This window comes from Taudactylus pleione, unplaced genomic scaffold, assembly GCF_031769625.1.
Source record: "Taudactylus pleione unplaced genomic scaffold, aTauple2 ptg000683l, whole genome shotgun sequence".
In the NCBI taxonomy this organism is placed as follows: Eukaryota; Metazoa; Chordata; class Amphibia; order Anura; family Myobatrachidae; genus Taudactylus; species Taudactylus pleione.
Window position 1 is genome coordinate 1,174,063 of NW_028285085.1, and position 144,179 is coordinate 1,318,241.

The 144,179-nt window shown below is 45.6% G+C and overlaps 2 protein-coding genes across 3 annotated transcripts in view; both read left to right on the forward strand.

The window, feature by feature from the left end:
• Positions 1–12,231: 12,231 nt before the first annotated feature.
• On the forward strand, positions 12,232–118,505 carry TMPRSS13 (transmembrane serine protease 13). The gene is made up of 13 exons (XM_088455994.1): positions 12,232–12,315; positions 43,804–43,930; positions 45,378–45,482; positions 49,882–50,004; positions 80,191–80,323; positions 81,432–81,530; positions 81,691–81,734; positions 88,586–88,757; positions 95,592–95,758; positions 101,260–101,358; positions 104,916–105,058; positions 114,276–114,428; positions 117,541–118,505. Exons 1-13 carry the CDS (start codon positions 12,301–12,303, stop codon positions 117,556–117,558), a joined length of 1,398 nt encoding a protein of 465 aa, XP_088312120.1. The 5' UTR covers positions 12,232–12,300; the 3' UTR covers positions 117,559–118,505.
• A 24,637-nt stretch (positions 118,506–143,142) lies between these two features.
• The window catches only part of FXYD6 (FXYD domain containing ion transport regulator 6), a 132,255-nt gene continuing 131,218 nt past the window's right edge, over positions 143,143–144,179 (forward strand). For both annotated transcript variants that reach the window (XM_088455984.1, XM_088455985.1), the window contains exon 1: positions 143,143–143,349. The gene's annotated coding sequence lies outside the window, so the exon portion shown is untranslated. The remainder of the gene's footprint in view (positions 143,350–144,179) is intronic.

A 144,179-nucleotide genomic window follows, 5' to 3' on the forward strand; every position in this document is an offset into this window, starting at 1 on the left:
CCCCAGGAAGTGTTAAGGTTAGGCTACGGGGAGGGGAGGGGAGGGGTTAGGGTTAGGCACCACTGGGGGGGAGGTTAGGGTTAGGCACCGGGGGGGTTAGGGTTAGACACCACTGATGGAGGGTTAAGGGGAGAGGGGGAGGGTTAGGGTGCTTGCTGCCCCGATTGTTTGGGTAACCTCCCCGCACCCCTGGTAGAGTAGGCATTTTTCCCACATTCTGCCCACTTCCTAGTGAAGTGGGCAGAATGGGGAGAATTTCTGCGGCGATCGCGGGTGCCCGTGTAGGGGGCAGGACTTAATGACGCAATTCTTAATGAATTGCATCATTTAGCCATACCCCTTATTTAAAGTTGCAAAAATTTACCACAAAGGGGGTGGGGCATAATGACGCAAACCATCATGCCCCGCCCCCATCGCAACCCACCTGCTTCTCCTCCCCAGGAAAAAAAAAATATTTTTGAAATTGGTGTATTAAGAATCACAGTATGTGTGCTGCAAGTATGTTCTATACAGCACTGCTTTTACATAGTTCCTGTATGTGTACAACCAACAATATCTGACTTAGGCCCCCATTTATTAACAAGTTTTGTCACCAAAACGAGTTATAAATGTCACTGTGTATGATAAATGGTGCTCCAGCCAATCAGCTCCCAACTGTCATTTTTCTAAGTTGGGAGCTGATTGGCTGGAGCACCATTTATCATACACAGTGAAATTTATCACTCGTTTTGGTGATAAAACTCGTTAATAAATGAGACCCTTAGTACAACAATTACCAAGCTGCTCTGTCTGATATGCCTCAAAATTAATAATGTTTCTTAATTTCAAAGCCTGCTTATTAGAGTTAAGCAATGAAAAAGGCGGTAATATAGTGTTTCCACACATACGCAGAGCCCGTCCCATCCCACAAGTCATCATCATTAGTGAGTATGTACTGGCACCTTCCCTATATGACTCCTTACATGCGTATATGTACATAATTGCTGGTCTGTGCAGAATTACTGAACATTGAGAATGTCTCTTGCTACCATAGTTCTGTCTTTGGTCATAAGGTTTGATATGTTGAAAATGTGTGCAGGTCTGCACATGTTCATTATCTGAGCATGTGCAGAACAATGTACCTCAAGACACACTGGGAACACAGAAAAGGGGCTGGCTGGGGAGGCACAGAAGGGGGGCTGGCTGGGGAGGCACAGAAGGGGGGCTGGCTGGGGAGGCACAGAAGGGGGGCTGGCTGGGGACACCAGGCCCCCTGTTTGAGTGGCCATGCCCCTTTCTTGGAGCGAGCACCACAGGCAAATGTTCCCTGTTCCCCCTTCCCTATCAGATGCTGATCATAATTGCATCCATTTAATATCACTCTGTATTTAGGGGAAGGATTTGTTTATCTTGGTGATCTACTCTCTATATCCAAAAGTGTAATTTACCACACATTTGCATAGGATAATGGCCCTTAGAGGTCAGACGGGCACGATTTTAGTGAGTCAGACCATATTTTTAAAGCATCAATCATTTAAAATGTAATCATTGATTATGTCAATTATTTTTTTTCTAATTGCGCTAATTACTTGATGGATCAAGAAGAAACAAAATATAAGTTATTTCCAGGAGCTTCCGCTACAAAATTATACAATTTTCACTAATCGGTTCAGTCGTTTCTGCGCCAACTTGGAACAAACAGACAGACACAACGTTCTTATAATATTAGTATAGATAGACACTCCAAGCTGTATTCTCTACACTTTATAAACAGGGGATGTTTTTGAGGCAACATTTGTTAAGTTGAATAAGTGCGCCAAAGTCTTTCCAATGTGGTTAGTCCTACGCTATCACTCAGAATTATAAACATGGCAGTTGCTATCACATTAGTGCTAAACATAACATACAGATGTGTCCTTATACATCTTAGCTGCAGTCGTGCTAAAAAGCCCCTCTCGGTGCTCCAGGTCCCGTGAGACTCTGCTAGCATCAGGAGTCTTTATTTGTGACTTTTATTGCCAAAAATGCATCTAATACCCCTTTTACACTAAGCTAAATATCCTGGGTTGATGTGCTTCAACCCGGAATTTTTGTCGGTGTAAATGGATCCACCAGGGTCCAGGGACCCGGGGATCCAACTCGGGCATTTTGCAGGGTTGGCCATGGGTCGTTCCTGTGCCACCCTGCAGTGTAAACGGTGCAACCCGGGTCATGATGAGCCGGATCACGCCGCATGCCGGGCATATTGGTCGGCTTCAGTGGCGCTTGGAGATGACGTCATATCCAAGCATCCACTTCATTGCCGGAAGAGCCGGGTCACTGCAGACCCAGCTCCGGTGTGAACAGAGCTGACTCGGGGATATCCTGGGTCGGCGACAGGGAAGTTTCGGGTCTAATCCGGATTGGAACCCTGGAGCTGATTCAGAGCCGCTCGTAAGCGGCCGCTCGTTCGCTCCGAGCGATGTTCGCACATCTGTGCATGCGTATGGGTTGTAATGCGCATGCGCCAACCAGTCAGTGTGGTCGGAAATCGTGTGCTCGCAAAATAGCGAATGCCTGCTAATTTGAGTGACAGGATGAGGCGTTTGTGGGTGGTAACAAAACAGGGTGCTTGAAAACAGGGAGTGGAGATCCGAACGCAGGCGTGCCAAACGGTCAAAACGGGCGTTTTAAGGGTGTGCATAATTAACAAAGCAGCGTCATCGACCACGTCACTTGGTTGTCTTTTAGCCTGAACTGCTCGCATGATTGCAGAAGGAAAATGCTACCACAAGAATTGCGAGCAGTTCATACGCCGTTCGATGTACTCGATTAATCTAATAAATAGCGGAGATGACGTATGATGCAAGCGGCCAAGGGGCGTTTTTTCAAAATAGCGACCTCATGTTTCGTTCGCTCGTTCAGACATAGAGGCGTCAACAGACCGCAAAGAGCGAGCGCTTAATTTAAATATCCGGCCCATTTTGCAGAACGACCGTCCGCAAATAGCGTCCATCTCTTAATGAGGTCCCCTGTTCCAACCCCCGGGTCAGACGCGGAACTTTGGTATAAAAGCAGTATAAATTGCAATGCGATGCGACTAGGACGCACCAGACTGCATAGGCAAACGCAGGGGGGGGTTTCCGTCTGCCTGGAAACCCCCCTCCCCAGTCCACACCATTACCACAATAGAAATAGTAAGGTAATTTTACTAGTGCTGCATGTTCTTCACAGTATCACAAATTAAATAATTAGCACCACCTGTGGATCTTTTAACATGTATCAGTCAGTAATAAATAACCTGTGCACCAACTAGGAGATCTGGAAAACATTCACTGTTAGGATGTGCTGCTATAGAGCCCAGTATGTACATATATGTCCAGGGCAGTGCTAGATTATTCTGCTGCTCCCCCAGACTCCTGGACTTGCTCTAATACTCTGGAATGGTGCCCACATCTAAAATAAAAACATTCAGCTCAGGCAGGATGGCCTACTGCTGCATTTAATGGCTTACTGTGATTGCTGGTCCTGTATATGTTGGAATTATGACACACAATATACTTTGTATGATGCTTATTAAAGCTGGTTAAATGCTAATTCTACCCTCTTCATGGACTGTCCACACTCACTCTAAAATCAAGCATTTGGAAACCCCCCTCTAGAAATCCTGTGTTTGCCACTGGACTGTACTGATTAATTTGATATGCGACACTTGAAAATCTGTGTGCGACTGAATCTCTGAATCTGTATACGAAGTGCTGGCCGCAGCTTTTTTCATTCTAAGTTCCGTTGTGCTTCATTTACAGACTCAGGTGCACACTGATATACAAGATGCATTTTCATCAAATAAAGACGCCCGACGCTAGCAGAATAGCACAGGACCTGGCGGCTCACTCACGCCAGGCATGTTGCGCTGCGCTGTGAATTTAGGCTAGATGTATGAGGACATATCTGTATGCTTCCTAGCTGGAAGTGCTACCGTAGTGAGGGAGTGGGGTTGCTGCAAGAGGGCAATGTGGCTAGAGTGAGACTTATGTGAGCAGAGGCCAACATAGATATCTGCAGAACAGCATATCAGAAGGGATGGTCCCTGTATATTGGGCTGTGTTACAGTGTTGGATTCCTTAGTTCAGCCTCCCTAGAAGATAGCCCATGCAGTGTGGTGTATGGAGTAGATTGTCCCTGTTGTGTGGGAATGCGCCATACTTTAATGGATCCCCCTTGGTGTGAGAATTTCCGGTCCTGAGCCTACTGTATGGCAACATATATAAAGAGTGCCCTGTCATGCAATAGAACCACTGGACCCAGAAACACTGGATCTTTGCTGCCTATATACAGTAGTGCTGTGATATTTATGCATAAGTCTGTCCAAGACATACTGTATGTCACAAAAGTATTGTTTTGCAACCATTATGATGATTATGCTAGAAGAAATTGGCGTTGTAAATATTTGTCATGTTATGCAACCATTAAGATCCCTGTTTTTATCTTATCCCAGTATGGTCTTCAATATTTATTTGCATTGCGCTCCACCCACCATGTCTATCCCATTCAGCTTGTTTCACACTTATCTACTTTTGAAATATAATTTCAGGGAGATTGTGAAAGCAGCACCTATGAGCGCGGCGGTAAAGTGGGCGTGTCCTGCTACATCTGACAGGCGTGTCATAAACTGACTTACATCCAAATGTAAACTAGCCCAAAAGCAGTTAGTAAGATCTGTTTGTTAATGAAAACACACTGAGGGGGAGATGTATTAACGGCAAAAATGCAGTAAAACCCCCGAAAATGCAGTTTTCGGGGGTTTTACCGCATTCCCCGTATGTATTAAGCAGCAGAATGCGCTGCATTCTGCTGCTTCGCGTCACTAGGTAACGCCACCTTCAGGTGGCGTTACTCAATAGAAGCCTATGGGCTTCTTAACGCGACACTCGGGGCTGGGAGGGATCCGATCGGATCCCTCCCATGAGCCCCCGCGGCCCGCGGCCTTCTGCGCATGCGCAGAAGGACTTCTGGGTGTTCAACCCAGAAGTCCCTCTGCCCGGCAGCATCACAAAGGACAGCTCTCATCAAGAGAGCTGTCCTTTGAGAAATCCTTGGTACATACCGCGTTAATGAACCGCGGTATGTACGCGAAGTGAAGGGGGATGTACCACATCGGCGATGTCGCCGTTAATACATCTCCCCCTGATACTTCTCAGAAAATGTATGTAGTCATAGGAATCATTGTGCCTTATAACTAGGGGTGAGCGGGTTCGGATTTCTGAAATCCGAACCCACCCAAGCCCCCCCGATCCAAGGCCGATCCGAGTCAGGCTCGACTTTTCCCGCCTGACTCGGATCTGAAATCAAGGCAAAATGTCATCATCCCACCTTCCGAGTCTCGCGGGTTTTGGAACCTATATAAGGTACCCGCGTCGGCGCCATTTTCTCACTCGGCTGTGGACAGTGAAGAGGGAGGGTGGGAGTTAGGGCTGGTTGGGCTGTGTAGTGTAGTGTAGTGCAGAGTAGTGTTGTGCTGTGCTGTGCTGTGCTGCGCTGTGCTGCTGTTGTCCACTACTTCAAAGTCCATAGGGGCTGGCTGTGTTGTGCTGTGCTGCTGTTGTTAATAGGGGCTGTGTCCACTACTTCAAAGTCCATAGGGGCTGGCTGGACTGTGTTGTGCAGTCAGTTCTCCATAGGGGCTGTGTCCACTCCAAAGTCCTGTGCAGTGTCCCAGTCCTAAAGGGGTGCTGTAGTGTTGTCCAGGGGGTGCTCTGTCCATCAGGGGTGCTCCCCCCAAGTGCTAAAAAAATAATATTTTTTGTGTGTTTGTGAATTGTGTGCGCAGTAGCCGCACGTGCATCAACAAAGTAGTGCCAAGCGTGCGCCTGTGTCATAAGTAAAGGGCCGGCTGGCTTGACCGTTAAAGGGTGCTGTAACCCCCAAAGTACACTCCAGTCCAAATAAAAAAAAAAATTATTTTCTGTGTTTGTGAATTGTGTGCGCAGTAGCCGCACGTGCATCAACAAAGTAGTGCCAAGCGTGCGCCTGTGTCATAAGTAAAGGGCCGGCTGGCTTGACCGTTAAAGGGTGCTGTAACCCCCAAAGTACACTCCAGTCCAAACCAAAAAAAAAATTATTTTCTGTGTTTGTGAATTGTGTGCGCAGTAGCCGCACGTGCATCAACAAAGTAGTGCCAAGCGTGCGCCTGTGTCATAAGTAAAGGGCCGGCTGGCTTGACCGTTAAAGGGTGCTGTAACCCCCAAAGTACACTCCAGTCCAAACCAAAAAAATATATATTTTCTGTGTTTGTGAATTGTGTGCGCAGTAGCCGCACGTGCATCAACAAAGTAGTGCCAAGCGTGCGCCTGTGTCATAAGTAAAGGGCCGGCTGGCTTGACCGTTAAAGGGTGCTGTAACCCCCAAAGTACACTCCAGTCCAAACCAAAAAAAAAATTATTTTCTGTGTTTGTGAATTGTGTGCGCAGTAGCCGCACGTGTATCAACAAAGTAGTGCCAAGCGTGCGCCTGTATCATAAGTAAAGGGCCGGCTGGCTTGACCGTTAAAGGGTGCTGTAACCCCCAAAATACACTCCAGTCCAAACCAAAAAAAAATGTATTTTCTGTGTTTGTGAATTGTGTGCACTGTGGCTGCACGTGCATCAACAAAGGAGCAGCGCCAAGCGTGCGCCTGTATCCCATAAGTAAAGAGCCGGCTGGCTCATTTCTTAAAGGGTGGTGTAACCCACAAAGTGCACTACTCTCCAGCAAAAATAAAAAAATATTTTCTGTGTTTGTGTGCGCTTTAGCCGCACGTATATATAAATATAACATAAATGGAGGACCAAACTTTCTCCGATAAAAATAAAATAGGGAAAGATCAAGAACCACTTCCTCCTAGTGCTGTTGCTGCTGCTGGGAGTTGTTCATCATCCCAGAGAGGAAGTAGGAACATCACTACTTTTACTAAACAATTGACCCTCCAACAGTCCCTAGCGATGAGGATGAAGTACGACAGCAGTCATCCTGAAGCAAAACGTATAACTGAGGCCTTGACTGCTATGTTGGTGTTAGACGTGCGTCCGGTATCCGCCATTAGTGCAGTGGGATTTAGACAATTGATGGAGGTAGTGTGTCCCCGGTTCCAAATCCCGTCTAGATTCCACCTGCATCCTCAAAGCAGCAGCGACAAGCGTGCGTCTGTCTGTTAAAGGGTGGTGACACCCTCAAAGTGTGCTACACAAACAATAAAAATATTCTTCTTTTTTTTTCTGTCTTTGTGAATTGTGTGGGCTGTAGCTGCACTTGCATCCTCAAAGCAGCAGCGACAAGCGTGCGTCTGTCTGTTAAAGGGTGGTGACACCCTCAAAGTGTGCTACACAAACAATAAAAATATTGTTCTTTTTTTTTCTGTCTTTGTGAAATGTGTGGGCTGTAGCCGCACCTGCATCTTTAAAGCAGCAGCGACAAGCGTGCGTCTGTCTGTTAAAGGGTGGTGACACCCTCAAAGTGTGCTACACAAACAATAAAAATATTCTTCTTTTTTTTTCTGTCTTTGTGAATTGTGTGGGCTGTAGCCGCACCTGGATCCTTAAAGCAGCAGCGACAAGCGTGCGTCTGTCTGTTAAAGGGTGGTGACACCCTCAAAGTGTGCTGCACAAACAAAAAAATATTGTTCTTTTTTTTTCTGTCTTTGTGAAATGTGTGGGCTGTAGCCGCACCTGCATCCTTAAAGCAGCAGCGACAAGCGTGCGTCTGTCTGTTAAAGGGTGGTGACACCCTCAAAGTGTGCTACACAAACAATAAAAATATTGTTCTTTTTTTTTCTGTCTTTGTGAATTGTGTGGGCTGTAGCCGCACTTGCATCCTCAAAGCAGCAGCAACAAGCGTGCGTCTGTCTGTTAAAGGGTGGTGACACCCTCAAAGTGCGCTACACAAACAATAAAAATATTGTTCTTTTTTTTTCTGTCTTTGTGAATTGTGTGGGCTGTAGCCGCACTTGCATCCTCAAAGCAGCAGCGACAAGCGTGCGTCTGTCTGTTAAAGGGTGGTGTAACTCTCAAAGTGCTCCAAAAAATAAAAAACTATTTTTTTAATGTGTTTGTGACTTGTGTGCGATGTAGCCGCACTTGCATCCTCAAAGCAGCAGCGACAAGCGTGCGTCTGTCTGTTAAAGGGTGGTGACACCCTCAAAGTATGCTACACAAACAATAAAAATATTCTTCTTTTTTTTTCTGTCTTTGTGAATTGTGTGGGCTGTAGCTGCACTTGCATCCTCAAAGCAGCAGCGACAAGCGTGCGTCTGTCTGTTAAAGGGTGGTGACCCCCTCAAAGTGTGCTACACAAACAATAAAAATATTCTTCTTCTTTTTTCTGTCTTTGTGAATTGTGTGGGCTGTAGCCGCACTTGCATCCTCAAAGCAGCAGCTACAAGCGTGCGTCTGTCTGTTAAAGGATTACATCGGTGACAGCATCCAAGTAGGCATGTCAGACAGTCCGTATCTGTACTGGCAGGAAAAAGAAGCAATTTGGAGGTCCCTGTACAAACTGGCTCTATTTTACCTGAGTTGCCCCCCCTCCAGTGTGTACTCCGAAAGAGTGTTTAGTGCAGCCGGGAACCTTGTCAGCGAAAGGCGTAGGAGGTTGCTTCCACAAAATGTGGAGATGATGTTCATAAAATGAATTATCAACTCTTCCAGGGAGACCAGCCTCCAGAACGTACAGAGGGACCTGTGGTTGTGGATTCCAGCTCGGACGAATTAATACTCTGTGAGGATGAGGATGTACACAACACTGAAGAGGGTGAGGAATCGGTGGATGAGGAGGATGAGGACGACATCTTGCCTCCGTAGAGCCAGTTTGTGCAGGGACAGATTAATTGCCAGCTTGTTTTGTGGGGGCCCAAACGAACCAATCATTTCAGCCACAGTCGTGTGGCAGACCCTGGCGCTGAAATGTTTGGTTTGTTAAAGTGTGCATGTCCTGTTTATACAACATAAGGGTGGGTGGGAGGGCCCAAGGACAATTCCATCTTGCACCTCTTTTTTTTCTTTGCATTATGTATAGTTTGGGGCCTAGTTTTTCAAACTGCCATCCTGTCTGCCACTGCAGTGCCACTCCTAGATGGACCACGTGTTTGTGCCGCCCACTCGTATCTCTTAGCATAGTCATCCAGCTACCTCGATGCAACCTTTTGGACATAAAAACACTATTGTGAGGTGTGAGGTTTTCAGAATAGACTGGAAATGAGTGGAAATTAAGGTTATTGAGGTTAATAATAGCATAGGAGCAGAAAAACCCACAAATTCTGTGATTTTAGCTGTTTTTATGCTTTTTTAAAAAAAAATACAGATCCAAAACACAAAACCCAGAACCCAAAACACGGAAGGGTGGTTTTGTCAAAACCAATCCAGATCCAAAACACGAAGAGAGATCCAGATCCAAAACCAAAACACAAAACACAAAAAGTGGCCGGTGCACACCCCTACTTATAACCAATGCTGGGCAATGATACTAATTATCCTATTTGAATATATATACCTCTGGGTTTTTTTATATAACAGCTTCGTAATGGGTTAAGGTGCAATCAGGGAGATTGCTAGATTCTTCAGGGAGACAGGGAGATTGCTGCTATATCAGGGAGTCTCCCTGAGAATGAAGGAGAGTTGGCAAGTATGGCTTGTTTCCACTATGCAATGCACCTGAGTATATGGGGCCCCTCCCGGCAGACCCATGGGGATTCACATCATCATTTATATCCGAAATACAGTTATGTCATTATATTTGGAGAACAATGATGCCAATTGTGTCATCACTTTGAAAGTGTCCCTTAGTGGACTACATAGGTGTCAGTGAATATAAAACAAATGTGTATAAGAGGAACAACAACTTTTATTTCCAATTTATACTTGTGTATTATATGAAATAATAATGAATACTGTATCCCCTTTCTGTAAAATAAACATGTCATTGGAGCTCTGTGACCTTATAAAGGCACGAGGGCACAGGCTGAGGTTGCTAAGGTAGTGGGTATCAGTATCATTACTGCTTGGACTCCCTAATGATGGTGATGCTGCCAGTGCCCCCCTGAGTTGGTCTATGTTACAAGTGGAGGGAAGCAGAAGCATGTTGTCATCTTGCATCTGTCTTATGTATATAACCTGGTTAATGTCTTTGTGTAAGACCTTGACAGACTTCAGAGTTCCTATTTCTCATTCTTTGTAATATTAATGCATATGTATTTGGTATTAATGATATGTTTGTGATATATATTTATAGCATAAAACGGCTGGGGGCACTCCACTCCATCAGCGTGCAGTACAGGTCTGTGACTCATTATGTAAGGTTAATATTTGACTTTGCACTAATCATTATTGGATAGGCAGCTGTAAGTGAACCTGTTGTGCGAGTTGCATGAAAATAATAACTTTTCACACTGCAGCTCTGACCTCATAATGGGCCTCATGTACTAACGAGTTTTATCACCAAAACGAGTGATAAATGTCACTGTGTATGATAAATGGGGCTCCAGCCAATCAGCTCCCAACTGTCAACTGTTAGAAAAATGACAGTTGGGAGCTGATTGGCTGGAGCACCATTTATCATACACAGTGACATTTATCACTCGTTTTGGTGATAAAACTTGTTAGTAAATGGTGGCCAATGTGTAATGAAGTGTCAACACAAATACACTGTGGGGTCTGACTGTGGGCTTGTCAGTTCCCTGAAAAATATACCGGTGTTGTTCTATAAAAAATCCTTTGTAGGTACTTTTGTAATCCCAGCTATGGGAGCTATGAACATCTGAACAAACTCTAACCTCTTTGTTTTCCTACAAATGAGTTCAGTATTGTGGAAAAAAGTAAATGTTACTTGTAATTTTCCCTGAGAATGACATTTTATTTCACAACCAAGTCCTTATGATTTGTGGCTTATTAATATCTCTGGACATAATGAATTTATTCGAAATGTTAAACTTTCATGAGCAGAGCCCTTTCTGTCTTTCATACGGGCCTGTACAGTATGTCACCATTGCTACTACCGATGAGCAACTGCAGCACAGATGCACAAAATGGCTGACAAATATAAGTTCTATTATTCTAATTTCAGCAAATCAGTTCTTAAATAATTTTGTAATTGGTGTAAACAAAAAAACAAGTAATTTAAATTTTTGGCTCAAGTGTATTAGTAGTTGTTTATGACAGGCAGTTGTTCCTCTCTTTTGTCCTTTTGATAGATTTTTGGAGATTTTATCGTTCAAAAGGCAAGTTTGTTTTTAAAAGAAACTTTACATTAGAATGCAACTTTTTGGAACTTATTTGTGTCTGAAAAATCACTGGAATTTGTAGACCCCCAAAACTTGCAGAATTTTTTTTCTGCTATCTAATCATTACTGTTGGCCCTTACAGAATACACTATATGAATTTACTTCCTATTTGATTTTGTTGCCACTTGGGGCCTAGTTCAGCTGCCTAAGGCTACCTAAAACTACCGCGAACATGAGTTGCATTCTCTTTAAAAGAAATCTGAAAATATGGCAAGCATCACTCGTTAATACCTGGGCAGCAGGAAATCTGTATTCTAAAATTAATCGTGAGAACTTGCTGCCTGATACAGGTGCCTCATTATAGGCCCATCACGGGCTACACTCCCTAGTGTTATCATGAGGTGTTGGAATAAGGACAATCTCCCTGTGTTCTGCCAGTGCAGAGATGCCACACACAGCCAATTGTGAGGACGTAAGAGCAGTAAAGCGGATACAGGCGTTGGATAATGGCAGAGGCTGGTATGACAGGTTTAGTGAGTTTGGGAGGGGGTTAGGACAGGAAAGCAATTACCTGAGAGGGAGGAGAGCAGAGATGCTGTTTGGGACAGACAAGGAGACAGGCAATAGCTGAGACACAGAAGAGGACAATTCGTGCCCAGGACAGAGGAGGGGGTTACAGACAAGAGGGCTGGTTTTAACTGGTGCACAAAATAGAACGGTTACCTTACATAATAATTTACCTTTAAGTAGCGTACATAAGCTTGAGCTGTACCTAGGAAAAGAAGAATAGGTCTGTAACCTGATACATACTGAAGCAGTGGTATTACTTTCAATAGAAGTATTAACTAGGATAGAAGGGTCACAAAGACAAAAGGAAAAGAAGGACTATCATTACCTCAGCAAAGTTATTACCTGAGGTGTGTGATATACAGTAGTAAGGTGTATCACATGGGGCAATAAGAGGAAATACGCTGAATAAGGGATTATCTGAGTGGAGACACAGTTCCCAGTGAATCAGACAGGTATTGTCTGGAAAACAGCGGCTAACTCGACTGAAATGACCCAGTCATTGCTTTCCTGATCCAGCTCCATCAATGGCAAATCCCCCGGTAAGTATGTGACTTGCTGACTACTGGTACCACTGTACTGTACTATAACATTATAAGAGCAGTAAAGTATAGACTAGAAGCAGTGTTTAGCTAAGTGTGGTGTATAGTATGTGGTGCTTAGAGTCTTTCCTGAATGTGTACAATGGGATAGATGGATCATAAATACCATGTTTAATTTATATAGCGCCAAGATGTCCCATATCGCTGTAGGATCATTCAATGCTGTCGCTGTGTAGGTAAATCTTAACAAACGTTAATAAATTAAATGGAGTGACCCACAAAAGGTAGACAGGGCCCAACTGGTACAAGTCTCTCTCTGCTAGTGATGCGAGGGATGTAGGAGGGTGGAGGTACGCTCTGAGAGGTACCCCTAAGGAGCAAGTGTGAGAGACTGTGGGGCCTATTCATCATAACTAAACATTTTTAGCACACTGTTTACATATTTATCTCAATTTAAAGTATCAATGCTATTCATGTAAACTGTAACACAGGAGACATCACTGATATCTCCTGGTTACAGTCCAGCTTCGTTATTTTACACACTCCACATACTTTAGTATGGGGATGTAGAAATTAGTGTAATCATCAACTTCCGAAAATCGTAGATTTTCAGAAATTGCATGTGTAGCTGTCTGCCATCCTCAGATGGCGTACAGCTCCCAATAGTATGCACAAGCTGCCCTTTACACGACAGCTTGTGCAGCACAGGGATCTTCTGAGATCCCTCCCTGCTGTGTTCTGGCTGCCTGCGGCTGCCAGCTCTCCCCGTCCCTCCTCCCGGTTCCACTGCACTCACCCCTGCTGTTCCCCTCTCACCTTTCCCCTGCTTCTCCGGTTGTGCGAGAATCTTCGCAGCCTGTGTTCATGCTGTACATGCACAGCTTGAAGACAGGCAGTGAAAACTAAAGGAAGACCGGAGGATCAGGATAAAAGTCTCTCGGAAGTGATAGTTTAAGGCTGGAGGCTTGATGAATTCCTCCCAAACTTTGTTTGAACTCGCAGGGAGTTCAACCATAATGATCACAAATTATAATCATGTTTTGATGAATGGGCCCCTCTACCATTGTGAGTAAAATGTGGGGCAGACCTGAGAGCAGTGCAAGAGACACCAAGTAAAACCAGGTGAAGAGTATAGACATTTAGACACAGCACTCACATATTTAGCCATGAAAGATGTATTTATTTATTACCAATTATTTATATAGTGCACACACATACACACTAGGGGTTAATTTTTGTTGGGAGCCAATTAACCTATCAGTATATATTTGGAATGTGAGAGGAAATCAGAGGACCCGGAGAAAACCCATGCAAGCACAGGGAGAATATACAAACTCCACACAGTTAGGGCCGTAGTGGGATTCGAACCCATGACCTCAGTGCTGTGAGGCAATAATGCTATGCATTACACCGTCTGTGCTGCTCTATATATACTGTGAGGAACTGTGTCCCTAAGTTTGAAGTATCTGGAGCCTTTGGTCCAATTTCCCACATGTATTGGACTTGGCGGACAGTGACCCAACAGTGGTTGGTGGGCCACACTGGCACCTGATAGCATAGATTGCTTTAATATTTTTATTTCTATACTATAATACATAAATAGCCCTTATATATTATCTAATGTTTAGCTACTGCAACAAATGTAGGAGTTGCTGAAACACTTATATAGGATACATTTGTGATCCAGCTGTGCTGTTTCTTGCACGTCTGTAAATAAGATCATGTATATATCTCTTGTGTTTATCTGTATGTGTTTGATAGATGGCTTTGTGGCTTCGTCTTTGCTGATCGGTGACTAAATAAGGTGAATACAAAAATATAAACAGTGAGATAAGTGCAGACAGTGAGATGCTGAGTGGTAACCATAGGATGAGTGAGTGTCAGTCCTGGGTGTCTTGTATATAGTACAAGGACTATAGCTTTAAGCCATGAGCAGGAGAAATGATGTAATACAATATATGCTTTATTTATTCAAAGAGATAGCCTGGCACCCATTCCTTCTTTAATATATGTATTTGTACTGCTCTGCTACTGTATATCTCTCATAGCACCATGCACTGTTACTAACCCTACGTGTGCATGGGGCCCCTATCCACCAGCATATGCTACACCTGGGTGGTGAGAAAGATGATTTGGACATAGTCCACCTGCACCTCTGCACAGATGGATAAGGGGGCAAAGACACAAATTTCCTGTAATCATTCCAAACATACTGGCATTCCTTCATCTGTAGGATGATGTTTAGCATGGACGATAATAATTTACTTATGTTGCTTAGATTACTTTCTTTCCTCTTTGTTTTGGATGTTATTAGCTTACAATGTGAAATATTCCAGTATGCCAGGAGATACTTTGCCTATCCCAGGAATCTTCCAAATGTATCCTGATGGGATCTCTCCCAATCAGGTCACTGTGGTACCATAACTTATCGCACTAACTTTTACAGCACAGCTCGAACTTGTGGTACCAATTTAAATTATGCAGAAATAAATTATGCTTCAGTTCTATCAGTAGCTTTTTGCTCATTCATCCTATTTGTCTGCAAATGACCCTCATAGCACAAGAATCTAAAATAGTCTTTAAGAGTAAACACACAGTCATCATTTAGGCAAGGGTTGTAGAATGATTAATAATCTGTACGCCATTATGTTACATTAATACAATCCTATGAGTGTAACGGCAGAGTTGTGTTTTTGTCACCTTCCTTTGTGGAATTGTTCTGACAACACTGTGGTTAAGCTCATAGATAAAAACAAACAGTTCTCTCTATCATCCGCTTTATTAGATAAAAGCTGCGTTTTGTACCTTGGAAAAAGGTGCTGGTACTAAGAAAAAAGGTTTTATTACCCACCTAAAGTTACAGATTGATACAAGATAATAGTACTGTAGCTTCCACACTCTGGATAAGTGTTTTATTCATTTCTAAAATGATTTCACTGATTTCCTCCAGTTTCTAGAACTAGCTATAATAAGGTTTCACAGGAAATACAGTACTCGGATCATATCACCGCATCAACAACTGAAACTTCCACGTAATCTAAAACATTTGTCAGACTGTTCATTGTTACAGTATTTATGGGTGTTTGGTAACTTCCTCATCTCTTTTGAGCAAGTGTTGGATGACATTTATCTCAATGATTATTTCCTCAGTGTGTCCTGATACTGCTAAACAAGAAAAATCTATTTATAGTTAAACATTGTGGGGTATATTTACTAAAGTGGAGATGTTGCCCATAGCAACCAATCAGATTCTACTTAACATTTATCTAGCACTTTCTAGAAGATAATAGCTACTGTACAATCTGATTGGTTGCTATAGGCAACATCTCCACTTCTAAAAACCTGCACTTTAGTAAATATAGCCCTGTGGCTCCACTCGTGTTCATACATACGTATAGCATTTTTCCCAATATAGCCTACAAGTACAGTTTCATTACATAGGGAATAACAGTGTGTCTTCTATTAGTACTGTAGTACGTTAGCTGTTAAGTTCTTCTTCTATTCCTCAGAAAACAGTATAAGCAATCGCTATTAGTCATTGCATTTATTTCAGTTTCCCTCTGCACCGGAAAACAGGATAAGCTGTGGTCATGTAGCTTTGGGGGTGTGGTCATGTAGCATTGGGGCTGTGGTCATGTAGCATTGGGGGTGTGGTCACCCCACACTGTCCCTCAACTCCTCCCAAGGGGCGTGGTTTGCACTTCTGAAGCGCTATGCCACTACTAACTCCCTCTCCCAAAACACTTGTGAACTGGCAGTCCAGCGGCGGCTCCTACCCTCCATAATAAAGGGGACTGCCCCCTGTGCTGCAGCACAGTTCAGAATTAATGGACTGCCAGGGTCATGAAGCCTGCCAGATCCATTACACATGCGCAATGAATCTGGCAGGCGCTGGTGCTTCTGCGCATGTGGTTGTCTGCCCGGGGTGTTTGCATGTGTGCAAACATCTGCAGACCAGCGCATACGCAGAAGCACAGCTTCAAAGGACTGCATCCACTGCAGTTTCTAGAAGCCAGGTAGGGCAAACAGAAAGACAGGGGACTGCTTTCCCACTGGAAGCAATGATTCTGTTTATTGGGTTATGGAGAAAACACCTCCCCCTGGGGCTGCCTGCCCTGTGCAGGGTTAGCAGGTAGTGCTTCTAAAGCCGAGTACACACTGGGACGATGTTGTTACGATTTGGCATATCCTGCAGTGTGTATGCATGATATGCGCGCTCTCGAGGTCACATGCGACATCGTCAAGTTTGATGTGCTGCATAGCAAACCTGACGATATCGCAAGCGGCCTCATTCATGTTAATGAAGGACGGAACAAGTGATCATTCCATCATCGTTCATAACGTGTACCCACGTTACGATATGTCGGCCCGGTAGTCATGGTCCAGCAGGGCCGTAACTAGGGTGGTGCGGCCGGTGCGCCCGCACAGAGTGCACATGCCTTGTGGGCAGAACCAGCCACCTCTACCCGTGACCACCCCTTCACTACAGCGGCCTCCCGCTGCAATGTGTAATAGTAACTGTGTGCAAGGCTCCTTCTCTGCCAGGCGCACCACTACTTTTACACATAACGGCAGATCGGGGGAGGGGGGGTGTAGTTGTAGCTTATCTAGACTTTAGTAATACTAAAGACACGCCCCCCACACTCCCATAACACGCCCATAAGGTGGACCCATTGGTGGTTTGGCCCACCAGGAACAGGGGACAATTCCCACTTGTAGGTCCCCAGTCCTCCCCCTCTCACGGGGAAGAGGGCGCCGTGTTACAGATTGGATCACCAAAGTGACCCACAGCCCAGCCAATAGTACCCCGTAGCTTACCGGAAGCGCTACCTCCGCTCTGTGCATGAGCAGTAGCCGGCGCCCCATCTTTTCTCCTCTCTGGACATGACCCTAAATAACTGCCAAAGAGGCCGTATGACTACCATGGGTGCAGTGGGTGTCATTGCTCTAGGGCCCCCTCCCCAGCACCAGCTGAAGGCAGCTGCCGGCTGAATGCTACTGGGGCTGGAGGTATTGCACCCAGCCAGTCTCCAAAGGAGCCCCTTGGTCCCAGTGACGGAAGTCTGGAGCAATCCCTCTCCCCTCATAATTTTATCACACACTCTGCATATACCGATAGGTCAATCTGTGGGGGCTGGGGCAATTAATGTAGGTTTTATATTTTTCCTTTTTCCCGTGGGGGCTAATGTGTTTTCTTTTTCCTGTGGGGGCTAATATGTTTTATTTTCTTCTGTGGGGGCCATTCTGTTTTATTTTTCCTGTGGGGGCTCATGTGTTTGGCGTTCCTGGGTGGTTACAGGGGGTTGGCTGAACAGACACAGATGTAGTGCAGTATGGGTGTGTTATTGGAGTGACACGGGCATGTTGCTGAAAGTGCTTGTGTCCAGGGCCGGATTAAGGGCAGGGCGACAGGGGCGATCGTCCAGGGGCCCCCACACATAGGGGGCCCCCACACACTGTACCCGGTCCCTGATCCCCTGGCGCTTCTACTAACTACAACTGCTGCGGTGACGGTCCTCGGCAGCTCAGCTGTTCCCTTACACAACTGCTGCCGAGGAGAGTGACTCACTACAGAGACAGTCACAGTCTCGTGAGATTATGATGTCAAATCTCGCGAGACTTTGACTGGTCTCAGAGAAGAGCCCAGGCTGCCAGCACTGCGTGACTTGCGTGCGGGGTACAGCAGCTGCCTCAGCGTTTCCTATGCGGCTGGCCGTGGAGCAGAAGAGCAGTCAGCAGAAGAGCTGGCGGAAAGGTAGCCCGCTGTCCCACCTTGCAATATTATAACTATATGAGCATTTGTAAGTTTGTATGTATGTACTGTGTAAGCAGGGCTGCCATCAGAAATTGTGGGGCCCAGGACTGACAAAATGGGCAGGGCCCCCCTCTCAACTCCCCTCCACAAGCCCCCTTCCCCCGATATATATACATATGGAAAACGCTCCAAAGTGTTTATTTGCAGCATTTGAAATATACAGCGAGCTGGGGTCATGTATATTTCAAATGCTGTAAATAAAAACATTGGAGCGTAATTTTCCATCTCCTATGCTGCACCTACTGTATCCTGGCACCCTTGATAAAAATCTGGACACTAAAGTGCCCATTACCTCTATACATGTATGTATGTATATATATATATATATATATATATATATACAGTACATGTATATATCTATATATATATATATATATATATATATATATATATACACACACAAAAACAGCACTCCGGCACTCCTTCACGCAGTGTCATTGGGCATCAAGCCCCAACTTGCTCCGGTGCCCTCCACGGAGGACAGCACCCCCAACACAGTATGCAGACATAATCTCAGACGGCACTCGGAGTCTGGTGACAAAACGTGATACCCTCGAAAGAGGGACTTTATTGGTCGACGTTTCGGGGTGTTGTCCTGAGGAAGGGGTGCACGTCGTCGTCGACCAATAAAGTCCCTCTTTCTAGATAGATAGATACAGTAGATAGATATAACAGCATCTATCAGCTTGGCACTCTTCTCCATATATATATATATATATATATAAATATATATATATATGGAGAAGAGGGCCAAGCTGATATATATACACACACAAACACATTTAAAGTAATAGGACCTGGTGCCTTTATTTTATTACAGTTTGCTTGATAGCAATAAAAGTGAACTACTGTGTGTCTTACTTTATCCACTCTGATGATCCAGAAGAGCTGCATGGCACAGCACATTTCTCCTCCTCAGATCAGCCTCCATGAGCCCCTCTTCCCTGCAGCTTTAGCGCTGGCCGGCCACTCACTAAAAGCCTGCACAGCCTCAGGCTGCTACCTTCTATTCTATTGGATGGCCACCGGTATCCCAGCAATGCTCTGCGGCGCTGACTGTATGACAGCAGTCATTGCAGTGGCTGCTAGGGAAGCTGGTGCGCTGCGGTTCGGAAATAAAGTTCCGATCTGCGGCGGGTGGCCCTATCAGAGAGGGGGTCGCCCCTTTATTCGGACCTGCGGGTGGGTGATATAAGTGACTTACTAGTCACTCATTATATTGTGAGGGCCCAGCTGAGGGGATAAACCCATACGTGGGCGGCCACAGCGCGATGGCAGGAGCGGGCGCACTGGCTGTCAGTTACCACTGTGGGCTAGGAGGGTAGTGGCAGGCAGATGGACGGGCCCCCCAAGTGGCCGGGCCCGAGACTAAAGTCCCGGCAGTCCCCCCCGATGGCGGCCCTGTGTGTAAGTATATATATATATATATATATATATGTGTGTGTGTGTGTGTACATATATCTACAGTATATATACATATATACTGTGTATAATTTTATCGATTGGGGCCCCCAAAGACCTTAATCCGGCCCTGCTTGTGTCGCTGAATCGCTAACATTGGCAGCCATACTCAGAGGGATGATAGGGCTGGTGCATAGGGCTGGTGTAAGTTTCTGTTAACTGTTTTCATTGAAAAAGTACTGCAATATAAGAATGATGCAATAACATATGGCAACAATGGGCTGGTGCAAGTTTCAATGGTGCCGCAGATAGTGTGGTCTAAAGACGCACAAAGCATGATTGCAGCATCTGTAGACAATGAAAGTGGACATCTCAGGGCCTGATTCAGCAAGGATCGCAGTTGCTAGTAAGCATGCAATCGGCCGCGTGTGTGAACTGGCTATTGCAATCCGTTGCACGGGCGTGCATAAATTATCCATTGTGATACCATATGCAGCCTGAGGCCTCATAGCTTGCGCTGAAGTTAGTAATTCCTGAGTGAGCTCTGACCTGCCTTAACTGTGCGTCTGGGTTAGATGTTACTCCATGTTACTGATTATTTTTCTATGTTGCCAAAGTATACGGATGTGAGTAAGGGGAAGTGGGTGTCCTCATGTTAGGCTGTGAGCACAATGCGAATTCAAACATTTGCATATCACCGCTGATATTATCAACTGCGTTGCCTGTGTATTAGCAGAATAGCGATTCTTGATGAATCAGGCCCTCAGTCCTTGCACATTCATATGCACGGATGTACACCAGCAATAACATAAAGTCGCAGATGCAGCTGCAGCAAACAGACGCAAGGAAGGCTATGACTGTGTCCCACTCAGAATCAGGCCCTACGAGGAGAGTATGCCACCCCCTACACATGCCCCGCCCCCTCGACAGACCCCGGCTCCATTAGTGCTGCTTCCAGAAACTTCCCGAGCTGGTTATCCATGCTATTCCGCCCCTGGTGGACCATCTTTGTGCTTGTGCTGCTAAGACACCTACCTATCACTGCCCAGGAATGCCCACTACATTTGCAATACACTTCCCTGTGCCTGCGTCTTAAATCGCAATTGCGACTCTGTACAGACACAATTGGGATGCATGCGTGATGCGACTTAGATGCATGCGCAGTAGCATAAAATTACCAGGCCCTACATCACATAACACATTCAGTTCTGCCAAGTCTTTCTCCCCACATTAACTATAATTATTCTGTTTTATTTACATACAGGAGACAGCTGTCTGTGCTTGATCAGAACACAGCTGCTTCCTGTTTGGCAATCTCCTCTAACTGTGGCGATTCCTGAGCTCACAGAGAGCATATTGGGGAGTTCCCAAAGCTTCAGTATAGCTACATACCGTTTCTTTTGTGAAAAGTCCTCTGAAAACCGCCGGTTGCATCCAGCAAATGTAATAAGAGGGTATCAGCTGCAATCCCTCTAGATCCAATTGCAAGGGCAGTCCCTATTAGTTTCTATGGGGAATGAAAATTGCCAAATTTTCCAACCTTGGCCTCCAATAGTTCCTGAAAGCTATCACCATCTTTAGCCTATAGGCTGCACTAACACCCCCATGTATACATAGCCGTCACTACTGTCAGCATGAATTTGCACCAGCCTTATCCTTGGTGTAAGAGCTCTAACTAAAACCAGATGGATCTCTGCATATGCTCAGCTCTGAATAACCTACATTTCCCCCTACAGACCCATGTAAAGTTGGACTGTCCCACAGGGGTATAGGAGAACCCCCAGTGGGCCCCACCGCCTGGGGAGCCACTCCTTCCTCTAGGGATCAGGTTCCAGACTGTGCATTTCAATTACATAGGCTACATTACCAACTTTTTAGGACTCTCGGGAGAGTAGACAAGTGTGCATATGTTACATTTTACTGTACCGGACTATGGTGTATTTCCTACAATGCATTGCTGTAATTACATTAATCTGGTACATTTTCAAATACACCCACTCAGCCACAAGTGGAGATATGGCTGAAATGTGAACGACTGAATCACCCATTGTGGCTCAAAGCTGCGTGTTCTCAGCTACAAAGGATGCACAGTGCTAAAAATCACAAGACCCACCCGCAAAATGGACTTGTGTCCCACTCTGAATCAGCTCCTATATGTTTGGTTTTAGTTTACCCTACTACTAGGGGTATTCAATATGGGAGCGATAACATCGTTTTTGCGTTAATATCGGAGGTATGACGTCATTATCGCAGGTTTTACTTTTACGCCGTATTCAATTTCAAAGATTTATCGCAGTTTTTAAAAGTCTTTGATATAAAACGGGGATAACTTTTCACCATTGAATAGGTGTCGAAAAAAAGTGCAGAATTGGGGTTTAGTGGTGCAGGCTTAAAAAAAATAGCCTGCACCCCTGGGATTGACATTTAAAAAAGAACACTGTCAAAAAAAATGTTAAAAAAAAATAGGGACACCCCAAAAAAATGTATATTAAAAATTGGGGTGAAAAAAAAAAAAATGGGAAAAAAATTGTTAAACAATAGGGAAATAGGTTCAGGGCTATTCTGTAAGTATGCGGCAGGTGTTTTCTAGAATAGAATTATAGCGGCAGGTGTACAAATGCAGAATTTTTAAAAACTGACTTTAGGGACTTAAAAATTTGCTAGTACCCATTTTCATGTACCCCAAATTTGATGGGACCACTTAAAAAAACAAAAAAAATAACCTAAGTGCTCTTCTGCAACACTTCTTCAATGTCGGGAAAAAAACATCTGCTGCGGCTATTTAAATCCCCGACTTTCATTTAAAGGCTAAAACGGGGGTACCCATAGTGATCCCCCATGTTTTTACAACCATAGGGGGGTCTTACAATTCTTTTAAGGAACAATTCGTAACTTTACGCAAATCCAACTTCGGAGGTTCCCGTTTTCGTTAATTTTATATTGAATACGGGGATAAGCGGGAGCGCGCCCGATACTTTAACGCAGGTAAAAACTCCGATATGAAACGTTAACTTCGACAGTGAAGTTAACGTTTCATATTGAATACCCCTCTATATGTTATGTTTTGGGTACAATCAGGTGTTTTATAGAATGAGGCCATCTCGCCCGGTTTACTTCTTCTAATTCTCCTTTATTTTGAAAGCATTGTGTGACAGTTCAGAATGATTCATATAATTTTAGTGCAGTTCATGATGTGCCTAACGTGTGTCTGGGGTGACTTGCGTTCAAATTTCTCTATGAACATGTGCAAAATTTGCATAATGTATACTGAGGCAAATATTTTGTGAATCACTCTTGAACATTACACTGATCTTTTATTCGGAATGCTGTAACCAGCCTGTTTGGTGGAAGGTTTAAAAAGAGAGAACAAAAATGCAGAGTTCTGGCTTAGAATAACAGTAGGATGTGTTGGAACAGACCCAGATTTAGCGACCTACTCATTATAGGTTATGGGCCGGTTACACATGCGGAAACCCTAGCTTACACATGTTTTTGGTAACATGCTCATTCAGTATTAGTGGCCGATGGGGCAACCTACAGTAGCATTCAGCAAACTCCAAAATCTGAAAGTTTTCGGAGTTTGTGTGCGGGAACAAACACCATTTTCATATGGCGCTGGCTCCCGGAGCCCCACTCCTTCCCATGGGAAGGAGTGAGATATCGTTTATCTCACCAGTGCTTTACCACCTCAGCCTGTGTGCAGCTATATCGTCCCATGGGAAGGAGTTCCAGGATTGCGAAGAGGAATCACAGCCGATCCTCAGCTGACACAGCACAGGGTGCCCTGCGGCTGTGCGAATGCATGAACTCAGGTCACACATGCGCAGTCGGCCGGTAAGGGGTAAGTATTGCTGCTACTTCTGTAACAGTGTTAGAGATCATGGGGACAGCTGCTTTTCGGAGCTATCCCTGAAACGGAACAATACTGAATTACTCCAGTAGTTAAGTGTTCACCTCCACAACTTGCGGCATGTCTGGATACTTACGATACTGCCTTTGAACCTTATGAATACCCCTGCCTATACCTTCTAATATCCTTCCTATAAACCTCTAAGGATGACGCCATTTTGCGTACGCAGTCATACAGTAAATAAAGACTCCAGACCTAGAACCTGTGGTTCCAAAGCACAAAGTATTATTCAAGTAAAAGTACAGCAGTTACACGCTATGATCCTCATAAAATCTTAGCGCAAAGAGATTATACAGACCCAAGTACAATTATACATACGCAGCGCTCTGGACCAGATGTAGGCATCAGCAAGAAACCCCTCGTCAATCAACATTCAGCACGAAGACTAGGAACCCAGGGTCAGAGCACACATATTTATACCCCCCAGAAATAAACAACACAATACAGAAGTTTGTTGCTAATACCATTGGTCCTAAAGGAGAGGGCATATGTTACAAGGCATCTAACAGGTTGGTTCAAATAGACACAGTCCAGCCTCTAACAACTGGTGGTCTCTGGTTTCCCGCCTCATGCAAATCCTAACAGTTATTCATATAATGTACATTTTGTTGTTTGAAGTCTCTGCGGTCCATAAGTTGAGAATGCATGTTGCGATCTCTCCATCGATATTACTGGAATACTGTTGAGAGAGTACGCATCAGTACAATACCAAACATGACTTACTTATCACGTATAAAACCTTAGTTATGAAATAATCTTTATTTCCTAACAATTATAATAAATGTGCATACTTGAATCTTATACCTTAAAGCTTATGGAACCTTGTATGTGAATATGTACTGTGTGAGTATGTGTGGTTTGATGTAAAGACGCCATTTAACTTGGGGCAGATGCGTGTGCATGAAGCTAATATTTGGCGTTTTCATACAGAATCTTATGCATTCGCTAATATGCGACTAGTTAACAGCGCTATTGTGCATATTAATGTGTGTATGAGAAATGGTGTAAGATGCAATCGCATGATGCTAATAGTAATATCGCCACATGTACTAAAGTGTGAGTTTATCTAAAATGGCGCTTAGGCGGCCAGTCGCAAGATGGCGTCGCTGCGATCCAATTCTAAACTGATCTTGTCTCAGCCAATTATCCAGCTTCGACAGTTTACCCTTTGATAGTGAACATGCTATCACAATCTGATTTTTAAAATATAATTTAGGCTTACATTTATATACTATTTAGTGTTATTATGGGATGGCACAAGGTGATTCTTAATCCATCAATAATGTGTCTCTGAGTGGGGACATAAAACTACTATTATACACACACCACGGATCTTGGAAGATCATGTGAAAGGTGTGGGGATACACCAGTCCTATAAAGGCAGTCTTGAAGGGGAAATTTGAGACTTTACATTATCTGAGGTGTTTTAAAATAACATTTCAATAATACATTCTATGCAGGTCTAAATATAATACATTAAATGATGGTATTTCCTAGTTCAGGGTTGTAATGCAGTTCTGTATTTACCTCGGTATTCATACTGACCACCATCATAATTTCGTTCTTTCGTTTTACTCTATTTTTAAATTTTCCACACTTCAATACAATAGGAACACACCGGACACATATACCAATTATTAAGATGACAATCAGTATAAGGATTAAGAATTTGCCTATGCTGGTGATCACTTCCTGGACCCATTCCCCTAGACCTGAGAACCATTTCACTGGGTTCAGCCATGAAACCCATCCTTCTATCTTCTCCCCTACTTCAGCCACTGAAGCATTATGGTTCTTATGAAATTCTCATTTTAGCTGCAAAATTTCATCCATCTTCCGGTCTATCACCTCCTTGGGGTCACTGGTATCATTGGTGACATAGGTGCAACATTTTACTCCAAATTGGGTGGCCAACGTTACGCAATATCCTCCAGTAACAGCAGTTAAATAATTTAACACTAGCCTGTGTTGCACCAGTTCTTTCTTGTACGCTTGCAATTCTCTCCCTGTATACCTGAATGTGTCATCGTACATCTCGGTGATATTATCTATCAATTTAGCAAGTTCCTGAATGTATCTAAAGTTTAATGTACCCCGAGCGATCCTGGTGGGATCCAATGCGACTAAAACTTGAAAGCCAGTTGTCTCACTAATTAACTGAGTGGCTTTGTGCACGTCACCAGGTATCATATTTCGTTTGCCTCTGTGTTCATATTGTGTGTGAAGATATGGTGACAGTGTGTTTTTATATATACCAAGCATTTCAACATGTGTGAGGGTCATAACTTCTGGGACTACTCTTCCCAGGTAACACAAACCATCGGAACTCGGGGAGAGCCACTTATACGCTTTTCTTCCACATATAAAATATACATTATCAGGGAGAACATAAGGAATGGTATGCATCATTATCATTAAGCACATTTCCCTTGCAAACAATCCTATTTCTGGGTCTTCCATCTGGTACATGCAAGTTTCTGGCTGTATTATTTTAGCACAATAACCATCTGGCACCTTACCAATAATTTCTTTGGTGGAACTTAATGCATACCGGTACCTAAAATGTCTCCCACTAGATTTAATTGAGCGTAACAGATCATGTTTTATGGACTCATTATCAGCTCTTTGTGAGAAGGTCATCGTCTGATTATTCCGTCACTTACCAACTCCCGGGTTTATTGGGGTTGGTTATGTTTAAACACAAAAGTGATCTATCTACTTGAAATTGATAGAGTTTGAAATAAGGTGGTTTGGATGAGAGGAATTTTCCATCCAATGTTTTCCGTTTCTGTAATTCTAAAATTTCCGTGATATTCAGCGGAAATGGCACCAACCCTACATTATGCTGTCGCTGTGGCACATGTGAACACACCCAGCAATCAGTTTGATTTAACACTTTGCCTACCATGCTATGATAATCCTCTAAAGGATACCCACCCCAGTACGGATTATATTTAGGCTGGCACCGTTGGATACAATTCTCATCAACTAGGGACCCACAAAGCTCACAAATACAGGAATCTTCAGACGATAAACCTCCACACTGTCCCCGAGTATCCGGAATAACAGCTCTCTTAAAAATAACAGTACTAAGATTGGTCAGACACTCCCCTGATTGGCATTGCACTCCTTCTGACTCCACTCCATCAGCACTGCCATCAACTCCCCTCTCCACATTCGGTCCCCCTTCACAGAAACCGGACATTCCCGAACCGACCAGGATGGTGAACACTCTAAAAGAGAATATGAAAATGAACACAGCAGGCCCGTCCATTGCCATAACAAGACCTGTAGATTTCTTTTAGTTCAGGTCTCTCACTATGACCTTTTCAATCCTCCCGGAACAAGCTCACGAGCGACAGGTTCACTCTATCAGCCTTGTCTCCGACTCGTTTCTCCACCGGTTGGTTGACCTTTTTGCAGTGAGTGGAATGGACCCAGGTATCTCTCTCAGCCACCTTCAAAGATGTAGTACTTGTCAGCAGCACCTGGTACAGACCTTCCCACCGATCAGTCAAACAACCTGAACGCAAGAAATTTCTGATCATAACATATTCTCCTGGTTCAACATCATGACAGTTAGTTTCAGGCATATCATTGGACAACAATTGCAGTTTCTGCTGCTGTTGTTTTAACTGCTTACTCATTGATATAAGATACTTTATAGTTACCTCTTTGTTACCTTTCAAGTGTTCCTGTGGACTTATAATCAAATGAGGTTGTCTACTGAACAGTATTTCAAAGGGAGACAGATTTAGGGGGGGTCTGGGAGTGGTCCTTATACTATGCAGGACCAACGGTAATACTTCTGGCCAACCTAGTCCAGTCTCTGCCATGATTTTACTTAACTTATTTTTAATAGTCCCGTTCATCCTCTCTACCTTGGCACTGGCTTGTGTTCGGTAGGGGGTATGAAGTCGACTATTAATACCCATCAGCTTACACATATTTTGAAAAACATCACCTGTGAAATGAGTACCCCTGTCACTCTCGATGATTTTAGGGATACCCTATCTGCATACAAATTCCTGAACTATTTTTTTGGCAGTAAACGCAGCAGTATTAGTGGCCGCTGGGTAGGCCTCAACCCAATTAGAAAATACATCAGTGCACACTAATACATACTTAAGATTCCTGCATGGTGGTAATTGGATGAAATCAATTTGTATCACCTGGAAAGGTCCATCAGTCGGTGGAATGTGGGATGGTTCAGTAGGGATCGCTTTCCCTATATTCTTCCTCAAGCAGGTCAGACAGGACATTGCTATCTTTTCTGCTTGTGAAGAAAAACCTGGTGCGCACCAGTATGCTCTCACCAACTTGCACATACATTGTTTTCCCAGATGAGTCAGACCAGGCTGGGGCAATATGCCTTGGGGGCTACTGGCTTACCTTGTCCGTCCCTCCAAAGCCCGGAGGACTCTTGCCCACATCCCTTGGACTTCCAAATTGACTTTTCCTGAATTGAACACAAATTTTACATCTCAATTAATTTAAGCATATCAATTGTTTGGAAAAACATTTTTAATCCTGCTGCCCATTTTGCGGCTTCATCGGCTCTGTTGTTGCCCAGTGACACCGGGTCATCCTCACATGTATGGGCTTTACACTTGATTACTGCCACCGCTTTGGGCAGTTGGATTGCTTCCAAAAGATGTTTTATGTGTCGGGAATGTGCAACTGGTGTGCCTGCTGCTGTCATAAAATTTCTCAGAAGCCATAGAGACCCGATATCGTGCACCACCCCGAACACGTACCTCGAGTCAGTGTAAATGTTAGCAGATTTGCTTGCTGCCAGTTCACACGCTCTAGTTAGTGCTACTAACTCTGCCACTTGGGCTGAGTGAGGAAGACCAAGAGGTTTGGCTTCTATGATGTCTGTGTCATTTACAACAGCATAACCTGTACATAATTCACCTGTGTCTGTTTGTCTATGACAACTCCCATCCATGTAAAAAGTCACATCTACATTCTCTAAAGGTGTGTTGTGTATGTCAGGTCTAGCAGTAAAGGTCTGATTCAGATATTCCATACAATCGTGTGTATCATTATGTCCGCTGAACTCACCCTCCGCCAGCAACTCGCCTTCTTCCACCCTTTGTACATCATGTTGTACATATGGTAAATACATTGCTGGGTTCTGCATGCTGCAAAGTTTAACAGTGATGTTTGCAGGTGCGATTAGAGCTAGTTCCCATTTGGTAAACCTAGCCGAAGAGACGTGTCTGGTTTGAGCAGAGTTCAGCAGAGCAGATACAGCATGGGGAGTGTATACAATCATATCATGACCCAATACTATGTCCTCACTTTTACTCACCAATAAAGCGGTAGCTGCTACACTTCTCAAACAGGTGGGGAGTGATCTTGCCACAGTGTCCAATTGGGCACTGTAGTATGCTACGGGCCTACTGGCATCACCATGTTCTTGTGTAAGGACACCTGCAGAACAACCATCGGCTTCCGTACAATACAAATCAAAAGGTTTCTCATAATCAGGTATTCCCAATGCAGGTGCTTTGGTCAGACTATCCTTAAGATTAAGGAAAGCCTGCTCTGATTCCTCTGTGTGTATGACACGATCGGGCTTTGAGAAAGAGATTAAGTCCTGTAAAGGCAAGGCCAAAATAGAAAAACCTGGGATCCACATTCTACAGTATCCACACATTCCCAAGAAGGTACGAATTTGCTGTTGATTCTGCGGCAGTGTCATGTTCTGTATGGCCTGGATTCTATCATTTGTGAGATGTCTTAACCCCTGGGTTAGGCAGTGTCCCAATTATTTTACTCTGGATTGGCACGGCTGTACTTTGTCCTTAGCCACTTTATGTCCTGTATGCGAGAGATGAAGCAACAAAAGTTTAGTATCATTCAAACATGACATAAACGAATCAGAACACAGCAATAAATCATCCACATATTGAATTAGAACAGATCCATTTGCAGGTTGAAAAGACTGTAAACAGTCGTGCAATGCCTGGGAAAAGATACTGGGGCTGTCTATGAAACCTTGGGGAAACCGTGTCCATGTATAATGCACACCTCTGTATGTAAATGCGAATAGATACTGACAGTCAGGGTGGAGAGGCACAGAGAAGAAAGCAGAACAGAGGTTAGTGACAGTGAAATGGGTTGCGTTTGGAGGGATCTGCATAAGAATGACAGCTGGATTTGGCACTATGGGGAATTGGCTCTTTACTACCTTATTAACACCTCTAACGTCCTGTACCAGCCTGTAACCCCTCCCACCACTCTTCTTCACCGGAAAGATGGGACTGTTGGCTACACTAGCTGTACGAACTAAAATTCCCTGTTGCAATAATCGCTCAATTATTGGAAAAACCCCTAATTCTACCTCCTGTTTTACTGGGTACTGGGGAATTTTTGGAGCTAGCCTACCGCCTTTTAAATTTACCATTACGGGGCTTACGTTTGCTATTAATCCAGTGTCCTGTCCATCCTTAGTCCAAAGGGAATCTGGAATTTGGGACAACATTTGATCTACCTGAGATGGATTTTCATTTAAACTGGTAGAGTGATACATTATCCTTTGGGGAGTGTCCAACATATCCCGCACCTCATGCGCAACTCTCTCTGGGATATCTAGAAATACACCATCAGGGGTGCAATATATGACACATCCCATCTTACATAACAAATCTCTACCCAACAGGTTAGTAGGAGCCGCAGCAGCCAGAAGGAAAAAATGCCCGGTTTGCAACGGCCCAATAGTAACCTCTGTGGACTTTGTTAAAGGATAATGTTGCACCTTACCTGTTACACCCATTGTTGGTACTGTCTCGTTGGTCACCTGTAAATTAACGGGAGATTTTATAACTGACCTGACCCTGTGTCTACAAAAAAAGGATATTCAGTACCGGTTCTTCCCTAATACTTCCCGTTAACCTGACTATCTGTAGACTACAGGTATGACCTGACCCCTAGCGTTGGCTACCATTCTCCAATAAAGCATTAACGGCCACAATTGGAGCTGGTGCTTGCTGGATATTTGCTGGTCTCTGTGCATATCCCTTATGGGGATATCCAGGTACTCTCTGGTTTGGGGGTCCTACCCTTTTTACTCTGCAGGTTCTACTTAAATGTCCTGGCTGGTTACAATTAAAACATATTCATGGATCGGATGAAGACACGGGTTGTTGTGAGGTTTGAGCAGGGGAAAAGGTGGTGGATATGGGTAGGGATATGGAGGATAAGGGTATTGTGGGGGATATGAAGTTTGTGAGTAGTGTGGGACCTGTGGTTGTGTAGGGTTAGTAGAATAGAGCTGTGTTTGCTGTTGCATGGGATTAGTGAGGACATATAACTGTTCAGGTGTAGGTGTGTGTGTAGATGCAAGTGTGTCTGTTGGCTGTGATGTTACCGTCATTCCTTCCAGAGCTTGAATACTGACAGCCATTAGTTTTTCGCTCTGGGTCTCTCTCTTCTTTGAGATGTTCTTATCATGTTCTATGGCAGATTCTATGAGTGTATCTATTGTGACTCCCCTCCAGCCAGGTTGTGAGGTCTGAACCCGAGTCTTTAAGTTTTCCTTAAGACCGTTCATGAGTACAGTGACTATCATTCCCATGTGGTGAGTGCTATCTTTAATATCTTCTATCCCAGTGTACTGGGTGATAGCCTGCAGAGCCCGGTCACAATACTCTTCTGCAGATTCACTCTCCTTTTGCTTTATGGTGAAAATTTTGTTCCAGTTAACTACTACCGGAAAATATATACCCAATTGAGTTACAATGCGGGAAATGTTACCTTGGTTTAATTGGTCCGTTAAGGGAACGTCACCATCCAATACACAATCCGTGATAAATTTTGTCACGTCGGTATTGCGTGGCAGACAGGCCCTTAACACCACACGCCAATCTTTATTAGTTGGCTCATGAGAACTACCCAAATTCCTCAAAAATCTCTGACATTTGGCTAGTTCCTTTTTGGGATCGGGGAAATCATTTATGATGGAATTTAGTTCTGCTCTTGTCCAAGGACAATGCATTACCACTTCCCTCATGGACACTACACCATTCGCATCTGCATTTCCATTCAGAACAGTTATTGTCCGAATGGGATGCAGACCGGTAGCGCTGCTACCTTTGACCTTGTTACCTGGCTGGGGGTTTAATCTGTTGCTGCTACGTATGGTATTAACAACTTCCTCTACGGCTGCAGAGGGTGGTAGCACACTTCCCTTGCTGTTACCGATGGCGATGGTGGCACCACTCGTGATTGTCGTGGCGTAGCATCTACCATTTGTACAGCATGGGAAATGGCAGACATTACAATAGGCTCATCATCCACATCATGAACATTTTCTTTATAGTTGCTTAAGAGAGGGTACAAATTGCTTGTTACATTTTTATGGGTATTTTTGATAACTGTACTTGCACCTCCATCCACATAAGGTGGGGGTGGTGCGCGTGAACCGCTGGCAATACCTTCTGAAATGCTACCTTGCTGCACGTGCATGCCATTTTGCGGCTCGCCCGCATTGCAATTCAGCGCCGTGGATGTATTCTCTGGCAATGCGCTCGCAACGCTAGTTTGCGTCGTTTGCGCATTTTTAAGCCACGCATCCCCTTCATGCTGCCACAACTTTAAACATTCATAATATTTGACCTTTTTCTCTCGGGAGCGCATCAAACTGATGTGATCCCGGATATTATCTAATACGTCTTTATCGAAACTACCAATTCTGGGAAACGGTCTAACACTCTTCATCATCATTTTAAACCATACATCACAATATCTTATTGCATAAGTACCGTACTTAGTATGCATAATACGACGGGCCGATCCAAACGGCGCTTCCATTAGCAGCACATCATAGTCTAACATCTCTATTGTTTGCATGGCTCCCATTCTGAGACAACTCCTACGTTTTTCAATAAAGATTTAAACTGGTGAAAGACGGTCAAGATACTTTCACTTACTTGTGGACGATTTAAACGGCAGCGCCCACACACCTGTGAAGATTTGAAGAAGGCTACTCCACATACCCGGATAAGATTGAAGAAGGCAACTTCCACACCTATGGAAGTTTTAAGTCGGCTACTTCCTAGCACCTCTCTACAACAAAGACAACATGTACACCTGCTACTGTGTATAGAACGGTAAGCGGCTAGCACTTAGCCCTTAAAGGTCATACGGTACCTCTAACTATAGGGAACAAGTTACCCCTACCAACAAATAATCACTGTTACACACTTTTTTCCTGCACAGAAAAATACACATTAACCCAGATATTGACAACAATTGAAAAGAATGTAAACCTCAACGGCTTTGTTTAAACACGTGGCAGCACAACCGGAAGTACGTATACGCTATTGTGCGACCAGTCGCATACACAATAATGCAACTACCACACAACCATATGAAAACCTTTAGCTGCATTCACAAAAGTGCGTCTTTACTGTGCGCAAAACTGCGACTCAGCCGCGTGTTCAATACTGCGGCACCCCTTTAAATGTTAGGTTCTATCAACAAAGGAAAACAAACTTTTTCCTCTCTTGTCCCTGGATTCTAGTCAGCGTCCCTGGCTCACACAAAAACGGGTAGCGATCTCTCAGCACCGAGCGGTTGCAGGTAAACCCTGCATGTGGCAACTCCACCCTTTGGTGAGAAATCGATAACCATAAGTGCCGTGTGAGTGGGTAAGTGACTTCACTACGAGCCCCCAACTAACGATACTGCCTTTGAACCTTATGAATAACCCTGCCTATACCTTCTAATATCCTTCCTATAAACCTCTAAGGATGACGCTATTTTGCGTACGCAGTCATACAGCAAATAAAGACTCCAGACCTAGAACCTGTGGTTCCAAAGCACAAAGTATTATTCAAGTAAAAAGTACAGCAGTTACACGCTATGATCCTCATATAATCTTAGCGCAAATAAATTATACAGACCCAAGTACAGTTATACATACGCAGCGCTCTCTGGTCCAGATGTAGGCATCAGCAATAAACCCCTCGTCAATCATCATTCAGCACGAAGACTAGGAACCCAGGGTCAGAGCACACATATTTATACCCCCCAGAAATAAACAACACAATACAGAAGTTTGTTGCTAATACCATTGGTCCTAAAGGAGAGGGCATATGTTACAAGGCATCTAACAGGTTGGTTCAAATAGACACAGTCCAGCCTCTAACAACTGGTGGTCTCTGGTTTCCCGCCTCATGCAAATCCTAACAGTTGTTCATATAATGTACATTTTGTTGTTTGAAGTCTCTATGGTCCATAAGTTGAGAATGCATGTTGCGATCTCTCCATCGATATTACTGGAATACTGTTGAGAGAGTACGCATCAGTACAATACCAAACATGGCTTACTTATCATGTATAAAACCTTAGTTACGAAATAATCTTTATTTCCTAACAATTATAATAAATGTGCATACTTGAATCTTATACCTTAAAGCTTATGGAACCTTGTATGTGAATATGTAATGTGTGAGTATGTGGGGTTTGATGTAAAGACGCTAGTTAACTTGGGGCAGATGCGTGTGCATGAAGCTAATATTTGGCGTTTTCATACAGAATCTTATGCATTCGCTAATATGCGACTAGTTAACAGCGCTATTGTGCATATTAATGTGTGTGTGTATGAGAAATGGTGTAAGATGCAATCGCATGATGCTAATAGTAATATCGCCACATGTACTAAAGTGTGAGTTTATCTAAAATGGCGCTTAGGCGGCCATTCGCAAAATGGCGTCTTGCGATCTCATTTCCAAGATAGCGTCTTGCGGCCAGTCGCAAGATGGCGTCGCTGCGATCCAATTTTAAACTGATCTTGTCTCAGCCAATTATCCAGCTTCGACATACTTAATTATTGGGGGCCACGCATAAGACCCTATGAGGTCCTAGGCAACATACTGGTTTGGGCTCCTTTCCCCTCTACATTTATCGAAATACATAAACATAAAAACAGGTTAGGGTAATCTAGGCCCCAAGCATTAGACCAAGGTTGTCTATGGGATGATTTGACAAGGATGAGAATATGTTCACACAGCTATCTTATTTCATCTGGCACTCTAATGCAAGAAGAACAGGTGGACTCTATGGGCCAAGATAACTATTGTACGTCACTATGTGTTCTAGATTTTGCTGTATAATCATGGGTGTCCTGGACAGAGTTGACATGAAAGGACAAATATTGGACCAGTTTGTCTTCCTTTGTGTATTTATGGAATGTTCCTATCGTTACGTTAAGAAACAAAGATACAACATGTAACAACCTACAATCATTCATAAACAGCTTCAAGTCATGACATAGGTGAATAGTCATCTGATGTCTATAAACTTTCCTCTTTTCTTTATGTAGCAATAAACATATCTGGGGTAAATAAAAAATGACTACGCAGTGTTTAAGTGTATACTTGTTGGAATGTGGACAGAGTATGTCAAAGAAACATGTTTTGATTTATTTTTTAAAGCTTACTATTGGCCGAGTGACCTCGGATGTATGAAAAGATTGTTATGTTAATTTAGTAATTATAATCAGACTGCATACTGCAATAATGACACATTCTACAGCTGGGACTGCCAACATTACTGACAGGAAAAGAAAAAAAACAGGATGTGCGCTCATTTCCACACATATAAACTAGAATAGAACCGATTTTGGCTAATATTAATTAATTCAAAAGCAACGGTTATATACTGATAAACCACTAATCACATAAACTGTCTCAAATACAATAATAAAGATACATATATTACAAACCATTAAAAGGTAAGAAAGATTCAGCATTCGGAGCTTGTCAGGAGATTAAAGGCAGTCTCCAGAAATCCACCAGAATCACTTTCTACTGGATACAAGTCACCGTATGTAACAGAAGGAGATTAGAGGCAGTCTCCAGAAATCCGCCAGAATCACTCACCACTGGATACAAGTCGCCGTATGTAACAGAAGGAGATTAGAGGCAATCTCCAGAAATCCGCCAGAATCACTTTCTACTGGATACAAGTCGCCGTATGTAACAGAAGAAGACTAAAGGCAGTCTCCAGAAATCCGACAGAATCACTTTCCACTGGATACAAGTTGCCATATGTAACAGAAGGAGATTAGAGGCAGTCTCCAAAAATCCGCCAGAATCACTCACCACTGGATACAAGTCGCCGTATGTAACAGAAGGAGATTAGAGGCAGTCTCCAGAAATCCGCCAGAATCACTTTCTACTGGATACAAGTCGCCGTATGTAACAGAAGGAGACTAAAGGCAGTCTCCAGAAATCCGACAGAATCACTCTCCACTGGATACAAGTCGCCGTATGTAACAGAATGAGATTAGAGGAAGTTGCCAGAAATTTTCCAGAATCACTTTCTACTGGATACAAGTCGCCGTATGTAACAGAAGGAGATTAAAGGCAGTCTCCAGAAATTTTCCAGAATCACTTTCTACTGGATACAAGTCGCCGTATGTAACAGAAGGAGATTAAAGGCAGTCTCCAGAAATCCGCCAGAATCACTTTCTACTGGATACAAGTCGCCGTATGTAACAGAAGGAGATTAGAGGAAGTTGCCAGAAATTTTCCAGAATCACTTTCTACTGGATACAAGTCGCCGTATGTAACAGAAGGAGATTAGAGGAAGTTGCCAGAAATTCGCCAGAATCACTCTCCATTGGATACAAGGCGCCGTATGTAACAGAAGGAGATTAGAGGCAGTCTCCAGAAATCCGCCAGAATCACTCACCACTGGATACAAGTCGTCATATGTAACAGAAGGAGATTAAAGGCAATCTCCAGAAATTTTCCAGAATCACTTTCTACTGGATACAAGTCGCCGTATGTAACAGAAGGAGATTAAAGGCAGTCTCCAGAAATCCGCCAGAATCACTTTCTACTGGATACAAGTTGCCGTATGTAACAGAAGGAGATTAGAGGCAGTCTCCAAAAATCCGCCAGAATCACTTTCTACTGGATACAAGTCGCCGTATGTAACAGAAGGAGACTAAAGGCAGTCTCCAGAAATCCGACAGAATCACTCTCCACTGGATACAAGTCGCCGTATGTAAAAGAATGAGATTACAGGAAGTTGCCAGAAATTTTCCAGAATCACTTTCTACTGGATACAAGTCGCCGTATGTAACAGAAGGAGATTAAAGGCAGTCTCCAGAAATCCGCCAGAATCACTTTCTACTGGATACAAGTCGCCGTATGTAACAGAAGGAGATTAGAGGAAGTTGCCAGAAATTTTCCAGAATCACTTTCTACTGGATACAAGTCGCCGTATGTAACAGAAGGAGATTAGAGGAAGTTGCCAGAAATTCGCCAGAATCACTCTCCATTGGATACAAGGCGCCGTATGTAACAGAAGGAGATTAGAGGCAGTCTCCAGAAATCCGCCAGAATCACTCACCACTGGATACAAGTCGTCATATGTAACAGAAGGAGATTAAAGGCAATCTCCAGAAATTTTCCAGTATCACTTTCTACTGGATACAAGTCGCCGTATGTAACAGAAGGAGATTAAAGGCAGTCTCCAGAAATCCGCCAGAATCACATTCTACTGGATGCAAGTCGCCGTATGTAACAGAAGGAGATTAGAGGTAGTCTCCAGAAATAAGCCAGAATCACTTTCTACTGGATACAAGTCACCGTATGTAACAGAAGGAGATTAAAGGCAGTCTCCAGAAATCCACCAGAATTACTCACCACTGGATACACGTTGCCATATGTAACAGAAGGAGATTAGAGGCAGTCTCCAGAAATCCGCCAGAATCACTTTCTACTGGATACAAGTTGCCGTATGTAACAGAAGGAGATTAGAGGCAATCTCCAGAAATCCGCCAGAATCACTTTCTACTGGATACAAGTCACCGTATGTAACAGAAGGAGATTAAAGGCAGTCTCCAGAAATCCACCAGAATCACTCACCACTGGATACACGTTGCCGTATGTAACAGAAGGAGATTAGAGGCAGTCTCCAGAAATCCGCCAGAATCACTTTCTACTGGATACAAGTCGCCGTATGTAACAGAAGGAGATTAGAGGAAGTTGCCAGAAATTTTCCAGAATCACTCACCACTGGATACACGTTGCCGTATGTAACAGAAGGAGATTAGAGGCAGTCTCCAGAAATCCGCCAGAATCACTTTCTACTGGATACAAGTCGCCGTATGTAACAGAAGGAGATTAGAGGAAGTTGCCAGAAATTTTCCAGAATCACTCTCCATTGGATACAAGGTGTCATCCTGATTTTTGTACTGTTAGACATACAAGTTGTCAGATGTAATAGCCATTGACTTGTAAATGCGCCAGAAAAAATACCTCTGGCTGGGGAGATTGCTCACATTTTGCTGCACTTTATGCTGTCTGTCCAGGCAGAAGATAATAAAAAGCCACATTGAACATTGATATGACTTTGCCACTACTTAATGCTCAAAGTGATATAATTATTTAATTAATCTGATATTAAAGCAATAATGCTAAAAAAGATAAGACATTTTTAAATTATGAAGACAACAATATTTTTATGTTAATATAGGCCTAATTAATTAATTTATTTATTAATTATAGAAGTACATTAATGCTGGTACTTGTAGTGTCAAACATTTGTAATATAATTGGTGCTTCTATCATTAATTAATATGGCCCCAATTAACACAAAAATATTGCTGTCCACATGATTTTAAATGTTATTATTTTAAAACATTATTGTCCCAATAATAAAATTTTCAATTATGGCTCATCAATGTTTTATTATTTTGTCGGGGGGGGGGCTTATTGAGTATGAATTAGTGACAAAGTAATACATATGATTAATGTGGCTCTTTATTATGTTCTGCCCGATAGATAGCTCAGAATGCATGTGGTCTGATCAATCTCTCTGGCCAGAGCCATTTCCTGGCGCGTTTCTGGTGAGGTTGTTCTTTCTTACCTGCCACAAATCGCTGAAACTCGCCGTCGATTTTCATAATAATCCTGAAAATCCTCTTATACTACATATGGCGTCTTTGAATAGAAATTTGCCAGAAACTCCAGCGAATTCAAACTCTCTGACAGTTTGCAACATATTAAATTCCCCTCTAGATTCTAATTAGTTGCAAACCTTTAGAAGGTTTGCTAAATCTTCCCCCTAATTTGAGAATCAGCCACAATGAGAATCAGCCACAATGAGAATCAGCCTCAATGAGAATCAGCCACAATGAGAATCAGCCACGGCTTCTTAGTGAACCAAACCACAACAAATTCACTCATCTCATAGGTTTGCATTTTCTACATTTGAGTATACATTACATGGGAAGATTATAAGAGTATTTTAAGTTAAAAAGATATTATGTGACCATATTATGTGAGGCCACAGTTGAATTATAACAATCATGATAATTTTACTGTAGGCACTAGGCAGTATTCTATTCTATATACACGGGACATGACATCAGTGATCATCAGCAATTACACGACTATGCCAATTGCGTGCAGATTTCATTTCTATACGTAGGTACTGTACATATGTTACATCACTAGTATATTATATTGTGCAAACTATTGTAAAGAACAAATATGATTATTATCACCTTGAAAATACTATAAATATATGTACCTAAAGCACATTGTTATTAGGCTAGGTGCATGCAACGATCCTGGTTTCACCTCTAGTGCTTTGAGCAACTATTTGGCTTATTATAGATTCCTAATGGCTGGGTTGTTGAAAGTCTTATTTGTGCCAAGAAAATTGGATAAGGCAGCCCATTGTAATATGGAGTAATGCTGACCCACAGTGTCCAAAAGAAGTATTGCATGCAATAGGAAATAAACTTACTGTAAGCTGGGTACATAGTACTATGCGATTCTCAGCCCGACATGGCTAGGGGGCCTATTTATCATTTTAATTATCGGGGTTCAAACGGACCCCGATAATTAACATCCTAACTCGCTCTGGCTACATCATTGCTCCAGTGCGGTGACAGCTGATGCAAAATCAGCTGCCCCCACGAGCTTCACTGCTCCTTTCGGAGGAGTGCACATGCGCGACCTACAGGTAACGCATGCGCAGAAGAGCCCTGACTTCTGGCGAAAGGAGCCGGACAGGGGCGGAGGGATTCGGAAGGATTCCTCTTCACAACCCGGACCTTCTTCCCATAGGGAAGGAATGGGTTGCGATGACGGAGCATGAGCATTCAGAATCTGAAGATGGTGAATGCTCCCGCAGTCAAGCTCTGAAAATATTATATTTTCGGAGCTTGATTAATTCTTTCCCCATACTAGTGTATGGGGACAGCGGGCCATTCCGCCAGTGGAAGGTAAGTAGGTGATATCTGTGATACTAGTGTATGGGGACAGCGGGCCATTCCGCCAGTGGAAGCTAAGTAGGAGATATCTGTGATACTAGTGTATGGGGACAGCGGGCCATTCCGCCAGTGGAAGGTAAGTAGGAGATATCTGTGATACTAGTGTATAGGGACAGCGGGCCATTCCGCCAGTAGAAGGTAAGTAGGAGATATCTGTGATACTAGTGTATGGGGACAGTGGGCCATTCCGCCAGTGGAAGGTAAGTAGGTGATATCTGTGATACTAGTGTATGGGGACAGCGGGCCATTCCGCCAGTGGAAGCTAAGTAGGAGATATCTGTGATACTAGTGTATGGGGACAGCGGGCCATTCCGCCAGTAGAAGGTAAGTAGGAGATATCTGTGATACTAGTGTATAGGGACAGCGGGCCATTCCGCCAGTAGAAGGTAAGTAGGAGATATCTGTGATACTAGTGTATGGGGACAGTGGGCCATTCCGCCAGTGGAAGGTAAGTAGGTGATATCTGTGATACTAGTGTATGGGGACAGCGGGCCATTCCGCCAGTGGAAGCTAAGTAGGAGATATCTGTGATACTAGTGTATAGGGACAGTGGGCCATTCCGCCAGTAGAAGGTAAGTAGGAGATATCTGTGATACTAGTGTATGGGGACAGTGGGCCATTCCACCAGAGAAAGGTAAGCAGGAGATATCTGTGATACTAGTGTATGGGGAGAGCGGGCCATTCCGCCAGTGGAAGGTAAGTAGGAGATATCTGTGATACTAGTGTATAGGGACAGCGGGCCATTCCGCCAGTAGAAGGTAAGTAGGAATATCTGTGATACTAGTGTATGGGGACAGTGGGCCATTCTGTCAGAGGAAGGTAAGCAGGAGATATCTGTGATACTAGTGTATTTGTGGACAGCGGGCCATTCCGCCAGAGGAAGGTAAGTAGGAGATATCTGTGATACTAGTGTATAGGGACAGTGGGCCATTCCGCCAGAGGAAGGTAAGTAGGAGATATCTGTGATACTAGTGTATAGGGACAGTGGGCCGTTCCGCCTTAGGAAGGTAAGCAGGAGATATCTGTGATACTACTGTATGGGGACAGCAGGCCATTCCGCGAGAGGAAGGTAAGCAGGAGATATCTGTGATCAGGTAATAGGGGGCGTGGCCTAATCGCGGGAGGCGTGGCCACGCCCCCTTTCCGGATTTTTTTTTTTGCAGCATCGCTTTGCTGGGGAGGGGGGCACTCTGGGCCCCCTCAGCCCTGCTTAAAGCCAGGGGTGGCGCGATCAGTGTGATCGCTCCCCCCCCACAGGCATAGGAGACTGCTGTGGCTGCTGCTCAGCAGCCACGAGCAGTCTCCACTGCAGCTCAGCACATGCTGTGTGCTGGGCTGCTGTGAGGGTGGGGGAGCGGTGCCGGACCCAGGCCCCCGCCGGGCCCCTCAGGAAACCCGGGCCCCGGTAATCTGTACCTGCTCCCCCCCCTCTCGGCGCCCCTGTCTGTGATACTAGTGTATGGGGACAGCGGGCCATTCCGCAAGAGGAAGGTAAGTAGGAGATATCTGTGATACTAGTGTATGGGGACAGCGGGCCATTCCACGAGAGGAAGGTAAGAAGGAGATATGTGTATAGGGACAGCGGGCCATTCCGCGAGAGGAAGGTAAGCAGGAGATATCTGTGATACTAGTGTATGGGGACAGCGGGCCATTCCGCCAGTGGAAGCTAAGTAGGAGATATCTGTGATACTAGTGTATGGGGACAGCGGGCCATCTCCTGTTTTACCTTCTTGGTGAATGGCCCGATAACTTAATTTTCACAATTGTAGGTGAAAATGTGCATTTTCACCTGCTTTTGTGAAAATTAAGTGATGATGAATAGGCCCCGATAATTGTGTACAGTGTACACAGCACCAGGGCCTGATGGTCAGTCTAAAACCCAATGGGCCAGCTCCCGATATATTGTGTGCTGCACACGATATGTTGGTCCCATCATTTAGTATCATTCAGAAAGTGCAGTGTGTATGGACTTCGGCCAGATGTCTGCTAATTAATTAACATTCCCCTTCTCTGAAAGCACAATTATCTGACAGTATGACGATGTGGAATCAAAAGGATTGTTTGAAACTAAATGCTTATTGGGTAGTGTGTGTGGTGTATATCAGCTATTTTAGGGACCGTTTTGGTTGGTCTGAATTAGGGATGTGCAGGCTCGGATAGGTTCCAGTTTGCACGTTGAGTTTGGATTTTTCCCTCCAAAAAAACGGAACTCAGAAAGAGGCTAAACGTCATCTTACATGGACGAACATCATCATTCCTGGACAAAAGTCCAGGAATGATGATGTTCGTCCATGTAAGATGACGTTTAGCCTCTTTCTGAGTTCCGTTTTTTTGGAGGGAAAAATCCAAACTCAATGTGCAAACTCGAACCTATCCGAGCCTGCACATCCCTAGTCTGAATCAGTTTAGTCAATATCATCATTGGGCAAAATCTTATAGCGTGTATCCTTTAGATTAGGATTACTCTATTCAGTACCTGAGATGGACGCTAAAATGAGTCTTCCAAATATTCCCTAACTAAAGGTGCCCATACATCAGCGACTGATTGTCGCGATCCGGCGATGCAATGGGAAATGCAGAGTTTCCGGGTGGAAACGCCGACCACCCACCATCAATGTTCAGCGATCCGTCACAGGATCACCGAAATATTACATGTTAAATGTCCCGATTAGACAATCACAATCATTTTTTTATTGCGATCGTCAATTCGGGAAAATCCAACATGTTGGATTTCTGCGATCCTGCGATGCCGGGTTGCAGCATCACAGGATCGCGGCAATCCGTCGCTAATGTATGGGGCCCTTTATAAGTCTTGTTTCCATCCACACAGACACTTCCACTTTGTTTAATCATATACTGGTTTTATTGTTCTATTGTTATTCTTTATTTGTAATCACACTATTTTCGAAACCATGATACTATAGTTCATAATGCTTGTGTACATAGGTTACAAATTACCATTAGAATAATAGTTGCTATTCTGTCTATTTGTTGTGCTGGGTTAATTATATAAAGTTCTAGTAACACCTCTGTATGGTCACTGTTTTTTTTAAATGATATAACTCCCGTCATTATATCTCGCCTTTCTTTTAAGTCAATGTAATTGTTTTTTTAAATGATTTAATTATTTACTTTGTTTTACAAAAGAAAATAGCCACCCATTCACCGCTATCCCTCTCTCCCTCCATGAATGGTTCTCATTACAGAGTCCTTGTGTGCGCACAGTTTATTACTCATTACAGAGTCCTTGTGTGCGCACAGTTTATTACTCATTACAGAGTCCTTGTGTGCGCACAGTTTATTACTCATTACAGAGTCCTTGTGTGCGCACAGTTTATTACTCATTACAGAGTCCTTGTGTGCGCACAGTTTATTACTCATTACAGAGTCCTTGTGTGCGCACAGTTTATTACTCATTACAGAGTCCTTGTGTGCGCACAGTTTATTACTTATTACAGAGTCCTTGTGTGCGCACAGTTTATTACTCATTACAGAGTTCTTGTGTGCGCACAGTTTATTACTCATTACAGAGTCCTTGTGTGCGCACAGTTTATTACTCATTACAACACTATGATATTAGAGCAGCCGCTGCATTACTATCATTTTCCTTTACACCACATGAACTGATTTGGTTGAAATTCTCAACGGGTATTTTTGTATTCAGAGAGTCACTGGCCAATACCTACATTTGTTTCATGGATGTAAAGATGGATATCATTTACATTTAAATACTGTATTTGGTATGATTTGTTCTGATCAAGGTATTTTCTTTTTTTTTTATTTTATAAAACATGTTTCCATTTTGTTTCCTTTTATAGAATTGTAGGGGGAGATGTATCAAACTTTCAAAAGAGGACAAGTGGAGGTGTTGCCCATAGCAACCAATCAGCTTCTAGCTATTATTTAATAGAATATATTAGATAAATGATAGCTACAATCTGATTGGTTGCTGTCGGCAAAACTTCCTATTTTGAAGGTGTTGATAAATCACCCGCTTGGTCTTCAGAAACCTCTCATTCCAATGGTTTTATTAATTCCTTTGTTTGTCCACAGCCCTACTCCAATGCTCCATATCCGCCATATCCGGCTTACCCTCCACCAGGCAGCCATGACATATCTTACCAGCCATATACCATTCAACCAGGTCCTCCACCCCCCTCCTATATTATTGAGAGGCCACGTGAGTATTATGAGCAGTCCTCAAATATGCAAATAATTATTATGGGGTGTGGTATGACATGTTAGCCCCCCTGGATTTGGCCCGGCTGTGGGGCACGCAGTAAATACTATTTTTTATTTTATTATTTAAAGGAGGCGTGGTCACACCTACTTACATTAGGCCACACCCCTAAAATTACGGTGGCCTGGCAAGGCTCACTACGGTCCTGATCCCTAAATCTAATCCCTACCATTAACCTTCCCCTAGTGCCTAACCCTAACCCTCCTGTCGAGCATCCTAAACCTAATGTCGACATTCGGAGAATTTCGGGATCTCACATGTTGACGTTTCAAATGCCGACATAGTGACCATGGTGATATCCTGCTGAGAATGCAGACATGTTACCTTCAACATTTTAAAACTGTTGGCTTAGCAGTCGACATTGTTGTGCTGACATTATGACTGCATCTCTTATTCTGTACTGTGATGAAAGTGGTGTAAGTAACACTGGTCAACATGATTTTTCTCACAAGAAAACTGAATAGTGACTCTCGAGCAGTTTTCCATCAGGCATAGTGTGTTTTCTTTTTTGATATTTTAGTGTTCTTTGTGGCCTGTCATACACACAGACAGATGACAGTGTCATCAGGCCACGCCCCCTTTACAACCATGCCATTCCCCCTTTCGGACGAGCGCGCCTCTGGCAAGCAGAGGTCCCGACTCTCCGGGTGCAAAAGTTGGGAGGTATGAGACAGACAGACAAGGGCATACAAAATATGTCCCCATGGAGTCCCTCCCCACTCTCCCTTCTCACCTTTACATGGAGCCTCCAGCAGCTTTCTCCTCCTCCATGCAGCCTAACTTGCCGGTCAGGTCAGAGGAGCATGTGTGCTGGGCTCCTCCAATCAGGGCTCAGCACATAGTCCTGTGACCCCCGGATGTCTCTCATCATAGAGGAGCCTGTTAGCACAAATATTTGTTGTATTAGTTGTTAGAATATTTTCAATAATGCCAAGAAAGTTTTTAAATCATCCAGACAATTTCTGTTATATGTGTGGTGAAGTTTAAGCTGCCCATCCACTAGGCAATTATACCTAGCGATGGAGTGATAACGATGGTCGATATCGCTCCTTCGCTTGGTAATCGCCCGCAAATCGGGCAGTAAAAGATTACAAACGACCAGCGATGCGCGCGCCCACTGGTCGTTTTTAACATCAATCATCGCCCGAACATGACGGTCAACCTGACCGGGGATGATTGATCTGCATACACTAAACGTCCAGTGTATGCTCTTTACCCCGCGTGAGACGACGGCGTCGTAATCATATTGTCGTCCCCCGCATTGTGTAATGGATGGGCAGCATTAGGCTTCTCACTGGCTGGAAATATGGTTAAAATATTAAATTTAATGCTTAAATTTAAAGCTAATAAAATATATTGTGATCAATGCAAGTTTGTCTGCTTTCAGCTTCACGAAAGTTGCCATTTTCCTGCTTTTCCAGCCGATGGTCCACCATCCTCATCTTCATAGCCTTCATTGTCGTTCTCATCGGGCTCGGTCTGATCACTGCATGTGAGTCCCTTGGGTCATCCTCTGGCCTTTAGTGCATGTAATACTATGGACTGTAAGCGTGCTCCTATAAGTGGCCATTCCTCTGGTTCGCTATATGGATATTATGTATTCATTTTATATAACGTTGGTGGCCTATATTCAGTGCTTTTTTTCTATGACACATGGTGCTGGTACTCAGGACCTCATTCAGAGTCAGTCGTTGCGGCCGCACAGTCATACGCCACCGATGTTCGCTAAACTGCGCATGCGTAAAATTCGCAATGCGCGTGCGCAAACTAACTATTACGATCAGAAATTGCTCTCTCCTTAAACACAACCAGGTCGTTAGTTTGAGTGACAGGATGAGGCGTTTGTGGGTGGTAACAGGGGAAGGTGCTTGTGAACGGGGGAGTGGAGATCCGAACGCAGGCGTGCCTGACTATGCAAACGGCGTTTTATGGGAGTGCATAATTAACTAAGTAGTGTCATGGCACATGTGACATGGGAGGTTTTTAACCTGACATGATCGTAGTGCTTAAGAGAGGGTATGGTCAACCTTAAGCTCTACGAACAGCTCTGATGGTTCCTGATGGTCTCGATTAATCCTTATATGCCCGGAGATGACGTGTAATGCAAACGAGAAGGGGGCGTATTTTTAGTCTTACGGCCGCATCCTCCCCTCGCTCGTCCAGCTAACGATCCCATCTCAACGATGCAACTTGCGAGCACTTCATTTGCATATCCGGCCCCTTTTACCTTACGACCGAGCGACCGCAACGACCGACTCTGAATGAGGTCCTCAAATAAAAAGGTGGTACTACTGACCCAAAGTTATAAATTGATGTATAGTCACTCCCACGCTATGGATAAGTGCTCAGATCCTTTATATTCATATCTGAAATTATTTAACTAATTTCCTCCTTTTCCTGGAACAAGTTATCAGATTTAAAAATGAGACCCTAGAAAGGTGCCGGTACTGCGCACCCCTGAGTACCACTACCAGGAAAGCACTGTATATATTCTAGCGTTCCCTGACAACCTAAAGGTAGAAACAGAAGAGGAACTATAACATGAAAATGTGCATCAGGCTTAAGAGACTCATCATTTCATTTAGATAACAATAAACAATATATTAATTTAAATAACAATACAGGGTAGATTTGTAAAATCTTCTAAAACAGACAATTGGTGGGTGTTGCTCGTAGCAACCAATCAGTTCTACAGTAGCTATCATTTCTCTATTGCATCCTAGAAAATGATAGACAGCATTTCATTGGTTGCTATGGGAAACACCAGCACTTGTCTGTTCTAGAAGCTTTAGTAAATCTAGCCTTACAAGTCACGGTTGTATCTGTAAAACAAATATAAAATATACAATATACTTTCTAGAGTTGCCCTCCAGGTGATACGTGGAAGGTGCAGGGGGGAGGGGGGAGGGCATGGTGCTGCAAATTGCATCATCATGGCACCACACTGCCTAATTCACCAGAGAAGTGGTCAGGACCCAGAAGGACTGTCTACTATAACGGGAGCCCAGGAGAACTCCCACAAATTCAGGACCCTCCAGACATATCGGGAGAGTAGACAAATATATTGTAACCCACTAATCGAAATTTCTATGTACTGTACATGATATAGGACCTGATTCAGACCCACTCGCAAGCGGCTGTCCGCTCGCAAGTGGGTCGATGTTGTGCACTGCGCATGCGCACGACGGCGGGAGCTCCGTCGTGCGCATGCGCCAGACGCGACGAGCGAAGGAAAGTCCTTCGCTCGTTGTGTTTGATCAAAGGGGGCGTGCTGTCGATGTTGATTGACAGCACGCCCCCTTTGGTGGGCGCGCCGGGGGCGTGCCTCCCTGACGGGGGCGTTCCCAAGGGAACGCCTACCGTCAGAAGCCGGCCCACTGACATCACTAGTGATGTCAGTGGGAGTGATTTTGGCTCTGATAGAGCCAAAATCACTCCGGGCCTTGCGGTTGAAAACCTCAACCGCAGGCTCCGGCTCGCAGTTTCGATGGTCGCGATGGTCACGACCATCGCGGCCATCAAACTGCACGCTCGTATAGGCTGTGGGTGGTGACCCACAGCTATACGAGCGTCCAGGAGGACGCTCCATAATTATGGAGGGCGGCCCTCATTCAGAGCGTCGGCTCTGCTCAGAGCGTACGGCTCTGAATGAGGGCCATAGATCAGGGAAAGGTAACATCCAGCACTCCAGATCTACACATCCCAGCATGCCCTGTCACAGCTTTACTGTACCCTAACAGCAAAACTGTGGCAGGGCTTGCTGGGATGTGTAGTTCTCTAGCAGCTGGAGTGACTGATGCCCCTACTATAGATGATCTTTTTTCAGAATGTTTACATTAATTTGACACCACAATTGCAATAGACTACATCAAAGACATCTCCCCAACCAACTTTCATTATTTATTAGTGATAAAATGGACTGATGACATTTCCAAGGACTTATGAAAGTGATTTCCCTGTTTAGGAACCTTTGCAGCTGTCTTCTATATTGAATAGACCTACGTTTGCTGGTCTTGTGACTTCACTCCCAAATAACCAACTGTATGTCCAAAGCTGGCATCACTTTATTTTAAAGCTTATCTAGTTATAGCATATTGAATATATCCCTTGCATGTCCCTTGAAGGTATGGCAAATATATATATAGAAAGGATTTCAACTGTATACATTGCATAATTTGTCATACCCATTATCATTCACCATCCTCTGCTAGAATGGTTTCTGTCTATAATAATTAATCATCACATGAAAATCCATGAAATGACTCAAAAACTTTTTCAGCTCATCATTAGTGACCCAATGGATCTCTAATATAAGGATATTTTTGATTCCCACAGAGTTCTTTGGCCATATAAAAGCACAGTGCTATCGTTCGTTTCCAATATCCACCTTCATTTACAGAAAGGGGCACATGCATACTTGCCGACTTTTAATGAACCTTTTCCGGGAGCAGCCCAGTAATCTCGACTTCAGGGGGCGGGGCCAGGCTACAGCTGCCATTTGGTCCCGCCCTTTTGCTGGAAAGCCCGCAGTTTGCGGGTCCACGAGGGGGGGCTAAATGACGCGATTCTCGTTGCTTAGCTCCACCCCCTGCATACGGACCCGCAAATCTGTCCTAAAATCTCCCCATCCTGCCCACTTCACTAGGAAGTGGGCGAGATGCGGGAGATATGACTACTCTTTCGGGGGTGCGGGGGGTTACCCAAAAAATCGTGAGCCTCCCGCGACTCCTGGGAGAGTAGGCATGTATGGGCACATTATTCTATAAAGTGCACAAGCATGAGTTTGAAACCAGGGTGTCTATGGGCCGGATTCAGCACGAATCGCAATTGCGATCGCATCTGCGTAATTGCATGCAATGCAGCTGCGAAAATATGCTAATGCCTGACACGGCTCAGCCAGCATAGAGACGCCCACTGCTGCTTTCTCACATCTGTAATACCTTGCAGTCCTGCGTATACATCTGTACCATCGAAGCACATCGGCCCGTCACGCACAATCACAGCAGGTCTGATCAGTCGCAGAAATTGCAAGTCTCGTCGCACGCAGAGGGCTCTCAAGCTGCGTATGCAATCACAGTGGCTAATTTATGCACGCCCATGTAACGGACAAGAACGCCTGCGTTTATGCACCACTTCCCTGTCACCACCCCCAAACGCTCACGGCCTGTCACTCACTCTGTGATGAATTGTTATCTGCGTGCGTAATTGCAGTGTGGTGCATATGCATGAAAAATGGCTAACAATCGCTCGATCTGCGCACGTAGTTGCAATTGCGATCGCTGCTGAGATAACCCCTATGTACTAAGCCTTGGAGAGAGAGAAAGTGGAAGGAGAAAAAGGACCAACCAATCAGCTCCTGTCATTTTTCAAACACAGCCTGTAAAGTAGCAGGAGCTGATTGGTTGGGACTTTATCTCCGTCCACTTTATCTCTCTCCAAGACTTAGTACATAGACCCCTAAGAAAGATGCATGTACTCTATGTGCTGATCCTGATAACCAGATCTGTTCATGGAGCTCTTCATTCTACCAGGGAAGACTTTAAAAATGAGTCACATGACAGAAGTGACATCACTATCCCAGATATAAAGGTATATTTTCCATATATTCATTTCATTCATTCTAAGCTATCTTAGTGTATCTATGGGAAATATATAACACACTGATTCCCATTGTCCACATAGTAATTACTTCTCTCCCCACATATTCTGCCGGAGTGATACTGTCATTAGCAAGGAAACTACCAGTTAGACGCTTGCTCCAGCGCTTGTTGCAGTACAGACAATACAGATTTAGTTGCTCTGTACAATCCCTTTAGTAGATAATTGTCGGTGATTCTCTGTCTTACTGCACCTCTGCTCAGTCACATCTATGTCCTTTTTCTCTGTCTCAGACAAATTAAATGTGTTTAATGGATCTCCAACCAACAACATCCCACGAGAACAGTGTTTCCCCAACCGGACGCTGTGCAATGGAGTGGCTGAGTGTTCTAAAGGAGGCGATGAGGCTGGATGTGGTAAAATTATTATTATTATCCTTTATCTATATGGCGCCACAATGGTTCCGCAGCGCCTCACCAAGTACATAAAGGACATGGTTTATAAACACTGCTACAATAGCGATCATAACACTGAAAAGCAGCAGGGCGTCAGCAACCAAGTGTTAGGTGCCCTTGTGGGGAGTGTGGAGTAGATGACGGTATGAGTAGGGGGAGAAGAAGCACATGCTCATGAGAGCTTATGTGATTTTTTTCCTCTTCCGATCCTCAGCTGTAGCCATTATGAGAAGGATGATAGCGATAAGAGGATGGCAGGAGAACATGTCGCGCAGAAATCCTTCTTAAATAGGTTCCGCAGGCCACGGGGATGTTATTGCCGGCGGTAACCGTTGCTAACCAGCAATCTGTAGCTATCACTAGCCGAGGGATTTTTAAATAGGGAGAGGTCCTTTCTTTTGCTAAAACACCTGTTTTCAGTGGATTTAGGGCCTATCATCCCTATCATAATTACATCCCATAGCCTTCCAATGTACTAAAGGAAATAAATATAGCTATAGATTACTATTATTATTATTATTATTATTATTATTATCATATTATGCAGAGCTGTACAGAGAATATGTATTATTCAGTCCTTGTCCCAGTGGGGTTTGTATTCTAAATTCCCAACCATACACACAGCCTATCACAGCTGCTATACTATACAAATGCTGGTATCAGCCGTCCCCTGGTGTAGTATCCTGCGTCTGAGTGTGCAAGGACTGACACACCCACTAGCAGCGTCTCTGCACGCTGTAATACCACCGGTGATTCTTTAGACGCCACCATCGCATTCACCATCAACACCTGCGCCAGCCCTATGTCAGGTGCACATTCTCCGTCTGACTGTGGCTGTGGATTTGGGAAAGCAGCCGCTGTCACTGACACGCCCACAATGCTGCCATAACATGCCCACAATGCTGCCATAACACGCCCACAATGCTGCCATAACATGCCCACAATGCTGCCATAACATGCCCACAATCCTGCCATAACACGCCCACAATGCTGCCATAACACGCCCACAATGCTGCCATAACACGCCCACAATGCTGCCATAACATGCCCACAATGCTGCCATAACACGCCCACAATGCTGCCATAACACACCCACAATGCTGCCGTAACACGCCCACAATGCTGCCATAACACACCCACAATGCTGCCATAACATGCCCATGAGTCCGAATTCTTCTGCATTCCCTTCTAGCCACCTCCCAGTCACCGCCCAGGAATGCCCATCACTTTGCCATTTCCAATTCCGTCTGTCCCAATCACAACAACATACAGTATATGTGCGTAGACTCTGTGTAACACATGGGCCATAGAAGTCTCCTGCAACTGTTTGCGCAGTTGCAAATAATGACTGATCTACGTGAACATCGTCAGTGCCTGCGCCTCTGGGTCAGGCCCATAAAGTGTGGTGTAAGAGGCCTGGGAGTGAGCACAAGGTAATAGGGACACATCACACTCTTATTTCTATGTTCTCATCCAGGTGCAGATGGCGCAGAGGGAATTACATTGTCTGTATTACACATGCCCAGGTTACCAGGCTATTCTCACCACAGGGGGATAACATTTAACCAGAATGGGAGAAGGCTAATAACCATAACATGAATATATAGTATAATGCAAAGACTTCATCATGGAAGAGGGCACCTAAATATGTAACCTATGGTGATATAGGACAACACGCTTTCCTCTCCCTTACATCATGTCTTATTTTACAATCACTTAGAGAGTAAATGGACATTCTGCTAAGCACTGAATTAGTGACCTACAGTATGTCTAGCAGCTGTCTTTGGTGATTTTGTGTTGGGCCCGGATTATAGCTGATGTATTCTAACTAGGGGTGTGCACCGGCCACTTTTCGTGTTTTGTGTTTTGGTTTTGGATCTGGATCTTTCTTCGTGTTTTGGATCTGGATTGGTTTTGCCAAAACCACCCTTCCGTGTTTTGGGTTCTGGGTTTTGTGTTTTGGATCTGTATTTTTTTGAAAAAAAGCATAAAAACAGCTAAAATCACAGAATTTGTAGGTTTTTCTGCTCCTATGCTATTATTAACCTCAATAACCTTAATTTCCACTCATTTCCAGTCTATTCTGAACACCTCACACCTCACAATAGTGTTTTTATGTCCAAAAGGTTGCACCGAGGTAGCTGGATGACTATGCTAAGCGACACGAGTGGGCGGCACAAACACGTGACCCATCTAGGAGTGACACTGCAGTGGCAGGCAGGATGGCAGTTAGAAAAACTAGGCCCCAAACTGTACATAATGCAAAGAAAAAAAGAGGTGCAAGATGGAACTGTCCTTGGGCCCTCCCACCCACCCTTATGTTGTATAAACAGGACATGCACACTTTAACAAATCAATCATTTCAGCGCCAGGGTCTGCCACACAACTGTGGCTGAAATGATTGGTTCGTTTGGGCCCCCACAAAACAAGCTGGCAATTAATGTGTCCCTGCACAAACTGGCTCTACGGAGGCAAGATATCATCCTCATCCTCCTCATCCACCGATTCCTCACCCTCTTCAGTGTGTACATCCTCATCCTCACAAAGTATTAACTCGTCCCCACTTGAATCCACCACCACAGGTCCCTCTGTACCTTCTGGAGGCTGGTCTCCCTGGAAGAGCTGATAATTCATTTTGATGAACATCATCTTCTCCACATTCTGTGGAAGCAACCTCCTACGCCTTTCGCTGACAAGGTTCCCGGCTGCACTAAACACTCTTTCGGAGTACACACTGGAGGGGGGGCAACTCAGGTAAAATAGAGCCAGTTTGTACAGGGGCCTCCAAATTGCCTCTTTTTCCTGCCAGTACAGGTATGGACTGTCTGACATGCCTACTTGGATGCTGTCACCGATGTAATCCTCCACCATTCTGTCAATGGTGACAGTATCATATGCAGTGACAGTAGACATGTCAGAAATTGTTGCCAGGTCCTTCAGTCCGGACCAGATGTCCAAACTTGGTCCTGCCTGCCCTGCATCACCGCCAGCGGGTTGCTTAGGATACCTAAGTTTTTTCCTGGCAGCCCCAGTTGCGGGAGAAAATGAAGAAGGAGCCGTTGACGTGTCACGTTCCGCTTCAGCTGACAGTGTGTTCACCAGCAGGTCTTTGCACCTCTGCAGGCTTGTGTCGGCCGGAAAGAGAGACACCACATAGGCTTTAAACCTAGGATCGAGCACGGTGGCCAAAATGTAGTGGTCTGATTTCAACAGATTGACCACCCTGGAATCCTGGCAAAGCGAATGAAGGGCTTCATCCACAAGTCCCACATGCCGAGCGGAATCGCTCCGTCTTAGCTCCTCCTTCACTTTCTCCAGCTGCTTCTGCAAAAGCCTGATGAGGGGAATGACCTGACTCAAGCTGGCAGTGTCTGAACTGACTTCACGTGTGGCAAGTTCGAAGGGCTGAAGAACCTTGCACAACACGGAAATCATTCTCCACTGCGCTTGAGTCAGGTGCATACCCCCTCCTTTGCCTATGTCATAGGTGGATGTATAGGCTTGTATGGCCTTTTGCTGCTCCTCCATCCTCTGAAGCATATAGAGGGTTGAGTTCCACCGCGTCACAACCTCTTGCTTCAGGTGATGGCGGGGCAGGTTCAAGAGTGTTTGCTGGCGCTCCAGTCTTCGGCACGCAGTCGCTGAATGGCGAAAGTGGCCAGAAATTTTTCGGGCCACCCAAAGCGTCTCCTGCACGCCCCTGTCGCTTTTCAGAAAATTCTGCACCACCAAGTTTATTGTGTGAGCAAAACATGGGACGTGCTGGAATTTGCCCAGATGTAATGCCCGCACAATATTGGTGGCGTTGTCAGATATCACAAATCCCCAGGAGAGTCTAAGTGGGGTAAGCCACTGGGCGATGATTTCCCTCAGTTTCTCTAAGAGGTTGTCGGCGGTGTGCCTCTTACTGAAACCGGTGATACACAGCGTAGCCTGCCTTGTAACGAGCTGGCGTTTCTGAGATGCTGCTACTGGTGACGCTGCTGCTGTTGCTGCGTAAGGTGATACATCTACCCAGTGGGCTGTCACAGTCATATAGTCCTTAGTCTGCCCTGTTCCACTTGTCCACATGTCCGTGGTTAAGTGGACATTGTGTACAACGGCATTTTTCAGGACACTGAGGACACTTTTTCTGACGTTTCTGTACAGTCTCAGTATCGCCTGCCTAGTGAAGTGGAATCTAGACGGGATTTGGAACCGGGGACACACTACCTCCATCAATTGTCTAAATCCCACTGCACTAATGGCGGATACCGGACGCACGTCTAACACCAACATAGCAGTCAAGGCCTCAGTTATACGTTTTGCTTCAGGATGACTGCTGTCGTACTTCATCCTCCTCGCTAAGGACTGTTGGAGGGTCAATTGTTTAGTAAAAGTAGTGGTGTTCCTACTTCCTCTCTGGGATGATGAACGACTCCCAGCAGCAGCAGCAACAGCAGCAGCGGCAGCAGTAGGCGTAGCAATGCAGGATCCTCCGGAGGAATCCCGGATAGGAGAGTCAGTCATGCCAGTGATATGGCCTGCAGGACTACTTCCGATCCTGACTAAGGAGGAAATTGACGAGGAGGGAGTTGACGGTGTGGTTTGCAGGCGCTTGGATACAACAGGACAACGGGATTTAGGTGTCCCTGGACTGCTTACGGTCTGAGCCAAAGTTTCTGAACTTGACAGTAACTTTTTATGAACGCGCTGCAGGTGCCGTATAAGGGAGGATGTTCCTAGGTGGTTGACGTCCCTACCCCTACTTATTTCACCTTTACATATGGTACATATGGCAAGACAGTTGTTGTCCGGATTTGGATAGAAATATTGCCAGACCAAAGAGGTGGAATGTTTGGTCTTCTGCCCAGGCATGACCGTGATGGGCTTTTTCATCCCACGGACAACAACTGTCTCCCCCGGAGCCTGATTTAAACAAACCACATCACCATCAGAATCCTCCTCGCCAACTTCCTCCTCAGCGCCAGCTACACCAGTATCCTCATCCTGTTGTACTTCAACAGTGACATCTTCAATTTGCATATCAGCAAGTGGACTGTGGGTGCTCCTTTCAGCACTTGCAGGGGGCGTGCAAATGGTGGAAAGAGCCACCTCTTCCCGTCCAGTGCTGGGAAGGTCAGGCATCGCAACCACCACCACACTTGGACTCTCTTTGGGGATTTGTGATATCTTCTTAGAAAGCACAGTTCTTCGCTGTGCTTTTGCCAGCTTAACTCTTTTGATTTTTTTAGTGGGAGGAGTGCTTCCATCGTCATGTGAAGCTGAACCACTAGTCATGAACATACTAGGGATCGACCTTAGCCGTTCCTTGCCACTCCGTGTCGTAAATGGCATATTGGCAAGTTTACGTTTCTCTTCAGCTGATTTAAATGTCTTTTTCAAGGTCATTTTCCTGAACTTTGCCATTTGGGATTGTATGTGCCCTCTACTATGACATTGGGCATCGGCCTTGGCAGACGACGTTGATGGCATGTTATCGTCTATGTCATGACTAGTGGCAGCAGCTTCAGCACTAGGAGGAAGTGGTTCTTGATCTTTCTCTATTTTATTTTTATCGGAGAAAGTTTGGTCCTCCATTTATGTTATATCGATTTGATATATACGTGCGGCTAAACACAGAAAATAAATTTTTTTTTGGTTCGGACTGGAGTGTACTTTGTGGGTTACAGCACCCTTTAACGGTCAAGCCAGCCGGCCCTTTACTTATGACACAGGCGCACTCTTGGCACTACTTTGTTGATGCACGTGCGGCTACTGCGCACACAATTCACAAACACAGAAAATAATTTTTTTTTGGTTTGGACTGGAGTGTACTTTGGGGGTTACAGCACCCTTTAACGGTCAAGCCAGCCGGCCCTTTACTTATGACACAGGCGCACGCTTGGCACTACTTTGTTGATGCACGTGCGGCTACTGCGCACACAATTCACAAACACAGAAAATAATTTTTTTTTGGTTTGGACTGGAGTGTACTTTCGGGGGTTACAGCACCCTTAACGGTCAAGCCAGCCGGCCCTTTACTTATGACACAGGCGCACGCTTGGCACTACTTTGTTGATGCACGTGCGGCTACTGCGCACACAATTCACAAACACAGAAAATAATTTTTTTTTGGTTTGGACTGGAGTGTACTTTCGGGGGTTACAGCACCCTTTAACGGTCAAGCCAGCCGGCCCTTTACTTATGACACAGGCGCACGCTTGGCACTACTTTGTTGATGCACGTGCGGCTACTGCGCACACAATTCACAAACACAGAAAATAATTTTTTTTTAGGTTTGGACTGGAGTGTACTTTCGGGGGTTACAGCACCCTTAACGGTCAAGCCAGCCGGCCCTTTACTTATGACACAGGCGCACGCTTGGCACTACTTTGTTGATGCACGTGCGGCTACTGCGCACACAATTCACAAACACAGAAAATAATTTTTTTTTTGGTTTGGACTGGAGTGTACTTTCGGGGGTTACAGCACCCTTAACGGTCAAGCCAGCCGGCCCTTTACTTATGACACAGGCGCACGCTTGGCACTACTTTGTTGATGCACGTGCGGCTACTGCGCACACAATTCACAAACACAGAAAATAATTTTTTTTTGGTTTGGACTGGAGTGTACTTTCGGGGGTTACAGCACCCTTTAACGGTCAAGCCAGCCGGCCCTTTACTTATGACACAGGCGCACGCTTGGCACTACTTTGTTGATGCACGTGCGGCTACTGCGCACACAATTCACAAACACAGAAAATAATTTTTTTTTTGGTTTGGACTGGAGTGTACTTTCGGGGGTTACAGCACCCTTAACGGTCAAGCCAGCCGGCCCTTTACTTATGACACAGGCGCACGCTTGGCACTACTTTGTTGATGCACGTGCGGCTACTGCGCACACAATTCACAAACACAGAAAATAATTTTTTTTTAGGTTTGGACTGGAGTGTACTTTCGGGGGTTACAGCACCCTTAACGGTCAAGCCAGCCGGCCCTTTACTTATGACACAGGCGCACGCTTGACACTACTTTGTTGATGCACGTGCGGCTACTGCGCACACAATTCACAAACACAGAAAATAATTTTTTTTTGGTTTGGACTGGAGTGTACTTTCAGGGGTTACAGCACCCTTTAACGGTCAAGCCAGCCGGCCCTTTACTTATGACACAGGCGCACGCTTGGCACTACTTTGTTGATGCACGTGCGGCTACTGCGCACACAATTCACAAACACAGAAAATAATTTTTTTTTGGTTTGGACTGGAGTGTACTTTCGGGGGTTACAGCACCCTTTAACGGTCAAGCCAGCCGGCCCTTTACTTATGACACAGGGGCACTCTTGGCACTACTTTGTTGATGCACGTGCGGCTACTGCGCACACAATTCACAAACACAGAAAATATTTTTTTTTTAGGTTTGGACTGGAGTGTACTTTCGGGGGTTACAGCACCCTTAACGGTCAAGCCAGCCGGCCCTTTACTTATGACACAGGCGCACGCTTGGCACTACTTTGTTGATGCACGTGCGGCTACTGCGCACACAATTCACAAACACAGAAAATAATTTTTTTTTGGTTTGGACTGGAGTGTACTTTCGGGGGTTACAGCACCCTTTAACGGTCAAGCCAGCCGGCCCTTTACTTATGACACAGGCGCACGCTTGGCACTACTTTGTTGATGCACGTGCGGCTACTGCGCACACAATTCACAAACACAGAAAATAATTTTTTTTTAGGTTTGGACTGGAGTGTACTTTCGGGGGTTACAGCACCCTTAACGGTCAAGCCAGCCGGCCCTTTACTTATGACACAGGCGCACGCTTGGCACTACTTTGTTGATGCACGTGCGGCTACTGCGCACACAATTCACAAACACAGAAAATAATTTTTTTTTTGGTTTGGACTGGAGTGTACTTTCGGGGGTTACAGCACCCTTAACGGTCAAGCCAGCCGGCCCTTTACTTATGACACAGGCGCACGCTTGGCACTACTTTGTTGATGCACGTGCGGCTACTGCGCACACAATTCACAAACACAGAAAATAATTTTTTTTTTGGTTTGGACTGGAGTGTACTTTCGGGGGTTACAGCACCCTTAACGGTCAAGCCAGCCGGCCCTTTACTTATGACACAGGCGCACGCTTGGCACTACTTTGTTGATGCACGTGCGGCTACTGCGCACACAATTCACAAACACAGAAAATAATTTTTTTTTTGGTTTGGACTGGAGTGTACTTTCGGGGGTTACAGCACCCTTAACGGTCAAGCCAGCCGGCCCTTTACTTATGACACAGGCGCACGCTTGGCACTACTTTGTTGATGCACGTGCGGCTACTGCGCACACAATTCACAAACACAGAAAATAATTTTTTTTTAGGTTTGGACTGGAGTGTACTTTCGGGGGTTACAGCACCCTTAACGGTCAAGCCAGCCGGCCCTTTACTTATGACACAGGCGCACGCTTGACACTACTTTGTTGATGCACGTGCGGCTACTGCGCACACAATTCACAAACACAGAAAATAATTTTTTTTTGGTTTGGACTGGAGTGTACTTTCAGGGGTTACAGCACCCTTTAACGGTCAAGCCAGCCGGCCCTTTACTTATGACACAGGCGCACGCTTGGCACTACTTTGTTGATGCACGTGCGGCTACTGCGCACACAATTCACAAACACAGAAAATAATTTTTTTTTGGTTTGGACTGGAGTGTACTTTCGGGGGTTACAGCACCCTTTAACGGTCAAGCCAGCCGGCCCTTTACTTATGACACAGGGGCACTCTTGGCACTACTTTGTTGATGCACGTGCGGCTACTGCGCACACAATTCACAAACACAGAAAATAATTTTTTTTTAGGTTTGGACTGGAGTGTACTTTCGGGGGTTACAGCACCCTTAACGGTCAAGCCAGCCGGCCCTTTACTTATGACACAGGTGCACGCTTGGCACTACTTTGTTGATGCACGTGCGGCTACTGCGCACACAATTCACAAACACAGAAAATAATTTTTTTTTGGTTTGGACTGGAGTGTACTTTCGGGGGTTACAGCACCCTTTAACGGTCAAGCCAGCCGGCCCTTTACTTATGACACAGGCGCACGCTTGGCACTACTTTGTTGATGCACGTGCGGCTACTGCGCACACAATTCACAAACACAGAAAATAATTTTTTTTTAGGTTTGGACTGGAGTGTACTTTTGGGGGTTACAGCACCCTTAACGGTCAAGCCAGCCGGCCCTTTACTTATGACACAGGCGCACGCTTGGCACTACTTTGTTGATGCACGTGCGGCTACTGCGCACACAATTCACAAACACAGAAAATAATTTTTTTTTTGGTTTGGACTGGAGTGTACTTTCGGGGGTTACAGCACCCTTAACGGTCAAGCCAGCCGGCCCTTTACTTATGACACAGGCGCACGCTTGGCACTACTTTGTTGATGCACGTGCGGCTACTGCGCACACAATTCACAAACACAGAAAATAATTTTTTTTTTGGTTTGGACTGGAGTGTACTTTCGGGGGTTACAGCACCCTTAACGGTCAAGCCAGCCGGCCCTTTACTTATGACACAGGCGAACGCTTGACACTACTTTGTTGATGCACGTGCGGCTACTGCGCACACAATTCACAAACACAGAAAATAATTTTTTTTTGGTTTGGACTGGAGTGTACTTTCAGGGGTTACAGCACCCTTTAACGGTCAAGCCAGCCGGCCCTTTACTTATGACACAGGCGCACGCTTGGCACTACTTTGTTGATGCACGTGCGGCTACTGCGCACACAATTCACAAACACAGAAAATAATTTTTTTTTGGTTTGGACTGGAGTGTACTTTCGGGGGTTACAGCACCCTTTAACGGTCAAGCCAGCCGGCCCTTTACTTATGACACAGGGGCACTCTTGGCACTACTTTGTTGATGCACGTGCGGCTACTGCGCACACAATTCACAAACACAGAAAATATTTTTTTTTTAGGTTTGGACTGGAGTGTACTTTCGGGGGTTACAGCACCCTTAACGGTCAAGCCAGCCGGCCCTTTACTTATGACACAGGCGCACGCTTGGCACTACTTTGTTGATGCACGTGCGGCTACTGCGCACACAATTCACAAACACAGAAAATAATTTTTTTTTGGTTTGGACTGGAGTGTACTTTCGGGGGTTACAGCACCCTTTAACGGTCAAGCCAGCCGGCCCTTTACTTATGACACAGGCGCACGCTTGGCACTACTTTGTTGATGCACGTGCGGCTACTGCGCACACAATTCACAAACACAGAAAATAATTTTTTTTTAGGTTTGGACTGGAGTGTACTTTCGGGGGTTACAGCACCCTTAACGGTCAAGCCAGCCGGCCCTTTACTTATGACACAGGCGCACGCTTGGCACTACTTTGTTGATGCACGTGCGGCTACTGCGCACACAATTCACAAACACAGAAAATAATTTTTTTTTTGGTTTGGACTGGAGTGTACTTTCGGGGGTTACAGCACCCTTAACGGTCAAGCCAGCCGGCCCTTTACTTATGACACAGGCGCACGCTTGGCACTACTTTGTTGATGCACGTGCGGCTACTGCGCACACAATTCACAAACACAGAAAATAATTTTTTTTTTGGTTTGGACTGGAGTGTACTTTCGGGGGTTACAGCACCCTTAACGGTCAAGCCAGCCGGCCCTTTACTTATGACACAGGCGCACGCTTGGCACTACTTTGTTGATGCACGTGCGGCTACTGCGCACACAATTCACAAACACAGAAAATTTATTATTTTTTTAGCACTTGGGGGGAGCACCCCTGATGGACAGAGCACCCCCTGGACAACACTACAGCACCCCTTTAGGACTGGGACACTGCACAGGACTTTGGAGTGGACACAGCCCCTATGGAGAACTGACTGCACAACACAGTCCAGCCAGCCCCTATGGACTTTGAAGTAGTGGACACAGCCCCTATTAACAACAGCAGCACAGCACAACACAGCCAGCCCCTATGGACTTTGAAGTAGTGGACAACAGCAGCACTACACTACACTACACTACACAGCACTAACTCCCACCCTCCCTCTTCACTGTCCACAGCCGAGTGAGAAAATGGCGCCGACGCGGGTACCTTATATAGGATCCAAAACCCGCGAGACTCGGAAGGCGGGATGATGACGTTTTGCCTCGATGTCAGATCCGAGTCAGGCGGGAAAAGTCGAGCCTGACTCGGATCGGACTCGGATCGGGGGGGCTCGGGGGGGTTCGGATTTCAGAAATCCGAACCCGCTCACCCCTAATTCTAACCTACATGAGGCCACTTCTCATATTTTTTCAGGGCCACTTTAAGTTCCCAATCCTCCCCTGTCTGGCATAGAAGAAGCTTCAATGATAAAGCAAAGTTATCTGAAGCTGGATACCCATTATTATTATTATTAATAATTTATACTATGAATTTCGTACCCTATTTACCAAGACATAGACATTGTCAATAATAAATGTAACTTGCTAATTAAGTGAAAGAGGGACATAGCAATGTCAGGGAGATGTATCAAGCCTTGGAGAGAGATAAAGTTGCGTAGTAATCAACCAATCAGCTCCTAACTGTCATTTCAAATTTTCTGCTAGATAAATCACAGTTAGGAGCTGATTGGTGGCTTTAGACAACTCCTCCACCTTATCTCTCTCCAAGGCTGCTGTATATAATATATGATTGTATCTAGCTGCTATACAGCACCAGCAGGACAGGACAGTAACAGTCATATCAGTAATAATTTGTGGACCCTGTGACAGTAGCAGTCAGTAAGGAATAGAGACTCTAGCAATGATTACATCAAATATTTTTTTATTATATGTTAAAATATAAAACATTTTATTATGCAGAATATTTAACAACAAATATATGTGAGTTATCCAATCAGAGCCCCTGTTCCTGCATGTGATTGATGGGTGACTGATGGGTGATCATAATGGCATAATAGCCACATACTTGGGCAACCTCCTGACTCACAAAGAGTCATCCTTCAGCACGCAGGAGAGGAAAACCCCCTGTGGGGGAAACATGGCTTCAGGATCGCCCTTCCCTCTGGGCACTAAGAGGTGTACTAATAGGTACAGGGAGGGGTACAATACTTACCAAAGATCAGCAGCTTCTGTGCAGACCAAGGGGAGAAAGAGGAGAAGACGTTGTTAGTGTATGAGCAGAGTGACACACTGTAACCTTAGTGCCGTTGTGAGGACGGAAAATCTCTCTATGGGCTCTATTTATTAACATTATTTTTACTAAAATAAAGTGAAAAAGGGTGTTTTCACACCCTTTTCACATTATTTTAGTTTCACCTGTATTTATTACAGGGCAATTGGAGTAGAATTAGTAAAATTCTACTCCAACCCCCAGTATCACTTATTTTTAGTAAAGCAGATCGCATTTCCCATAATTGTAATGGGAAATGTGATCCGACCACAGTTACTAAAAATAAATTGTAAAAAAATACCGGGGGAAGCCCTGTGATAATAACGCCACCTGGAGGCGATCGCGGGGGGCGGGGCTTAGCGTCGGTGGGGGGGTAGTAGCGGTGGTCGGTCGGCGCATGCGCGGGCTCTTAGTCGCGGTATTTTTTCCGAAAATACCGCGACTAGAGTGCGGATGGGATCCGCAGGGACAGAGCTTTATCGCAAGCTCTGTCCCTGCAAGGGATTTATAGTAAATCCCTGTGATATTACCTGAATTCGCAATGCGAATTCACTCGGTAATATCACACTACAATCCGCATTCAATATGCGGATTGTAGTAAATAGAGCCCTATATAATTAGGTTAATCTGACATTCCAACTATTGAGAATATTGAAAAAGCCTAAAATAAGAACAATTTACCTAAAAGGCCTATTTTATTCCCCCTAATGTGTGGACTAAATAAATAAGTTTTCGTTCTTATAGTAACAAGTGGAACCTTCTGAAAAGAAAGTTGCCCAGTAAATAAAAGCTAGACAGTAAATTGCTGACGTTTAGGTGTTAAATGTGATAAAATAGTACAATGTACTGGTGCAATTGTGTGTGATAGGGAACAGGAAAGGGCTATTTCACACTTATTATTTGCATAGACAAAGATAGAAACATATTCACTTATTACACCTCTATATCACACACGTTAGCCTATATTAGTTTGTGATATTTCCTCATTTGGATATACAGTACTTTGTTCAGTTAGATAAAGGTCAGTACTTTCATTATCTCCAGAAGAGTGTCTTTGCCACCTCCACAGGTCCAGGAGTTTCCCACGTGCCCCTTATAAGGCCCATCAGACCCCCTACATGCCCCCGATCTGTATGTCTTGTTTTACTAACCTGTATGTCCAATATTGTGCCCCCAATCTGTATTGTTCTCCCCCCGATCTGTATATCCTGCATTGTGCTTTCCCAACCTTACCTGTTTGATCTGCATTATGTTCTATATCACCACCACTAAATAATGTATGTCCTATATGGTGCCCTTCCCCTCCCCTCATCTGTATATCCTGTAGTGTACATTTCCCCATTTCTATGTTTTTGAATTGTGCCCCCACACCCACTTTTGTATGTCCCATACTTTGCTGGTCCCCATCTGCTGATTTTGTATTGTCCACTCTCCACACACCCCACAAACATACACTCATACAAAAGTATGCTAACTCACCTCATAGATGTATCCTCCAGTCCGGCCTACCTCCACTCTGCGGCTCCCTCTAGCCATCTGCTGTCCACACTGTGCCACTGCTCCAGAAGCGGCTAACATCCTAACTACGCTACCACTCCGGAAGAGTCTGACGTCCTACATGTGGGAAAAGACACACTGCAGATCCTGCCTTCCTCCACCGTGGCTCACTCCAGTCATTTGCCTTTCTGACTTCGCCACTGCTACTGAAGCGTCTGACATCCTACATGTGGGAAAACAACAGACTGCAAATCCTTCCTTCCTCCATTCCGCAGTTCCCTACAGTTGTCTGCCGTCCGACACCCTACATGTGGGAAAACAATACATTGCAGATCCTGCCTTCTTCCGTTCCACGGCTCCCCCCAGTCATCCGCAGTCCTGGTTACACCACTGCTCCTGAAGCGTCCAACATCCCACATGTGGGAAAGCAACACACTGCAGATCCTGCCTTCCTCTGTTCTGTGGCTCCCTCCAGTCATCTGCTGTCCGGCGTCCTACATGTGGGAAAAGACAAAGAAGATCCTGCCTTCCTCTGTTCCGCGGCTCCCTCCAGTCATCTGTCGTCCTGATTACGCTACTGCTCCTCAAGTGCCCGATGGCTTACATGTGGGAAAACAACACATTGCAGATCCTGCATTCCTCCGTTCCATGGTTCCCTCCAGTCATCTGCTGTCCGACGTCCTACATGTGGGAAAAGACAAAGAAGAACCTGCCTTCCTCTGCTCCGCGGCTCCCTCCAGTCATCTGCCGTCCTGATTACGCCACTGCTCCTCAAGCGCCCGACGACTTACATGTGGGAAAACAACACACTGCAGATCCTGCCTTCCTCTGTTCTGCGGCTCCCTTCAGTCATCTGCCGTCCTGATTACGCCACTGCTCCTCAAGCACCCGACGGCTTACATGTGGGAAAACAACACACTGCAGATCCTGCCTTCCTCTGTTCTGCAGCTCCCTACAGTCATCTGCTGTCCTTATTACGCCACTGCTCCTCAAGCGCCCGACGGCCTACATGTTTGAAAAGACAAAGAAGATCCTGCCTTCCTCTGTTCCGCGGCTCCCTCCAGTCATCTGCCGTCCTTATTACGCCACTGCTCCTCAAGCGCCCGACGGCCTACATGTGGGAAAACAACACACTGCAGATCCTGCCTTCCTCCGTTCTGGGGCTCCCTCCAGTCATCTACTGTCCGACGTCCTACATGTGGGAAACGACAGTGCAGAATCTGCCTTCCTAAGTTTCGCAGCTCCCTCCAGTTATCTGCCATCCTGACTACGCCACAGCTCCTGAAGCATCCTACATCTTACATGTGGGAAAACAACACACTGCAGATCCTGCTGTCCTCCGTTCCATGGTTCCCTCCAGTCATCTGCCGTCCAACATCCTACATGTGGGAAAAGACAATGCAGATCCTGCCTTCCTCCGTTCCGTGGTTCCCTCCAGTCATCTGCCATCCTGACTACGGCACAGCTCCTGAAGTGTCCTACATCCTACATGTGGGAAAAAAACACACTGCAGATCCTGCCTTCCTCAGTTCTGTGGTTTCGTCCAGTCGTCTGCCGTCCAATGTCCTACATGTGGGAAAAGACAATGCCAATCCTGCCTTTCTCCGTTCCGTGGTTCCCTCCAGTCTGCCATCCAATGTCCTACATGTGAGAAAATACAATGCAGATCCTGCCTTCCTCCATTCTGCGGCTCCCTCCAGTCATCTGCCGTTCTGACTATGCCACAGCTCCTGAAGCATCCGACATCCTACATGTGGGAAAACACTCATAGCCCATTGTATTACTAATGATCCCTCTGCCAGTCCTCCTCACTCTGTACTGTCCTCTGTTACTGTCTTTCACCTCATCATCCTGTCCCTCCTCACAGCCCATTGTATTACTAATGATCCCTCTGCCAGCTCTCCTCACTCTGCACCGTCCTCTGTTACTGTCTCTCACCTCATCATCCTGTCCCTCCTCACAGCCCATTGTATTACTAATGATCCTCTGCCAGCCCTCCTCACTCTGCACCGTCCTCTGTTACTGTCTCTCACCTCATCATCCTGTCCCTCCTCACAGCCCATTGTATTACTAATGATCCCTCTGCCAGCCCTCCTCACTCTGCACCGTCCTCTGTTACTGTCTCTCACTCCATCATCCTGTCCCTCCTCACAGCCCATTGTATTACTAATGATCCCTCTGCCAGCCCTCCTCACTCTGCACCGTCCTCTGTTACTGTCTCTCACTCCATCATCCTGTCCCTCCTCACAGCCCATTGTATTACTAATGATCCCTCTGCCAGCCCTCCTCACTCTGCACCGTCCTCTGTTACTGTCTCTCACCTCATCATCCTGTCCCTCCTCACAGTCCATTGTATTACTAATGATCCCTCTGCCAGCCCTCCTCACTCTGCACCGTCCTCTGTTACTGTCTCTCACTCCATCATCCTGTCCCTCCTCACAGCCCATTGTATTACTAATGATCCCTCTGCCAGCTCTCCTCACTCTGCACTGTCCTGTTACTGTCTCTCACTCCATCATCCTGTCCCTCCTCACAGCCCATTGTATTACTAATGATCCCTCTGCCAGCCCTCCTCACTCTGCACTGTCCTCTGTTACTGTCTCTCACCTCATCATCCTGTCCCTCCTCACAGCCCATTGTATTACTAATGATCCCTCTGCCAGCCCTCCTCACTCTGCACCATCCTGTTACTGTCTCTCACCTCATCATCCTGTCCCTCCTCACAGCCCATTGTATTACTAATGATCCCTCTGCCAGCCCTCCTCACTCTGCACTGTCCTCTGTTACTGTCTCTCACTCCATCATCCTGTCCCTCCTCACAGCCCATTGTATTACTAATGATCCCTCTGCCAGCCCTCCTCACTCTGCACCGTCCTCTGTTACTGTCTCTCACCTCATCATCCTGTCCCTCCTCACAGCCAATTGTATTACTAATGATCCCTCTGCCAGCCCTCCTCTCTGCACTGTCCTCTGTTACTGTCTCTCACTCCATCATCCTGTCCCTCCTCACAGCCCATTGTATTACTAATGATCCCTCTGCCAGCCCTCCTCACTCTGCACTGTCCTCTGTTACTGTCTCTCACTCCATCATCCTGTCCCTCCTCACAGCCCATTGTATTACTAATGATCCCTCTGCCAGCCCTCCTCACTCTGCACCGTCCTCTGTTACTGTCTCTCACTCCATCATCCTGTCCCTCCTCACAGCCCATTGTATTACTAATGATCCTCTGCCAGCCCTTCTCACTCTGCACCGTCCTCTGTTACTGTCTCTCACTCCATCATCCTGTCCCTCCTCACAGCCCATTGTTTTACTAATGATCCCTCTGCCAGCCCTCCTCACTCTGCACCGTCCTCTGTTACTATCTCTCACTCCATCATCCTGTCCCTCCTCACAGCCCATTGTATTACTAATGATCCCTCTGCCAGCCCTCCTCACTCTGCACTGTCCTCTGTTACTGTCTCATGTGGACAGTCCTCCTGTCTTTCCTCTTCCATGACCCAAGTCCCTGTTCTTCCAGCCACTGTACTGTATGTGTCACTTCTCTAATACTACATTATACATTTATATGCCTAAATGTGTCATTTCTCCCTGTACTTCTCCTAATTATGTGTCCTTGTACATATATTCCCTATTCTATCTATCTGGTCCTGCCTTTCACTCTAATAGACCGCACTCTCCTTACCCCCCTCCATCATACCCTGCTATGTAGGACTTACCTTTCTCCTTCCTGGCCAGTAACTGGAAACTGCAGCAACTGTAGATAGAATGTTACAGGGTGAAGCACTGTGATGTCACAGGATAGGTGTATGATGTCACAGTAACCATAGCAACCAATTCTGCTGAGTTACAGCTGTCATACATATACATTGTATACATCAGTTATATAACTGGATTTACATGAACTTGCAATACAAAAAACGAGAATAGTGTAGAAAATGAACTATAAGAAATGTTGTACAGAGGGCCCAATATATAAGAGAATGGTAAATGTAAACAACAGGAATATCTAGATTACAGTAGAGTAGAGTTTGTGGGGGAGATGTACTAAGCCTTAGGGCTCTATTTATTAACATTATTTTTACAAAAATAAAGTGAAAAATGGTGTTTTCACACCTTTTTCACATTATTTTAGTATCACCTAAAGCTACTAAAGGGCAATTGGAGTAGAATTCATAAAATTCTACTCCAAGCCCTAATTATCACTTGTTTTTAGTAAGCAGATCGCATTTCCCATCATTGTAATGGGAAATGTGATCTGGCCAAAGTTACTAAAAATAAATTCAGAAAAAATACCGGGGAAAGCCCTGGAGGTGGCGTTATCCAGGGTCTTCCCCGGTTACCGGACTCCTGCTCCGCTCTAAAAGGCAGAGCAGAGCCCGGAGCCGGCCCCAGTGATCAGTTTTGTGGTCTAAACAGACTACACGCTGATACACTGTAAAAGCAAAAAAATTAGTAAGACATTTTTTTTTACTAGAGTCCAGGTACCGGATATCGGGGCTCCGGTGATGTCCTCCCTCTGGTCAGCTGGTCTCCCATCCTGCACTGTGACCCGGTCATTAGCTGACCAGGTCCTAGTGCAGGATGGGATGTCAGCTGACCGGAGCCATGGAGGACATCACCCTAGCACCGATCACCGGAGATAAGTGTAATAAAGGGAGGGGGGGTCACAGGGGGGAGGGGAAGGGCCGTAGGGGGGTTGTGATCGCAGGGGAGGGGCTTAGCAGTGGGGGCAGGGCTTGGCTGCGGTCGGTCAGCGCATGCTCGGGCACTTGTCACAGTATTTTTTGCGAAAATACCGTGATAAGTGTGCAAAGGGGATTCGCAGGGACAAAGCTTTATCGCAAGCTCTGTCCCTGCAAGGCATTTTTAGCAAATCACTGTGATATTTGCTGAAATCGCAATGCGAATTTAGTCGGTAATATCACACTACAATTTGCATTCAAAATGCAGATTGTAGTAAATACAGCCCTTGGAGAGAGAAAAAGTGGAGAGAGATAATGTACCAACCAATCAACTCCTAAATGCCAGTTTACAGGCTGTGTTTGAAAAATGAGAGTTAGGAGTTGATACTTATTTCTCTCCAAGGCTTACTACATTTACCCCTGTATGTTCTCCCTGTGCTTGTGTAAGTTTCCTCCAGGTACTCCAGTTCCTCCCACTATCCAAATATATACTGGTAGGTGAATTGTCTCCTGACATATAAACATTAGTGTGTCTGTGTGTGTACATGTGGTAGGGAACATACACTGGTGGCCAAAACTGCGGACACATTTTGAAATTTGAATGTTTTTCAACTTTGAATGTTTATAAAAACTGTTTCACTTCACGCAGTGCAATGATTCATATATCAAATTAAAGGAAATTTAATGCTACATTCAACACAATAAACAGAGGTCAAAGAAGTACAGATGCGTGAGATCCAAGAAGCGGATTGTAGTAACAGCTACCACCAGCCAATCGCAATCGTCGTTCTGAGGACCAATCAGCTGTGGTTTATGAGCAGGTGCGAGGTCATGTTCAAAGGTGGGAAAGGTCAGTTTGGCTGTTTCATTTTGCAGAATAAAGTTGGTTACTGAAGTGCAATTACGGTTGTTTGTGTGTATTGTTTAGTGCTATTGACAGTGTAAAAAATAAATACAACAATGTCGTCCAGGCAAAGTGGTGACTGGTCACCCAGGAAGAGATCCAGGATTGTGGTGTTACGTGAAAATGGTCTTTCGTATGCAGCAAGTGCGAGAAAAGTTGGTGGGGATGTGACATCATCAGGAGGACGAAAGTTTTGTTTATGCTACCAGGAAACACAATCTATACAAAACAAAGAAGGAAATGGCCGGAAAAAGTGCACAACAGCTGTTGATGATAGGAGAATAAAACGAATTTGTGTCAGGGACAATTGGATGTCATCTGTGGCCATTAGCAGCGAACTGAGGGCCTGATTCAGAGACAGACGCTCTGAAAGAGCGCTCGCTCTGAATCAGGGCATTTTGGGGTTTTTTTGGAGCGGCCTCAAGACCATCGCGACCATCGAGCTTGCGACGAGACCCTTGTGGTAGGGTCTCGTGGCCGCAAGCCTCAGAGAGCTTCTGGCTCTAATAGAGCCGGAAGCTCTCCCACTGACATCACTGGTGATGTCACTGGGGCCGCCCACAAACGGCAGGCATTCACATGGGAATGCCTCCGTTTGTGAAGTCACCCCCTCGCCACGCCTACAAAATGGGGCGAGCTGTCGATCAACATCGACAGCCACCCCTTTTGTAGTGAGCCAAAGAGCGAGTGCTTTTTGCTCTCGCTCCGGGGCTTGCGCACATGCAGTGGGCACTGGGCCACCATCGACCCACTTGCGAGCTCTATGCGCTTGTGAGCGGGTCTGAATCAGGCCCTGAGTAGAAGTGGTGCTTTTGTCAGTGCAAGAATGGTACGGAGAAGACTAAAGGAGGTTGGCCTAAAAGGTAGGATTCCCAGAAAAAAGCCATTGCTGAATAAAAAGTAGCGGCAGAAACTAATACAGTGGACAAAAGAACACATTACATGGACAGAAGGTCAGTGGAAACAAGTGATATGGAGTGACGAAACTAAGATATCAATATTTGGTAGTGATGGGAGAAAATATGTGAGACGTCGCATCGGGGAAGATTTCAAGCATTCAAGCGACAACAAAGAATCCTACAAGTGTTATAATCTGGGCATGTATGACAGCAGATGCTGTAGGCTGCCTTTATGTCATAGATGGCACACTGAACAGCAGAAAGTACATTGACACCATCCTACAACCAAAACTTCTACCTTCTATCAGGGATCTTTTTCCATATAATGCCCCATTCTTTTTCCACCAGGATTCAGCTCCCTGCCACACTGCACGGATATGCAAACAGTGGTTCACGGAAAATGAAATACAGGTGCTAGGATGGTCAGGAAACAGCCCAGACTTGAAGACCATAGAACATTTGTGGTTCCGTTTGAAAAAACTGGTACATCTGAGGCGTCCATCCAATAAAAGACAATTAATTGAGGCTATGATTGTCTCATGGCACCACATAATATAGAAGGAATAGCTCCAAACACTGGTTGGCTCAATGCCACGTTGCTGTGCTGCTGTCTTGAAAAATAAAGGATACCCAACGAAATACTGATAGGACAGTAACATCATAAGTACACAGGGATTTTCACCCTATGTGTTGTTTTCACTGCATAACTTCCCTTGTAATGGAAATTGTGATAGGATCACTGGTAAAGTGGTCTGTGGCAGGGACATTTATCCCAGATTCCTGTCCTATGTGTTTAAAATCCCCAGGAGAAAGTCTGCAGTGTAGCAGGCTTTAGTCTCGGCTTTTTGAAAAGCTGGTTTGGGACCTGGGGGTTGTGGGTGAGAGGAGAGGGAGGGCTCAACCCACGGCCACTCCAGGTTTTGGTTCTCTTAGCCTGGTAACAGGCTTGTTAGGGTTTCCACCTGAGAGTGGCCAAGATAAGCCTATTGTGTTGAGGGCTGATTGTCTCACCTGGGAGAGCAGACAGGGAGTTTGCTCAGAGACACTTGAAAACCTAACTGTAAGTGTTGTGCTGTGCTTTTGTTGCTGGTGAGGGCATTAGGCCCTGCCAGGTTCTGGTAGTGAGGGAACTACCTGTGAAGTTAGTGCCCCGACAGGGCTAGGATTTACGTTTATGTTTTCTTTGTGTTATTTCTGACATTGCACAATAAAGACTGGCGCCGACCAGCTTGTACTTGCATCCAGTCTGGCGTACTGTTTCCCAGCTGCTGTGTGTGAAAGGAAGGAGTCCTCTACCCAGGAGAGGGACCCCCTAACCTAACTGTGTCACAATATGGTGGAGAATGCGGGCAACCACACACACTGAAGTTGCAGCGAGAGGAAAACTTTCTGTTTAAAAATTAAAGGGACAGACACCCAATTTGTGAGTATGGAAATAACACTGTGTCCTTGAAGTCCCATAGAGGAGGCGTCAGCCAATGCTCAGAGAGGCAAGGTTCAGCTTCCAACCTACACCCCAGAACAAAATGGAGGAAATTATTAAGGCCTTGCTCCAAGCTACAGGAGCTCAGCAGGAGACTAACAAACTTCAGCAGGAGACGAACCAACTTCAGCAGGAATCTACCAGAGCTCAGCAGGAAGCTACCAGAGCTCAGCAGGAGACTAACAGACTTCAACAGGTCGCCATTGAGGAAACCCGCCAGGCCTTAGCGGAAAACAGCCAAGCCATAAGAGAGGTGGTACAGCACCTGGTCGCCCGGCCCAGAGATGTTAATACTGGTCCTCCCACCACCACCACTCTGTACGAGCCAGTCACTTCCTCCAAAAGATGACTCCGGGCGATGATGTGGAGGCCTATCTCGCCGCATTTGAAAGAACGGCCGAAAGGGAGAGTTGGCCCCAGGAGCAGTGGGCAAGTCTGGTGGCCCCTTTTTTGTCTGGGGAGCCACAAAAAGCATATTTCGACTTATGCCTGGCTGATGCCAAGGACTATAAAAAACTAAAACAGGAGATCCTAACTCGATTGGGAGTCACCACCTTTGTTCGTGCCCAACGGGTCCACCGCTGGGAGTTCCATATGGACAAGCCTCCACATTCACAGATGCATGACCTCGTCCATCTGTCCTCAAAATGGCTACAGCCCGAGACGCTGACGGGACCACAGATCGTGGAAAGGGTCGTGATGGACCGGTACCTGCGATCATTACCCGCGACTCTGTGCAAGTGGGTGAGCCATGCAGACCCTAAGACCGCGGACCAGTTGGTCGAGCTAGTGGAGAGGTACGTGGCGGCTGAGGAGCTGAGGAGTATGCCCCACCAAGCCCCGATGGCGCACCGGCGAACTCCCACAGACACTGGTAAGACTGTTCCAGGGGAGAAGGGTGCTGGGCGGTGGGATGTACCTAAGACTGAGGGTGTAGAACCTGGAGACAGGCCTGCCAGGCCAGGAAGGTTCTCGCCCCGTAAACGACTAGACATTAATATGATTCAGTGTTTCCGGTGTGGTGACTTCGGCCATATTTCCGCTAATTGTTCACTTACAACTGAACCTATGAAATGTGATACTGCTCATGTCTACCGCAGGGGGTCTTTCTTTGCACAGACAGCCTGTACGGCTGACCGGCAGGCTGAGACTGATAAGCACATGTGTGTACTCACTGTAGATGGCAACCGAGTAGAGGCACTGTTAGACTCTGGTAGCTTGGTGACACTTATAAAAGCTGAGCTGGTGAACCCCTCGAGGCATAAGGGGAAAACTGTTGATGTGACCTGCATACATGGGGATAATCGATATTATGTTACTGCCGAGGTGAACATCGAGACACCATGTGGCTCTGCTATAGTTTCTCTGGGTTTGGTGCCTGGTCTGATGTACGATGCAATATTGGGGAGAGACTTTGCTCACTTCTGGAAATTGTGGGAAAGCCGTTTTGTTCCAGAAGTGAACAACCCCGGTCCACTTGAGAAGGTTGTCGATATAGTGGAGGAGGGAGTTTCTTCTGAGTCAGAGTTATTCCCTTTTCCTACTATGGTTGGCGAACTAGAGAATGAGGAGCGTGACGGTGGCCCGCCAACTGATGTGCCTCCCATTGAGGTGGGAAGTGTTGTTGGGCCAGTGGATCATCTGCCTGATTTAGAGGTCAGAAGAGAGGTCTTTGCCGTGGAGCAGTTGAATGACCCTACTTTGGTAAAAGCTAGGGAGAATGTAAAAGTAGTTGATGGTAAACCCAAAGACCCTGATAGTCCTTTGTCCTATCCCCACATGGCAATGTGTCAGGATTGGTTATATCAGGTGACTAAGAAAGGGGAAGATGTTGTGGAACAACTAATAGTTCCCAAAGCCTACAGAAGAGCAGTGTTGGATCTGGCCCATGGTCGTATAATGGCAGGTCATCTAGGGGTAGAGAAAACCACTGAGCGAATAATGCAGAGGTTTTTCTGGCCCGGGCTTCATAAAGAGGTATCTGACTTTTGCGCATCCTGCCCTGAGTGTCAGTATCATGCTCCCAGACTACGTTTTAAGGGACCACTAGTTCCATTGCCTATTATAGAGGTGCCGATAGTGAGAGAGCACCTGAAACAGGCTCAACAGGCACAGCAGATGGTATACAACCGCAATGCTCGGTTACGCAGCTTTGCTCCTGGGGACATAGTGTTAGTGTTGGTTCCCACTGTGGAAAATAAACTTTTGGCTAAATGGCAAGGGCCCTTTGAAATCTTAGAAAGAGTGGGACAGGTCAATTACAAAGTTTACCAGCCAGGGAAAAGAAAGCCGGAACAGATATACCATATAAATCTGTTAAAGCCCTGGAAAGATAGAACGGTACTGTCGGCCATCCGAGCCCCTCCAGTAAGTCCAGGGCCCTTAGTTCCCGAAGTGACAGTGGCAAAAACCCTGTCGGCAATTCAACAAAGAGAGGTCAAGGAGTTTCTGGTTAGAAATAGGGTGCTGTTCTCTGATGTACCTGGGAAAACCTCGGTCGTTAAACATGACATCATCACTGACCCAGGGGTTAAAGTTAATCTAAAGCCCTATAGGTTACCAGAAGCACCAAGAGCATCGGTGTCGAAAGAAATTAAAAATATGCTAGAGTTATGGGTTATTGAAGTATCACATAGTGAATGGTCAAGTCCCATTGTGTTGATTCCAAAGCCCGACGGGAGTGTGCGTTTCTGCAATGACTTCCAAAAGTTGAACAGTGTTTCAAAATTCGATGCCTACCTGGTGCCACAGTGGAGAAGGAGGCGTTGGCCATAAAGTGGGCATTACAAACTTTTAAATTTTCGGTGGAACACAGGCCAGGGGGCCTGTTGTTTAAAGCAGACGCGTTGTCAAGCGTTCATTGTTTGGGGGCTTCAGTTGTTCCGCCCCATAGGTCGACACAAAGGGGGGGGATATGTGATAGGATCACTGGTAAAGTGGTCTGTGGCAGGGACATTTATCCCAGATTCCTGTCCTATGTGTTTAAAATCCCCAGGAGAAAGTCTGCAGTGTAGCAGGCTTGAGTCCCGGCTTTTTGAAAAGCCGGTTTGGGACCTGGGGGTTGTGGGTGAGAGGAGAGGGAGGGCTCCACCCACGGCCACTCCAGGTTTTGGTTCTCTTAGCCTGGTAACAGGCTTGTTAGGGTTTCCACCTGAGAGTGGCCAAGATAAGCCTAGTGTGTTGAGGGCTGATTGTCTCACCTGGGAGAGCAGACAGGGAGTTTGCTCAGAGACACTTGAAAATCTAACTGTAAGTGTTGTGCTGTGCTTTTGTTGCTGGTGAGGGCATTAGGCCCTGCCAGGTTCTGGTAGTGAGGGAACTACCTGTGAAGTTAGTGCCCCGACAGGGCTAGGATTTACGTTTATGTTTTCTTTGTGTTATTTCTGACATTGCACAATAAAGACTGGCGCCGACCAGCTTGTACTTGCATCCAGTCTGGCGTGCTGTTTCCCAGCTGCTGTGTGTGAAAGGAAGGAGTCCTCTACCCAGGAGAGGGACCCCCTAACCTAACTGTGTCACAAAATATATGACCTCTGTTTATTGTGTTGAATTCAGCATCGAATTTCCTTTCATTTGATATATGAATCATTACACTGCATGAAGTGTCACAGTTTTTATAAGCATTCGAAGTTGAAAAACATTCAAATTTCAAAAAGTGTCCACAATTTTGGCCATCACTGTAGAGTGTAAGCTCCACTGGGGCAGGGACTGATGTAAATGACTGAAATTTTCTCTGGGAAGAGCTGCAGAATATGTGCTATATAAATAACTGGTAATGAAATTATAATGAGAAAAGAAGAGTGTAAACATGGTAAATGTATGTATTTGATGTTGCTTGCAGGGCTGTAACTAGGGTAGTGTGCAGTGGTGTAACTAGAGTATTTGGAGCCCAGGGCAAATTTGAAAAGGGAGCTCCCCCCCTCCCTTCGGCGCGCGCGGCAAAAAATGGGCATGGTCACTTAAAAATGGGGCGTGTCAACATGACACACCCCTTTATTTTCAAACTGAACATTCCTATTCATATGCACCTTAACCCCAGTAGTACCCCTTATACAGTACCCCCAGTATGCAGTTGTGGTCCCTCTCATGCAGGCCCATAGTAGTGTCCCTTATACAGTATCCCCAGTAGTGGTCCCTCTTATACAGCCCCCAATTAGTTCCCCTTACTCAGTACCCCCAGTAGTGGGCCCCCCAAATGCAGTGCCCCACGTAGTGTACCCCCTTATGCAGTGCCCCCAGTAGCAGTCCCCACAATGCAGTGCGCCCAGTAGCGGTATCCCCTTATGCAGTGCCCTTTTATATAGTGTCTCCAGCAGTAGTCCCCCCATACAGTTTTCCCAGTAGTGGTCCCCTTATGCAGGCACCCTGTAGTGATCCCCCCTATCTAGTGCCCCCTGTAGTGGTCCCCGCAGTGCCCCTAGCAGTAAGCCCCTTATATAGTGCCCCCAGCAGTAGTGTCCCCCCCTCCCATGCAGTGCCCCCAGTAGTGGTCCCCCTGACGCAGGCTCCCAGTAGTGACCCCCCCCTATCCAGTGGTCCCTGTAGTGGCCCTTCCTATTATTGCCCCCAGTAGTGGTCCCCCGAGTGCAGTGCCTCTAGTAATAGGCCCCTTTTAGAATGCCCCCAGTGGTAGTCCCCCCCCAAGTAGTAGTCCCCAGTAGAGTAGCCCCCCCAGTAGAGGTCCTCCCAATGGCACCCCCAGTAGTAGCCACACCTCCCCCAGTAGAGGTCGCCCCAGTAGTAGCCAACCCCTCCCCCGTTGTGCAGATAGGTTTAAAAATAAATAAATATATATAAAAATATACTTACCTGATTCCACGCTGTTCCTGTCCGCGATGCCGCTCCCGCCCTCCAGTCCGCCCGGGCTGGCGCGCTCAGCATTATGGGACTGACGTCATGACGTCAGTCCCATTACCCACTGCAGGAGCCGGACGGAAGTCCGGCTCTTGCAGTGGGTGCTGCAGCAGTCAATGAGAGTCTATCTGACTCTCATTGGCTGCTGTTTAACACACGCATCGCCGCCAGCGCTGGCGGCGATGCGTGTGTTATGCACAGCCTGAGCCCGCCTCCTGGCGCTATTGGGCAAGCGCTCAGGGGGAGGGAACGGGCTCAGGCGTGCAGCACAGGACCGGCGCTGGAAGCCTAGCGCCGGTCCTGTGCAAATGTGTAGCGCTGACTGCACTCATTGCGGTCGGCGCTACACTGGCTATCTAGGGCGGGCGGGCCGGTACCGTGGCCGGCGGCGCCCCCCCCCGCGCCGCCGGTCCAACAGCGCCCAGGGCACGAACCCCGCTCGCCCTGCCCTAGTTACGCCACTGGTAGTGTGACATGTGCCATGGCACAGGGCACCGCAGGGCAGGGGGCACTGTTTGGGCCTGTCAGTGTTCCTGTTTATTATCATTCTCACTTGTTGCTTCCTCTTCTTTCATCCCCGGCATCTCCTGGCCTCCCCTATCTCTTCCCTGGTCCTTCCCATGAGGTCATGGCCCTATTTCAGGTGCACTATCTTATGTCCCTATTTAAAAAATGTATTAAAAATACAGTCTAAATGGTTTTATAATAGTTTTCAGCAATTGCCTCTCTGAGATAGGTGATATTATTGTAGCTGTATCTTCTTCTTGGCAAGGTGTTAGCACAAGCCTGGGTTCTCCAGACCACACTGTTCCTTATTGTGTATAGAGGCGCTGGCACTGCTTGATGGTCAGTAGTGACCAGCACATGGCTCATATTACCTTCCTTCTTGTTGTGGAATCGCCATGGACGTTCTCACTTTATCACATGGTGTCTTCATGTTGTGTGTTTGTCACATGAGATTAGATTGATATAATGTAAGGACTCGGGGCCTGATTCAGGGGGGGGAGCAGTTTAGATTTGTCCACAACTCGGCGATGTTTGTTCTACTGTGATGTGCCTGAGCCACACTCCGCATCTGCCCCGATGGTCCTGCAATGGTGGATGCAGTGTGGATTAGGACACAGGATGATTGACAGACAGCGACCGTTTGGGAGATAACGGGGGAGTGGCGACAAAAATGTAGATGTGTTGTGACCATTTCGGGTGCATGTCGCAGCCCGCAACTGTGTCTTCAGTCGCAGTGTCACTGGCCCAGGCATCTTACTTACGCTGGGTATACTGAGCAACCATAGGGTTGCTCAGAGGTCCGATTGTGCGACCGATGTTTCAGATGTTCATCCAATTCTGACTTTTGTGATGCAAGTGGCAGATCTGAGATGTCAGCGGTAAATGTTTCTTTACAAAAGACATCGGCTGCAACACCGTGCAATGGACCCACAGACTGAGCGGCCGATTTTGGTAAGTACCACTTACCGCACTTAACAATTGGCCGCACGATCTGTCTGATGCGATTCGCGCTGAATCGCGTCTTCGAGGCTCCGCCCCCTGCTTTACAATGCCTTTTTTCCGGCATTGTGAAGAGGGGGCGGGGCCACAATGACGCGATCGGGTGGTCACGCCCCCAGCCCCGCCCCCAAAACGGCATCACAGTCCAGCCAGGTCCCCCACAGAATGCAGGCATTCAGCTCCCTCCCGGAAGGAGGGAGCTGAATGTCGGCAAGTATGGTATGTGATGCTGTGAGGCGGACTCTGAGGGGGGTGCTGTGAGGCAGACATTGAAGGGCAGGTGGTGTGAGGTGGTTATTGTACTGTATATTGCTTGCAATATATTATATCAGTCACAAGAATAGTCTCAATTTGTCAAACAAGGCTGGTAGGTGATGTCTTTGATTATAGTTATTTTTCACAAATTTCATTGCACATTTAGGAGGGAATTCAATTAGACGCAATCAAGCGAAAACTTAAATTCGGTGACGTTTTTGCACACTTTGGGTGTTTTTGTGAGATATTTTTGTGTCTTTTGTCTATGCGCGCTCCCGTTTTTCGCACTGTCCTATTACAACAGACGTGAAAACGCATTCGCACGAAAACTTCGCGGAGTAACCTGTGAAAAATACAGCACATTTTGGGGAAATCTGTACCCTATAAAAAGACTAAATGACACAGATCAGTTTATAAGTGTATTAGTGGCCCTAATAAAAGTGTGTAAAATGGCTGTTATTTGTATATTTGCATAACAGTGAAAAATTATAAAAGCAGTATTTTTGGGCAAAATAAATGCTGCAGTTAAATTAGGGGTACATTAAAATGGGTGCAAGTATATTTTTGAGTCCAAATAGTGCACTCTTAAATTTTTTTTAAAATACACCAGGTGCAGCATCCTGCTATGTTTAAAACACATGATCCATCCATACAGCCCCCAAAATACCAGGCCCACTACTTTAAATCCATTTTCCATCACTTACAATTTTTTTCACCCCAAAATGACGTAATTATTGGCCAAGTTAAGCTAATTGAAAAATATTTATTGCTTAATTTGTCATTAAGGGGGGGGGGTGTCCAGGGGTGTCTGAACCAAGTCCCCACATTTTTAGCCCAAAATAGGGATTTTGTACAACTTTTCTCCTGCTCTGAGATGGTGAAAACATTTCTCTGGTTTGAGTCTATTGAGAATTCGCACATGTGAAAACTTTGACAATAGGATTGTACGATAAGCACATTTGTGTGCAAAACCGCTGCTTTTTGCAGCTAATTGAATCCGGCCCTTACACCGCATGCCTTTTAGATGAACAATGCTTGCAGTTTTTTTGCCACGTCTATTATACCGTTGCCGTGCACTGGTAGAAAATCCTGGGCCAGTTAATTGCATTTGACCCCCAGGCTAAAACTTGCCAGCCAACTTCTGCCTATGGTCCGTTACTATCAGAAGCTAATACCCCTTTTCCACCTAAAATCCGGGTCTGACCCGGAGTTGGAAGAAAGTTCCTATCCGGATCAGACCCAGAATTTTGCCGGCGCCGACTCGGGATATTCCCGAGTCAGCGCCGCTCACCGCAGTCGGGTCTGCATAGACCCGGCTTTTGCGGAGTGAAAGTGGTCGCTTGGAGATGATGTCATCTCCAAACGCCACTGAAGCCGGACCAATCGGCCGGCAAGCAGCGCACTCCAGGTCATCGTGACCCGGAGTGCGCTGTTCTCACAGCAGGGTTTCACGGGCTACGCCCGTGTTAAACCCTGCTGGTTTCCTGGGTTGGATTGCCGGGTCACTCGACCCGGCGATCCAACCCTCTCCCCTTTTACACCAGGGAGCTGCCCGGGTTAACCCTTCAAAAACCCGGGTTTTAGCTCCGGTGTAAAAGGGGTATTAGTAACTTACCAGTATGCAGGGTTAAAGATGAGTTCCATCACCTCTCCAGGACCACATTAAGCCCTGCCAGTATGTCATTGGACGATGGGAGGAAAATGGAGCACCAACATACGAACAATTGACCCCTGATCCCAGGGCTGCGAGGTAGCCATGCTAACTACTGTGTAACTTCGCTGTCCCTATAATTATATAGGGGCAGCACAATTAGAGATAATTGTTTCTCTTATTATAATAGGGAGCAGAAAGTTATTTTAGCTGGGTTTACATTTGGTTGACACTCAACTCAACTCTTGTGCTTCTAACAGTGCGCTTTCGTTGGGATAACTCGCTGCTTGAAGTTATGTCGCGAAAGAAGGAGAACCTCTGGCTGCCAGTGTGCTCCACAGGGTACAACAGTAACTTTCCATCATACCTGTGCCAATGTTTTGGATTTGAAGAGTAAGTGTCACCTTTATTAAATTACTTATCGGCTGATATCAGTACCATTTCCTACACATTTAACCATACCTTCCAACTGTCCCACTTTTAGCGGGACAGTCACGCTATTCAGGGACTGTCCCGCTGTCCCACTTGTGAGCTGCAGTGTTCCGCTGTGAGGTGGGAGTTGGTTGAGATCACTCTGCTGCTCTGCATGGCTCTGCATGGCTCTGCATGGCAGAGCAGCGGGTGAATAAGTGCCGTGCATATATTTTCTCTGTGAGGGGAGAGCCTGGTGGCAGCCCCTCAGAGTAATGTGTTTCGCCCCCTGAGTAATGTAAACGGGGGGCGTGCTGTGAGGCCACACCCCTTTACCTATAGGCCACCTCCCCTTTTCCGGAGTGGAAGTCCCGCATCTAATATTGCAAATGTTGGGAGTTATGATTTAACCAATGCATAGCATATCTAATATAACGACACAGAAAACCATTGGTAGGAATTGGGAAATAGGGTCAGCTTTATTTACCTTTATTACTTGTCCTTGCTGTTTTACTGTCATATAATAGTTCAGGCTCAGTGGTTTTAATGTTACAGCTGGTCAGTGTATATTCCAACCAGAAAAATTAAGTACAATGAATTTATTTAACATTACAGAGAGATTTCCCATATAACAAGGTCATGTTTTTATAAGTGATAGAGCCTACAGGAAAGTATTGTACATTATTATACACCATTTTGCATAACTTTTGTCAGTATGGTTAGAAGGATTTGGGGAAACAATGACTCATGGGATTAATATTTAAAAACTGGTTTTCCATTTATTTCTGTGTCCTACTACGGTGGCCCTATAGTGTCACAGTTTCACAGACATGGGGGAGATGCAGTTTAAAGAGTGGAGGAGTGGACCAGTGGAGAAATTGCCTGTAGCAACCAATCAGCTTCGAGGTAGCATTTAGCAAGTATATTATATAAAATAGAAGCTGATTGGTTGCTATGACAATTTCTCCTGCTTAATACATCTCCCCCTATAGCCACCCATGCCTCTTTTGCTAGGAACATCCTTGTTTGTTTACTGCAATGACAAGATTGTAGACTCTACATGTATCATATTGTTAGTCTCTATCTGTAGACCACCAACTGCGCAGTTAGTGACCATGAATGACAATCCCGCAAACGTAGGACTTATTAGCTCTGGAACATCTGACACAATCCAAGGAAGTTTCGACAGGTAAGAGCAATGCTAATTGCCATAATGGTAAGATAGCTTTATTCCATATTTTACCCTTTATACATGTTACTTATCATGTAGAGCTCTTTTTCTGTAGAAACATAAATGCATCCAGATTCTATGGTATTTATTTGTGTTTTATTCATCTCCATTATCTCAGCGAAACCTGCCCGAATAACCAGTACCTGTCTGTGAGATGCTCAGGTAATCAGCTCTTTCATTTCTCCCATTTATAGTACAGTGAGGCAGCTGCGATTATGTGGGCTTCATCATATTTAGAAGACATCTAAATTGACAAATTTGCATTATATACTTTTTTCAATAACTTTCTTTCAAAAATAAAATATTTGCAAATCATTTCAGCACAAAGGGAACTATTAGCTGAATACTGCAATAGTTCTGTGAGCCAAACTATAGGGAAGCTGTCAAGTTTTAATTGTAAACCCAGGTTATTGAGGCTTCCATTCCAACCCTGGATATCTGCAGCATGTATCACAGTTAAGATATACAGTCAGGTCCATAAATATTGGGACATTGACAGAATTTTCAGATTTTGTCCTCTATTCACCACCACAATGGCTTTGAAATGAAACAAATAAGATGTGCTTTAACTGCAGACTTTCAGATTTAATTTGAGGGTAATTACATCCAAATCGGGTGAACGGTGTAGGAATTACAACAGTTTCAGTATGTGCCTCCCACTTTTTAAGGGGCCAAAAGTAATGGGACTATCAACTCAAAAGCTATTTCATGGACAGGTGTGGGCTATTCCCTCATTATTTCATTATCAATTAAGCAGGTAAAAGGTCTGGAGTTGATTCTAGGTGTGACATTTGCATTTGGAATCAGTTGCTGTCAACTCTCAATATGAGATCCAAAGAGCTGTCACTATCAGTGAAGCAAACCATCATTAGGCTGAAAAATCAAAACAAACCCATCAGAGAGATAGCAAAAACATTAGGTGTGGCCAAATCAACTGTTTGGAACATTCTTAAAAAGAAAGAACGCACCGGAGAGCTCAGCAACACCAAAAGACCACGGAAAACAACTGTGGTGGATGACAAAATAATTATTTCCCTGGTGAAGAAAAACCCCTTCACAACAGTTGGCCAAATCAAGAACACTCTCCAGGAGGTAGATGTATATGTGTCAAAGTCAACAATCAAGAGAAGACTTCACAAGAGTGAATATAGAGGGTTCACCACAAGATGCAAACCATTGGTGAGCCACAAAAACAGGAAGACCAGATTAGAGTTTGCCGAACAACATCTAAAAAAGCCATTACAGTTCTGGAACAACATCCTATTGACAGATGAGACAAAGATCAACTTGTACCAGAGTGATGGGAAGAGAAGAGAAGGAAAAGAACTACTCATGATCCAAAACATACCACCTCATCAGTGAAGCATGGTGGTGGTAGTGTGATGGCGTGGGCATGTATGGCTGCCAATGGAACTGGTTCCCTTGTATTTATTGATGATGTGACTGCTGACAAAAGCAGCAGAATGAATTCTGAAGTGTTTCGGGCAATATTATATGCTCATATTCAGTCAAATGCTTCAGAACTCATTGGACAGCACTTCACAGTGCAGATGGACAATGACCCGAAGCATACTGCAAAAGCAACCAAAGAGTTTTTTAAGGCTAAAAAGTGGAATGTTATGCAATGGCCAAGTCAATCCCCTGACCTGAATCCGATTGAGCATGCATTTTACTTGATGAAGACAAAACTGAAGGGAAAATGCCCCAAGAACAAGCAGGAACTGAAGACATTTGCAGTAGAGGCCTGGCAGAGCATCACCAGGGATGAAACCCAGCGTCTGGTGATGTCTATGCGTTCCAGACTTCAGGCTGTAATTGCCTGCAAAGGATTTGCTACAAAGTATTAAAAAGTTAGATTTAGGACAAAATCTGAAAATTCTGTCAATGTCCCAATATTTATGTACCTGACTGTATATTATATAAAAATAATATCCTATAATGCAAACTTAAAATTAAGCCATGCAAAACACAGTAGCATAGTAACAAACAATGGTAGAAGTCTCCTGTAAATACCCCGTCTGTATTTACTGATAATTTAAAATCATTCATCCAAATAAAATCTAAAATAACATTACTTTATATACAGTAGTGAAGATCGGGGAAAGGAAGGGGATGGGTGAACTCAATGTATTATCTATTTAAACTGACTTAGTCCCTGATTCAGATTTGGGAATAGAGTTAATTGTGTACCTGGAGAATCCATGTTGCAATGGGAGGGGTGCAAATACATACATTTGTTTTGCATGTGGGGTAAATACATACTTGCCGACTTTTGAAAAAACATTTTAAGGAGATTGTGAAAGCAACACCTATAGGCGCGGCTGTAAAGTGGACGTGTTCTGCAACATCTGAGAGGCGTGCCCAGGGGCGCCGAGAGGGGGAGATAGCGGGTACTAATTACCCGGGCCCGGGCTTGCTGGAGGGACCCGGCACCGCTCCCCCCTCTAACATCACAGCAGCCCAGCACACGCTGCTATGTGCTGGGCTGCACTGGGAGACTGCTCGCGGCTGCTAAGAAGCAGTCACAGCAGTCTCCTATGCCTGTGGGGGGAGCGATCAAGTTGATGGCCCCCAGCACTTGTTATGCGCAGGGCTGAGGGAGCTCACAGCGCCCCCCTGCCCAGCGCGCGGCGCTGCTAAACTTTTCTTTCGTTTTTTTTTAACCTAAGGGGGTGTGGCCACGCCTCCCGCTATTAGGTCACACCCCCTTTACCCGAGTACAGCGCAGCTATTGGCGGGCCTGGACGTGCCATAAAATTGATTTACATCCAAATATAAATGAGCCCCAAAGCAGTTAGTAAGACCTACTTGTTGATGATAACACACTGATACTTATCAGAAAATGCCTGATGCCATAGGGATCATTGGGCCTGATTCAGACCCACTCGCGAGCGGCTGTCAGCTCGCAAGTGGGTCGATGTTATGGACTGAGCATGCGCACGACGGAGGGAGCTCCGTCGTGCGCATGCGCCAGACGCGACGAGCGAAGGAAAGTCCTTCGCTCGTTGTGTCCGATCAAAGGGGGCGTGCTGTCAATGTTGATTGACAGCATGCCCCCTTTGGTGGGCGTGCCGGGGGCGTGCCTCCCTGACGGGGGCGTTCCTAAGGGAACGCCTCCCGTCAGAAGCCGGCCCACTGACATCACTAGTGATGTCAGTGGGAGTGATGTCAGTGGGAGCTCCGGCTTGCAAATTCGATGGTCGCGATGGTCTCGACCATCGCGACCATCACAATGCACGCTCGTATAGCCTGTGGGTGGTGACCCACAGCTATACGAGCGTCCAGGAGGACGCTCCATGAAAATGGAGCCCGGCCCTCATTCAGAGCGTGCGCTCTGCTCAGAGCATACGGCTCTGAATGAGGGCCATTGTGCCTTACAACCAATGCAGGGAAATTATACTAATGATCCCATATGAATGTATATATCTCTGGGGTATTTTCATTTCAGCTTCATAATGGGGGTACACATACTTGCCTACTATCCCGGAAGTTATGGGAGGCTCACGATTTTTCGGGAAGCCCCCCGCACCAGCGGAAGAGTAGGCATTTCTCCCACATCCTGCCCACTTCCTAGTGAAGTGGTCAGAATGGGGAGAATCTTAACATTGTTCCACGATCGCGCCGGGAGTGAGTGTGGCTTAATGACGCAATTCTTTGGTAATCACATCATTTGGCTCCACCATATATTCCCGCAATTCCCGGGATTTCGTGGTGAGGGGCAGGGCCTAATGACACAATACTCCAGCCCCGCCCCCATCACAGCCCACTTCTCCCAGGGAGCCGACCTCAGATGTAGGCAAGTATGTGGTACGGTGCAATCAGGGAGATTGCTACTATTTCAGAGAGCCTCCCTGATAATTAGGGAGAGCTGGCAAGTATGGGTACATACTGGCTGCTTTTGTACATAGCCCACAAATATTGCACAGCTTTATTATTACACTGCAATTTAGATTTCAATTTGGACACCTCCCTCCCAAATCTAAATCTCTCTCTGCTCATTTTAAATCTGCCCCACCTGCACTGCAGCGTGGTTTTACCAAGGGGATACGTTTAGGAAGCCGGCGGCCGCAATCCCGACCGCCGGCTTCCCGAATCCTCTATCCCGCCTAGGGTTAAATGACAGGCATCTAAAATCTAGACGCCTGTCAGTTTCCCGACGCCGGGAGACAGGCGCCCGGCATCCCAATCGAAGGGATGCCGGGCGCCGTGAGCGGACAGCCGCAGGGGGGGGAGGGTTAGGTTTAGGGCACCCAGGGGGGAGTTAGGGTTAGGCACCCCTCCGGGAGGGTTAGGGTTAGGCACTTGGGGGGGAGGTTAGGATTAGGCACCCCCCCGGGGGACTTAGGTTTAGGCAGCGGGGAAGGGGGGGTTAGTGTTAGGCACTTAGAGGGGGGAGGTTAGGGTTAGGCACTTGGGGGGGAGGTTAGGGTTAGGCACCCCTAAGGAGGGTTAGGGTTAGGGGGGTTGGTTAGGTTAGTAAGTACTTACCTTAGGGACGATCGGGATTTCCAGCGCTGTCGGGCCTCCGCTGCCGGGCTCTGCTCTTTTGTCGGGCTGCCGCAGCCGGGAATCGAACTGCCGGTCATGCAGCAGCCGGCTTTTCATACCGCATGCTTACCAAGATGCACAGTTACTTGCTCTTTCTAAAGCTAGCTACATTATGTCAGATATTTTTGATTGGGAGGAGAACAGGGGCGATTTTTCAGCAAATTGCCAGCCCCGATATCTGTGCTACACATTATGCACATTGTTATTAGAAGCTAGCGATTTTCCGCCACACCACACTGATTTTACATATGTACGTCCACAAGGAGAATGACATAATGACAGGAGAACATGGGAAATATCAGCAGATATTAGAAAATGCACACATATCGGGAAATTGAGGCCGATGTTCTCGTTCTCGGCCAATCGATCGGATAAACGAAAGAATGCGTTTGTGGAGGTTTTTAACCGTTTTATCGGCTAAACGCTAAAACCATTGTTCATACACACTATATAATAAATCAGGCCAATCACCCAATTATTGACAAATCGGCCCAATAATTGTATAGTGTGTAGCTAACTTTACTTTATTCCCAACTCTGAATCAGGTCCTTAGTACTGCTGAGCTGAAATCTCCACTCTAATGGTGCGTACACATGGGACGATTTTTTTTAACGATTTGTCGTTAACGACAAATCGTTCAAAAAATCGTTCACTATTTGCCCCAAAATGATGAACGAAAACTACAAATGCATGCTCCCGCTTGCCAGTTGTAGTTTTCGTTTATCACCCGAACTGGCCGTACAACCTGCCGATTTTGTCAGGCTGTACATGTTCAGGGATGAGGAATGGGCCCGTCACTGAACAAAATCGTTCTTGATTTCGTTCAGTGTTTGTGCTCAGTGTTGTTAACGACACTGAGCTCAAACTGCCGGGGACACACGGGACAATGTTCGTTCAGGGCGCACATCGTCCAGTGTGTACGCACCTTAAAAGTAAACAGGTTAAATCACAGGTTCTCAAACTCAGGCCTCAGTGCAACTGTGTGGGCTCCTGAGGACCAAGGGCCCAATTCAGAGCTGCTCACAAGCGACTCGATGGTTGTCCACTGCGCATGTGCTGCATCCGGCGTGCGTGAGCCCCACTGAGCGACTGAAGTTCAGTCGCTACGGGGCTCGCAACAAGATGGGGCGGCTGTTGATGTTGATTGACAACTCGCCCCGTTTTGTGGGCGAGTAGGGGGGGTGGCCAGACAAACGCAGGCATTCCCTTAGGACGCCTGGCGTTTGTAGGAGTGGACTTCCTGCTCTATTAGAGCAGGAATTCCACTCGGGCTTGCCGCTGCTAGACCCTACCCCAGGGTCTCGTCGCAAGCCTGATGGTAGCGATTATTGCGATGGTCTCCTGGCCGCTTGTACAAGCTGTGGGTGGTCTCCCACAGCTTTGTGAGCGGCCGAAGAAAAAAAAAATGCCCACATTCAGAATGAGCGCCCGCCAGCAGTGAGCGGCTCTGAATGAGGTCCCAAGTGTGAGAACCACTGAGTTAGATCATTTACTATATGCTATTTTTCCACAAGATGGCAGCATTAAATTGAAAAGCATTTTCCTATCATTTGGGGACTGTGGTTAATAAAATAAATAACTATGAAACCATTTACATAAAAATTACAAAAAAGATAATACAGGTTGAGTCTCCCATATCCAAAATGCTTGGGACCAGGGGTATTTTGGATATCGGAATATTCTGTATTTTGAAATATTTACATAAAATAATGAAATATCTTGGGAATGGGACCCAAATATATACACAGAATGCATCGTTTGACATGAACGATTTTTTCAAACGATTATCATTAAACGATATCGTTTAACGATAATCGTTCAAAAATTTGTTGTGTGTGTATGCAGCTTTATACATAAGCCCTGCAAAAAGACGCTGACATTATACAAATAGAGAAATTTCACATGATGGAAACTCTATATGTATAATGTCAGCTTTTCTTTTGCATCACAGAAATGCAAATTTCCAGCAATTAAATCTTTGGTATTGCTTCAATTAAACTCGCCCCACGAGGCCACGCAAATTCTACTATATGCCGTACTTCCGCCATCGCTGAACTCGCTGATTTTTGGTCGCAGCCCGGCAACTCGCCCCCTACTCGTGGATAATTGAATCCCCCTCCTTCAAGTCCTGCTTTCGAGACATTGATTCTCTGTATTTGTAAATTTGCATTTTGCGGTATTAATCATTTATATATAGAGTCAAGATATATTATATATTACAGTATATAATTCTGCTGTGCGGTGTGGTAGGGACAATACTTTGAACACATCAGAGCATATTCCACTATTGAAATGTGTGAAATTTCTTGGCCAAATGTATCTCAGAAGTTTCAAATGTTGCTAAATTCTACACCCAGCTGTTGCTGCAGCAAATGTCGGACAGTAGTTGTGCTAGATCCTTATTCTTAGAAATACATTGTAATGTTTTTATTCATTTGTTTTTATTCCATTATTTGCCTTCACAGACTGTGGGCTGAAGAAGACGAGTCGTATCATCGGGGGCACACAGGCCAACTCTGGGGAGTGGCCCTGGCAAGCCAGTTTACAAGTCCGTACAGGAAATACACATGAACACGTTTGTGGGGGGACAATTATCAACAACAATTGGGTTCTGACTGCATCTCACTGTTTTTCAAGGTGATCAGAAACCAGCTAGCCTTTGCTTAGCCAATATACATGTAGTACTTACCCAAATTGAACTTATCAAATATTTTATATATAAAAGATAAAGATTTACTTTATCTTTTATACATAAAATATATATTATACACACACAGATACAAACACACACTGCTGATTGTTTTTTTTTATAAAGTAAAATCCGAGTAATTGTTTGGGCACGTGTGTGACTCTTTTGAGTATTGTCCTGCAACAGCCTTGAGGGCTGGAATTCTTGGCTGGATGCGGCCATACAACAGCTTTGAGAGTTGGTAGAAACTTGGTTTGGAAGGCCGTAGATTATGAGGCGGCCTTTGGGCCGTGCTGCAGCCTTGAGGGCTGGTATGACTTGGCTATCTGTGGCCAGTGGGCCATAGAATATGAAGCGGCCTGTGTTGTGAGCCGTGCAGCAGCTGTGCCGCCGAGTTGACCCAAGCAACTGACACTGTACTGTGGCCGTTGCCTGGATGACACGAACGGCAGGGGACAGATATGCGGACCGTGCCACCTAGATGACACAAACGGAAGAACAACAATATGTGAGGCAGGAAAACTGGAGCTCAACTGGAGACAGGAGACAAAGCCAGAACCGGAAACACGAAAATTCTATCACCGGCATCGGAGCAGCATTAGCACCTGCAGAGTATAGATGCAGGAACCAATCTGGAGTGATCCACAGAATGATGACCAGGAGGTAGGTGGAGATTCAACGAACACTTGCCTGATGTTCACCTCGCACAGCATTCGCAGTGCGGCAGCGTGTGACAGTAATGCTGCTTGCATAAGTATTCAGTACTGCAGCTCATTACCTGGTAGAACCACCTTTTGCAGCATAAGTCCGTTGCACATGGTTTGGGAGTGATTTTTGCTCATCCTTTCCTTGCAGATTTCCTGAAAGTTGAACTTCCTCCCAAGCTTCAGTTTTCTAGCAGTATCTCCCTGTATTTATCACCATCCATTGTTCCTTCAATTCTACTAACATGCCCTCTGAGGAAAAGCATCCCCACAACAAGATGCAGCCACTCCCACACCTCACTGTTGGGATGGTGTTTGCTGAGCAATGGACAGTGGGCCTGATTCAGAGCCGGACGCTCTGAATCAGGGCGTGTTTTTTTTTTTGCGAAGCGGCCTTGTGGACGCACGCATAGCTGTGGGTTACCACCCACAGCTTATGCGAGCGTCCATCATGATGGTCGCGATGGTCAAGACCATCGCGACCAATGGGCTTGCGACGAGACTCTTGTGGTAGGGTCTCGTCTGCCGCAAGCCCTGGAGTGATTTTGGCTCTATCAGAGCCAAAATCACTCCCACTGACATCACTAGTGATGTCGGTGGGGCCGGACCCAGACGGTAGGCGTTCCCATGGAAACGCCTCCGTCTGGGCAGCCACGCCCCCGGCACGCCCACCAAAGGGGGCGTGCTGTCACTCACCATCGACAGTATGCCCCCTTTGGTGCGAGACCAATAACGATGGCTACCCCGTCGTTATTCGGGTCTCGCTCATGCGCACAACGGAGGCACCCCCGTCGCGCGCATGCGCATTTGGGCAACATCGACCCGCTTGCGAGCGCTCAGCGCTCGCGAGCGGGTCTGAATGAGACCCAGTGTTAAGCTTTCACCACACATAGCATTTTGAATTGGCGTCATAAAGTTACATTTTTGTCTCGTCTAACCACAAAACCTTATCCCTCATATTAGCTGACTCTGATGTTGTGTGGAAAACTCCAGGCGTGCTTTGATGTGGTTTTTCTTCAGTAATGGCTTCTTTCTACTATCTAGCCACCTCCTATACAGGCCAGCTGTATGCAGGGCTCTTCATATGGGTGACTGTTGCACATTAACTTTAGTCTCATACATGGAACTCTATAGCTCCTTCAAAGTGATAGTTGGCCTCTCTGTGGCTTCCATCATCTCTCTTTTGTGCTCTGATGCTGAGTTTAAATGGATGGCTTAGACTAGGCAGTGCCTGGATGGCAGGAGTGTTTTAAGAGAGGAGGGGGCCTGTGTGCAGGCTCAGTGCAGGCCCCCTCCTCTCTGGCAGTGCAGTAGATTCTGGCTTTGTGCTAGAATCTACTGAGCATGGGCAGGTCTCCGGGAAAATGGCACCCGCGCCTCAGGACATTAGTACTGAGAATGCTCGAATCACCAGGAAAATGTCCACCACCATTTTCCCAGTGATTTTTGCTGCTCGGCCCGGCGCTGCAGAGCAGCTCTCTGGAGACTACAGACAAGTAAGTATAATGATATATGACTGCAGGGTCTGCGTTGTGGGCCCCGCACACCCTGCAGCGATTATAGATACACCATTGCTGGGTGATATGATGCAGCTTCCATTTTCTCACAATTATCCAACAGTCCTCACTGGGATATCCAGGCACTTGGATATTATTTTGTAGCAGTTTCCTGCCTTGTACATGTCTATAACTTTAGCTTTCATTATCTTACCATGCTCAGATCTTCAGTTTTATAACTTCCCTTCAGATTCACAGTATGACCAAGGTTATTTGAATTAGGAAGTCTTTTATCCATAAAAGCTGATTTGCAGGTAGAGGCTAATTGAAAACAAACTGTCAGGGCCATATCTTTCAACTGTGTAAACTTGAAGCTTCCACAGTGCATGGGGTTGAATACTTATGCAAGCAACATTTTTCAGTTAGTCGGCTGGATGTACTAAAGGTGAAAATGTGGTAAAACCCCAAAAATGCAGTTTTCGGGGGTTTTACCGCATTCCCCATATGTACTAAGCACCGGAATGTGATGCTTTCCGGTGCTTCGTCACGATGGGTAACGACACCTTCAGGTGGTGTTACCCAATAGAAGGCTATGGACTTCTTATCGGGATGCTCCCCCTTGGGTGGAACTTCTGGGTGTTAAACCCGGAAGTCCCTCTGTCTGGAGCCATCACAAAGGACAGCTCTTATACTGCGTTAATGAACCGTGGTATGTACCCAAAGACAGACAGGATGTGCCGCATCGCGGATGCGATGCTTAGTACCAGGGGCATTTCTAGAGAGGATGGGGCCCATGTGCAGTCTCCGACACGGGTCCCCTCCTGTCCGCCCGGCGGCTGGCAGCGCACTGAGCTGTGCGCGGCCAGCGCCGGGTTATAGACTCTGTGTACTAGAGTGTGCCCAGAGTCTATAATGAATGCACAGGTTACCGGGAAAATGGCCGTGGCGGCCATTTTCCCTGTACTGCGCATGCGCAAATGACGAGAAAATGGCCGCCGTGGGAATTTTCCAGTCGTTTTACAGCGCCGGACCACCGTGCTGGTGAGGTAAGTAATATTATGGGTGCAGGGTGTGCGGTGCGGGGCCCCCCTGGACCCAGTGGCCCGTGCTCCCCGCACACCCTGCACCCATTATAGATACGCCCCTTCTTAGTACATCCCACCCTTTAGCTAAAATAAACATATCTGCAGGCAAATGATTATTAGGTTCAAATTTAGATTGAGACAATCATTTCGTAATAAAAGTACTGTCTGGAACAATCTGTGTAAGTGTGTAATGATGGTTTTGGCTGTCTGTTATTGCTAGAACATAGGGCCTGATTCAAAGTCGCTCGCAAAAAGCGAGCTCTCCCTCTGAATCAGGGCGGGCGCTTGTTTTTTAGGTTGCGGCCTCCTGGCCGCTCGCAAAGCTGTGGGTGACCCACAGCTTATGCGAGTGGCCAGGTGATGGTTGTGATGGTCAAGACCATCGGGATTGCGACGAGACCCTTACGGTAGGGTCACGTGGCCGCAAGCCCCAGTGGACTTCCTGCTCTAATAGAGCAAGAAGTCCACCTACTGACATCACGAATGATGTCAGTAGGGCCACCCACAAATGGCAGACGTTCCCGCAGGAACGCCTCTGTTTGCCCAGCCACCCCCCCTCCCGGCCTTCCAAACGGGGCGAGCTGTTGATCAACATCGACAGCCGCCCCTTTTGGATGCGAGCGCCGGAGCGAGTGCTTTTTGCACTCGCTCTGGGGCTAGCACACATCGCTCACTGGCCCACCATCGACCCGCTTGCGAGCAGGTCTGAATCAGGCACATAGGTCAGATTATTCAGCTCTGGGGGGGGACTTAGCATACCTTGGAGACAGATAAAGTGGAAAGGGATATAGGGCTAAATGTAATAGAGTGCAATCTGGCGACGCTGCGGGAGTACATGTGAGTATTTCTGTATTTTTAAAGCAGCAAGCATGTTACGCATCCTTTAACATGGTTGCTGCTTTAAAAATATGGGAATACTGGCATGTATTCCCACAGCGGCGCCGGACTCTATTACATTTCGCCCAAAGGGCCTAATTCAGATGTGGACACTAATGCAATCGCAGCTATGATCCTCCACGCAGCTGCTGTGCGAAGATATGCAAATGCTTTAGCCGCCAGGATATGTATTGAGACTCCCACTGGGGCATCGCAAATCCAAGTAACTGCATACACATACGCAGCCACCGTCGCGGATCATTCCATAATCGGCCATCTATGGTCTCGCAGAATGGACGTCTGACTGATGTCGGAGCCACTTTATCTGTGTACGGGATCGCAGATGCAGGCTACAACACAACCCCGAAACGGCTGGGATACACCTGCATTTTTTTGCCACCATTCCTCATTACAGCCCCACAAACGGTCCCTGACTGTCAATCACTTTGCGAAGTAATCCCCACTGTGAGCGGCATCGTTAAGGTACTGTACCTTGGTGTGTGCACAGTGCACCAATAATCGCTCAACTGCATAAATATCGGCATTGCTACCACATCTGAATCAGGCCTAAAGTACCAACCAGTGGCGTCACAAGGGGGTGCGGTCCGCACCCGGGTGTCACCCGCCGTGGGGTGACACCAAGGTGCAGACTCCCCATCACTGACAGGAGCCGGGTGCTGCACTGTAGCATTAAGTGCAGCACTCGGCTCCTGTCACTGAGGGAGCCGGCCGGCAGGTACCTCCTGCACCCCCCGCTCCCCTCCTAAGTAATACTCACGGAGGTTCGGGCCGTGAGGCCATGCCCCCTTTCCGCGTGGCCACACCACTTCCCGCTTGGCCATGCCCCCTTTTCGGCAGCACGCGGCAGCGCGCGCACAGCAACCCTCCCCACACCGGGTGATACCGCGGGGAGAGCCGCAACTGGTACCAACCAATCGTTTTTCAAACACAGCCTGTAACATGACAGTTAGAAGCTGATAGGTTGTTATCACTCGTTACTAATCTTAAATGGTGCTCCAACCATTCAGCTCCTAACTGTCATTTTTCATACACAAGCTCTCTCCAAGCTTTGATAAATCTCCCCCATGGAGTGGTATAGCTCTCTTAGGCCGGGATGTACTAAAGGAAAACTTCTGTAAAAACACTGTTTTCGGGGTTTTTACCCCATTTTCGGTGCAGAGGGTAACGCCACAAAAACCTGGCGTTAACCTATAGAAGCCTATGGGCTTCTTACCGCATCCGCTCGTCAGCCTCCTGCGTGCCGGCCCGTGCTCTTCCTGGGTCCTCCACCAGTCTCCGGAAAATTACTAATCGCATATGTACTAACATATGCGATTAGTATCTCAAAGGAGAGCTCTGCAGGAACTCCCGGGCTCCTCCTCTCTGCACCTGGAAGAAGAATAGGAGGAGAACGAGGCGGAGGACCCAGGAAGAGCACGGGCCGGCACGCAGGAGACTGAGGTGAGTGGGGGAGCTGGCAGGAGAGATGCAGGGCGGCGAAGCAGCGACGGCCGGATGCGGTAAGAAGTCCATAGGCTTCTATAGGGTAAAATGCGGTAAAAACACAGACAACAGGGTTTTTACCACATTTTTCCTTTAGTACATCCCGGCCCCATTCATTCCTTACTCCCAACATTAGAGGGTAATCTAATCGGAATTAAGGCATAGTTGCCTACTCTTCCGGGACTGCCAGGATCCTCCCGAAATTTGGGTGCCTCTCCCAGGCCTCTGCTAGAGTAGACAAGTCTGCCCCCATGTACCCGCTTACGAGAGTGGGTGGTCCGGGGGGGGGTGTGATGACACGATCCACTCTGAATCGCATCATCGCAGCCCTGCCCCCTGATTTACAATGCCGGTAATATCGGCGTTATGAATTGGGGGGCAGGGCCGCGATGGCATGATCGCATCAGCATTCCCCCGCGCTGCCCACTTGTGCCACCCTTGCTGCACCGACCTGGCAGCCCTATCCTGTAGGAGGTTGCCAGAATGTCGGTAAGGGTAAGTATGGGTCAAGGGTGTGATCACATCAAGCAGGGGCATGTCAACATCATGGAGTGGGTATGAATCCTTCTCTTGTTCCCCTCCTACCACCCTTTCTATGCCATACCCACCAGTGGCAGGTAGGTGCGGCTCCCATTCACTGCTGCCCTGCTATACAGAACAGCATTAGTGGGTCTTTTCACTCAGCCCACCCGGCCGTTCAGAACAAGCAACCTCCATTGTAAGAGCAGGACAGCTCTCATATAGGGATTGTGCCACTTCTCTGTTAATGCATTACACAGGCAGGGAAATATTGTTGTATACATTGTACTGTGATCTGTACATATAAAACTTCATACATTAACATGTCGTACTATATTATCAAGAATAAGGTATAAATAGGTATACTTAGGATAAAACACCACCTACTGTCTGTCTAGTATTGCTTTCAAGCAACATAACCTGTGTCTTACACTATACTCCAGCAATACTGTTACTGAATGTACCTGTGGGCCATCTTCCATGCACATTACCATATAAGCCTTCATGCTCTGTTATCCACCTAATGTCACTTTATTAGGAAGTAATAATTTCCCTTCGGTGACATGTGCATAAACATAACCTTGTTGTTTCTCCGGCAGCGCTGTGCCCATGAGTTACTGGAGGGTAGTCGCTGGCACAACCAATCTGGCCCAGAGTCGCAGCTTTTCCGCTGTCACAGCCATCATTAGAAATGAGGATTACAATTCACAAACTGATGATTTTGATGTGGCTTTGATGAAACTAAAGGACCCTTTCTCTTTTTCAGGTAAATATATAGTTGCAAGGGCAAAGGCAGGATTTGTAGGGGGGTTTCCATATATTTGCATTGTGTGTATATTGATAGATTGATGTAGACAATTGCGGGCAGCTCCCTCCCCCTCAGCCACCCATACAGAGCTCTGTCTCAGATTGCCAGCTTACCTGTAGTGTAGACGGGGACAGGGATTATCTCCATCTCAAAAAATGACAAAACATCGGACCAACCCCGGCAGGGTATTGGTGCGTACACACTACACGATATGCTCCCTGAGCGATATCGTGTAGTGTTGTCCCCGGCAGGCTGTGCTCAATGTCGTTCATGACATTGAGCACAGCCACTGAACGATATCATTAACGATATCGTTCAGCGCCGGGCTCTCTCCCCCATTCCCCAACATGCAGCAACCTGACGAGATCGTCAGGTTGGCCTGCATGTCAGCCCGATGAACGATAATGACGAACGACCCGCGGGAACGCGCGTCGTCATTATCGTTCATCTTTTTGGGGTTAAAAATGGACAATAAAGTGGACGACTGAACGATAACGATATCGTTATCGTTCAGTCGTCCACTTTATCGCCCAGTGTGTACGCACCTTATCAGTCCCAACAGGAGGGTTTCTAGGTAATCAGAAAGCCTTCCTACAAACTAGTGATTTGTGGGCAACAACAATACAAACGATTATAAGAACACCGGGGTAAAACATGAACTCGCTACTGAAAAATATCATTATATATCACATCACACTGATGCGATATTTGGTACTGTTTTGTAGACATTCATGTAAGCTTACCTGTCCGACGACGTCCTCTGGTAAACGGCCCCTCCGCGATCCTGGGTAGCAGCGCAAAGACAGACATTTTGGGAGTCCGATATGTCTTCTGCCCACTGCGCATGCGCCGACATCTGAAACTAGCAGGTCACGTCACACTTGCTGCAAAGGATGCTGGTCTAAAAAGGGGGCGGAGCAAGCGCCGGGTGCCTTGCAAAGAGCAGGGAAGTATTCAACTTTCCTGCTCTTTTCGTCTCGCAGTACAGATGACACCATCCTGAGATGGCGAATCTGTACACTGCAGAGGAACGGGAAGTTTTCCATTCTTCTATGAATTGCTCTCCACATACTACTGTATGGGGAAGCGATCCAGCCACAGATTGTGTACGCCGCTGAAGAAATGATTAGAAGGCAGCAGTGAGAAGCCCTGGAGGAGAAATGTGGATGTGTGAAATAGCTGTGAGAATGGGAGTCCAAAATTAATAAGGGGCCAATTTATTATTCAGTATTTGCGGGATATCCCCAGAAAACATGGCCGTTGAAAGCCGGCCCGGCCCCCACTCTGGGCGTGGCCTAATTGCGGTAGGCATGGCCACGCCCCTTCGGAAAAAAACACTATTTACAGCGCCCCCAGTGGCACTTGCGATTGCCATACATATACATTGACTGGGGGGGAACCCAAACCAGGAAGCAGTAAGATCATGTTACACTATCACACTGCTTCCAGCTCAGCGCCAGGACATACTCTTACCGGAGCCCGTCTCCTGGCATGAGAAACATGGTAAATTCGCATGACAGCCAAATTTAGTGTCAGGATGGAAATAAAGCAAATGTATACAGTAGTTGTTACCAATAGCAACCAAACAATGTATTTACTTAGTCCAACTTGCATTAGAATAATAAAGACAGATTTGTACAGAGATGAGTAAAAGTACAGGACTCGGAAAGATTGTACATACCTGGTCTTCACTTCCATAAAGAATAAATATAAATACTTCTAATCTAATGCTACACAAAAATAATAATGTGAAAATACACTTTTACATCACACTATAGAACAGTGGCCTGATTCGGAGATGTACGTTCCTCCAGTGATGAATGTGCATCTCCAATGTTCTGTGCATGTGCAGAATGGGTCCTTCCATTACGCTCGCAGACCCCCCCACCCCCACCCCCCAAAGCCGCAGTATGATTGACATGCTGCAGCGTTTGGGGGGCGAAGCGGAGGCTTGGCTGTCGTCCCTGTTTTCCGGGAGGTATGAAGCCACGGTGAAGCTGCGGGAAGCTTCAGCTCCCGCAGCCTGACCAAAGGAGCAACCATCGCAACCAAATGCAGCAAGGAGGTGTCTGACACTTCCTTCTGACTTTCCATTAAGATGGACGGACTTGCAAAGCTGCTTGTATGTGGCTCTGCAATTCCGTCCATCTCTGTATTAGGTCCAGAGTTAACCCTCCTGATTTTCCACTGTTATTTGCAAAGTACCACTGACAGAAACACCCCTAAATAATGGCTGCCTCTAAGATGCGCTTTGAGTAAAGGGATTCGTGCAGGCTTGTCTTTTTTGTTTTTGTGGGGCCGCCCCCAAACGGAGGCGTTCACATGTTTGGGCAGCCACGCCCCCGGCCCGCCCACCAAAGGGGGCGTGCTGTCACTCAAGATCGACAGCACGCCCCTTTGGTACGAGACCCGGAGCGACGGAGTGCCCGTCACTATCCGGGTCTCGCGCATGCGCACGACAGAGCCGGCTCCGTCGTGCGCATGCGCTCTGGGCCACCATCGACCCGGTTGCGAGCGCTCAGCGATTGCGACCGGGTCTGAATCAGGCCCAGAGTTCTGTATATTGTACAAAGGATGAAATCTAGGACAGAGGCAAACTGATATGCCGGATAAGGGCTGTGACATTCGTTTACAGCCCCAACCTTTATTGGGGCCTAAAGTTGATGCAGTTAACTGGCTTGTTAGTCCAAAAACATTTAATTGCCTAATGCAGTGTTTCCCAACCTCTGTGCTCAGGGAGTCCAGATTTTAATGATATCCAGGCTTGAGCACAGATGGTTAAATCAAAATTACTGAGGTACTAATTAAGACACCAGTGCTCAAGTCGAGTTTGGTCGAGTTAGCAATCTCTGGAGAGTTTGGGCATTTTGTTTCACTCGCAAATTTACTAATGTAAAACTCAGGAGAGAAATCTCCTTTGCTATGGGAAAATACTGGAGAGTTAGCAAACTCTCTTCACTTCACCATCGGCTAAACTCGAGTGACTTTTCACTAGTGAAGATAGGATTCGGGAATTTACCAAGATGAGAGTTTATAAACTCTCATGAGAATGGACAAAACTCCTGTAAAAATGTCTGCCCGTGATCTGCGAGTTTGGCAGAACCATACATAGATCAGTGTGATCCATGTGTTCAGTGTTTCTGCCTGCAAATAGTAATAAAAAGGGTTACCTTTTTCAAAAAAATTACGTAGGGTCCCCCCCCCCCCCCCAAAAGCATAACCAGCCCCGGAATGCTCGTCCAGTCCTGGTTCCTAAAATTACGGGGATCAAAATGAGTAGGATTCCACTGTAAATTAGGAACCAGCACCTGGCTGCAGGGCCAGTCCTGGTTTTAAATATAGGGGGAAAAATTGCATGGGGTCCCCCCATAATTAAAACCAGCATCGGTCCCAAACCGACTGGGGTGTAATGCCACAGCCAGGAGACCCTATTTCCGGGTCTCCATGGCCAAAGCATTCGCACCCCAAGCCGGTCAGCCCAAGCCGGGGATCTCAGGGGAGGTGGGGGCCCCCCAAAATAGGGGTCCCCCTCTCTTGAAACCCCAGGCTTGGTCTGAAGCCCGGGGTTCTTCCCCACACCCCTGGGCTGTGGGTACGGGGGTAGTAATGTGTAAAATATTTGTAAACTATTGTAGTTTACAATGGAACTACAGGTGCCAGCATGCCTGCCTTTTTGTACTTGTGGAACTACAAGTGCCAGCAGGCGGCCGGCACCTGTACCCCCACTGTAAAATAAATAGTTAAAAAAAGACAGAACACACACACAGAGCTTTATTACATACAACTAGCCCACTCACACATACTTACCTACTGCCAGATGTTCACATCCACTTGTCCCCGTAGATCCCGTTTGGAGTACCTGAAAAATAGATCTTATACTCACCTCCATCCTCGCGCTGGTCTCCGTATAATCCAGGGGTCTTGGCAAATAAACAAATCGGCACCCAATCCATATACTTAACATTAGTGGTGTACTGTATGTATGTGACCACATACCCCGCCAACCGGCTCCTGGCTGATCGGTGTGAACTGTCAGGAGCTGCCAGCCAATCAGCAGTCGCTAACTGTAGAGCGTCCGCTGATTGGCTCCGGCTCCCGACAGTTCCCACGTGGGCTGGTCAGTGAGTCAGGAGCCGGAGCCAATCAGCGCCCGCTTGACAGACTCGATTCTTAGTAAATTTACCCCTTAATGTGCCTTGAGGACCATGGTTGGGAGAGAGGGGGGGGGAGCGGGTACAGATTACCCGGGCCCGGGCTTCCTGAGGGGCCCGGCGCCGCTCCCTCCCCTCACAGCAGCCCAGCACACAGCGTGTGCTGAGCTGCAGTTGGAGACTGCTCGTGGTTGCTGAGCAGCAGCCACAGCAGTCTCCTATGCCTGTGCGGGGGGGCGATCACACTGATCACGCCCCCCCTGGCTTTGCGCCGGGCTGAGGGGGCTCAGAGCACCCCCCCTCCCCAGCGCACGCAGCGCTGCAAATCTTTTTTTTTCTCGCCGATTAGGCCACGCCCCATATTACAGGGGCCCGCCACGGCTCTTGGCGGGCCTGCCCCTGGCCTAATGAGTAGGTGTCCCAAACAAAAAATCACATACTTAGCCCAGAGCATTAATCAGATATCGTGTCAAATGCTCTTTTTTGGGGGGTTTGAACAAAGCATATGTTCTTATACAATAGGAGAGGAATCTGAAATATAGTGTACCACTTTCTTCCATTACTTCTATTGCAATGTTAAATATGTTAAAAAAGGGATATGTTCAGCATCCATTCCCAGCGGTCAGGATGCTGATGCTTACATTAGCTGTGACAGAATCCCGATGCTTAGTAGCGGGGTTGGTGGGAGGGTTAGGTTTAGGGGTTAGGAGGTTAGGCAAAGGGGAAGGCTTAGCGTTAGGCACTAAGGGGGGAGGTTTAGGTTTAGGGTGCGGGGAGGGGGAGGTTACGGTTAGGCACCAGGGAGGAAGGGTTAGGGTTAGTGTAGGGAGAGGGGGAGGGTTAGCATACCGACCAACAAGTGTACGGTATGTTAACCCTGTCGGGATGCCAGCGTCAGGATTCTGCCCGCCGGGATCCCGAGCGCCGATATTCCGTGCCCAACCCGTTAAAAAATACACACAGGTTCACACAGCACACTGACATTGTCTCATCACTGTAGCAGTGGAGTACAGAAGTGATAAGTGACTTACACTGATTTCGCAGAGGAATACAGCACAACCCAAAAATGCATTTGTTTGTCTTTCAAGCCATTTACGGCAAAATACTTACATAACCTCCCTTCCAAAAATAGCTTCATTAATAATAGTCCACACTTCTTGTACAAGGGTCTAGTGGTAAATGTATAATACACCTCCGGTCATAAAGCAAAATGACTACAATATGTGTAATCGATGCTACGCTGTGGACACTTTGTGGAATCTTATAAGTAAAGGTTAATAATAGCTTCTTTTTTTGTCTGTCTTGTAGCTGTCATTCAGCCAGCCTGCCTCCCAATGACCAATCAAGCTTTTAACCCCAACACCAAATGCTGGATCAGTGGATTTGGTAAAACTGTAGCTAATTCTGGTGAGTAATGGTTTATTGCTGGGACAATAGTGAGTTGAATTCAAAGGGCAGTATTCAATTTGGCTGTGAAAAGCCGTTATTGGCGATAATTTATTACCGATGACGTCATTTGCGCCTATTTCAATCATCCCTATATTCAATTACAGACTTTTTGCTGGTAAAAAAACAGGGATAATTTTTTGCCAGCCTTTAGGTGGCGAAAAAAAAGTGCAGAATTGGGGATGTATGTAAGAAAAAAACAAGTACAGAAAAAAAATTGGGACACCCCAAAATATTTTTTCACAATTTGGGGTTAAAAAAAATAGGGAACACACTTCTAAAATAGTTAAATGTAGTCCAGCGGGGTTCCAAAGTATGCAGACTTAAAAATATGCTTACACCCATTTCAAGTACCCCAAATTTGATGGGCATAGTTATTTTTCCCCAAAAAAATTGCTAAATGCTCTTCTGCATCACCTTCTTCAAAGCCGCATTTATGCACCTGCCGCGGCTATTTAAAAACCTGACTTCCCTTCAGCATGCAAAAACGGGGGTACCCATAGTGATCCCCCAAGTCTTGACATCTTTAGGGGGGGGTCCAAGGATGTTTTCCCGAAAATTCCCATTTTCGCTGCTCCCAGTTCCACTGGGTCCCGTTTTCGTGTCCTTTGAAATTCAATACGGGGAATATCGGGCACGCGCGCGATACTTTTCCGCCTGGAAAACAGACGAAGGAGGCGAAAAGTCCAGCAGGCGAAAAGTCTGGACTTTTCGCCTCAAATTGAATAATGGCCAAAGTCTGATTTAGAAGTCATTGATTGCCACCATCTCTCGTTAACATCTTGCTGAAAAAGCTGAACAAAACACAGCTGCCTCGGTAATACAGGTCTGCAGCGGGTTACTCATGAAAGCACAGACTTCTACATATACACTGATGTGCCAAAAGTCATGGGATAACAGTACGTAAAGGTAATGGTAGGTGGCATCACTGTGCTGTGACGTTTTGGAAATGCCCAGACCTGCATCAGTTGTAATCTGACATCTCGTGAGTCAGCTTGAACACTGGCTAAACTGCTCATGCCAAGGCAACGTGAATTATCGGACTTCGAACGGGGCATGATAGTGGGTGCCCGACAGATGGGACATTCCATTACCGAAGTTGTGCATACATTTAACATTCCTTGATCTACGGTGTCACCTGTGTACTAGGAATACCTCATAGAAGGCATTATCACCCACCGTGGAGTGGCCGAGCACAGGTGCTTAATGATCGTGACCAGCGGCGTCTGGCCAGAATTGTCCATGGTAACAGACAAGTGATGCATATCCAGCAGGTCAGTGCAGCGTTTTTAGATTGCATGGTATATGGGAGCAGAAGACCCACCAGAGTGCCTCTGTTAATGCTACAACACCAGACACAACGCCTCACCTAGGCTTGTGATGTCACTAATTGGAACCTGGAGGACTTTCACCATGGGCCGTGCTCCCATGAGTCATGGTTCCAGTTGTTCCGGGCTGATGGTAGGGTTTGGGTGTGGCGCATACCCAATGAGGCCATGGGCCCCAGTTGTCAACTAGGCCCCATGCAGGCTGGTGATGGTTCCATAATGTTGTGGAGTGTGTTCATGTGGCATGAGTTGGGTCCGCTGGTCCGCTGGTCCACTTGAACTTGAACACATCACTGACCAGGAACATAGCATTGCTCTATGACCATTTGCAGCCCTTTATGGACTTAATTTACCCCCACAACGATGGAATATTCCAGCAGGATAATGCATCAGTCTCAAGGTGTCCCAAACAGTGAAGATCCCGACTAGGGACCATATTCAATTAGAGGCGAAAAGTCAGAGAAGTTTTGCCTGTCCGACTTTCCGCCTCCTTTGCCTGTTACAGAGGTGGACACTTTTTGTGCACGCCCCCGCTTTTCGCCCTATTCAACATCTAAACAGGCGAAAACGGGAATCGGCGAATGCGGAACAGACGGAAAGTACTGTCAGAGTTGGGGAATTCAGTCTGTACCCCAAAAAAAGGTGCACTTACATAGATAATCAATGTAGTTGTGTACTAATAGCCCTAATAAAAGTGTTTGGGGTACTTAAGTTGTTTAAATTGTTTAGCGTCTTTGCAAAAGTGAAGAATGGCATAAAGCAGTATTTTTTTTATTTAAAATAAGTAGTCCACTCAAATTTGGGGTACTTGAAAATGGGTGCTAGCATATTTTTGTGTCTCTAAAGTGAACTGTAAAAAAAAACGTGAAAAAACACCCTTATACATGCACCTGCAATCCCAAAAACACTTGGCCCCTCATTACAACACCCCAAGAAGTCTATTTCGCTAGATTTTATAGTTGTTCAGTCCATTTTTTGCTTTTTCACCCCCCAAAATTAAAGTATTTTTGGGGGTGTTCTGAGGTTATTTTTTTTTTTCTGCTGATATGTCCTTTGGGGGCCTGTCCCAAGGGTTCTGAGTCGTTTCCCTTTCATTTGCACCCCAGAATAATGATTTTGCACTTTTTTTAACCTGATATTCATAGGAGATACTTTTCCACCTATTACAATGCATTGACTTTCCGCTTAGGTGAAATTGTCCTGGAATTGAATATAGAGATACTTTGAAAACAGGCGGAAAGTCCGAATCCGCGGAAACTTTTCTCTAAACTGCACTTTTTGAATCCGGCCCTTGGGCTGTTTAGTACCCGCTCCCCCCGCCTTCTCAGCACCGCTGCATTGTCTCATGGCATGCGCTCGTGGGTACAGTGACTCTGCCACATTATCCCCATGTGCACACGTATTTCTAACAATATCCTCATATAAATATGTTTCATGTAAATATTGTTGTACTCATTTTGTGAACATGCACTTACAGTAAATACACATTCTTATATAGAATAACTAGCATGAGTTTGCTCTAAAGCCGCATATCCACTAGACAATATGCTCCATGAGCGATATCGTTTAGTGTTTCCCCGGCAGTGGATGTGCTCAATGTCGTTAACGACATTGAGCACCCACACTGAACGATTTCACAATATCGTTCAGTGACGTCACCCTCACTCATCCCCGTACTTGCAGAACCTGACGATATCATCAGGTTGCCCTGCAAGTACGGACGATGAAAGATGTCGTCAACGAACAGCAGGAGCGTGCATCGCTGGTTGTTGACGGCATATCCACTGGACGATATTGCAGACGATGAACGATAAGAATATCGTTATCGTTCAAAACGTCCAATGTATCGTTTAGTGGATACGCGGTATAACTGTGGGATAATCCACAGCAATATACAATTTGTCTATACTCACAAAGAGAAAGGTCAGAGAAGGCTCATACGGAATCTGACATGCATGCCACCAGGGATAAGCCCAAGCAACTTCATCCTTCAATATAAACTGTTTAATAAAGTAATATGTATATTAAAGTCAATACCACATGTCTTAGGTGTTTAGGCGTTTTAAAGTGTATGTGAAGTAAATAGAAAAAGTAATCCAACAGTTGTGATTCCACATATCTTTGGTCAGTAAGGAGTTAATTTGTCCTGTGGTGGGATATGGATCTTGATCGAGGTTATTCTCATTTTAGAGGATGCATCCCAGGTCTTGATGAAGGCAGAAGTAACCATTATCAGCACTGCCACCTGTAACAGTGTTGTTGTCTATAATGGAGCCATTAGTGATAGAATGATGTGTGCTGGGGACCTGAGAGGAGGAACGGATTCATGTCAGGTGAGTACTGCACATGGGTAATGTGCTTATACTACCAGTTCCCCTTTCCCCAATGTGTACAACCACCCCTTACTTCTGCTTGCTGTTGTATCTGTGCATGCAGGTTTTCTGTAGGTAGGAGAAATATTATACATAAAAGTGCAATAGGGCAATAGGATGGGGAGGATGAAGCTTCCTTTCATATGTTGCTGTTGTTGCTGTCACCATTATAGGAGATCCACAGTGAGTGCTGTGAAGGCATCAGACAAACCTCACTGTAGGCTGGGGCCCCTCCTCATGTGACACAGAACACAATGTACTATCTATTAGTGGCTGTGTATCTTGGTGGCCATTTCCTTGGAGCATACTCGCCTACTATCCCAGAATGTCCAGGAGGCTCCCACATTTTGGATAGCTTAGGAGATCTTAGGAGAGTTGACAACTCCTGCATAATATCCACTTCAGTAGTGAAGCTGGTGGGGCTGTCACGATGCAATTTGCTGTGAATAGCGTCATCACGGCTCAGCCTCCCACTACAAAACGCAGTATTTCTACTATGCAATTGGGCTGACCTGTAATGAAGTGATGCAACATTTTACAGTGGGGGTGGGGCTGAGATGACATGAAGGTATATGGGGCTTTCCCCTCCTGGATCTCCCAGATTGGAGTCCCACAAATTCAGCAACTAAGCTTTGAAGCCTTTGTTAGAGCTGAACAAGCGGTTAAGGATGTAGAAACCCATGGGCCTCTATTAGGCAACGCCATCTTAAAACAGTATTTCCTATCGGGTACAAGCTCCAGAAAGTTTCCCTTTCCAGTGCTTGAAACATATGACAAATGTGGTCACGTCTCCTAAAATGTCAGTTTTCGTAGGTTTGCTGCCTTTTAGTGTTAGTACATCCAGCCCCTAATGTCATATAAATCCATAATTTCTCTTATGTTAATATAGTTAACAGAGAATAGAGATCTTAGGATATGTTACCCAATTTATATCAGTTGAGGAGCTGGCCCCTCAGAAACAAGCTAAAACAGAAAAGGAGATTAAAGTAAAAACAATCGAGAGAGCGCAAATAACAAACATAAGGGAACAGCGAAATGCTCTACCATAGAGGTTCTAGAGAAGACAATCTGTATGGTCAGTAGTAAGTGGGAGAGTAGCAGCTTACTACTTTTAAGAAAGTCATGTTTGTGTTTTAAACAGATGTTCACAGACATACTTTAATCTAGGGGTGTGCACCGGCCACTTTTCGTGTTTTGTGTTTTGGTTTTGGATCTGGATCTTTCTTCGTGTTTTGGATCTGGATTTGTTTTGCCAAAACCACCCTTCCGTGTTTTGGGTTCTGGGTTTTGTGTTTTGGATCTGTATTTTTTTTTTAAAAAGCATAAAAACAGCTAAAATCACAGAATTTGTTGGTTTCTCTGCTCCTATGCTATTATTAACCTCAATAACCTTAATTTCCACTCATTTCCAGTCTATTCTGAACACCTCACACCTCACAATAGTGTTTTCATGTCCAAAAGGTTGCACCGAGGTAGCTGGATGACTATGCTAAGCGACACGAGTGGGCGGCACAAACACGTGACCCATCTAGGAGTGACACTGCAGTGGCAGACAGGATGGCAGTTAGAAAAACTAGGCCCCAAACTGTACATAATGCAAAGAAAAAAAAGAAGTGCAAGATGGAATTGTCCTTGGGCCCTCCCACCCACCCTTATGTTGTATAAACAGGACATGCACACTTTAACAAACCAATCATTTCAGCGCCAGGGTCTGCCACACAACTGTGGCTGAAATGATTGGTTCGTTTGGGCCCCCACAAAACAAGCTGGCAATTAATGTGTCCCTGCACAAACTGGCTCTACGGAGGCAAGATGTCATCCTCATCCTCCTCATCCACCGATTCCTCACCCTCTTCAGTGTGTACATCCTCATCCTCACAAAGTATTAACTCGTCCCCACTTGAATCCACCACCACAGGTCCCTCTGTACCTTCTGGAGGCTGGTCTCCCTGGAAGAGCTGATAATTAATTTTGATGAACATCATCTTCTCCACATTCTGTGGAAGCAAGCTCCTACGCCTTTCGCTGACAAGGTTCCCGGCTGCACTAAACACTCTTTCGGAGTACACACTGGAGGGGGGGCAACTCAGGTAAAATAGAGCCAGCTTGTACAGGGGCCTCCAAATTGCCTCTTTTTCCTGCCAGTACAGGTATGGACTGTCTGACATGCCTACTTGGATGCTGTCACCGATGTAATCCTCCACCATTCTGTCAATGGTGACAGTATCATATGCAGTGACAGTAGACATGTCAGAAATTGTTGCCAGGTCCTTCAGTCCGGACCAGATGTCCAAACTTGGTCCTGCCTGCCCTGCATCACCGCCAGCGGGTTGCTTAGGATACCTAAGTTTTTTCCTGGCAGCCCCAGTTGCGGGAGAAAATGAAGAAGGAGCCGTTGACGTGTCACGTTCCGCTTCAGCTGACAGTGTGTTCACCAGCAGGTCTTTGCACCTCTGCAGGCTTGTGTCGGCCGGAAAGAGAGACACCACATAGGCTTTAAACCTAGGATCAAGCACGGTGGCCAAAATGTAGTGGTCTGATTTCAACAGATTGACCACCCTGGAATCCTGGCAAAGCGAATGAAGGGCTTCATCCACAAGTCCCACATGCCGAGCGGAATCGCTCCGTCTTAGCTCCTCCTTCACTTTCTCCAGCTGCTTCTGCAAAAGCCTGATGAGGGGAATGACCTGACTCAAGCTGGCTGTGTCTGAACTGACTTCACGTGTGGCAAGTTCGAAGGGCTGGAGAACCTTGCACAACACGGAAATCATTCTCCACTGCGCTTGAGTCAGGTGCATACCCCCTCCTTTGCCTATGTCATAGGTGGATGTATAGGCTTGTATGGCCTTTTGCTGCTCCTCCATCCTCTGAAGCATATAGAGGGTTGAGTTCCACCGCGTCACAACCTCTTGCTTCAGGTGATGGCGGGGCAGGTTCAAGAGTGTTTGCTGGCGCTCCAGTCTTCGGCACGCAGTCGCTGAATGGCGAAAGTGGCCAGAAATTTTTCGGGCCACCCAAAGCGTCTCCTGCACGCCCCTGTCGCTTTTCAGAAAATTCTGCACCACCAAGTTTATTGTGTGAGCAAAACATGGGACGTGCTGGAATTTGCCCAGATGTAATGCCCGCACAATATTGGTGGCGTTGTCAGATATCACAAATCCCCAGGAGAGTCTAAGTGGGGTAAGCCACTGGGCGATGATTTCCCTCAGTTTCTCTAAGAGGTTGTCGGCGGTGTGCCTCTTACTGAAACCGGTGATACACAGCGTAGCCTGCCTTGTAACGAGCTCGCGTTTCTGAGATGCTGCTACTGGTGACGCTGCTGCTGTTGCTGCGTAAGGTGATACATCTACCCAGTGGGCTGTCACAGTCATATAGTCCTTAGTCTGCCCTGTTCCACTTGTCCACATGTCCGTGGTTAAGTGGACATTGTGTACAACGGCATTTTTCAGGACACTGAGGACACTTTTTCTGACGTTTCTGTACAGTCTCGGTATCGCCTGCCTAGTGAAGTGGAATCTAGACGGGATTTGGAACCGGGGACACACTACCTCCATCAATTGTCTAAATCCCACTGCACTAATGGCGGATACCGGACGCACGTCTAACACCAACATAGCAGTCAAGGCCTCAGTTATACGTTTTGCTTCAGGATGACTGCTGTCGTACTTCATCCTCCTCGCTAAGGACTGTTGGAGGGTCAATTGTTTAGTAAAAGTAGTGGTGTTCCTACTTCCTCTCTGGGATGATGAACGACTCCCAGCAGCAGCAACAGCAGCAGCGGCAGCAGTAGGCGTAGCAATGCAGGATCCTCCAGAGGAATCCCGGATAGGAGAGTCAGTCATGCCAGTGACATGGCCTGCAGGACTACTTCCGATCCTGACTAAGGAGGAAATTGACGAGGAGGGAGTTGACGGTGTGGTTTGCAGGCGCTTGGATACAACAGGACAACGGGATTTAGGTGTCCCTGGACTGCTTACGGTCTTAGCCAAAGTTTCTGAACTTGACAGTAACTTTTTATGAACGCGCTGCAGGTGCCGTATAAGGGAGGATGTTCCTAGGTGGTTGACGTCCCTACCCCTACTTATTTCACCTTTACATATGGTACATATGGCAAGACAGTTGTTGTCCGGATTTGGATAGAAATATTGCCAGACCAAAGAGGTGGAATGTTTGGTCTTCTGCCCAGGCATGACCGTGATGGGCTTTTTCATCCCACGGACAACAACTGTCTCCCCCGGAGCCTGATTTAAACAAACCACATCACCATCAGAATCCTCCTCACCAACTTCCTCCTCAGCGCCAGCTACACCAGTATCCTCATCCTGTTGTACTTCAACAGTGACATCTTCAATTTGCATATCAGCAAGTGGACTGTGGGTGCTCCTTTCAGCACTTGCAGGGGGCGTGCAAATGGTGGAAAGAGCCACCTCTTCCCGTCCAGTGCTGGGAAGGTCAGGCATCGCAACCACCACCACACTTGGACTCTCCTTGGGGATTTGTGATATCTTCTTAGAAAGCACAGTTCTTCGCTGTGCTTTTGCCAGCTTAACTCTTTTGATTTTTTTAGTGGGAGGAGGGCTTCCATCGTCATGTGAAGCTGAACCACTAGTCATGAACATACTAGGGATCGACCTTAGCAGTTCCTTGCCACTCCGTGTCGTAAATGGCATATTGGCAAGTTTACGTTTCTCTTCAGCTGATTTAAATGTCTTTTTCAAGGTCATTTTCCTGAACTTTGCCATTTGGGATTGTATGTGCCCTCTACTATGACATTGGGCATCGGCCTTGGCAGACGACGTTGATGGCATGTTATCGTCTATGTCATGACTAGTGGCAGCAGCTTCAGCACTAGGAGGAAGTGGTTCTTGATCTTTCTCTATTTTATTTTTATCGGAGAAAGTTTGGTCCTCCATTTATGTTATATCGATTTGATATATACGTGCGGCTAAACACAGAAAATAATTTTTTTTTTGGTTTGGACTGGAGTGTACTTTGGGGGTTACAGCACCCTTTAACGGTCAAGCCAGCCGGCCCTTATGACACAGGCGCACTCTTGGCACTACTTTGTTGATGCACGTGCGGCTACTGCGCACACAATTCACAAACACAGAAAATAATTTTTTTTTTGGTTTGGACTGGAGTGTACTTTGGGGGTTACAGCACCCTTTAATTGTCAAGCCAGCCGGCCCTTTACTTATGACACAGGCGCACGCTTGGCACTACTTTTATTGATGCACGTGCGGCTACTGCGCACACAATTCACAAACACAGAAAATATTTTTTTTTTTGGTTTGGACTGGAGTGTACTTTCGGGGGTTACAGCACCCTTAACGGTCAAGCCAGCCGGCCCTTTACTTATGACACAGGCGCACGCTTGGCACTACTTTGTTGATGCACGTGCGGCTACTGCGCACACAATTCACAAACACAGAAAATTATTTTTTTTTGGTTTGGACTGGAGTGTACTTTCGGGGGTTACAGCACCCTTTAACGGTCAAGCCAGCCGGCCCTTTACTTATGACACAGGCGCACGCTTGGCACTACTTTGTTGATGCACGTGCGGCTACTGCGCACACAATTCACAAACACAGAAAATAATTTTTTTTTTGGTTTGGACTGGAGTGTACTTTGGGGGTTACAGCACCCTTTAACGGTCAAGCCAGCCGGCCCTTTACTTATGACACAGGCGCACGCTTGGCACTACTTTGTTGATGCACGTGCGGCTACTGCGCACACAATTCACAAACACAGAAAATAATTTTTTTTTTGGTTTGGACTGGAGTGTACTTTCGGGGGTTACAGCACCCTTAACGGTCAAGCCAGCCGGCCCTTTACTTATGACACAGGTGCACGCTTGGCACTACTTTGTTGATGCACGTGCGGCTACTGCGCACACAATTCACAAACACAGAAAATAATTTTTTTTTTGGTTTGGACTGGAGTGTACTTTCGGGGGTTACAGCACCCTTAACGGTCAAGCCAGCCGGCCCTTTACTTATGACACAGGTGCACGCTTGGCACTACTTTGTTGATGCACGTGCGGCTACTGCGCACACAATTCACAAACACAGAAATTAATTTTTTTTTTGGTTTGGACTGGAGTGTACTTTCGGGGGTTACAGCACCCTTAACGGTCAAGCCAGCCGGCCCTTTACTTATGACACAGGCGCACGCTTGGCACTTCTTTGTTGATGCACGTGCGGCTACTGCGCACACAATTCACAAACACAGAAAATAATTTTTTTTTTGGTTTGGACTGGAGTGTACTTTCGGGGGTTACAGCACCCTTAACGGTCAAGCCAGCCGGCCCTTTACTTATGACACAGGCGCACGCTTGGCACTACTTTGTTGATGCACGTGCGGCTACTGCGCACACAATTCACAAACAAAGAAAATAATTTTTTTTTTGGTTTGGACTGGAGTGTACTTTCGGGGGTTACAGCACCCTTAACGGTCAAGCCAGCCGGCCCTTTACTTATGACACAGGCGCACGCTTGGCACTACTTTGTTGATGCACGTGCGGCTACTGCGCACACAATTCACAAACACAGAAAATATTTTTTTTTTTGGTTTGGACTGGAGTGTACTCTCGGGGGTTACAGCACCCTTAACGGTCAAGCCAGCCGGCCCTTTACTTATGACACAGGCGCACGCTTGGCACTACTTTGTTGATGCACGTGCGGCTACTGCGCACACAATTCACAAACACAGAAAATAATTTTTTTTTGGTTTGGACTGGAGTGTACTTTCGGGGGTTACAGCACCCTTTAACGGTCAAGCCAGCCGGCCCTTTACTTATGACACAGGCGCACGCTTGGCACTACTTTGTTGATGCACGTGCGGCTACTGCGCACACAATTCACAAACACAGAAAATAATTTTTTTTTGGGTTTGGACTGGAGTGTACTTTGGGGGTTACAGCACCCTTTAACGGTCAAGCCAGCCGGCCCTTTACTTATGACACAGGCGCACGCTTGGCACTACTTTGTTGATGCACGTGCGGCTACTGCGCACACAATTCACAAACACAGAAAATTATTTTTTTTTTGGTTTGGACTGGAGTGTACTTTCGGGGGTTACAGCACCCTTAACGGTCAAGCCAGCCGGCCCTTTACTTATGACACAGGTGCACGCTTGGCACTACTTTGTTGATGCACGTGCGGCTACTGCGCACACAATTCACAAACACAGAAAATAATTTTTTTTTTGGTTTGGACTGGAGTGTACTTTCGGGGGTTACAGCACCCTTAACGGTCAAGCCAGCCGGCCCTTTACTTATGACACAGGCGCACGCTTGGCACTACTTTGTTGATGCACGTGCGGCTACTGCGCACACAATTCACAAACACAGAAAATAATTTTTTTTTTGGTTTGGACTGGAGTGTACTTTCGGGGGTTACAGCACCCTTAACGGTCAAGCCAGCCGGCCCTTTACTTATGACACAGGCGCACGCTTGGCACTACTTTGTTGATGCACGTGCGGCTACTGCGCACACAATTCACAAACACAGAAAATAATTTTTTTTTGGTTTGGACTGGAGTGTACTTTCGGGGGTTACAGCACCCTTTAACGGTCAAGCCAGCCGGCCCTTTACTTATGACACAGGCGCACGCTTGGCACTACTTTGTTGATGCACGTGCGGCTACTGCACACACAATTCACAAACACAGAAAATATATTATTTTTTTAGCACTTGGGGGGAGCACCCCTGATGGACAGAGCACCCCCTGGACAACACTACAGCACTCCTTTAGGACTGGGACACTGCACAGGACTTTGGAGTGGACACAGCCCCTATGGAGAACTGACTGCACAACACAGTCCAGCCAGCCCCTATGGACTTTGAAGTAGTGGACACAGCCCCTATTAACAACAGCAGCACAGCACAACACAGCCAGCCCCTATGGACTTTGAAGTAGTGGACAACAGCAGCACTACACTACACTACACTACACTACACAGCCCTAACTCCCACCCTCCCTCTTCACTGTCCACAGCCGAGTGAGAAAATGGCGCCGACGCGGGTACCTTATATAGGATCCAAAACCCGCGAGACTCGGAAGGCGGGATGATGACGTTTTGCCTCGATTTCAGATCCGAGTCAGGCGGGAAAAGTCGAGCCTGACTCGGATCGGACTCGGATCGGGGGGGCTCGGGGGGGTTCGGATTTCAGAAATCCGAACCCGCTCACCCCTACTTTAATCTAAACTTGTCTGTAGAAGAGTTATGATCTTACTTCAAATGTTTGATGTATGTTAGACCTACAGTACAGTAATAGTAATGTATTCCATTAATCTTACTATTTAGCGGTATCTTTCCTTCACGTAGTTAAGTCTCTTTTCAACAAAAACTAGACCTTCACCAGCAATTCATTAACCAACATTCTAACCGACAGTAATTTCTTTAAAAGTGATTCTTGTAGCATCAAGGAGAAAAGTAAGAGTGAGTCACATGCTGGTGGTTTTTGTGTGATCATTGTAAGGAACTAAGGATAGAATAAAGAACTGTGGCCTAGATTCAGAGCCGGACACTCTGACAGAGCGCTCACTCTGAATCAGGGTCGGGCTATTTTTTTTTTAGAACGGCCTCCTGGTCGCTCGCATAGCTGTGGGTGACCACCCACAGCTATAGCGAGCAGCCAGGAAGATGGTCGCAATGGTCAAGACCATCGCGACCATCGGGCTTGCGATGAGACCCTTGTGGTAGGGTCTCGTTGCCGCAAGCCCCAGAGAGATTTCGTCTCTAACAGAGTCGAAATCTCTCCCACTGACATCACTCGTGATGTCAGTGGGGCCGCCCCCAAACGGTAGCGTTCACATGGGAACGCCTCCGTCTGGGCAGCCACTCCCCCGGACTGCCCACCAAAGGGAGCGTGCTGTCACTCTACATCGACAGTACGCCCCCTTTGGTGCAAGACCCGGAGCGACGGTTTGCCCGTCGCTATACAGGTCTCGCACATGCGCACTGGCCCACCATCGACCCGGTTGCGAGCGCACAGCGCTTGCGACCGGGTCAAAATCAGGCCCTGTATGCCAGCCACTATAACATTGCTCTTAAGATGCCCAAAAAACTAAATGTAACTTTATGGTCTTCCTAACCAAATGGGAATTTCACCCCAGCCATGTAACCTGTACGAGGAAATATATTGACTTCATATGGCCTGTTATTATTATTCAGGGGGACAGCGGAGGACCACTGGTGTGTTTGCAGAATGATCGCTGGTATGTGGCTGGAGTGACAAGCTGGGGAACTGGCTGTGGGCAAGCCAATAAGCCTGGAGTGTACACCCGTGTTACTGCAGTCATGCCGTGGATTTACAAACAGATGGAGGTAAGACAATGACTGAGACTCACTACAAGCTTCTCTCAAAAACATAACGCCATCTCTGGATGCCGTTACGTCTGCTTTCTCCCGGAGTACAGAGCTTTTGTGAGTCCCTCTGACCCATTTTGCTCGTGTTTTTGTAGGCGCATGCCCAGAGGATGATTAAAAATGAATTTTATAAATGGGAAAAACGTTACAACAGCAGTTATCTCCTTACCAGGACAGTCCTGTAATGCATTGAATGGAGAAAATATTATATCCTAAAATGTTTTTTTTAAATTTTATTATTTGTATTAAATAACCAATTTTTTGACACTTCACTGAACTATTAACAACTGATTGCAAGTAATACAACTTATATGTACAGTGACTCTGTCATGTTTAAAGGGTCTATTTACTGTAGTAAATAGTACGAAAAAGGATACAATAATATTAGCATTTTTTGCCATCTTTATCTATAATTATTATAGATGTGCAGTTCAGGTTTCCTGAAATACGAATACACCCGGACTTAGGGGTTGCGAGTGGAACTGAGGGCCTGATTCAGACCCGCTCACGAGTGCTGAGCGCTCGCAAGCGGGTTGATGGTGCCCTAGTGCACATGCGCACGACGGAGGGAGCTCCGTCGTGCGCATGCGCGAGACCCGAATAACGACGGGGTAGCCGTTGTTATGGGTCTCGCACCAAAGGGGGCGTGCTGTCGATGGTGAGTGACAGCACGCCCCCTTTGGTGGGTGTGCCGGGGGCGTGGCTGCCAGATGGAGGCGTTCCCATGGACTTCACAAGAGTGAATATAGAGGGTTCACCACAAGATGCAAACCATTGGTGAGCCACAAAAACAGGAAGACCAGATTAGAGTTTGCCAAACAACATCTAAAAAAGCCATTACAGTTCTGGAACAACATCCTATGGACAGATGAGACAAAGATCAACTTGTACCAGAGTGATGGGAAGAGAAGAGAAAGAAAAGAACTGCTCATGATCCAAAACATACCACCTCATCAGTGAAGCATGGTGGTGGTAGTGTCATGGCGTGGGCATGTATGGCTGCCAATGGAACTGGTTCCCTTGTATTTATTGATGATGTGACTGCTGACAAAAGCAGCAGAATGAATTCTGAAGTGTTTCGGGCAATATTATATGCTCATATTCAGTCAAATGCTTCAGAACTCATTGGACGGCGCTTCACAGTGCAGATGGACAATGACCCGAAGCATACTGCAAAAGCAACCAAAGAGTTTTTAAGCCTAAAAAGTGGAATGTTATGCAATGGCCAAGTCAATCCCCTGACCTGAATCCGATTGAGCATGCATTTCACTTGATGAAGACAAAACTGAAGGGAAAATGCCCCAAGAACAAGCAGGAACTGAAGACATTTGCAGTAGAGGCCTGGCAGAGCATCACCAGGGATGAAACCCAGCGTCTGGTGATGTCTATGTGTTCCAGACTTCAGGCTGTAATTGCCTGCAAATAATTTGCAACAAAGTATTAAAAAGTAAAAGTTAGATTTAGGGGTTTAGTTTGTCCCATTACTTTTGGCCCCTTAAAAAGTGGGAGGCACATATAGAAACCGTTGTAATTCCTACACCGTTCACCTGATTTGGATGTAAATACCCTCAAATTAAATCTGAAAGTCTGCAGTTAAAGCACATCTTGTTTGTTCATTTCAAAACCATTGTGGTGGGGAATAGAGGACAAAATATGAAAATTCTGTCAATGTCCCAATATTTATGGACCTGACTGTATGTACTACAATTTATGTACTACAATTTATGTGCTGCAATTTATGTACTACAAGTTATGTGCTGCAATTTATGTACTACAAGTTATGTGCTGCAATTTATGTGCTGCAATTTATGTACTACAATTTGTGCTGCAATTTATGTACTACAATTTATGTGCTGCAATTTATGTACTACAAGTTATGTGCTGCAATTTATGTACTACAAGTTATGTGCTGCAATTTATGTGCTGCAATTTATGTACTACAATTTATGTGCTGCAATTTATGTACTACAAGTTATGTGCTGCAATTTATGTGCTGCAATTTATGTACTACAATTTGTGCTGCAATTTATGTACTACAATTTATGTGCTGCAATTTATGTACTACAAGTTATGTGCTGCAATTTATGTACTTCAAGTTATGTGCTGCAATTTATGTGCTGCAATTTATGTACTACAATTTATGTGCTGCAATTTATGTACTACAAGTTATGTGCTGCAATTTATGTGCTGCAATTTATGTGCTGCAATTTATGTAGGCATGCAACACATTTGCATTTGCAAAAATGCTCCCACTTGTCCGCCTCGCGCACATTTAGGAGTATGTCCACTTCATGCCTTCATTTCAGATTTTTTTAATTCCCCAATAAAAGCACTGTGCCTACCCCCCACCGCCTATATTAATGTCAACTTTCCATTATTCTCCTAATATCTGTGCCCCCTGTTACAAGGGAACACCCTTCCAAATGCAACTTCTCCACCTATTGAGTTATATTTAAATGATCACATCCTATAAAACATGTTTTAGCATATTTTTGTATATCTGCCTAATCCACACCCAGCTCCTCCCATTGGAATGTCCTCTGCACATGCTGCCATATTGGTCCAAAACAAACGAGCTTCATGTTTTGCACTAGTAAGTGCTCCTTTCTGTCCCACACCACTGAGGCAGTGATGTGCGGTCAGGTGAGGCAGAGCCTCTCCTGTCATACTTACGTATACTCCACAGTTATTTACTATAAAAATTATAAGAAAAATTTTTTAAAAATATTATTGTATTATTCTAATCATTTTTATAGTCAAAACTCTGGGGTAAAAAGAGCATCAGGTGAGGCACTGCCTCCCCTGTTTACCTTTTCCGCACATTCCTGATCAAAACACACCATATTTTCTGCACCTTTGTATAATGCCAACATGAACCCTGGGGTTCATATATGTATGTGTAAATCTGGCTCTGATACTAGCCAGTGTCTCCCCAGCCATTTACCTCACCGTATGTCACTGCACTGAGGTAAATCGGTTGTTAGCCCATAGGACGGGAGGGATAGAAGGCTTATGTGCTTTTCAAATTTCCCACCAGTGATTTTATTCATTCTTTTTATTTCTTTTACAGTTGGAGAGAAATCGATGACCTCTTCTCTGTACAGGAGTAACGGGATGCACCTGCACTGTGACATTGCCAAAGGCTATACTCCAGTGAAGGGAAATAATGGGGGGGGAGGTTATTTATGAAAAACAAAAACAAAATGGAGAGGCCATGGCATTCATATTGTATATAACTTCAACACGTTATTACTCCGTGTGTGATAGCAGCAATAGCAAATATAAACCTAACAACACCAAGAAGATCAAATGTAGATAACTATATGCCATCCAGAAGCCCTCTGAGAACATCCACCTTCTGGTGCCTTGCTGAATGGCTATAGGGCCAAAGAGAGAGTTTGGTTATGTGGAGACCTTCAAAGGAGATCTTATCCAGGACAATATCAGGACTTTTGTTGGATGTTAAACATAATGTTTAACTCCATAGAGAGTATTTCCTTTGACAGCAGACTAAAATGATTCTTTGTACAGAGGACCTGATTCAGCTTGGGAATAGAGTGAGAATTAGCACTTAACTGTGTACCTGGACAAACCATGTTGTAATGCAAAGGGTGTAAATACATAAAAAAAAATTTGCATGCAGGGTAAATACTGGCTGCTTTTGTATATAGCCCACAAATACTGCACAACTTTAATATTACACTGCACTTTAGATGTCAGTTTGGACACCTCCCTCCCAAATCTAAATCTCTCTGCACATTTTAATTCTGCCCCACCTGCAGTGCAGCATGGTTTCACCAAGATGATCAGTTAAGTGCTAACTCTCACTCAATTTCCAAAGCTGAATCAGGCCCAGAGAGCGAGGCCAGTGTTTTCTTTTACTATGAAATTAGGTGCCGGTACTCAGCTAAAGTTATAGATTGATAAAAGAGACCTAGTAGCTTCCACACTGTATGATTGTGCAGACGCATACTTGCTCATTTCTGAAAAAGATTTCACTGATTATTATTTTCCTGTCTCAGGAACTAGTTATAAAGCTGCATACACACACAACGATTTTTTTAATGATTATCGTTAAACGATATCGTTTAACGATAATCGTTTGCAAAAATCGTTCACTTTCTGAGTCAAACTATGAACGATTATCGTTCATGCGCGTTCACGTTTGCAGTTTGTCGTTTGTAGTTTGTAGTTCAGTCAGACTTGTCAACTCAACGATTTTCATTAAGGGAATATGTAAAAATCGTTTGTAGTTCATAAAAATCGTTCATGACATTTAGTAAATGAACAACTTTAGTAAACGATTTTAGTTAATTTTTTCAAGGGAAAAATTCGTTTACTAAAATCGTTCATTAAAAAAATCGTTGTGTGTGTATGCAGTTAAAGAATTAGAAATGAGAAAGAAAAAAGTGCCTGTACTGCGTACCCCTGAGTACGAACACATTAGTGAGGCCATGGAGCAAGACTGCACAATTGTCAAGAAAACTGTATTGTTTTAGAACAGACAAGGAATTTCATATGATCTCATAAATAACCTCTGTCAAACCTTTCCCTGCCAAAGTGTCTGCAAAAACAATTCCAGCCTATTGCCATATATTTTGTGCAGATTAACCTGTGTTTCTGCATACAGTATTTAAGGATAAAGAACAAAGTAATTCTGTTTCGTGCATCATGTAATAAATGTATTTATAAAATATTATGGAAAATATGTAATTTGTATGATGATTAATGAAGTTAACAATATCACGTGAAAAGTAATTTATTATGTTAATGAGATTGTGTTCTATATCCTGTATAATTACAATAAATATAGTAATAAACATATTTTTATTTTGCTATGTTGTGTTGAAAAATCTGCACATTAATTATATCAGAACTGTACAACTATTATCTTACTAGAGGGGCACATTGCAAATCTTCCCAGAGCCCCCCCCTAAATCCATTTGCTATGTAGTCAAAAAAAAGTTTTTCTGAAGTATTGCTGTATATTTTGAGACATATCTTCCCATCCAGCGGTGGGTTCCTACCTTTCTCCTGTGGAGGGTTACCCAAAGCTGCAGAAGACCCTCGCTTTGGCCGCAGTCCAGCCCCTAACCATTGCCTGTCTGCAGTATAATTAGCAGAAAGAGCTTCCAATGGGAATTCATTGCTAATTCAGGTAGTGGGGTGCGGGAGGACTCACAGGGGAGTGGTGGATTTTACAGAGGGGCTGTAGGGCTACAACCCCCAAGTAAAATTTGCCACTGTTCCATATCTGAGGTCATGTAATATGTTTCCAGTATCTCCATAGTTGTGGCAAAGAGGGTCCTTCAACACATCTCCAGTGATTAGCTACTAACTATTTAGTAGTTTTTAAAGTCTGTGAGAATAATTATCTGTCGTACTTATCAGTCCCTTCCCTTAGCAGGCCTAATAAAGTAATCTTATTGTACTGGTTAAAATGGAGGATGTGTCACCCATAAAAAATGAGACCTTGGGTCATGCCCAACAAAAATGGAGAAAGCAGCCCATAGTTTCTCCAGCACAGAGGAGATGGATCCACACATTCTATGGAGCCTGGTGCAAACCTGTATAATGTTCCTTATGGAAATCGTCTTTTAATAGAATAGAAATTGAAGAGTTATATGTTTTTTCTCTGATTCTTGACCATGGGTCCTTTGTATAATTAATGCACCAAGGTTGGTTCTGCAGTCTGATACGGGGGCCAACAACATCTACTGTGACATGTATGTTGGTGAGCTGTGCTCCCTGTGTGATGGTATTTAGTAGTTGGTGATGCTGATGCTCACTAGAAAACTGAGTAACTTGGCCATGTATGGTGGTGAGCTGCGCTTCACGTGTTGGACTGGGCCATGATCTGTTGCATGATAAGATGATGGTGTCAACTACAGTATATTTTGGGCGGGCTCTAAACTCAGGATGGATGTATAAAATCTAGTGTGAACCTCGTGCAGTGGGGAATATTTAGTGAAGTCCCTCATGGAGAATTTGGGTAAGGTGGTGGAATATTGCCTCTCAGTTCTTGGTCACAGACTCATGGAAGGTATTTTGAAAGAGGCCTATATCTGTGCCAATGGCTGTGATTATTGTGTCAAAGTCATCTGCTAGTATTACCTTGCCTATTGGGTATTGAACAAGGGTGACTTTGAACGGCTGGAACAATCAGGGCTGGTTATATTTCGGTGTAAATAAATTAATTATTGTGTAAAGAATCTTATCCATCTCCTCAAATAAAGTAAGATATCTACCTCCAGCATTTTGGATTATGCTTATGTTTGGAAGGTAATATATTTTGCTATATATAAGTAAAGGTTGATGGTCTCCATAGCACCGATAATGGAACTTGTAGCAAGCAGTGTGCTTAGGATAGTGTGCACTGTTAACCTTTGTGATTAAATTGTGCCCTCCTCAGTAATCAGCGCCCTGCATGAAAAAATGCTACAGCGAATACTGAATCGCTACAAGGTTGTAACTTTTTATGGTGATCCAAAGAGGCCCGAAAATGTCAACTGGGAAGAAAGAAGAAAAAAGGATCCCTCAGAGATATAAACTGAAGATCAGTGCTTTGAATTCAATTGGAATGAGAAAGGGCCTCGAAAGTCACTCCGGACATTGAATTTAGGAACATAATGCCTATACACTAATGGAGAACAAGAGTTTTTTTTGTTGGATATGGTATGTGGGCTTCACATGCCACAAAGAGGAGTTGCTGGGGATAGAGGCACAGGTAGGAATGGTACACATCCCCTATTTCCCAGGATCGTAGCATTTTTTTGTACATCCGTCCAAGCATCCCGTTTTTTTCTACATCCGTCACAGCATCCGTCTCGGCATTCGAGACTCACAAATGTGGCTGGGCACTGGAGAGCGGAAGAGAAGCTAGTGGGGAGGGAACTGGAGGGTGGAAGAGCCAAAGAGAAGGCAGGTAACATGGGTGGAGGTGGTTCCCCTGTGGCCGGCCGCATGTTATGACATGACTGTTGGAAATATGTGTGTACAGTTTGATGGTGTGGCAGAGTTACATGTAAACACCAGCAGATGCCCTGAGACAACGAACAGCCCAGTAGCTAAGCTAGCAGAGTGGTTTATTGGTATTGAAATGGGTACAGGTGTACTCACTATTATACACACTGGTTGATGCAGCGGAGCTTGAGTGGAGCAGGGTATCATACAGCTCACCATCCAGTGAGTGTATACAGGAACTGGGTAGTGGTGCAGGGCAACTGGAACACCTTTGTGGATGCATAACAGTGGTAGTTTCACAGAGCTAAATCGAAGACATGCGTCTCCCACTGTGATTCTCTAACCCAGTAAAACAAGATGGAGCATGTACTATGTCCAGTGGCCATCTTGGTGTTGGGAATAAAGCCTCCCTGGGGGATCAATATGGAGTCTGCGCAGTAGCGCTATCCATCTTCAACACCCCCCTCGCAACAAGCTTCTCCATCTTACACAAACAAAGCTTCTTTGAAGCATCTTGGAAAAAATACACGGTTAGACATATAAGAATACATCAACATATCACTTGACTTCAATCCATTCTTCTTGGTAGGCACATTAGCAAGGGTCCCCTCACTGACAGCATGGACCATAACAACAGTCTCTTGACTTATAAGCTCAGGACTGCTGTCACTCTCACAATTCTTGTTGTCCTCTGCACTTGTGACTTTTAAATCTTGCAAATTCTCTTTGCCTGTCCTGGACGGGATGTAGTTATGAGACGGTCTCAAACCCGACAGCGTAATCCCAGCAAGGCATTTAACATAGGCGTTGAAATACCGATGACTATGTTAATCCCGATCCCGGAACGCTGAGCACGACTAACCGATCATCCTCTGTTCCGGGTAAGTATACAATTAGCCCGGGGATGGGGGTTAGGTTTAGGTACCACTGGGGGTAAATAGGTTTAGGCACCCCCACCCGGGGAAGGTTTGGGTTAGGCCAGGGGAAGGGGGGTTTAGGGTTAGGCACCCTTTCGGGAGGGTTAGGTTTATGGTGCGGGGAGGGGGGGTTAGGTTTAGGCAACCAAGGGGGGGAGATTAGGGTTAGGCACCCCTAAGGGAGGGTTAGGGGGGAGAAAGGGTTAGGGATAGCTTAAATAATTACAATGTCAGGATCTTCATTCTTCTGTCTTCCGGCGTCGGTATTACATCCACCGGGTATATCATAACGATTCCGTCTTGGACATTGTGTTTATAGAATATCTAGAGGCTCACTGAATGCAATATTTGCAAATTCCTCATCATATATCTTAGGTGGTTTGCTGATATTTGATCTTGCAGAAGACCTTCTCTGTGGGTCAATGTCTCCGATGATGAATAGGTCCTTAATAGTGAAGACTCATTTTGTAATTTTGTACAACTATCCAGTGTGCAGTTTTACCACAAGATTCTTGAGCACAAAAAAATTGGTGCCACAAATCCATGGTTCATGCAACTACTTCTACGCTGAAAACCAAAAAGAAAGCGATGGAATAACATCATCTACACATCATAATGTGAACTTTTAATAATATTACCGCCATGGTCAAAAGTCTTGACAATGACACAAGTATTGGTTTTCACAAAGTTTGCTGCTTCAGTGTTTTTAGACCTTTTTGTCAGATGTTACTGTGGTATACTGAAGTAATATTACAAGCATTTCATAAGTGTCAATGGCTTTTATTGACAATTGCATTAGGTTTATGTAAAGAGTCAATATTTGCAGTGCTGACCCTTCTTTTTTAAGACCTCTGCAACTCGCCCTGGCATGCTGTCAATCAACTTCTGGGGCACATACTGACTGATGGCTACCCATTCTTGCCTAATCAATGCTTGGAGTTTGTCAGAATTTGTGGGTTTTTGTTTGTCCACCCGCCTCTTGAGGATTGACCACAAGTTCTCAATGGGATTAAGGTCTGGGGATTTCCCTGGCCATGGACTCCAAATGTCGATGTTTTGTTCCCCGAGCCACTTAGTTATCACTTTTGCCTTATGGCAAGGTGCTACTTCATGCTGGAAAAGGCATTGTTCGTCACCAAACTGTTCTTGGATGTTTGGGAGAAGCTCCTCTTGGAGGATGTTTTGGTGCTATTCTTTATTCATGGCAGTGTTCTTAGGCAAAATTGTGAGTGATCCCACTCCTTTGGCTGAGAAGCAACCCCAAACATGAATGGTCTCAGGACGCTTTACTGTTAGGTGCCCTTGTGGGGAGTTTGGAGTAGATGATGGTATGAGTAGGGGGAGGAGAAGCACATACTCATGAGAGCTTATGTGCTTTTTCCTCTTCCGAATCCTTCTTAAATAGGCTCCGCAGACCATGGGGATGTTACTGCCGGCGGTAACCATTGCTATCCAGCAATCTGTAGATATCGCTATACAAATGCTGGTAACAGCCTTCCCCTGGTGTAGTATCCTGCGTCTGAGTGTGCAAGGACTGACACACCCATTATCAGCATCTCTGCACCCTGTAATAAAGCCGGTGATTCCTTAGATGCAACCATCAGTGCACCATCGCAACCACCATCAACACCTGCGCCAGTCCTATGGCAGGTGCACATTATCTGTCTGACTGTGACCACTGCAGCTGATGTGGAAATGCAGCCGCTGTCACTGACACGCCCACGATGTGCCCATAACACGCCCACAACACTCCCACAATGCTCCCATAACACGCCCATGAGTCAGAATTCTTTTGCATTCCCTTCTAGCCACCTCCCAGTCACCGCCCGGGAATGCCCTTCACTTTGCCACCCCATTTCTGATACCGTCTGTCCTGATCACTACGACATATATGTGTGTAGACTCTATGTAACACATGGGCCACAGAGGTTTCCTGAATTGTTTGCGCAGTTGCAAATAATGGCTGCACTACGTGAACATCGGCAGTGCCTGCGCCTCTGGGTCAGGCCCATAAAGTGTGGTGTAAGAGGCCTGGGAGTGAGCACAAGGTAATAGAGACACATCACACTCTTATTTCTATGTTCTCATCCAGGTGCAGATGGCACAGAGGGAATTACATTGCCTGTATTAAGGCCTAATACATCAGCAGTTGATTGTGCCAATTCTGCAATCTGCAATCGATTGAAAAAGAGAAAGATTTTTACACACAATCGATTGCCAATTGCAGAATTGCCGCAATCAATTCGTGATGTATGGGGACCTTTACACATGCCCAGGTTACCAGGCTATTCTCACCGCAGGGGGATAACATTTAGCCAGAATGGGAAAAGGCTAATAACCGTAACATGAATATATAGAATAATGCAAAGACTTCATCATGGAAGAGGGCACCTAAATATGTAACCTATGATAACAATACACTGTCCTCTCCTTTACATCATGTCTTATTTTACAATCACTTACAGATTAAATGGACATTCTGCTAAGCACTGAATTAGTGACCTACAGTATGTCTAGCAGCTGTCTTTGGTGATTTTGTGTTGGGCCCGGATTATAGTTGATTTATTCTAAAGCTGAGTACACATGTAAAGATTTTCTGTCCAACCATCCAACTAGTTGATTGGTTGGAATGAAAATCTGGTAACGTATGGGAGTAACTGATGATCAGCAATTTGCTCCTCAATACCAGAAAACAGATGAAAATGGTCATTAGACAAGTTTGTTAAATGTTTGATCTAAATAATTTGTTCAAACAACAGTTCTTGTCCATTTTCCGTCGTTTGGGAGCAAATTGCTGACTGTCATTTGCTTTCATACGTTACCAGATTTTTATTCCAACCAATCAACTACCGTATATACTCGAGTATAAGCCGAGTTTTTCAGCACATTTTTTTGTGCTGAAAAAGCACCCCCTCGGCTTATACTCGAGTCATGCCCGCATGGTACGCTGCTGAGTAGCGTACCATGCGGGCGGCGGTGCAGACTGTGTCACTGTGACACAGCTGCACCGCGTGTGTAGCGCTGACCGGACGGAGTTCGGTCAGCACTACACACTGCTAAACACACAGCCGCCGGAGCCGGCAGCTATGTGTTTAGTGTAATCAGCAGCCGCTGACAGCGGCTACTGCTGCTCCCACTGCGGGAGCCATCTTCCGGCTCCCGCAGTGGGTAATGGGAGAGACGTCGTCATGACGACGTCTCTCCCATTATGCAAAGCGGCGGAGGAGCATGTAGCAGCGTCGGGACCAGGAACGGGGTTACAGGTAAGTGTTTGGTTTTTTTTACATTTCTTTCTACTGGGGGGGCTACTACCGGGGGGTACTACCAGGGGGGGATATCGCTACTGGGGGCACTACCAGAGGGGGGGGATTAATAATGGGGGAACTACCAGGGGGGGGATGTTGCTACTGGGGGCACTACCAGGGGGGGTTAATACTGGGGGCACTACCAGGGGGGGATATTGCTACTGGGGGCACTACCAGGGGGGGGATTAATATTGGGGGCACTACCAGGGGGGATGTTGCTACTGGGGGCACTACCAGGGGGGGGATTAATACTGGGGGCACTACCAGGGGGGGATATTGCTACTGGGGGCACTACCAGGGGGGGGATTAATACTGGGGGCACTACCAGGGGGGGGATTAATACTGGGGGCACTACCAGGGGGGATATTGCTACTGGGGGCACTACCAGGGGGGGTATTACTACTGGGGGCACTACCAGGGGGGGATATTACTACTGGGGGCACTACCAGGGGGGGATATTACTACTGGGGGCACTACCAGGGGGGGATTACTACTGGGGGCACTACCAGGGGGGGATTACTACTGGGGACAGTACCAGAGGGGGGATTACTACCAGTAGCTGCTGCATTTCCCACCCTAGGCTTATACTCGAGTCAATAAGTTTTCCCAGTTTTTTGTGGTAAAATTAGGTACCTCGGCTTATATTCGGGTCGACTTATACTCGAGTATATACGGTAGTTGGATGGTTGGAGAGAAAATCTTTACGTGTATACCCAGCTTTACCTACATGAGGCCACTTTTCATATTTTTTCAGGGCCACTTTAAGTTCCCAATCCTCCCCTGTCTGGCATAGAAGAAGCTTGTATGATAAAGCAAAGTTATCTGAAGCTTTAAGCAGGTTAAGACCCATTGGAGAACAACTCTATATAAATATAATAATTATTATTATTATTATTATTATTTTATACTATGAATGTCTTACCCTATTTACCAAGACAAAGACATTATCAATAATAACTTTAACTTGCTAATTAAGTGGAAGGGGGACATAGCATTGTCAGGGAGATGTATCAAGCCTTGGAGAGAGATAAAGTTGAGTAGTGGCCAAATCAACCAATCAGCTCCTAACTGTCATTTCAAATTTTCTGCTGCTAGATAAATGACAGTTAGGAGCTGATTGGTGGCTTTAGACAACTTCTCCACCTTATCTCTCTCCAAGGCTGCTGTATATAATATATGATTGTATCTAGCTGCTATACAGCACCAGCAGGACAGGACAGTAACAGTCATAGCAGTAATAATGTGTGGACCCTGTGACAGTAGCAGTCAGTAAGGAATGGAGACTCTGGCAATGATTACATCAAACATTTTTTATTATATGTTAAAATATAAAACATTTTTATTATGCAGAATATTTAACAACAAATATTTGGGAGTTATCCAATCAGAGCCCCTGTTCCTGCATGTGAATGATGGGTGACTGATGGGTGATCATAATGGCATAACAGCCACATACTTGGGCAACGTCCTGACTCATGAAGAGTCATCCTTCAGCACTCAGGAGAGGAAAACCCCCTGTGGGGGAAACCTCTGGGGAACCATGGCTTCATGATCGCCCTTCCCTCTGGGCACTAAGAGGTGTACTAATAGGTACAGGGAGGGGTACAATACCTACCAAAGATCAGCAGCTTCTGTGCAGACCAAGGGGAGAAAGAGGAGAAGACGTTGTTAGTGTATGAGCAGAGTCACACACTGTAACCTTAGTGCGGTTGTGAGTTTTATTCCCCCTAATGTGTCGATTATATAAATACGTTTTCGTTCTGATAGTAACAAGCGGAACCTTCTGAAAAGAAATGTGCCAGTAAATAAAAGCTATACAGTAAATTGCTTATGTTTAGGTATTAAATGTGATAAAATAGTACAATGTACTGGAGCAATTGTGTGTGATAAAGAACAGGATTCTGGGAAAAGGGCTATTTCACACTTATTATTTGCATAGACAAAGATAGAAACATATTCACTTATTACAGCTCTATATCACACACATTAGCCTATACTAGTTTGTGATATTTGGATATACAGTACTTTGTTGAGTTAGATAAAGGTTAGTACTTTCATTATCTCCAGAAGAGTGTCTTAGCCACCTCCACAGGTCCAGGAGTTTCCCACTTGCCCCTTATAAGGCCCATCAGACCCCCTACATTAGGTTAGTTTATACTTACCTTTAGGACGATCGGGATTTCCTCCTCTATCGGGCTGCCGCTGCCGGGATTTGCGGCCGGCAGTGAATCATACCGAATGCAATAAACCAATGCAGCAAGAAATTTGATAAATTAAGGAAAAGAAAAGGGGGGGGGACGGAGCCGCGCTGGACAACAAGATTCAACCTCCAGGAGCTACCACAAAGATCAATGTGATCACTGCGCACTAAATGGAAGATCCCCCAAAAGTCACCGTTGTTCATACCACATGGTATTTTTCAAAGTATCTTCAATTCGGCATTGGAATTCCCCAGGTAAAGTGGAGAGGTATCTCTCCCATGTGTTAAAAAAATCGTGGGGCCAAGCGCTCCCAGTTCAATGAGGTTTCTATCCAGTCCATATTAAAAATATGGAATAATTTATTTTGAAACATCCGCAAAGATGGGGGAGAGGCCGATATCCAATTTTGTAAGATATCTCTCCTGGCGACCAAACTAATAGCTAAGAGCAGCTTTTTACATCCCCTTGCAACTCTCTGTGTGGTGGGTACCATTCCAAATACAGCCCATTCCGCTGTAAATGGGATATAATTAACTAAATTATTGAGGGAGAACCTCCTAATCGCCAGCCAGAATTGGCACAATAATGGGCAAGACCAGAAACAATGGAGGAAATAAACCTGAGGGGATTTGACAACGTAAGCAGTTGTGTGAAGGAATCCTTCCTGCCAAGTATTGCCTATGGGGAGTGAAATAGGATCTGTGGAATATGTTTAATAACATTTCTTGATATTGCGCCACAGGCAATAACTTACATGAACTACGTAAATTGTCCAGCAAGTCATCACTTGTTAGTGAGGGAAATGAAGACCGCCATTGACTGACCCCTGAGCTGACCTGTTTGTGATCCATTTCTCAGAATACTATAATGGAGTGATATTGCATTCCTGGTGGGTGGAGGAGACCGTAACACATGGTCAACAGCATTCTGCCAATCCGAGTCAGAAAATCCATGTATTACAGTACTCGCATAATGTTGTGCTTGAAAAAATGCCAAGGAGAATCTCTGGAGTATCGGGTATTTGTCTCTAACTTGATCAAAGGTTAATAAACGCTTATTAAGAACATCTACGACATTACTTATATCTTTCACTCCCTCCCTCCACCATAAAGTGAAAGGAAAGGATGCTAGACCATCCTAGAAATCAGGGTTAGACAGAAAAGGCAGAGACAATGATTTATGTGCATTAAGATTATGCTTGTGGTGTAATATATGCTACAGCCTCCTCGTAGACCACAACAGGGGATTATCTCGTACCTCCTGGCTAACTTCTGCATCATGTTAATGTAAAAAAACAATCAAATTTCTGTTGGGCAAAAACTTTCTAAATAAAGCGTTCATATTTAAAGTATCCTTGTGCGTAAGTAAGAGTGGCAAGGATTGAAATAGATATAGAAGACGTGGGAAAGTCACCATCTTTATTAGACTGGCCCTCCCCAGATAGGACAACAGGAGATGGCTCCACCCCTCGAGCTCCACTGCAATACACAAGATCGCCTTGGAAATATTTATCCTATAAAGAGCAGATGGCGATTTTGGTAATTGAATACCCAAATACATTATGTGGGATCTAGTCCATGACAATGGAATATGTCTACTCCATGCCGGTTGGACCATCCCTGCCGTCAAACACAAACCCACAGATTTGGACATATTTACTTCAAAACCAGAGACACATCCAAAATCATTCAGAATGTTTAGCACTGCTGAGAAAATCTCTCTCTGCTCCTTTTAAATCTGTTATAGGGATTATAGGTCCTGCACAAATTGTGTAAATGGTACTGCCTACCACAGGTGTGCTGCTGCACTGGAGGATGTCTGACCTCATCCAGTGGATTAATTAGATAAAAGAACCAGATACTGCGCACAACCTTACTCCTGCTAATTATTTGCTAACTGTAACTTGTATACACAGATAGATAAAGGTCACAGATAGTGTGACGCTGATATAGACAGATGATTATGCACAATGAGAATTAAATAAAAATCCGACCAACCCCCCAGGGAGACCCATAATTTCCGGAATAGGATCACTAATGTCCAATCTATCAGAGTATTTAGATTCCATACTCCAACCATACGTTCAGAAACAAAAGGCATACCTCAATGACACTACACAGATCCTCAATATATTACAACAAGTACAATGGGATGATGATTACTGGTTGCTCACCACAGATGTGACATCTCTGTATTCAGTGATAAATCATGAACAAGGAATCAACAGCAACCGTTTTCATCTAGAGAAAGACCCCGATTTACCCCAAAAACAACTTGAGTTTATCTTGCAAAGCATAGATTATATCCTCAAACATAATTATGTTTGGTATGACAACAAATTCTTCCTACAGACCACTGGCACAGCGATGGGCACGAGGTTTGTCCCAAGTTACGCCAACCTCTTTATGAGTTGGTGGGAGGAGCACAACATCTGGCACACTCAGGAACTTGGGGCAAACCTCGTGCTCTGGAAAAGATATATAGACGACATTCTATTTATATGGAAAGGTGATGAAAACACTCTCAAAAACTTTCTGACTAAAATCAACACAAACTCAAACAATCTGATTTTCACAGCTAACTACAGTAAAACTGACGTTGTGTTTTTGGATCTCAATATTTTTATACAGAATAGACAGATACATACGAACACCCATAAAAAAACTAGTAGATGTAAATAGTTTCATCCTTTGTACAAGGGGTGTGCACCGGCCACTTTTCGTGTTTTGTGTTCTGGTTTTGGATCTGGATCTTTCTTCGTGTTTTGGATCTGGATTGGTTTTGCCAAAACCACCCTTCCGTGTTTTGGGTTCTGGGTTTTGTGTTTTGGATCTGTATTTTTTTTTAAAAAAGCATAAAAACAGCTAAAATCACAGAATGTGATGGTTTTTCTGTTCCTATGCTATTATTAACCTCAATAACCTTAATTTCCACTAATTTCCAGTCTATTCTGAACACCTCACACCTCACAATAGTGTTTTTATGTCCAAAAGGTTGCACCGAGGTAGCTGGATGACTATGCTAAGCGACACGAGTGGGCGGCATAAACACGTGACCCATCTAGGAGTGATACTGCAGTGGCAGACAGGATGGCAGTTTGAAAAACTAGGCCCCAAACTGTACATAATGCAAAGAAAAAAAAAAGGTGCAAGATGGAATTGTCCTTGGGCCCTCCCACCCACCATTATATTGTATAAACAGGACATGCACACTTTAACAAAGCAATCATTTCAGCACCAGGGTCTGCCACACAACTGTGGCTGAAATGATTGGTTCGTTTGGGCCCCCACAAAACAAGCTGGCAATTAATCTGTCCCTGCACAAACTGGCTCTACGGAGGCAAGATGTCGTCCTCATCCTCCTCATCCACCGATTCCTCACCCACTTCAGTGTTGTGTACATCCTCATCCTCACAGAGTATTAACTCGTCCCCACTGGAATCCACCACCAAAGGTCCCTCTGTACGTTCTGGAGGCTGGTCTCCCTGGAAGAGTTGATAATTCATTTTTATGAACATCATCTTCTCCACATTTTGTGGAAGCAACCTCCTACGCCTTTCGCTGACAAGGTTCCCGGCTGCACTAAACACTCTTTCGGAGTACACACTGGAAGGGGGCAACTCAAGTAATATAGAGCCAGTTTGTATAGGGGCCTCCAAATTGCCTCTTTTTCCTGCCAGTACAGGTATGGACTGTCTGACATGCCTACTTGGATGCTGTCAGCGATGTATTCCTCCACCATTCTGTCAATGGTGACAGTATCATATGTAGTGACAGTAGACATGTCAGAAATTGTTGCCAGGTCCTTCAGTCCGGACCAGATGTCCAAACTTGGTCCTGCCTGCCCTGCATCACCGCCAGCGGGTTGCTTAGGATACCTAAGTTTTTTCCTGGCAGCCCCAGTTGCGGGAGAAAATGAAGAAGGAGCTGTTGACGTGTCACGTTCCGCTTCAGCTGACAGTGTGTTCACCAGCAGGTCTTTGCACCTCTGCAGGCTTGTGTCGGCCAGAAAGAGAGACACCACATAGGCTTTAAACCTAGGATCGAGCACGGTGGCCAAAATGTAGTGGTCTGATTTCAACAGATTGACCACCCTGGAATCCTGGCAAAGCGAATGAAGGGCTTCATCCACAAGTCCCACATGCCGAGCGGAATCGCTCCGTCTTAGCTCCTCCAAAACATGGGACATCCTGGAATTTGCCCAGATGTAATGCCCGCACAATATTGGTGGCGTTGTCAGATATCACAAATCCCCAGGAGAGTCTAAGTGGGGTAAGCCACTGGGCGATGATTTCCCTCAGTTTCTCTAAGAGGTTGTCGGCGGTGTGCCTCTTACTGAAACCGGTGATACACAGCGTAGCCTGCCTTGGACCAAGCTGGCGTTTCTGAGTTGCTGCTACTGGTGACGCTGCTGCTGTTGCTGCGTAAGGTGATACATCTACCCAGTGGGCTGTCACAGTCATATAGTCCTTATTCTGCCCTGTTCCACTTGTCCACATGTCCGTGGTTAAGTGGACATTGGGTACAATGGCATTTTTCAGGACACTAAGGACACTTTTTCTGATGTTTCTGTACAGTCTCGGTATCGCCTGCCTAGTGAAGTGGAATCTAGACGGGATTTGGAACCGGGGACACACTACCTCCATCAATTGTCTAAATCCCACTGCACTAATGGCGGATACCGGACGCACGTCTAACACCAACATAGCAGTCAAGGCCTCAGTTATACGTTTTGCTTCAGGATGACTGCTGTTGTACTTCATCCTCCTCGCTAAGGACTGTTGGAGGGTCAATTGTTTAGTAAAAGTAGTGGTGTTCCTACTTCTTCTCTGGGATGATGAACGACTCCCAGCAGCAGCAACAGCAGCAGCGGCAGCAGGAGGCATAGCAATGCAGGATCCTCCGGAGGAATCCCGGATAGGAGAGTCAGTCATGCCAGTGACATGGCCTGCAGGACTACTTCCGATCCTGACTAAGGAGGAAAGTGACGAGGAGGGAGTTGACGGTGTGGTTTGCAGGCGCTTGGATACAACAGGACAACGGGACTTAGGTGTCCCTGGACTGCTTACGGTCTTAGCCAAAGTTTCTGAACTTGACAGTAACTTATTATGAATGCGCTGCAGGTGCCGTATAAGGGAGGATGTTCCTAGGTGGTTAACGTCCCTACCCCTACTTATTCCACCTTTACATATGGCAAGACAGTTGTTGTCCGGATTTGGATAGAAATATTGCCAGACCAAAGAGGTGGAATGTTTGGTCTTCTGCCCAGGCATGACCGTGATGGGCTTTTTCATCCCACGGACAACAACTGTCTCCCCCGGAACCTGATTTAAACAAACCACATCACCATCAGAATCCTCCTCGCCAACTTCCTCCTCAGCGCCAGCTACACCAGTATCCTCATCCTGTTGTACTTCAACAGTGACATCTTCAATTTGCATGTCAGCAAGTGGACTGTGGGTGCTCCTTTCAGCACTTGCAGGGGGCGTGCAAATGGTGGAAAGAGCCACCTCTTCCCGTCCAGTGCTGGGAAGGTCAGGCATCGCAACCACCACCACACTTGGACTCTCCTTGGGGATTTGTGATATCTTCTTAGAACGCACAGTTCTTCGCTGTGCTTTTGCCAGCTTAACTCATTTGATTTTTTTAGTGGGAGGAGGGCTTCCATCGTCATGTGAAGCTGAACCACTAGTCATGAACATAGGGAAAGACCTTAGCCATTCCTTGCCACTCCGTGTCGTAAATGGAATATTGGCAAGTTTACGTTTCTCTGCAGATGATTTAAATGTTTCTTTCAAGGTCATTTTCCTGAACTTTGTCATTTGGGATTGTATGTGCCCTCTACTATGACATTGGGCATCGGCCTTGCAAGACGACGTTGATGGCATGTTATCGTCTATGTCATGACTAGTGGCAGCAGCTTCAGCACTAGGAGGAAGTGGTTCTTGATCTTTCCCTATTTTATTTTTATCGGAGAAAGTTTGGTCCTCCATTTATGTTATATTGATATATACGTGCGGCTAAGGCGCACACAAACACAGAAAATAATTTTTTATTTTTGTTGGAGACTAGTGCACTTTGTGGGTTACACCACCCTTTAAGAAATGAGCCAGCTGGCCCTTTACTTATGGGACACAGGCGCACGCTTGGCGCTGCTCCTTTGTTGATGCACGTGCAGCCACAGTGCACACAGTGCACACAATTCACAAACACAGAAAAAATATATTTTTTAATTTGTTTGGAGTGCCCTTTGGGGGTTACAGCACCCTTTAATGGACAAGCCAGCCGGCCTTTTACTTATGGGACACAGGCGCACGCTTGGCGCTGCTCCTTCGTTGATGCACGTGGAGCCACAGTGCACACAATTCACAAACACAGAAAAATATATTTTTTTATTTTGTTTGGAGTGCCCTTTGGGGTTACAGCACCCTTTAGCGGTCAATCCAGCCGGCCCTTTATTTATGGGACACAGGCGCACGCTTGGCACTACTTTGTTGATGCACGTGCGGCTACTGCGCACACAATTCACAAACACAGAAAATATTATTTTATTTTGTTTGGAGTGTACTTTGGGGATTACAGCACCCTTTAGCAGTCAATCCAGCCGGCCCTTTATTTATGGGACACAGGCGCACGCTTGGCACTACTTTGTTGATGCACGTGCGGCTACTGCGCACACAATTCACAAACACAGAAAACATTTTTTTATTTTGTTTGGAGTGTACTTTGGGGGTTACAGCACCCTTTAACGGACAAGCCAGCTGGCCCTTTATTTATGACACAGGCGCACACTTGGCACTACTTTGTTGATGCACGTGCAGCTACTGCGCACACAATTCACAAACACAGAAAATATTTTTTTATTTTGTTTGGAGTGTACTTTGGGGGTTACAGCACCCTTTAACGGACAAGCCAGCCGGCCCTTTACTTATGACACAGGCGCACGCTTGGCACTACTTTGTTGATGCATGTGCGGCTACTGCGCACACAATTCACAAACAAAAAAATATATTTTTTTATTTTGTTTGGAGTGCCCTTTGGGGGTTACAGCACCCTTTAACGGACAAGCCAACCTGCCTTTTACTTATGGGACACAGGCGCACGCTTGGCACTACTTTGTTGATGCACGTGCGGCTACTGCGCACACAATTCACAAACACAAAAAAATATATTTTTTTATTTTGTTTGGAGTGCCCTTTGGCGGTTACAGCACCCTTTAGCGGTCAATCCAGCCAGCCCTTTATTTATGGGACACAGGCGCACGCTTGGCACTACTTTATTGATGCACGTGCGGCTACTGCGCACACAATTCACAAACACAAAAAAATATTTTTTTTAATTTTGTTTGGAGTGCCCTTTGGGGGTTACAGCACCCTTTAATGGACAAGCCAGCCGGCCTTTTACTTATGGGACACAGGCGCACGCTTGGCGCTGCTCCTTTGTTGATGCACGTGCAGCCACAGTGCACACAATTCACAAACACAGAAAAAATATTATTTTTTTTGCACTTGGGGGGAGCACCCCTGACGGACAGAGCACCCCCTGGACAACACTACAGCACCCCTTTAGGACTGGGACACTGCACAGGACTTTGGAGTGGACACAGCCCCTATGGACAACTGACTGCACAACACAGTCCAGCCAGCCCCTATGGACTTTGAAGTAGTGGACACAGCCCCTATGGACAACAGCAGCACAGCGCAGCACAGCACAGCACAACACTACACTGCACTACACTACACTACACTACAACACTACACTACACTACACAGCCCAGCCAGCCCTAACTCCCACCCTCCCTCTTCACTGTCCACAACCGAGTGAGAAAATGGCGCCGATGCGGGTACCTTATATAGGATCCAAAACCCGCGAGACCCGGAAGGCGAGATGATGACGTTTTGCCTCGATTTCAGATCCAAGTCAGGCGGGAAAAGTCGAGCCTGACTCAGATCAGCCTCGGATCGGGGGGGCTCGGGGGGGTTCGGATTTCAGAATTCCGAACCCGCTCACCCCTAATTTGTACACGTTGGCACCACCCTAACTGGCTAAGTGCTATACCTAAAGGACAGTTCATACATTTAAAAAGAAATTGTTCCAGACAAATAGATTTTCTCAAACAAAGCAAAGAACTCTCCAAACAATTTGAAGAAAAATATTATTCACAGACCCTAGTGCAGAAATCACTAGAGGCAGTACAACATAGGAACAGAGATGACCTAATTATTCACAAAGAACCTGGATCAAACCAGAACACAAAACTTAATGACGAAGTCAGATTCATTACACAATATTCAAAACAAAGTACACAATTAGAGAAGATTCTAAGAAAACATTGGAAAATACTTCAGGAAGATGATATGCTAGCAGGATTTATACCCAACAAACCCAGAATGACCTACAGGAAGGCACCAGACCGTAGGTCTAAACTGGTAAAAAATTATATTCCGCCCAAAAGATCACAACAAACCACTTTATGTACCCCATCAAATGGCTTCTTTCACTGTCATTCATGCTGCGGATGCAAAAGCACCGGTGCCACAAGCATCAAACTAAATCTTGCGCAACAGGAGATACACATGAAGTTAAAGACAGGGACACACAGAGCATCGAAGCATACCCCCTCATCAACACTGCACCTCCGCCTGCAAACATCCCAGTGTCACATGACCATTCCACCCAAGTCACATGACCGCAGCCACCCCGGCACTTACCCGGAAGAGAGTGAAGAGACCACTGCACTGCAGGCAGTGGTCCTGTTACTGCCGCAAGGATTTACAATCGGGAGGAAGGAAAGAAGTCACCGCGGCCTAGCCCACAACAAGACGACACTGCGCAGCTCCAATCCAACCAGCAGGTACCCTGGCAATCTCAACAGTCCAGCCACACCAGGTGAAGCTTTTGTATTGCACCTCAAGACAGGGAAGCCAGCACATCCCGGCAACCAGCAGTACTCCACTCCAAGCTCCTTCAAAGCAAGTCTGCAGGTAACAAGTGTTGTCATCCAGCGATCAAATCCCCTTATCCATAACCCCCCACCACACCATTGGTCGGGACTATCATTTCTTTCCATTAACCAGCAGTACCCCTCCAGTACCCAGCCTGGAACGGAACGGACCTATAGGTAAGCGGGATGCCGGTATCCTATATCATTGAATGAACTAGCATAGCGTCAATTCGCTAACCATCTGGACACTTCATTGTCCATTTACCCTAATACTGTGTTTCATTTTCTTGTCTATACTCCGTAGTATCATCATTATTTGAGTGTACTGTATATTGTTGTGAGCAACCTCATGTGTACATTTATTACGGGGTTGTGATATTGTATTTCAGTCAATACAATCTTTTTCTACACCTGTCTAGTTTCTGTCACATATATATGTATTACAATTCTGTGGTTGACACTGTGTTTAACCATTAACCAGATTTTTCACTCATTATCCATCCAAATCTTTATTAGACTAAGGCAGTGGTTCTCAAACTTGGTCCTCAGGACCCCACACAGTTCACGTTTTGCAGGTCACCCAGCAGGTGCACAGGTGTAATCATTACTCACTGACACATTTTAAAAGGTCCACAGGTGGAGCTAATTATTTCACTTGATTCAGTGTGGAGACATCGAAAACATGCACTGTTTGGGGTCCTGAGGACTGAGTTTGAGAACCTGTGGACTAAGGTACACACACCACATATAGGGGTATAGCGCGGTAAAACTTAGCTCTATATAAGTAACCTAGGGGTTAGGCACCTCTACCCTACCTGCAGCAAACCCCGAACCTTTATTATCCAGTGCACAAGGAACCCATTACCATTTCCATGGAAGTTAAAGAAACACTCACATGTAACCATAAGAACGTTATTTACCTCCTACAGTGCACATGTCCGAGGCAATATGTGGGCAGAACAACTAGACCCTTAAAAACTAGGATTATGGAACATATTAGAAATATCAGCAAGGGACTAGATAGCCATAATCTATCTAAACACTTTTATGACCATCACAACAGTAATCCGAAACATCTCAGTTTTATAGCGTTGCAAACTGTGAAACCAAACTGGAGAGGGGGCGACTTTGACAATTACATCAATAAAGTAGAATTAGAATGGATGTACAAGTTACAAACTTTTCACCCCAAAGGCCTAAATCGAGACGAGATAAAATCAATAATATGCAAAATAAACACCTCACCTGCATCTCTAGATAAATTATAGAGCTACAGAGGCCATCCTTCCACAATATTAGTATATTTGACGGTTGAATATTCAGCGAGATTACAGTTCCTTTACCTAATTAGCTATACTGAAAATGTCTTCTATGCCTATTATGTATTCCCTCCTCATATATACACCATGACATAAGTACTGTATACATCAATACAGCACATCAGTATTAGGTTAGGTCTGAGGACAATATTCTTCTTGATACATATTCTTCAAACATTCTCTGAATTATACATAAAATAAATGAATCTATTACTACTGTATACATGTCCAATATAAGGATATATACTTTTACTTGAAGTTCTTTTATTATTAAAAATAAAAATTAAATAAATAAACAATAAGATAGCGTCCACTATGCCTATTATCTATTTTCTCCTTATTGGATGTACCATGACATAAGCACTGCATGCATTAATAAAATACATCTTTATCAGGTTAATTATGAGGACATTATTCTCTGTATACAGATTTTCCAAGCATCCCTCTAATCATACAAAATATATGAATCAATTACTATTGTATATATGTCTGATATAAGGATCCATACTTCCACTCTATATTGAGTACTCTATCTGGATTAAATATACATAGAAGCGGATACAGCCTCGTCAGAGGGAAGGCATTACCACAACTATCCACCCCATGTTTATCACCATGACAACCAAGAACCAATGACAAACAATGATATCATCGCAGAAACCAATCACAGATAACACAGCTGCATTTGAACGTCCCAAGCAACACTATCGGATATTCCATGCTCCCAGAAGAAGACCACACAGGTCGAAACGCGTTGGGGAAAACACCCCATCTTATCCTGTCATCCAGTGTCCGATTCAACCTGCATCTGCCATCTGCTGATTGATCCTATCAGCACAACACCGGAAACAGTAGTATCCAGCAATCGCGCCAACACAGCCGAAAAGAAGACCATCAGGATCGGTAGCTGAGCATCCGGGTAAGTATCCTCTGCTGTGGAACTCTCCGTGGCTCCCAGTTCGTTAGAGCCAGGACCGCCGGTACCCCCTCCCCCATCTGCTAGTGTGTTCCGACGCGCGTGCACGGACCTGCCCCTGGTTGCAGGGACACTGTCCATGACCGCGCTACTCAGAGCACCACAACACAGAGTGATCCCCATCGCCTGCTCCAGCCAGCCATCCCCGCACCGCAAGAGGACTACCCCGGGCAACGAACTGACTTTGCAGTATATCAACCACACAACACACGTACCCTTCACTGAGATAGCGGGACACCGCCTTATCTCTACAATAACATTAACTTTATCACCTCTGGATTAAGTACTCATTGGTGCGACACAGGTTGAGATCGGCTCTAGTGCACATTCCTATCCTTATCTATATATTGTTTGGTTTTTTGTTTTTTTGTTTTTTTTTTGTATCTTGTATTTTGTTGGACCTTTTTCTTATTATATATTTTTTTTTCTCATGTTTATAACTTTATATATGATTAGCAGTGCTTCATGTAAATTACTGTTATTGTATTTGATGTATCTCCATCAGTTTATGCTGGCATCAGTTCTTTTTGAGCATTTTAGACACCCTTGTTGACATTGTGTCTGCCATTATCAGTAAAAGTTATATTTTAATTCTCATTGTGCATAATCATCTGTCTATATCAGCGTCACACTATCTGTGACCTTTACCTATCTGTGTATACGAGTTACAGTTAGCAAATAATTAGCAGGAGGAAGGTTGTGCGCAGTATCTGGTCCTTTTATCTAATCATTTTACATCTGCCCCACCTGCAGTGCAGCATGGTTTTACCAAGATGCACAGTTACTTGCTCTTTCTAAAGCTAGCTACACTGTGTCAGATTTTTTTGTATGGGACGAGAAATTGCCATCCCCGATATCTGTGCTACACATTATGGACATTGTTATTAGAAGCTAGCGATTTTATGCCACAACACACCGATTTTACATATGTATGCCCACAAGGAGGATGACATAATGCCAGGAGAACATGGGAAATATCAGCAGATATTAGAAAATGCACACATATCGGGAAATTGAGGCCGATATTCTCGTTCTTGGCCAATCGATCGGATAATCGAAAAATAATTTGTTTATGTTTTTTAACCGTTTTATCTGCGAAACGCTAAAACCAATGTTCATACACACTATATAATAAATCAGCCTTTTCATCAACAATATATTTGGATGTAAATCAATTTTCTGGCAATCTTTTAAGATGCAGCAGTACACGCCCACTTTACCGCTACGCTCATAGGTGCTGCTTTACAATCTCCCTGAAATGCTTTTTAAAAAGTAGGCACGTAGACTATGCCACCCTAGAAGCTGTTTTAGTGCCGTTGCGGAGGCTCAAAAACAGATTGGCAGGTAGATGCTGGCGTGCGTATTAGATGAATACACGCTAAGCCAGAGTCAATGACAATCAAGGATATTTAACAGAGAAAGACCCAAATATTAATTGTACTGTTATAAATATATATTGTTGAGGCTTAGGGGCTTATGTAATAGGTTTGCGCGCTGCATCCGCTGCAGGAACTCCTGCGAGTCTTCCTGTATTTTTAAAGCAGCAATCATTTTAAAGGTAAAACCAAGCTTGATTGCAAATATCTACTTGCTGCTGTATACCTCAAAAAAGAGCACACTAGTTCTGAACCGTCGGCATGAGTTAATATAGCTACTAATTGCTTAAAAAGACTTTGAAGTGCCAACGAGTTTTTAAGTATACTCTATATATTTAAAATTGATATATTTTAAGACAAGTGTGCAAGCAATCTCCTGCTGATATTAATTACTACGCCCGGTGCCCTCCAGGAATGCAATAGCGATTGAACCCTTATGTAAAAATGGCGACAGAGCTTAGATAAGTGACGTATACAAAGCGGACTTACTCCAACATTTCAGAACGCATATTCTTTCATCAGTGATAAAAATATTAACAAAGTGGGTCTCACCTTAAATACATTAACCACAGGTACGTCCGTCAGGAGCTTGACGTAAACGTGGCTCACTGACATGACCAATGCATAACCATATATTGTATTTATCGACTTTGTAGAAGTGCTTTCCAGGAGCAGCCCAGAGAGCTGCTGCAGCAGGCAGTTTCAGGGGGCGGGGCCGGGCTGCTCTCGTAATTAGTCAAATCGCATCAGTTAGCCCCGCCCTCTTCTCGCAGATCCGCAAATTCCCCATTAACTCTCCCCATCATGCCTGCTTCACTAGGAAGCCGGCAGGATGAGGGAGATCTGCCTATACTTCCGGGGGATGCGGGGGGTTGCCTGAAAAATTGGGAGCCTCCCGCAACTTCCAGTAGTGTAGGCAAGTGTGGCCAGAGGCTGGCCACACGAGGCTAATGGCGGCCGCAACACTGAAAGGGTTAAACCCCTGTGCTGCGGCGCCATATTTAAAGAGACAAAGGGTGCTAGGCGCCATGTTTAAAAGTATTGCGCTGCACCGGGGGACTGTCTGAAGCACCGCATGCTGCCGGAGTTGAGCTCCGGCCGAGCGGCGATGGCAGGATTAACCCTGGTGGAGCCCCAGCAGTCCAGGACTGCAGGAATAAGGGAGCCCAGTGCTGAGCGCTGGGCACAGTATAAAAAGCGCAGATGTACATGTGGTTAAAAACAGAAAATGTATTTAAAATATATGTGCAGCACTGAGCCAGAACAGGAGGTCCTTGACTGCAGTGCTGCAAGTGTTTAAAAGCCTGATGCTGTGCACAGGCACAAACGGTGAATGTATTTAAAGTGTTTAAATATATAATTTAAGTAAAGTGCACTTACCTGTGATGCTCTGGACAGCCAGGGGATCCAGAGTCCTCCGTGGGCTGCTGGAACCCCCAGCCCCTTCCAGAAGAAATAAAATGTTCCCCTATGCAGCCTAATGCCTGGAAGTGGTATACGGAGGTGCATAGGGAGCTGGCTAAGGTAGCCAGCTAACCGTTTCAGGGAGCTCCAAAATAGCTTCCCTTCCATGGCCAGGAAACCGTGCCCGGGGACCCTGCTTCCCCACCTCTGTAGCACAGATTCAGGCAAAGGTGGCTGGGCTGGTCCCTTAGCAGATTCCTGGAAGTAGGGTTTTTTAGGGAAACCTCCCCAGGCCCTAGACGAGCTGACTACTGGGTGGTGACCAAACACCAGGTAGTCTCAGGCTCAGGGGAGTGACCACTCCCCACTGTCCATAGGGGACAATGTTAAATGTGCATGTGGCCAGCACATGCACAGGTCATGCACTTAAGGTGATTGGTTGGAAACCACAGGGCGGACTTACCCCCTGCGGAAATGTAAATGTGTATTGGAGTGGTACAAAAGAAGGCTTCGTGCCTAGTAATATTGTACATCTTTGAAAATCCTTTGTGGAGAATTGCTGTTTGATTTCTGTGTCATATTCCCCTTCAGACGAAAGGGAGGGTCTTCTTTAAGACATTGAGCAAATAAACACCGTTTGCCTTCATTTCAATTGACTCAATCCTGCGACTATCAGAATTGCGCCAAAACACTATTCCGTTCTCCTGCTGTCCTGGGTAAGAGCTCTGTGTCTCCAAGTTCAAGCCCTCTGCCAAGCTACCGTGCAGACCTGGTCCATTGCGAGGGATCAGGTGGGAACAGCCGACACCAAACAGGAGGTGTGTCCACAGTTAATCGACGCATACACAGCAGAGCGGTTCCAGGCGCCAGCGGTAGGAGCCTGAGTGTACCTAATAAGCGGTTCCAAACGCCGATGGTAGAGTTTGGTGGTGGCAGCATCGTTACACGCCTACGGCGCAGTGGGCGGAGTCAGTGATAGGCGGTCACTGACGGTGAGTGGGAGTCCAAAAGCGCTAACCCGTGACCAGGGCCGGCCTAGAAAAAAGGTCACAGCAAGTATGCCATATATATAGGGGCCCAAACCAGTATCTCACCTAGGGCCCCATAGGGTCTTAATACAGCTCTGAACTACCACCCATTTCAATAATAAATAGACCATAATACATGTGTGTAGTGTGTTAGAAAAAAATGTCCCACATTCCTTTGCACATATTCATAGTACTTCCCATAGCAAAGATTCCAGTCTATGGGAAAGCTGCAGCTGTTTCACTAGTAAGTGGCAGCTGTGTGTCATCGTAACTCCTGACTGGAAGGGAAGGGAGAGAAAAACAAGGGAACTGTGCAGCCCCGAACGAAAACTTAGAGCTCGCACTAGTCTAGCACAGGATAGAGGAATACTGGACAAAAGATCAGAAGACGTATTTAATAAGGTACCGGGAGAGAGAAGGAAAGAGAAAGAAGATCTGCATTGAAAGGTAAGAAATAAAATGGAAAGAAAAACATTGCTGTATGAAAGACATAGGCAACCTCTATGACCCCAGTTGTTGCTGTAACCCATGTCTCCCATGAGGTCTGGCCTGCACCAATGTCTGAACTCTAAAGGACTGAAAAGTAACTGGAGACAAGTGGATGTTGGCAAATGAAGGGAATAGAGTGTGAGCATGATTTTCACACTAGTCTATTTATAATCTCCAAGTTATTATACATTGCTGTACTAACTGTGTGTACACTCCTGCAGGTCACACCAAGTGTACAGAAAGGTAATATTATTCACATTTAATGCTACATAAGTGTTGAAAGTGCGTACCGTTACTTATGCATGCAGAGATACACGTAACCTACAGGCGGATAGTCACTGTACTCAGTCTATGGAGATAGTCTTCTGTGACTGTTGCATTACTTGTGCTTTATATAAATGTTCCATGATTTAGTTTTGGAAGATTTGTCCTAGAAAATTATTCATTTACATTTTTTTTTTCCATTGTAACAAACTGCTCAGAACCATTTCATTTGTATGGTGTTGTGGAGGCAATCCCCGGTTATATTCTGTGTGATGCATTATTTCTGGTTTCAGTGGACTGTAAAACAACATTGCCCAGGTATGATCACGGTATTATTAAGTCATATCATGTGGGGAGCTGAAATGGTCTATGTCCATCTACACAGCGTGTGACAACCATGGATGCTCCGGCAAAGGGAAATTAGACCGTCATTAAACTGGCGCTAACTTGTTCTCAATTTTCACCAGGGCATTTTCCAATGCAAATGTGCGACTGATTCAGCATCAATGGCTAATCCGATCGCA

Excerpts from the sequence above, each read along its gene's own strand:
- TMPRSS13 (XM_088455994.1), top strand. Across the intron at positions 50,005-80,190 it reads AGGCGATGAGGCTGGATGTG|TGCGCTTTCGTTGGGATAAC; the intron begins GTAAAATTATTA and ends TGCTTCTAACAG. Across the intron at positions 101,359-104,915 it reads TAAAACTGTAGCTAATTCTG|AGGATGCATCCCAGGTCTTG; the intron begins GTGAGTAATGGT and ends TTCTCATTTTAG.